The 102,180-nt window shown below is 42.4% G+C and overlaps 4 protein-coding genes across 6 annotated transcripts; 1 reads left to right on the forward strand and 3 right to left on the reverse strand.

The window, feature by feature from the left end:
• Positions 1 to 29,911: 29,911 nt before the first annotated feature.
• mtrr (5-methyltetrahydrofolate-homocysteine methyltransferase reductase) lies at positions 29,912 to 67,204 on the reverse strand. Of its 3 annotated transcripts, XM_083778500.1 has the most exons (16): positions 66,736 to 67,189; positions 65,535 to 65,679; positions 64,501 to 64,654; positions 63,952 to 64,069; positions 63,279 to 63,747; positions 62,000 to 62,113; positions 61,604 to 61,760; positions 60,192 to 60,280; positions 57,936 to 58,116; positions 52,234 to 52,276; positions 49,699 to 49,873; positions 46,135 to 46,253; positions 37,636 to 37,728; positions 33,860 to 34,054; positions 30,720 to 30,885; positions 29,912 to 30,006 (listed from the first exon to the last, which is right to left on the reverse strand). In XM_083778500.1, exons 1-15 carry the CDS (start codon positions 66,816 to 66,818, stop codon positions 30,741 to 30,743), a joined length of 2,280 nt encoding a protein of 759 aa, XP_083634626.1. In that variant the 5' UTR covers positions 66,819 to 67,189; the 3' UTR covers positions 29,912 to 30,006; positions 30,720 to 30,740. The 3 variants fall into 3 exon arrangements, with proteins under 3 accessions (XP_083634626.1, XP_083634627.1, XP_083634625.1); XM_083778501.1 differs by having other exon boundaries at positions 29,918 to 30,885; positions 67,123 to 67,204; XM_083778499.1 differs by having other exon boundaries at positions 29,918 to 30,885.
• A 998-nt stretch (positions 67,205 to 68,202) lies between these two features.
• On the forward strand, positions 68,203 to 79,353 carry cct5 (chaperonin containing TCP1, subunit 5 (epsilon)). Its single transcript, XM_083777980.1, has 11 exons — positions 68,203 to 68,436; positions 69,018 to 69,078; positions 69,279 to 69,443; positions 71,609 to 71,807; positions 72,236 to 72,428; positions 72,674 to 72,823; positions 73,096 to 73,215; positions 73,622 to 73,807; positions 74,427 to 74,564; positions 74,783 to 74,963; positions 79,069 to 79,353. Exons 1-11 carry the CDS (start codon positions 68,332 to 68,334, stop codon positions 79,194 to 79,196), a joined length of 1,626 nt encoding a protein of 541 aa, XP_083634106.1. The 5' UTR covers positions 68,203 to 68,331; the 3' UTR covers positions 79,197 to 79,353.
• Positions 79,354 to 79,468: 115 nt separating this feature from the next.
• Positions 79,469 to 85,299, reverse strand: cmbl (carboxymethylenebutenolidase homolog (Pseudomonas)). Its single transcript, XM_083777994.1, has 6 exons — positions 85,224 to 85,299; positions 82,225 to 82,439; positions 82,006 to 82,113; positions 81,653 to 81,795; positions 81,265 to 81,356; positions 79,469 to 79,946 (listed from the first exon to the last, which is right to left on the reverse strand). Exons 2-6 carry the CDS (start codon positions 82,437 to 82,439, stop codon positions 79,767 to 79,769), a joined length of 738 nt encoding a protein of 245 aa, XP_083634120.1. The 5' UTR covers positions 85,224 to 85,299; the 3' UTR covers positions 79,469 to 79,766.
• Positions 85,300 to 87,021: 1,722 nt separating this feature from the next.
• On the reverse strand, positions 87,022 to 92,419 carry LOC310867769 (carboxymethylenebutenolidase homolog). The gene is made up of 6 exons (XM_083777895.1): positions 92,375 to 92,419; positions 90,103 to 90,293; positions 89,766 to 89,885; positions 89,109 to 89,251; positions 88,661 to 88,752; positions 87,022 to 88,131 (listed from the first exon to the last, which is right to left on the reverse strand). The coding sequence occupies exons 2-6, from the start codon at positions 90,291 to 90,293 to the stop codon at positions 87,952 to 87,954; spliced, it is 726 nt and encodes a 241-aa protein (XP_083634021.1). The 5' UTR covers positions 92,375 to 92,419; the 3' UTR covers positions 87,022 to 87,951.
• Positions 92,420 to 102,180: the final 9,761 nt, after the last annotated feature.

The following is a 102,180-nucleotide window of genomic DNA, read 5'->3' on the forward strand; positions in this document are numbered from 1 at the left end:
TGAGGAGTTGTGGCCATTTGCTACTCCTGAAAACTGTAGGAGCCAATCGTGGCCAATCATTTTGGAATATGAGAAATCAAACAAACCTGTGTTGATCACATGACTATGGAGATCATGTGTACCGATTTGCGTGAAATTTTGATAAAATCTGAAGGAGTAATAATAGAAAATGTGTTTTACATATGTGGGCCTCCTGGTGGCGCTATAAAGAGCAGATGTGAAAAATTCCAGACAAAGGTTTTTCCTTGGCCTCTAGGGAGTTGGCATACAAAGTGATCCACAGATTCGTGCAGTTAGAGGTAAAAACACTTTTCGGCCAGTTATAGCGCCACCTTGAGGCTGAGTTGAAATTGTTCATGTGGCATTTTGTCCTCGGCCTAGTGGGAATGTGGGTGCACAATTTCAAGGAAATCATGCGATGTGTTCATGATTTGCAGCATTTTGTTTGAAACTGAGCACTCCTGTGAACTTTGGAAGCCAATCTAACCAATCAGGATGGAGTCTGAAAAATCTGAAAGACCCGTTTCGTTGAATGGCTCTAGAGAGACTGTGTACCAATTTGCGTGATGTTTGGACAAAATCTGTAGGTGTACTGTGCAAAAACTTGTTTTGCACAAAGCGGCCTCCTGGTGGCGCTATAACAGGCCGTTCTGGAAAGTTTGGGGCAGAGGTTCATCGTTGGCATCCAGGGAGTGTGTGTGCAAAATTTGGCATCGACCGGGTTAACGGTGGCCGAGATTAGCTGCTAACGGACGGACGGACACACGGACGGACGGACGGACGGAGTGCATAACATACTCTCCCCACATGCCTTCGGCCTGGTGGAGACAACAAACCTTAAATACAGGATCAGTAAAAGTTGAAAAGTAAAAGGCAGACAAAAACAGACAAAACAACAGTACACAACATCCAATAAACAATCATAGGTACATGATACATCTATAATCCGCATTACATCACAGCAATCCAATCACAGTACAAGCTGCTTTAAATCAAAAGTCCAGAATAACACATTTCTAAAGCAATACATATACATATTTAAGATCTTAAGAGTTGGCTACCCGGTAAAAAGAGAAATAACTTTAGAGCCATACGTGTCTACAGTATACATTTAGGCTACTACTCAGAACCCAATTCACTAGGAAAGACCAAGCATCAGACACAAGAACCTTTAGGGTTGTTTATTGAATAGACATGGAGTATGCCTCGGCATGGAAGGACGTTAGGGGAGCCAGCATGGTCATCTGAGGTCATCGCCACACGCAAGCGTGTAGCGTGCGGCTTGGATGGCCAGGGGCGGGGGATGCCATTAGAGGTGCCGGCTGTAACATCTAAGGTCATCACTACACGCAAGCATGTAGCGTGCGGCTTAGATAGTCAGGGGCACGAATGACATGGGGGCGCCGATGAGAACGTCTAAGGGCATCACTACACAGAGCGTTTAGCATGCAGCTTAGATGGTCTGGCACAAATGACATTGGGAGGTGCCGGCGTGATCATCTAAGGTCATCGCCACACGCAAGCGTGCGGTGTGCGGATTAGATGGTCAAGAGCACAGGACGTGGGCGATGGTGGGATTGAGGGGTTGTGGACCCAGATACTTTGGTGGTCGAGGCGTGCGCCATGCGAAATGTGTAGAAACCCCTCTGGAACCTGCAGAGAAGATGGAGGTAGAAGAGAAAAGGGGAGGGAGGGTGGGTTACTGGAAACTATGCACGCCGCCGTTTTTCAAACTTGTGTTTAAGTACCCCGGGTGATTGGTGAGGCAGGAGTGGTCGGCCTGGTTGGAGGTGGGTGAGTGGTTGGCACGGATGGCAAAGGGTGGAGTTGACGGTGGCAGGAGGGTGGTGATTGGTTGTCTTTTGCTTGGTCAAACCTCCCGAACATCAGTTGTTCCAACTCCATTAAATGGTGGATTGGGTGCTTTCCTTTATGTCAGATCAATAGCCGACCCATCAAAACTCATTCTATCAATGTTTTATTAATGTACACTGCTCCCTCAGATAAAATGCACGCACGCACGCACGCACCCACGCACGCACACACTCGCGCACACACACACACACACACACACACACACACACACACCCCGTGTACCACTTAACGCATGTGAAGTGTAAGCTCATGGAGTGAGACTAAAGAGCTTCATTTTACTAATGCTTATCTGCACAATGCTCTCCAATGTCTCCATCAATAATAGAGGAACCATCAGAAGAAGAACTGAATGAGGAGGGTTTATGGTACATCACCAGCAGGAGGGATAATGAGGCAAGTTATGTACAATGTAATACAACACTAGTATGACCCCACCAATTTGGTCAGTATTCAAGAGCACTTACCGCCAACTGCTGTCTCTATAAAAATTGTAATGGACATGCACATACAGTAGCCATGCACTGACATGAAGAATAATTGATTTACTGCAGCAGGAACAATTTGAGCGTTGGTTGTGTTAAGATTTCCTGTAGAAAATTTATAATTTTATAGATGATTCTTACGTGCATGAAGCAGATTTGTACCACCTTTTTTTTTACTTGGCTTTCAAAACTTCAACTTCAAACTTTCAAAAATGGAACCCTTAACCTGGAACCCTCAGGGTAAAATAAAACCAGGAAGACACAGAAATAGCTGGAAAGGGTCTGTTGAGGTGGAAGGATAGCAAGCAGAGAAGTTCGCCCAACACCGAACCAGCTGGCAGAAGTTAATAAAATACCTATATAATAATAATGATGAATGCATTTTTATAGCGCTTTTCCAAGTGCTCAAAGCGCTCAAGCGTCCTCACTTGCCGGGATTCAAACCGCCGTCCCAGGGATCATTGGAGAGACAGCGAAATCCCTTCACGACGGACGACGTACGTCGCGACGTATATTTTTCCGTCGCAACGTATATTCGAGTACGTCCTGGCGTAAATATCAATTCGTCCCGGCAGAACGGACTCGTCGCGGCTATATCTACCCGTTTGCGACGTAATATGTTGGCTATTATTTTCCGTCGCGACATAACGGGACTCGTCACGGCTATATCTACCCGTTGTGGCGTGAGCTGGACTCGTCGCGACAGAACGTGACTCGTCGCGGCTATATCTACCCGTTTGCGACGTAATAGTTTGACTTTGTTATATGCCCGGTGCGCGGTGCCCTGCGCGGTGCCCTGCGCTGCCCTACGCCCACCGCGTGCACCTTGCCGGTCCGCCCTGCGCCCTGTGGCCTGGCACGTGTGCACGTGTGCCAAGCCACCGCGTGCACCTTGCCGGTCCGTGGAGCCCTTCGCCGTCCCCAGGCGACCCTGCGTTCCAGAGCTGTCACCTGCCCACCGAAAATAGCTGATCTACCAGCTCCTATACGGGATGGCCCGACCCGCGTCTGTGGACCCCTGGGGATCACGGTAGTCCACGGGGGTCCGTCTGTGTGTGTGTGTGTGTGTGTGTGTGTGTGTGTGTGTGTGTGTGTGTGCGTGTGTGTGTGTGTGTGCGTGTGTGTGTGTGTGTGTGTGTGTGAGCGTCTGAGCGCTTGTGCTGCTATCCGTGTGCCTCCCCCCACTTGCTGCGTATAGGAGCCTCATACTGGAAAAAAATACTATTTTACGCACAGCGCAACGGCTATATTCAAAGCTCACCGCGCTCGTATAGCGCATTGACTGTCTGTCTGTCTGTCTGTCTGTCTGTCTGTCTGTCTGTCTGTCTGTCTGTCTGTCGGCCGGCATCTGATCTACAAGCTCAGAGCGCGGTGTGTGTGTGTGTGTGTGTGTGTGTGTGTGTGTGTGTGTGTGTGTGTGTGTGTGTGTGTGTGTGTGTGTGTGTGTGTGTGTGTGTGTGTGTGTGTGTGTGTGTGTGTGTGTGTGTGAGCAACCTTTACAGAGAAACTGTGATAATGCGTGGCTTGTGCACTTGTGCTCCTATCCGTGCCCCCCCCCCACCCCATGTGGACCCTTTGAGGGGGCCGGGGCGGGGGGTCATATGCATTTCTATACAAGGCTATATTAGCCTATACTTTAGCCGATCATCAAAGCTCACCACGCGCTCATAGCGTCATTTCTGTCTGTCAGTCAGTCAGTCAATCAGTCAGTCAGTCAGTCAGTCAGTCAGTCAGTCAGCCAGCCAGCCAGCCAGCCAGCCAGCCAGCGCAGAGCACGCAAAATATATAGTGATTGTTTTCTTACTTCTATAACAGCCTGTCTTTCTCATTTTATTGACTAACATTCACTTACATTGTCTTAGCACCGAAATAAACTATTCGTTCATTCATCAATGCATTCATTCATTCTTTCATTCAATTTACTGTTGTATTAAATGTTATGATAAACACTTTATGATTCTTATCTAAGTACTCGGACCATCGTCTGGTTCTGGTGTGTGACGACCCGGTTGACATTTCCATGGTTCGGACAGCCGCCAACGATGTAACACTTTGCACGTTTCATTTTTTTACTCAGAGATCCGTTTATCTACACATGTAATATTTTCAGGCAACGGACCTACACATGTCAGCTACCATAAACCACTTCAAGTTATTTTTTTTATAAAACAGTTTGGGAGTTATTAAACCGAACGTGGACGCTGTTCCAGTGTTACAATTGCTGCGCATGTCGGATTAATTGGCATGCATGATAAATGTAACAATGCTAAAAAACATCATTAAACATATCGTTTTCAGCTTAAAGCAATTATATTTCATTGAAGCAACTCCTTAGCATTGTTTTCATACCATAGATGTGATAAGAAAATGTATCAAAAATAAGGGAAATATTAAATAGTATCGGGTGTACCAGTTTGGGCTTTTTTTATTATTATTTTTTTGGCACCCACCGCCGTTATAGGAACGTGACGCGGCTGCACATATATAAGTACATTGCATATTCACGTACCAGTACCTGTTATCAGTACACAGCCTGTTGGATATGTTATTACAACATTAAATTCCCCGAGATGTGCTATATTTGCTGTTATTTTATACCTAAAAGTGATGTTGTCAAGGCAGTAAGATATTTGTACTTCCCAAGGATTAAGGAGATGTTTTTAATTTTTTTAAAGGTTTGTACTTTAATGTTTATTTAGCATATTTAGAGTTATTTTTGCTCTCTAAACACATTGATGCATGGATCAAAAGAAAAAATTATAATACACTCCGCAGAATCCCACAGATTTTCCTCCGGAATCACCGCCTAAAAACATTGAAAAAACGCAGATTTCTTTTTCCTTTAGTCCTCACTGTCAGTCTGTGGAATAAACAAAAGAAATTACATTACTTAAATCGTTATACATTCTCACAAGCATGTTTGTTATTTTCATATGTTCATGAATAGTAAAAGATAACTGTACCTCTTCTTCCACTTCTTCGTCTCGCCTGGAAAAAAGATCGACCATTAATGTTGGATTATTGTACTATATCTGTGGCTATATTAAAGGCCTTTTATATGTGATCTCACATAATGTGCGAGTCAGAGGCAGAGCTAACGTTACTCAATGATCATTTGCCGACTGATTTATATCACAGCACAGCGTGTGCTGAGAGAGAGAGAGAGAGAGAGAGAGTGAGAGAGAGAGAGAGAGAGAGAGAGGGGGGGGGGTGCTCCGTTTATTGGCTCTATATAGGCCGTGCGAGACAGGATTATTTTAAATAAATATGTCTCTGTCTCTGCGTCTCTAGAGCTATAACATATTGTGATGTGTGCAGCAGAGGAGGAGCTCAGTGATTGATGAGCAGAGACGCACTGATTGACGGCAGTGAATTCAGGTGGTGGACGCCAGTATAAAAGGGACACTTGGGTGTTTGTACAGGTCGGAGCATACGTCTTGCGGCACGGCACTCTGGGGACGGGAGGGGCCGTTCGCTGGTTTTAGTCCAGCCGACAGCGAAGACAGACAGCGAGGGGGAGTTAGCTTTGAATGAAGCAGGAGGGGAGACTACACTTACGGTCTCCATAGACAGGGCTGGGCAAGTAGCAGGGTGATCGGCCGCCTCGCTCCGCGACCTACGATGACAGCTGACCAAGTTTAAAGAGACTGTATTGTCAGCGCGGCACGCCGGCCAGCTAAGCATCCCCTGGGGAGTTGGACGGCGTCACAGCTCAGACCCTGGGGGGTCCCGCCCTGGCGGCTAGTTAAGTACATGACCAAACACTGTTGTATTATGTCACTATGTGTACATGTAAATAGGCTGGTATTTTATAGAGTGGTTTTATCATTAAGTGCTGTGCATATATGAAATGTCCTGTTATAGTTTATTACCTTTTTGCCTCATTCTATTATTGTTGTGCTATAACCCACTGAGTATTACCTTTAATAAAGATTGCTCTGTTATATATTTAAATCCCTTGTCTGTGGTCCGTCCAGGTTCTGACATAGCTACAATTTATAGCAAACATAGGAAACCCACTTTTATTACAAGCACACATGTGCACACATGTGTGCTATATATGTTATAGCTGTGCTGTGATATAAATCAGTTGACAAATGATGATTGAGTAACGTTAGCTCTGACTCGCACATTATGTGAGATCACATATAAAAGGCCTTTAATATAGCCACAGATCATATAGGAATACGAATAGGCTTGGGCACTACCCTACCATCTCTCTATAGTGGGGCACCGACGATCTGCAAGCTCACAACGCGCTGCATGTGGACGCAACACTTGGAGCTTGTAGATGCGCACCACAGATCATACAGGGCGTGTGTTCCAGCTAACCCTATAGCATAACACACACACACAAGCAACAGTATAGACATCTATTCATCATTATTTATTTCAAATCAAAATACAATGTAATGCTGCACCACTGTCATGAAGTTCGCACGCACGCACGCGTGCGACACACACACACACACACACACACACACACACACACACACACACACGAGATTCTGACAGAATGCGGCGGCATGCTTAAAATAAACAGATATACAAGCTTATAGTGTACCATAGCGTACATACCAGCGTACTTACCGTTCAATAATAATTAGCAGTATTATTATTAACGAAAAACATAAATACTAGCCTACTATTTTATTGGTCTAGTTCAGTTGATTGAAACAAACGTAATGGAATTCAATTGCCTACATTCAGTATAGGCCTGGTTTATAATGATGCAGGGAGATTTTCTGAGCCAGTCCGTGCCATGTCATTTACTGCATTACATCTTCTGCTATTTTCGGAGCTGCCAGATTAATATTTAAATCTTTAGTTGGAAGAATGCAATAGCATATCATAAGTGTTGACCATAATGGGACGGTTGGAAGTGGAACCAAATGAACCCCCGACGGCCGGCGCTATTCAGCTATAAGGCCTATAAATGATATGGCCATACAAATATGGTTATGTGGTGGTCTGTGACATGTCTGCGTGCGTGCGTGAAAGACAGACAGAATACGACGCAATGACATGTCAAATTGTCAATTGTAGATCAGCTGCTTGTTATTAAAGTATAGGCTAATATGAAGGCAGCGTCTCCGCAAACGTGGACACCCGTGGCCCCCCTTGATCCCCAAGGGTCCACGGGGACCCGTACCGCCCGGGGGTATTATCATTAACCCCCGTGCGCTCTGATCCACAAGGCGCACGGGGCTGCGCAGAACCGCGCTCTGAGCTCAGATGCCGGCCGACAGACAGACAGACAGACAGACAGTCAATGCGCTATACGAGCGCGGTGAGCTTTGAATATAGCCGTTGCGCTGTGCGTAAAATAGTATTTTTTTCCAGTATGAGGCTCCTATACGCAGCAAGTGGGGGGAGGCACACGGATAGCAGCACAAGCGCTCAGACGCTCACACACACACACACACACACACACGCACACACACACACACGCGCACACGTGCGCACACACACACACACACACACACACACACACACACACACACACACACACACACACACAGACGGACCCCCGTGGACTACCGTGATCCCCAGGGGTCCACAGACGCGGGTCGGGCCATCCCGTATAGGAGCTGGTAGATCAGCTATTTTCGGTGGGCAGGTGACAGCTCTGGAACGCAGGGTCGCCTGGGGACGGCGAAGGGCTCCACGGACCGGCAAGGTGCACGCGGTGGCCTGGCACACGTGCACACGTGCCAGGCCACAGGGCGCAGGGCGGACCGGCAAGGTGCACGCGGTGGGCGTAGGGCAGCGCAGGGCACCGCGCAGGGCACCGCGCACCGGGCATATAACAAAGTCAAACTATTACGTCGCAAACGGGTAGATATAGCCGCGACGAGTCACGTTCTGTCGCGACGAGTCCAGCTCACGCCACAACGGGTAGATATAGCCGTGACGAGTCCCGTTATGTCGCGACGGAAAATAATAGCCAACATATTACGTCGCAAACGGGTAGATATAGCCGCGACGAGTCCGTTCTGCCGGGACGAATTGATATTTACGCCAGGACGTACTCGAATATACGTTGCGACGGAAAAATATACGTCGCGACGTACGTCGTCCGTCGTGAAGGGATTTCGCTCCACCTGGAGAATTGGGCGACCTGCTCTACCTCCTGAGCCACAGCCGCCAACTATGCTCCCCTAAGAGCAAAGTCAAGTTTGGTGTCAAATTGGACAACCAGGTTCCTCGCAACAGGAGTCACATAAATAGTTACCAAGCAGCCAATACCGTCTACAATGGTGTTTATTTTAACTGACGAGACCAAAAAGAATATCAGATTTGTCAGACTTTAGGACATGGTGAGACATCCAGGAGTGAATATCAGCCAATAGTGCATGCCACGTTGGACCCATGGCAATGGTTGTTCACACTTGACAGCAGCTATTTTTTTAGTTTAGTTTAGATTGACTGGCCTAGTCTGCACAAGTTTGCAGCCTTAACTGACAGGGGGAGGTCATTCCACAGCTTGGAAACCAGGAGGGAGAAGGCTTGAGGTCATTTGGTGCATTGGCCAGCATGTCATAGATAGGCACATTCTTCCAGGCACCATAACAGAACTTTCATTTTGTGATGTTACAGGAATCCAGAAGTTAATGAGCCTGTTTGTGATAGATCATTCATGCCATGCCCCCATGGGGTCACCAAAATCAGGAGGATTCATCAATGGGAAGATTGTTTTGTTTAATACTTCACTCAAACTTGAAACTCCTTTCCCAACACAGAGCAGAGGCAAAATCTTTAACCTAAAAAAATATATATTTTAACCCCTTTCAACCTGGCGTCCTTATTTTGGCCATGTTATAAATAATTTCAATTAAAAAATAAATAAATCATAGTGCAGAATCACAACATGTTATATGAAGACAGAATAGAGCTGAGACTAGGGATGCACCGAAAGGGAAATTCTTGGCCGAAACCGAATACCGAATATAGGAAAAAGTTGGCCGAAAACCGAATACCGAATAGCCGAATACATATTTGTTGTAAAGCTACCTGATTATGGCAAAATACATGTATTTTGCCATAATCAGGTAGCTTTACAACAAATATATTTTGGCAAAACCTAACTTAAATAATAAACACTTATGGGTCCATTAAAAAACATATAATTAATTGGAGGCTTTGTGATTAATTAATCTCAATTAATCACATTTGAATCGCATATCAATAGGCCTATTTGACCTGAGCAGTGAGCTTTTTTTTCTACATAAGCATAGGCAATAAAACAAGTAGTAATAATAATAGTGATAATAATATTATTTATATAAAGCTTCTCTGAGTACTTAGACACTTTTCAAGGAGAACATGAGAAAACAAATAAAAACAACTTTATTAGAGAAAAACTAAGACTATGGAATAAAATAAATTAAAGTGGAATGAGATAGCAATATTCCAGAGGTGGGTTTGAATTTATAGGTGGTGGCATCATGGCATGTCTCTGAGTTTTGGGAAGTGCATCGTTTTGACAGGTCTGCCTGCTAGTGAAACCCTTCATGACCATTAAACATGGGCAGACGCAACGATACAGTATCATTGTGTGAGGTGTTACCGTGTTGGGGAACGGATGGAAAGTACTGTTAAAACTAACGTTAGCTCCCATGCTATTGCTAGCTATAGCTTCCCTCGTCAACACCACCCGTTCACAGATCGGGTGGAAGAGCTGCTGATACCACGTTGCTTGTGCCCGTGGATGGGAAATAAGATTTAAAAGGCTATGGAAGCTTGGATGAAAGCACAGATGTATGCAATAAAGTTGTGTCGGATCTGCCTGTGCATTGAAGCATTCCGTGACTGCTGCCCGTGTGTTGTGTTGTGACTGGCTGCTGCGCTGATGCAAGAGCGTCATAAGCATGCGCCCTTCCTGCGCTGAAAGTAGCAGTTGGGCTTGTACATCTGTGTTTTTCCCGCAGTTTAGTTCGATTCACAACTTTAGGACCACTACTACTATTCGGTGATATTTTTCGGCTTATTTGAGCCGAAACCGAATAGGCCGAAAATACATTTTTAGCCATTTTCGGCCGAATATTTTCGGTGGCCGAATTTTCGGTGCATCCCTAGCTGAGACCCAACATTGTTCCCCCCCCCACCTAGAGAAATCATTTGTGCAACAGGAAACTCCCCCTTATAGAACAAATCTCAGACAGAAACAGACTCTAAGGGAGGCGTCCATCTGCCTGTGGTTTCTTTCTCACACTGATTCTGTCACACATCTTCAAGGCTGTTATTTTTTGCTGTGAACGCACGTGTGCCTTGAGATTTCAACTTATCCTTTTGTTTGAAAACCACTGGTGTATCATGGTGAGAAAACTGACAGCTGGGTGTAGGCCCACCACAGCTAGATCCCTTCCAGTTCTTCCCCGCAGGCTGACGCATCAGAGCCCCCAATGCAGCTCAACCGCCTAAAATCCTCCTTTGTCTTAGCCTGGAAACCAGACCAGTGCAAAAACAAAAAAGTAGCACACTAATACCACAAATTTGTGATATTAGTCTGGCCATGCGAGGGTACGTTTGTCACCCAGACACAAGCCATGATCAAAACCCCAAAATGTCATTTTGTGATTAATTAGCAGAATATACTCTATGTCCAAACAATTTCCTTCAATAACATTTAGCTTAACTTGGATGATATCCAGGACATTGATTGATTGATTGAAATATTTATTAACAGTTTGTAGAATTTACAGTACATTTTAAGCACAAACTCAATACAAAAGACTGTCAACTGTGAGTGGACGACCCAATTAAGCATTACACTTGTTTACAACAGGGTCCACATTGTTCAATTCATCAAAACATTTAGAGACATACAAATAGACACTTCTATGTAGCTAAAGAACAGAACAGGAATTCATCATAAAGACAAAGATTGCAGAATGGGGGAGACTGTGCGTGCATGAGAGAGAGAGAGAGAGAGAGAGAGAGGCTCTGTCTCTATCCCCTGTTATTTTTATTCTTGTCCCAGTGGGCTCCTGCTGTGTTTATGCCATAGATGCATTTCAATTAGTCTAGAAATCAAGCCAGGGGAAACAGACATGATCTGATTTGGAGTTTTGGACCCTTCACATAGGGGGACTATAATCAGGTTTCCTCTCCAAATATAATCTGGATGGAGGCCAGAGGACATAGACCATGCTGTCTAGAGGAATTGTCCTCTGAGGTATCACGGCACACTATGAGGTGTTCCAATCACGACTCCCTCTGTGTCCTGTGTGGGGGGGGGGGGGGGCATCTAAGTTTACAGTTAACCTACTGTAAACTTTAACACAAGGTGACGGAGAACGTTCGCTGTGTGCCCTCGGGCGATTCGGTGGCACCAGATAACGGAGGACTGGAGGCGACTGCATAATGTCAGCAGCGACAGGGAATAAGGGAACCTGTAAAAAAGTGTGATATTTTATTCACACCTTGGACTAGTACGTACAGTACCGGTGCCTGATGCTCTGATATGCAGTGACACCAAACATCTGTTGGTTAATGAGTCTGAAAGCCCAGCCTCATCAAGGGCATCTGCTCATTCTGCTGTCTCCCACAACGGGGACAAGAGGACAGACAACAGCACTGCCTACTGCTGCTGCTATCAATACAAACAAGCACCGACAGAGCACAGAGTCTGCTAAGGCGGACACAGAGAGGAAGAAAACAAACAAACAAACAAACGGAAAAGGGAAAGAAAAAGGCAAAGAAGATGAAGTAAAGGTAAACTGAAAGGGGAAAATGGGTGAGTAGCAGAGAAAATGTACTCAACCCTGCAGGTGCACGGGTCGCAGAGCACAGTGCCTGCGAGGGAAACGGGAAGGTGCAGAGAATAACGAGTTACAGAAAGCAGCGAGAGATGGTGGGGTTATTCACCATGCCAAGCATTGTTGTGACTATTTGGATGCTGCTGCAGTCCAACAACTCCTTCAGTGACCCAAGGACAGAGAAAGGACACAGATAATGATTTCTACCATACACGGACAGACCCATACAAAAATAGGAAATAATGCAACTAACTACACAGTTGTATTATTGTCATGAATGATGAGAGTGTGCCTGCTGGAGTTCATGCTGAACTATATCGTAAATTATGTTGACCCAGGGTTAATGTGGCGAGACAGGGCCCTCTGGGTCACTGCCACATTTCAGCAGTATAATAACCCTGTTCTCGGTCCAATTATCTAATGCCTTAATTACTTCATCCATTTCCCTGGGAGATACATACTCGCATACAACCATAAATGTTGTACATTATAGTATATATTCTCATATTTCCCATTAAAATGATATACAAAGGAAGAATAGAAGACCTATGCATGCGTGCACATTCAACTAGAAACAAACGCAGATCACTTTGTGGCTAAGATTGGTCACGGGCGGTGTGCATCAAAAGCGTGCAGTGGAAAAACAAATACCCACCACTTCACTCAACTCCTAAAGCATAAAGCGTACACAGCGTGCACATAAAGAGAGCACCTCATTTATCAAACCCCAGTTGGCCAGCAGTGGGTGGGCAGCATTGTCAAAAGGCCAATTAACAAGAAGTGCATCCTGAGAGAAGTACAGAGTTGCACAGGGGAGGCCAACCATTAGCAGAGATTCATCATTAGAAGGTAATGGGTCCAGGAAAGAAGAGACTTCCTGTACCACTGACTGACTGGACTGCATATTAACTGCCTGAATATACCAGAAAAAGGTGTTCAGTATACGTATGTACAGTATATTATCTACTGATTGCTCATTCGAGGCTTATTTCTGGGAGTGTGTGCTTTGCCTGCAAAAGTACATCTCCATCAAGCACAGATGAGTCAGAGTGGCGCCCCCACTGCTTTCATGATGTCAGAGTGAGCGTGGTAGGCCAAGGCCCCACAACTACATGGCTCAGACGTCTGTGTCCAGCTTGTCGATAAATGGAGATGAAACGCCGGCAGAAGGGAGAGCAGTGAAATTTCCCGCTGTGAGAAATTCAATAAAGCACATGATCAGGACAGATGAGGTATGGGTATACGAGGAGCGTGTCCAGCAGAGAGACCAGTTGCTCAATGGGATGTTCAAACTGTATTCTTTAACCTAGTAGCCTACTTTTCAAACTTTTGAACCTTTCCCTGATTTCTAATACCATATTGCATTTTGCTTTAGAAAAGCGCAAGTCATTCTAGAATATGATATGCTATGATTGACTGATAAGCAGCGTTTTGAAAAATAGAGAAATGGAGTGAAAGAGTTGTAATTAGTGCCTCCTGATCAGATTAATTTGAGATAAAGTAAAGAAAAATGTTTAAATTTAGATGAATTAAAAAATCAATACGAAATCATCAACGTAAGTAGGTGTGGTGTTCTGCTTAGGCTTAATGGTGGAGTGAGGCTGTAACGTTAGGTAGATGGACGGGGTGGCATGTTTATGTGGCTTTAATTTGAATAGGTTCTCGAGGGTCCTGTAGGTTGTGGATTGAAACAGAGGGAAGATTTAAAGGACCATTCCACTGGCAATACATGTCTATTCACAGCTTTGGCAGATGATAATGGCTATATGTTTCCACATGACATTTAACATTTTCTCCGTAGTTTCCAAACGTATCTGAATAACTGAACTTATGCTTTGTAAAAGGCTCAGCAATAATATCAATACGGTGAATAGTTGTCAATGTGATAAATGTGCCAGAACACCAGTAGGCCTATGGTCCTTTAAGCTCTATTTTCCAGCAGGAAATAAAGATTGGAAAAATCCGAGCACTTGAAAAATAACGGAGAGGGTGTAAAATCAAAGTACTTTATTAAGTTCAAAAAAGTTAAAAAGCCAACTGGCCTTCATCAGGGCAAGTATCCCCCGTTCTTTTTTGAGTGCTCGGATCGCTCCTCCTTTTTCAAGTTTTAGTTCCCGTTGATCCTAGAAGCACCAACCTACGTTTTTGTTGAGCGCCTGGTAGATCTCTCTTTCACTTAGGAAATAAAGATTTTATTGTTTCTGCTGAATTAGCCTACAGAACAGTATGTCGTTCCAGGTAGAGAATGTTGCCTGTAGGCCTACTACTCAAAATGTAATGAGTCCATCCCCGGCTCTAATAAGCCTTAATTGATGTCCCAAACATTTGGTGCTGTCAGCTTTCATCTTGCATCATTATAGACCATAGCTATACATTCCGAATTAGTCGCTCACTAACTGCATGCGGATGCATGTCGGTGTGAATCTGTGATTGAGCTTTGACAGCAGGCGAAGTCAAGGTTGCATGTAGCGTTCCCCAGGGGCAGAGAGAGTGTAGTCATTAATGGATCTGATAGCCAGCTGTGAGCTGTCCCACTCAACCACACCACCGTCACGCGACAAGCACTTCTGAAAACTCTCACTTCCACTGCACTCACCTCCAAAACACAGTTTTATATATAAAACAAAAATTTACTTTTATTTGTTGCCCAATACATAGGCCTACGTATGTAGAACTGACTCTGGGACTTTCCAACTATCTTTTGTTTGTTGTCTCTAAACAAAACTTGAGGGAAGGCTTGATCTCTCCAGCAGTGGGAGACTTACATGCTATGCACTGACTGTGTAAACCGAGGCCTTCCAAGGTCAGGATGATGGGCTGTCAGTAGGCTGTCAGTCAACCTGGCATCGGCAGGGCAACCTGGGTGCAGAAGATCAATGGCAGTGTGATAGTGGGCGCGTCGGCAGTGACAGTTCGGTAGTGCAGTGTTGTTGTGCAGTAACAACTGGGGTGTTGAGGGCTATAGGGCAAAGGAAAGTAAACTAGAAAAAGTACTCCTCGGAGGACAAGTCTCCACCAGGCCAGGAACATTTGTTGTGGGGTGTGCATTGTTTCACATAAGTTATAAAAGGCAGATTAAAAAAATTCAGGCTAGAAAATTGTCCTTGGCCTTTAGGGAAGGTGCATACATAGTTGTACGCAGATCGGTGCAGTTACAGTATTGACGCGACTCGGACTGCTATAGCGCCACCATGAGGCTGATTTGAAAAATATCAAGTCGCATTTCTGACTCAGCCTAGAGCAGGGGTAGGCAACCTCTATTATCAAAAGAGTCATTTTTGGCCCAAAAGATTATTACAATTCTATCTGGAGCCGCAAAATATGTTTAATAAAGCAATTTGTTTTTCTTCTGGTCTTTCAATGTTACATTTTATTTTATTTTCTCAAAGCAAATCAAGTATACCAGTAAGCCAGCAGCATTGATGTCTTAGCATTAATACATTCTTTATTTTCCTTCATTAAATATGTTTCTTATTTTTATCTGGTGTATAGGAAAATGAAAGAATAACTTAATGCCTATACTACAATAATAAATTATGATTAAAATGTAAAAAAAATAAAACCTTAGTCCTTTTCATACTTCTTTGCCCTAGCAACTGGGAGTCACCCACAGGAGAGGGCCTAAGAGCCACATGTGGCTCTAGAGCAGCAGGTTGCCTAGTGGGAATGTGCATGCCGTTTCACCACAATAGGATGCTGACGTTCATGATTTGCGGCATTCTGTTCAAAATGAGCAACTCCTTCAAACTTGAGATCTTAGCCAATCAGGAGGGAATATAATACACCAAACAGATCCGTCTTGATCACATGACTATACAGTTCATGTGTACCAATTGGTGTGAAATGTGGATAAAATCTGGAGGCAGCAGGCGGCATCTTACGGTTCAAGAGTTTCAAGAGTAAAGCAACCTGACATAGCGCCAACATGAGGCAGATTCTTTTTTAAATGTGTGTGATAACATGGCTTACTGGGAGTGTGCATGCAAAGTTTGGTCCAATGGCGAGATGCACACTAGACATATAGGCGGACGGACACACACACACACACACACACACACGCGCGCCTGCAGTCCCTGACCTTCAGCCTGATAGAGTTAACTAGAAAAAGTGGTCTCCACCAGGGCAGGTCAGATTGTGGCCTCCTGGTGGCGCTATAATAAGTCAATGTGAAAAGGGTGCCATTTCTTCTTACGCCTTTGATGGCAATTGGATGATTTGAGGCATTTTGTTCCAAAAACGTGTTTTACAAAAGTCGGCCTCCTGGTGGCGCTATAACAGGCCAATGTGAAAAGGGTGGGATATATACCTCAGCCGAGTAGGAATGTCTGTGAAATATTTCACGTAAATTGCACGCTGCGTTCATGATTTGAGGCTTTTTGTTCAAAACGGGCCAATCCTGTAAACTTTGAAAGCCAATGTTAGTCAATCAGGATGGAATATGAAATATCGGACAGATCTGTGTTGAGCACATGACTATAGAGATACTGTGTAACGATTTGAAGGATCTTTGGACAAAATATGGAGGAGTAATATCAAAATAATTGTTTTACAAAAGTTGGCCTCCTGGTGGCACTATTCCGTTCTGGAAAGTTTGGGACAGTGGTTCATCGTTGGCATCTAGGGAGTGTGTGTGCAAAGGTTGGCATCGACCAGGTTAACGGTGCTGGAGATTAGCTGGTAACAGACGGACGGACGGACACAATCACACACACAATCACACACACGGACGGAGTGCAAAACATACTCTCTATTCGGCCTGGTGGAGACAATAAACTGAACTGAACTCAACTCTCTGATCGAGGCTCTCTACCGAAAGGGACGGGCAAGCTGTTCTTCCTAAGGAGACTCAGGTCTTTCAATGTGTGCAATAAACTGCTGCAGATGTTCTACCAGCATGTAGCCAGGAAGGGTTTAACTTCAGCTTCAACAAGGGATGTGTTGGGATTATCCAGATTATTCCCACTGTCGTAGGTCAGCTGACACTGTACATTTATCAGTCTCTTGTCGCTAGTCTATACAGATCTGTCTGTCTGTGTAAATACAATAGGGTTAATAGGATTAATAAAGTTGTCAAAAATATATACTTCTGATGCAGCTCAGTTGGGCACACATCCACAGCCCAAGAACCACAGGCCCATATGTTAGTAGTACACAGAGCCTTTGTTGTAAGATAACAGGCAGGAGGCTCCTTTCAAGTCGGGCAGATTTTTGCAGTGCAAATTCTCATAGTTTAAATAAGTAAATCAACACTTCTAGGGGGCAATTTCAGCAAAGGGATAATGCAAAGATCACACATCTAAGCTTTAATTGTTGCGTTTGCACTGACTGTACTGTTAATTACTCTTTGACCTGTACATAAGACGTAGCAATAATGGTCCTCTCTAATGCTCATTATAATATGGCATTGCCATTTCTGTCTACATTGTCTCAGAGGAGGGCTATGGACAGTTCAGAAACCCACCTTCCACCTACCGGCGACATCATCAATGGGGAATCAAGCTAATACAAACTCCATTACTGGAAAGTTAGCATGCTACAATGGAAGCCATTGTTATTAAATATTATCTAAATAAAATATTTGAAATCTTGTTTGAAAAAGATATAAAAATAATCCTGCCTTGTGATGATGTCACTGGTATAGTAGATGAGTTTCTGAGGTGTCCACTCCACAGCCCTCCTGTGTAATGATTCAGACTGGGTCGAAACGAAGGTACAGTACCCCCCATATCTCATTACTGCTGTTTGTTGGTCTTATTGCACTCATGTCTCACTGGGCTATGGGGCTATGAAGAGAAATGTATTTATTCATTTTTAATGCTCTCTCTCTCTCTCTCTCTCTCTCTCTCTCTCCCACACATTGCCTCTCATGTGAGGACATCAGTCGCCAGACTGGGTCACACTGGAAACACATGATTAACCGAATGTCGTAACAAAGTGTTGGTTTTAAGTTGGGTTTGAAAAAAGAGTATCGTATCGCTCACGGCAGCTGGTCACTTTCTTATCATTTACCATCATGACATGAAACATTTTCTCATTTTCTTTGTCTTACTTTTCCATAGATTAGATTCTAGACAAGTAGGCTATAGCTTCCGCACGTACAAGTGCCCATGTTAAGGAACAGGAAAGTTGTCATCTATTATGAAAAATGCTTAATGAGATCTCCCCCTATACCACCTGCTGATGTGAAATTAAACCGTCGTATCACTGAATGTTTAACGAGTTCATATAAAATATTCAAGCCCTGAATAAAGACCGGGTTGACAGCAATTAGATATTGACCTTTTGGATGTACACGTATTTAGTATTCTGCGTCATTCAGCCTAGATTCATTTCACATGCAGGCACACAGGCGAGAGGGAGAGAGACACACTGGTAGACAGATTACAGATCTATTCCAGTCAGTCAACATCCAAGAAGATGGGAGCTGCAATCAGAAAAGTTCTTGTGTTTGGGGCCAGGCCAAGCATATACAACAAGGCACACCAATGTAAGAGCGAGATGTGTTATTCATGAAGAGTAATAGAAGAACAAAATTCCACACTGTTGAAGCGACAAGGCTGGTGCTCACACACAGTAACCTAGATGAAAAATACTTTCAACATACATTTCAGAGTTAGAGGCCTGGACAGAAATAAAATCTGCATTCATTATTACAGTATGTCACACCTTCCCATTATGACGCATATTCTTAGCATCAGGGGATGAAGAGGGAAAATGTTTGAAATGGTCACAAAGTGTCACACACACAATGGAAATGGAAACGGTAAATGGTCTGCATTTATATAACACCTTTCTCCAAAGCACTTAACCATGTATTTCAAATTTGCACGCACACGCACACTCACACACACACACACAATAATATGTCCATATAAATAGAAGTACAAGGATGCCTTGTACGAAGGACATAACACTGCTAGTGCAGTCAGACAATAGGAGCACAGCCACTTCTGCACACGCCCTAGGCTGCCAAAGCTAAGCTGTAGCCTGTGAGATGGTCAGCTACAGCACTTTGATTAGAAAGGCTTCCTCCAAGCTCAGCTGGGGTCAAAAGTAGAGCCGACCTCGAGAATGAACATGTTTATAACTTTCCTCCTCCACTGTCTGCTTTCATGTTCTCAATGTGAGAAGTCCAACTTGTCATAACTATTACAAATCAGTCCAACTTGTCATAACTATTACAAATCAGTCCAACTTGTCATAACTATTACAATTCAGTCCAACCTCTAGTCATTCTTTAGGACCCAGTTTTCTTCTTTTAGTTCAGGAGCCGGATGCTTCACTGACAGAAGAGTGTGATTCAAGGAGGATCTCATCCCATCTACTACCCTATCAGGTCAACCTTCCTCATTCCTTATTCCTTCCTGCCACCCCAGTCCCTACCGGCATTCAGACAAGAGTGCAAGCGGACACCCCGATCACCGAGCTTGCCTCGACTGCAGACCAGTATTCAGCTGTGCCAACGTATCTCAGTGGGCAGTATGGACCAGGAACCCCTAAGCGGTTTCAACCAACAGATGGCGTATCCTAGAAATCACATCGATACCTTGGTTCCCCTAGCGCACACACAGGTACCCTACCCAAGCAGCAGCACCATGCGCCAGCTTCACGGCTAGAGTACCATCAGCACCCAACATACCAGCAGCACCATGCGCCAGCTTCACCACAGCTGGCGTACCAGCAGCACCAAACACCAGCTACCCCGCAGCTGGCCTACCAGCACCACCAGCCGCCAGTTACCGCACAGCTGGCCTACCAGCAGCACCCAGCGCCAGCTCCGCAGCTGGCCTACCAGCAGCACCCAGCGCCAGCTCCGCAGCTGGCCTACCAGCAGCACCAGCTTCACCTCACCCGGTGTACCACCAGCAGCATCCGACACCACAACCAGTGTACCAGCAGCAGCCTCTGACACCTCCAGTGTACCACTAGCAACCTCCGACACCTCCAGTGTACCAGCATGCTGCACCCAACGCCAGCCGTAGCACAACCAGTATTCAAACGGTACCAGCCGACAGCTTCCACACCGCAGCACCAGGTGACAGCCTCAATGCCAGATTCATCCTGACCTGACATCAGGCAGTTAACCTCAGACACAAACCTGACGACTCGTGACGAGTCCCTCTCACTCTCTTCACGGGGCGGCAGCCTCAGATCAAACCTGCCCAAGACCAATCCAGACTACCAGACCACACCAGCCGCTACATCGAATAACTGCCAAAGTCATGACTCCCCCAACAAGTCCAAAGCCCTTATGAACGGGACATCAGTAACCATCTTGTCACCCTTGAACCAGAGTGCTTTTCTCACATTCATTCAATTCACCATCTATGTCTGTCAATCAACTCAACTCAACTTCATATAAAAGCATAAATGCCAACACGGTGTCATCCTTCCTCATGCTCTCTGACCGGAGTCCTGTGGTGGGCATAGCAACAACCCCCCTAAGTTTATGCACGCCTCCATTAAGCTATTAATATTTGTATTATGTAACTTAGATAACTCCCACATGGACAGTCATTGCTATAGAAATCTTAACCACTTTCAACCTGGCATTCTTATTTTGGGCATGTCAAAGAATAGTCAAAAATACTTCACAAAGGCATGCATCCAATTATAAATCTGTCTTTACACTATATGCAAAGGTCTGGGAGACGATGCTCAAATCCAATAAACTTGGGCTCCTGTCTGCTTCCAAAGTGTCTCACGCCTGTAATTATCTTATCGTTTGAAAACCTGGAGTCTAATTTCCAACACGAAAAGCAGTGGATTTCACTCCCGTTAAGAAAGCACAGGAGAATGCAAAGGATTGATGTTACTGCTCAACATACCCTCCCAGCGCAAGTTCTTGCGGCTTCATTTTTAGTATCAGCTTTAGTATCTCACAGACTCACAGCCAAAGTTCACTAAGTTCATGCTAGGCAACCAAGTTTACCCCAGGCAATGGATATTGACACCCGTACCAGCCAATGAATGATGGACCTGCTGTTACAGGAATCAATTAGATTGGCAACTCTCCAAATCTCAGCTCGGAGGCAATTACAGGAGTCAATGCCAATGCCACCCTCCCCCACGCACGCATGCACACACGCACACACACACACACACACACACACACACACACACACACACACACACACACACACACACACACACACACACACACACACACACACACACACACACGATCAGTGACAGAAGGGGGGGGGGTCCTACTCCTATTACAGTGTGTCATGATAGAGAGGCGCAGACGCTTATGAAACAAAAAAACCTGCTTTTCTGTGCAAGCCCCAGAATGCGTATAATGCTATGCTATAATTTGACTCCAAGCTAATCCATTTTTTTGTGACATCAGCAATGTTTATGGATCTGGAAATGGCATTAGGATTGGTTTTTGAGAGTGAAATTAGATTACTACATGTTTCTGTCTGGCGACACGCGCCATCTTTCTCTCTCTCACACACACATTTATACACTGTACGACTGTCTCACTCCTCTACACACACAACGGGCTGGAAGAAAGACTGGTGCCTAATTAGTGGCTTGTTATTATTAGAGGGCTGTGGACAGTTCAGAAACCTGTCCACCAGTGACATCACAGATTTATTTATTATAGTGAGAACGATGGCTTCCATTTTCGCATTGCAACTTTTCAGGACTAGAAGGCCTGCAGTTTCTATAAGCTTGGATTCCCCATCGATGATGTCACTGGTGGACAGGTTTCTGAACTGCCCACAGCCCTCCTATGTGACACAGACAGTGAGGATAGGTTAAAAAGTGGAGAAGACTCTCTCTCTCTCTCTCTCTCTCTCTCACACACACACACACACACACACACACACACACACACACACACACACACACAAGAATATAATTTACCTGGTACGCTATAGTTTCAACGAACAGATAATTATATTTTGATAGTATATTGTTCAGACTGAGGCTAGTGTTCTTGGTTTACCAGGGATAGTAGGCTACTTATTCTGTCTCTCTGCAGCATGTCTCTCCTTGTTTATTGTAAATGACTCTGGATAAGTGCGTCTTCTAAATGCCTAAATGTAATGTAATTGAGCAGACGCCTTGGGAGAGACTTCAGCACCATGGACAGCAGCCAGCCCTTGGCCAGCTGATTCAAGCAAGTAAAGCCACCTGTTAGTCTCAGGCCTCATTCAAACGTATCAAAGACCAATCAAGCAAATGTTTGGTCGTTATTTCGTTTTTTAGGCCACCACAAGGCTTTTCCAATGGGAGTCACATGGTTTGACCAAACATTTGTGTTTGATTGCTGATTGCTGGTGGTGTTCTGCCCCTCCCCCTCCATCAAACAAATTTTTTTGGTCAAACCATGTGACTGAGCATTGTGGTGGCCTAAAAAAACAAAAAAACTGACACATAAGGAGGGGGGGATTGAACGTTCTGCAAACATAGCAGATCAACAAACTCACACAGCATCACAACGACGCTGAACATATGCATTGCGTTGTGATTCACAACGCAATGCATATTTTCAGCGAAGATATTTGGTGTAGAGGGAATAAAGTATAGAGCACTGCGCCCCACCCTGGTCAACTAATTATGTCTGTGCATATATTCGAGGCCATGCAAATGCACACACGCGCACATCTCCGTCTATAGGAGAGAGATTTTAGAGAGAATATTCAAGGCACACATATGTCAACCCAATCCAATTTGTTTTTTTCATGGCCAAGCTCATGAGCTTGCATGAAAACTTGAGATATCCGTCAACGGTGGTGATTTATCACAGAGACAACCCGCCTGCTCATAAACAGCTAAATTTGCGCTTCAGTGGTCGTGCAAGCGCAATATTTGTGTATTGGATGTAAACATGCATACGCAAGCGTATGTATCAGCCCTCCAGAGAAATATAGCCAAGTGTTATGCAGTGGAAGACTTCATTATTATGATTACTTTTTTAAAGGAGAATACAAATCAACCCCCAGGATTGAATATTTTGGATGACATGGCATGTTGTGATGGACTCTGGACGCTGGATTTAGGCCCGGCATGTTTCTCTTCCTGACAATATGTCTGCACGCAATATTCTGCATGCTCTGCACCCTATATGGATAACTTAAGTCTCTTTAATTCACTTCAGTCATGCTAGTGTTAAGAAAACTAGCATTCCTATTCTAGATGGACTATTCGCCGACATGTTGCATTGTGGATATAGGCAAACTGCTATATAAAGCATTATTTCTTTCACCTTTTTTTCCCAAACTTAAAGCTTAAAGAATGATTTTACCATGAAGACTTGTTTAACGACTTTAAACCTGGCATCCCAATTTTGGAAGAACTAAACCGGGGTGCCCTAAAAATATGCTACTTCAGAATAAACCACAACCATTAAGAAATGACAGAGTTACCGTGTGCCGGTCCCTCTACTGTACTGGACTGTCACTGTACTGTACTGGCACACTCAAAATCATCATATATACAGTTAACACCATCAGGGGCCCATAACGTAAATCACTGTCAAGTTCAAGTGCACGGTCATGTGCCCGAGACGGAGATTGATAATCTCCGTCAAATTAGTGCTATGAAAACTGATCGCATCGCTCTACAGCCTAGAGGCGCTTGTTGACGATGGGCACATTTTATTAATGGATTAAATAGGTGTTTTAATATGTGCGTGTTTGTGTGTGTGTTAGGTTGCGCACAGGTGGTGAAAAACAACCATGCTGTTTTCGTTCTCATACCCAACCAGGCAGGCAACCACCCACACACATAACTCCGTAATGGAGTGGTTGCACCACTCAAAAAATCACAGAAATTAACATGGTCCTCAACCGCCGTTATAGGAACCTGACGCCTCTGCGCCTTACAAGTAAATTTTTCCATTTGTTAAATGAACACAGATGTTACTGTTACTTAGCAACAGCCATGGCAACCGATTGGGGCAGCATCACAACTGCCAGTGTTCACACTCTAGTTATCTGGATACATGAATGTGTGAGCTAATTATACTCAACGACGCTGATTGTTCTTTTTTATGTCAAATTTTTACTGTGTGGATAAATCTTCAGCAAATACTCAGATTATTTGAATCACCTTTACTATCTGAAAATAAGCTGCATTTTGTCCATCATTTCAACATATCAGTCATTTGAACACAAATTTGAAAAATGTCTAATTTCAGCACAGATGATTTTCCTTTACAAACCATTTATGGTGTAACTATGGTGTAATTGCTTTGTGTATGGATTTTCCAATACCGCAGTAATCACAGAGAAATCCCAGCTGTCCCATTACGCACACAAGGGATGTCACTTTATGGGAAGATGATTAATCACGCATTTTTGAAGGATGCACTTAATGCATTCTCCCAAGTCCCACCACCACAGGGGCTAATATACACCACCTCCTCCACATTCCGTGTTTGATATAAACTTTTTAAATGTATGTTGGACCTTTACAGCTCAAGGGAGGCCCACCAGTTTAAAACCTGAGTCTTCTATTTGAATGTTTGAGTCTGTCTATGTGACTCTGTGTGTGTGTGTGTGTGTGTGTGTGTGTGTGTGTGTGTGTGTGTGTGTGTGTGTGTGTGTGTGTGTGTGTGTGTGTGTGTGTGTGTGTGTAATAAGCTTAACAATGTCTTATTCATTTCTTGCCTTGATCTCCCACCCCCGCCCTCTTCTTCCCTTTCTTTGTTTCTTGGAAAAAATCCTACGATGGGAACTATATGCATACTGTGTGTGTGTGTGTGTGTGTGTGTGTGTGTGTGTGTGTGTGTGTGTGTGTGTGTGACCAAAGGTTTATAGTCTATCCCTGCAGGAGTGAAATCTTACCACGGGTCAGGAGCGGTTGTGAATCACCCGAGTTCACCTCATGCTGCACAATAAACAATTATACATTCCGCCAGGCACTTCGGTTCACCTCTTTGATCACTTCTTTTGTTTTTCATAATTCTATCCTCGCCACACCTATCTCTGCTCATCTTTCTTTCCTCTGGGACATTTATTAGTAAACAAAGTTTCTGCCTTACAGTGGCCCCAACTTCTTCTCTTGTCAATGTTCTCCTCGCCATCCCTCCACCTGTGTAGTGTCATGGAGACACTAATGCCCATTAATGCTACAGTATGACTGCAACAAACAGAGTAGCCCATTTACAAGCCTGCGACACCAGCGTACGACTAAGTACAAATCGGGCATAAGCCAGTGTTGATGAGTCACTCACTTCCTGGGACTCTGACAGGAGACTTGTGTAAATGTCAATAAAGAGTGAGACAACTTGGGGCTTTTCAAGTTCATTTGCAATACATCTGCATCCATGTAAGGCCCTCAGTTGTTAAATTACAACATCTCTTTTAGGTATTCCAAAAATATATCTGTAGATGTTTTTACTTGGTATTATATAAGATAACATTTAAATAGTCAATGGATAAGTCTGTATCAAATGCTATCTAAGTCTACACAAAGTGCTAGGGTCTAGGTCTAGGGTAAGACTTGCTACGGGCCATGATGGGTGGGTTTTCAGACTACGGCGGAAGATTGGGAGTGATGCTGCAGTTCTGACTGCAATGGGAAGTGCATTCCACAGTTTTGGAGCCAGGAGGAAGAAGAGTTTGGGACGTATGAAGTGTTGTCCCAGCGTTTTCAGAGTTTGGGACGTGTGGAGCGTTGTCCCAGCGTTTTTAGAGTTTGGGACATGTGGAGCGTTGTCCCAGCGTTTTTAGAGTTTGGGACGTGTGGAGCATTTGGGACGTGTGGAGCGTTGTCCCAGCGTTTTTTGAGTTTGGGACATGTGGAGCGTTTGGGACGTGTGGAGCGTTGTCCTAGCGTTTTTAGAGTTTGGGACATGTGGAGCGTTTGGGACGTGTGGAGCGTTTGGGACGTGTGGAGCGTTGTCCCAGCGTTTTTAGAGTTTGGGACGTGTGGAGCGTTGTCCCAGCGTTTTTAGAGTTTGGGACATGTGGAGCGTTGTCCTAGCGTTTTTAGAGTTTGGGACATGTGGAGCGTTGTCCCAGCGTTTTTAGAGTTTGGGACATGTGGAGCGTTGTCCTAGCGTTTTTAGAGTTTGGGACATGTGGAGCGTTGTCCCAGCGTTTTTAGAGTTTGGGACATGTGGAGCGTTGTCCTAGCGTTTTTAGAGTTTGGGACGTGTGGAGCGTTGTCCCAGCGTTTTTAGAGTTTGGGACGCGTGGAGCGTTTGGGACGTGTGGAGCGTTGTCCTAGCGTTTTTAGAGTTTGGGACGTGTGGAGCGTTTGGGACGTGTGGGGCGTTTGGGACGTGTGGAGCGTTGTCCTAGCGTTTTTAGAGTTTGGGACGTGTGGAGCGTTTGGGACGTGTGGAGCGTTTGGGACATGTGGAGCGTTGTCCTAGCGTTTTTAGAGTTTGGGACGTGTGGAGCGTTTGGGACGTGTGGAGCGTTTGGGACATGTGGAGCGTTGTCCTAGCGTTTTTTGAGTTTGGGACGTGTGGAGCGTTTGGGACGTGTGGAGCGTTTGGGACGTGTGGAGCGTTGTCCCAGTGTTTTTAGAGTTTGGGACGTGTGGAGCATTTGGGACGTGTGGAGCGTTGTCCTAGCGTTTTTAGAGTTTGGGACGTGTGGAGCATTTGGGACGTGTGGAGCGTTGTCCCAGCGTTTTTAGAGTTTGGGACGTGTGGAGCGTTGTCCTAGCGTTTTTAGAGTTTGGGACGTGTGGAGCGTTTGGGACGTGTGGAGCGTTGTCCTAGCGTTTTTAGAGTTTGGGACGTGTGGAGCGTTTGGGACGTGTGGAGCGTTGTCCTAGCGTTTTTAGAGTTTGGGACGTGTGGAGCGTTTGGGACGTGTGGAGCGTTTGGGACGTGTGGAGCGTTGTCCCAGCGTTTTTAGAGTTTGGGACGTGTGGAGCGTTTGGGACGTGTGGAGCGTTGTCCCAGCGTTTTTAGAGTTTGGGACGTGTGGAGCGTTTGGGACGTGTGGAGCGTTTGGGACGTGTGGAGCGTTTGGGACGTGTGGAGCGTTTGGGACGTGTGGAGCGTTGTCCCAGCGTTTTAGTGAGGGTACTTCCAGCTTCCCTGCGTTAAAAACAGCCTCTTAAGTCATTGAAGTGTTGATCACGGTTCCATGGCCCATGACAGTCGTCTCACAGCACGTATTGGACACACACAGACGCACACGCTATCATATCACATGGTGCTTCTCCCATGCCTCATCAATCTTTTACTGTACATTCATCCTTTCCCCCCATTTGCATAAGCCATTATGGCTGTCAGCACTCAGGAGTGCTATAAATCCTATAAGTATTCATCCGCTGGGAGAAGTTTTTAAAAGACGTGTAATACATGTACCAGGGTTTAACCTGTGACTAATGAGGAATGAGTGAGGGTCCTCCACGGTGAAGCATCATCCAGACATTATGATGAACAAGGAGCCTTCGTGATGAACAAGGCATACACTCCTGAGGAGAGATTTGCCTCTTCTGTATTCTATTTCCTGCGAAGTGCGCATGCACAAATGTTAGGCGCAATCTCATATAAAATGCATGATTATGATACTTAATACTTAAGTTGCCTGGCTCATTTACAGTACAGTATGACAGTATGTCATTCCTGGCCTGTCGAATTGAACGGGATATATTCCTTTAAAACCTCAGGAAGAATGATTAAATTCTACCTCCATCTGCCAGCATCAATTACAGTTTGCCTTGCTGAATCGGAAGCAGGGATATCTCTCCTGCGCCATCAACAGTACGCAGTACGCTGTCGTGTTTATAGGAAACTCAATAAAGGCACAATATCACTTTTCTAAAAAAAAATTTTTCTCTATCCCTCCCTAATTAAAGCTGTAGTGCACAGCTGGCACTCTGCGCTAGTGGATCTGGGCTGGCTCCCGCTCTTGGCAAGTGTGAGCATGACTGGTTGATTCTCTGCATCAAGACAGGCAGAGTTGACATCATCAGGGTGAGAAGAACAGAGAATGTCCTCCTTTTTAATGACAAAACACACAGGCGAGGCCAAACCCAGCAGAGAGCTCAGACAGAGATGGAAGCATTCTGCCAAGTGCACTAATTCAAGATGACTCCTCCACAGGGCAACAACTTTCAAACTCAGCGAAAACTTAAGCCTCCCAGCAGGAGCAAATGCCTTCAGAAGTTCAAAACAGAAACTGTATTAAATACTGTATATAGAAGGAATTATGTTGAAGCACAACCCCAAAAGATGTCATACAGGACTGCACAACCCAAACTCTTGGATTCTAGTTCATCCATAAAGAACTATATCTGTGAACACCAGCCCCATTTGGCCTGAAGTCAATCCGCAGTGCTAAGCCAACTCTGCATAGACTACATTGTCTCCAGTCTAATTAAGGGGCTCTCCCAGCTGCAAGCGGATAAGCTGAAGAGTGTGTGGAAGCTTTAAAGTTGCAGTCGTCTGACTCGTCACCACTGCTTTAACCGTCTGCATCCACAATCTGAATGGCTGCCAGCCAGGTGTTTCCGGAAGAGTCTTGTAAAACCTGATTGAAACAAACTGCGTTGCCCCACGCGGGCTCACTCAACACTTCCATAATGACACGTGATTATCTTCAGCACACATCTTTCTGCTTCATTTAAGCAATTCCTAACCAGGGAAATCCATCACAGAGGTGCCGCTTATCCTACGGTCACGCCAACCTCCAAGACACTCGCTGATTTATTCTATCTGCTATCAGCTCTGTCTTTTGGCCTCCGCCGTGGCACAGAAGGGCACCTTGAACCTTTCTAATTATGAAGCCATAATTTAAAACTTCATCAGTCCATGGTGTTGGGTGGGCCAATGGACATGGAGGCAAACAGCAGGATCTGTCTTCAGGTGGGGCTCATTATTTAGGTGAAGGCGAGGGCATGTTAATAGGCTATATATGTAAATATGGGCGATGATGGGGATGGGAAGACTGATGCTCTGTGGAGTTCTTTTACTCACTTACACTAATAACGGTCCAGGGTCGTGTTACTTTGTTTAAGATGAGGCCAGATTTGATGAAAGCTCACCCCATTAGTTAGCCACTCAAGTTAGTTTTTCTCATTTATCTAGAGGACACAAACAACAAAGTGTTCTTCTACTCTAAGTGGGCCTATACATCCCCAGGATGTGGCAAGTGCAACAACTACACTGAGCAGCATGCAAACACTTTCTCATGATTGTGATTTTGTCCTCTGCTCCACTGTCTTGGTGGAGCATCTGGACAATGAAAGATGAAGGTGGTGAGGTGTGTGCGTGCCGTGCATGTGCAAAAACAGAAGGATAGCTCTACATTCGACAACACTGTAATAAAGCAATTATTCGCCACTGCATATTGTTCTCCATGACCATTTATGTTTACCTGGAACATTATCGAGTGATGCATCGTCCGCAGCGCAGGTGGTGGAGATTGTAAACATGTTTTTCTCCCAAAGAAATAACTTGAAGATTTAATTCTGAGGATCCTCTCTCTCTCCAGGGCCCTCAGGGACAACGTAGCTTGTAGATTGGCTGTGTTCCTGCACAATACTACCGCACAACTATGTACATAAATCTGTTCAGAAGAGCAGAGCCTTCAGTTAGCAGACGACGCATCCATCGTCTGACCAAAGTCACCTTGAGCAATCAAATTACTTCTGAAATATAATCACTCCGAGTCCTACTCAATCAGATTTCAGAACTGTAAATTTTCCATTTCTTCTTTGAGGTGTCAAGAATACCTTCGGTTCAAGCAACGGCCAATGCAACCACGTTCCAAGCATTACAACTACCTGTACCCAAACGGGGAATAAAGAGAGAAAGATTAAAACCTCAGAAACAGTTTTGTTTTAATAATGAAATAAAATAAGAAAAGGCAGAGTTACAGTTGTTTCAAACAGTTTGTGATATTCTTGTTGTCGGTTGGGGTTGATGTTGACGATGGTATGCTGAGTGTTGGGTAAGCAGGCTAGGGAAAAGAAACACACTTGGTTGAACTGCCATGTTAGGAGCCGTACATCAGCATAGAGCAGTGGTCCTCAAACATTTTCATCTCATGTATTTTAGTTGGGTAATATCTGATCTTTCCATGACCGTGGAGAGCAAAGGTTCCTTTCTCAGTGAATTTATCATCGATGAAGATTAAAAAAAGAACTGAGCAACAATATTTTTGCATAAAAATTACTCATTTTCCCCCATTAATAACTTTCAGATTTAAATCACTAAGCATGCATAAATGAAGCAAATGGCAATTTCTGATGATCACATGGTGACTTTTCTACCTAACTTTGGAGATAAAGGCAACGGCTCAGTTGAGGAACTTGCCTCTGCATAATCCACCGTAAAACAATTGCTAAAATCATAAGTTCAATAAAAAACTACATTTCTGTGTGTTGCAACATAGAGGATTCACTGTTCCCCACTTTTCACTCAACAATGGGCTGAAAGTAAAAGCTTTTCCCCCAGAAAGTAGAAGGTGGAGTGGGGGTTCATCGAGTGTAAAGGTATACTTGCACCACAGAGCCAATCTAACAGCGGTAATGCCCTGGCCAAGGTTATTTCTGTTCACTTCACACACGCACAACACCAAATGGGTGTAGTTAGCAGTTATCCCCAGGGAAGCATGCTGCAATCCATTTCAGTTTAGTTACTTCTAGACTACCTCTGGGCTTCAATACCCACAATTAATGTTCTCATCCGTCTTTATCCCCAGATGTCCTGGAGATAGCGTTTCTCTTCTCTCAGTCCTGCCAGAATCTTCATTGCTTCCAATTGGTCAAGCTGGAGTTCTGCTCTGATCATCTCGAGCAGAGTGTCATTCACATCCTTGGCCATGTTCTTGGCATCCCTGGTAATGGAAAGAATGTGAATCAAATATAAATACAACTTAGCTCAAAATGATGACCGTCTTGGTTTGGAAACATAACTGGGAGCATTGGTGAGTGCAAATAATTGTAAAAATCTGATCGAAAGACCATTTTTCTGTACATTCTACTGTACAGAAAAGCTCTACACTGACAGCATAGGCTCTTTGTATGTTGGAAGGCATTATGTAGACCAGGGGTGGGAAACTTTGAAGTTGGAGAGAGCCACTATATTTCCACACTCACTCCAGAGGGGCCACATTGCACATACGCAGTGTGATGCGTTTTGAGCTTGTAGATCTGCCATTTTTGAATTGAAATATCCAGATTTGTTTTTCTTTTGGAATTGGAATTTGTATTTAATTTCAAATGCATTTAGTTATACTTCTGTTAACTTTTTTAACTTAAATGCAAACTAATGCTACTAATATAGACTTAAGTAATTAAAGTGGGTCATGTTTGCATGTTTGGAATTGTAACAGCTGAAATCAATAATATATCAGCATTCCAATATTAACCCGCATTAAGTGAAGGTTGGGGCCGCCTGTGGCCCCCGGGCAGCCAGTTGCCCATGTATGATGTAGACTGTAGAACATTAGTGTGGACATACGTATATATTGGTATGACGGAGCAGGGATATTGCCGAGAACTGCTGGGCCATCATTCCAGAGCTTTCAGTGTAACTAATCAGTGACTGCCTGACATTAATCTAACTTAATTTTCCCTTTCTACCACTTTCCTTGCGGTCTGTTCTTGTTAATTTGCCTCAATATGCAATATATATTTCCTAAGAGCATTTGTGCACTTGCTGGCTGTTATAACTAAAGTCAAGTAAAATCATGCTAGAAAAGTGCGCAGATCTCGACCAGGCCAGTTTGGCTACCCAGGGCCTGCATAATTTAATGATCAATTGTAGTCGATCGGAATAGAATATGAAAGATCTGACTGATACATTTTCACCTGACTTCAGACATAATGTGTACCAATTTGTGAGATTTGGCTAGAATCTGTAGAAGCAAAAAGTGTGTTTTGAAGAAAACGCTAAATGGTGTAGAATCTTGTCAGGTGCAATTTTGAATCCAAGGATTCCAGGGGCAAAGTGCAAAGTTTCACCCCGATCGGTCCAGTATTGCCTGAGACAAGCTGTTCAGAGACAGACTCACAAGACCTAATACATGATCCCTTGCCTTTGGTTACAACATACCGTAATGAATACTCCCTGAAATTTTTAATTTATGTACATCATGTACATGTTTCTAACACCCATGTCCTGCGGTCAGCACCTCCCCACTACTGGTGTGCGCTCCTACCTTTTATGTTTGTTCGATAACACCCATGTGGACACAACACATCACAACACACAGTACATCAATTACATTTCCATCTGGCAGTATTTGACTTCAGGAAGGAATCCACACACAGCAGCTTGCATGGTTTATCGAAGCAACGTTTCGGTCAGGAGACCTTCTTCAGGCATGATACAGACAAGCAGACAGATCACTACTTACATTCAAACAGGCATGGAACAACCAATCAGAATTGACATATGATCATGTCACGAGATAACAGCTTGTGCTGTGAAAGATCAATGGTCAAATGACCTTAAAAAGGACAGGACACAAACATCTAGAATCCAAATAAAACATTGAAAGTAAAAAATTAAAATTATTTCAAATAATGTTAAGGAGCTCAACCATGTGATTAAACGTAAGAAATTGTTAACATGGCTCAAGAAAGAGAGCATATATAGCATTGCTACAGGAGACCCACTTAACAGACACTGAACATGAGAAACTTAAAAGGGAATGGGTAACTAATGCAAAAATAACCAATGATGATTTTATTTCTTATTTAATTTTTTTCTTCTTCTTTTTTCTGTGTCTGTCTATTGTTTGTCTGTTTTTGTTAGCCCGTTTCATACTTGCTTTGTTGTTGATGTATTGAATGTAGGTGATTTTGTCTGTCTTAAAAATAAATAAAAAAGGTCGCTACAATGTAATGACGATAGAAGCACATGTGTGTACCGGTATATGGTAAATCGATGTGCCCAAATAAATAAACATAAATAAATAAACTACACTGTTACATTTATACAAAAGAAGAGACAACAAAGTCACTAGATCATTCTCACAAAAAAGTTCCTGGGAGGAAAATTAATTAAAATCTATAAAAACAATAAGTTGCAAAAACAAGTACACAGAATACATGCACACAAGGTGAGGGCACAAAGTTACCACACAAGCCGTTATCTCTTGATGCGATCACATCAATTCTGATTGGTTGTTCCATACTTCGATAAATAAAACTGTGCGGCTTGTACTGTGCAAGCTGGCAGTGTGCGGGTTCCTTCCTTCATTGATGTTGCTTGCCTGCTGAATTTAGCTTATGCACCTGCTTTTAACTCTTGTTATACATCTGGCAGTATTCAAAATTACACTGTGAAGTCTCTAGAGAGGAAGGTGTTTTAACGACTGTGATGATATAAGCGACTGAAAGTTCTGTGACAATCTTCTTAAAAAAAATGTAATTGTGTCCGCATGCAAAAAGCCTGCGTGCGTGCACAATCACTTTAGTTTTCAAGTTGATGCATGACAGATTTTACTATTGCCTTTGAAATTATCCACTGTGAAAAAAAAGATGAATAAAAGATTCTCTGCACACAGTTCACACTGCACAGGGCGATGACAATTATTACATTTGCTAAAATGCACTATCAGCAGTAAACCGTTTGATATAACGATAACACAGTACTACAGTATTTAATCCATTAAAACCAGGGAAGTATCCGTCATTCATTTTAGATACAGATACAAGCTCACAGCGCCTCACTTCATGACACACTGCAAGCTTGTACAGCTGCTATTTCTTTTAGCATTTTTTAAAATCTTGAAAAACTAACTACTGATTTAGAAGGGTTAAAACTATGTGTTAAAACTACCACTATCCAGTCCATCTCACCCACAAACGTAGAGGCAGCCGTTCTGTTTGAGCAGGATGTCGGCGACATGTTGGCCGCTAAGAAGCAGGTTGTGTTGGACGTATCTGGGTCCTGGTGGGGAGCCGGTGGTGGTCTCGTCCTCCTGATTGTCTCTGGAGAAACACACCCTGAGGTGGCTCAGAGTACCGCTGGACACAAAGCCCTCAAGCTCCTCTCTGGGGTTAAAGAGAGAGTTCATGTCTGCCGTTAAAAAGGAACGTCCACTTTGAATCAAAATATCAAAAAATGGAAATTGTAGCGTAAAGATTATCATGATAATGTTGTTAAGACAAATGAAGATTCAATCAATCAATCAAAGATGCACTATGTAACGTCCAATTACAATGTTTACATCCAATCTGTATGGTAAGGTATGTTACAATATGACCTATACAATCAATGTGGTTCTACTGAGACATACATTATAGGTCCCGTGACTGGTTTGTAGTGGTATACTGCCTGAAGGTCAAAATTCAATTTCTGCCCTGAGCAAACAGGCAGCCTGTATTAGCTCAGTGGTAAACATGTCAGCACTTGCACAGGAGATTCAAATCTGAGGTAGAAAAGTAGCGTTTCTAGATTATAGCTTCAGTCATCCATTATAGATGTCCCATCTGATTTCTTTGGTAAGAACCAAATATTTCAGCTTGGCAAAAATGGGTTTTCATATGCAAAGTTCAGTCACTGTTATGCACATTAGTCAGCGCGCACGCACGTGCACACGCACGCACGCACGCACGCACGCACGCACGCACACACACACACACACACACACACACACACACACACACACACACACACACACACACACACACACACACACACACACACACACACACACACACACACACACACACACACACACACACACACACACACACACACACACACACACACACACACACACACACACACACCTCTAGACTTGGGCATTTTTCAATAATACATGAAAGCCACAGTATGAATACAAAGGGTAGAAATTAGTGCTGTGGTTGCCTTTGTTCTGTCACTTTCATTTAGTTGCAGTCCAGAATTGGGAACTGAGATACATCTTTAGCTGGGTAGTCATTATAAAAAGCCCACCAAACCTATTGACTACATTCTTCTTTAATATTTTTTATCCCACGATTTTGTAACCCATTTTTCACCCTATGCCTATCACACCTCCTGGTTATTAGTCCATCTGATACAGTAACTAGGGTTCTCCATTTCTCACTTCTGTGATCACAAAGTATTTTTGAAAGTAAAAATGAATAGATGAGAAACCATGGCATTTGCCTCTCAATAATCACCGACTGTCATATCTACCAGTGACGAGATAAACTTATGGTTGTACTTTCTGGTAGGGCTGGGTGATATGACTTCAAATCAATATCACGATTATTTCAAACCTTTGTATCGATTACGATTAATGAACAATTATTAAAGATAAAGAAAACTGCTCCACGATTTTTCAATTAAACTACGGTTATCGGTTCTAATAATATCGGTTTTGATATACCTACACCACAGCTAGACCTGTCCCATGCTGTCTGAGAATAGTAAGGGTGTGTGGAAGTGTGAGTGAGCACTACAGAGAATTGAACATTTGGAGTGTACAACAAGTCGATTGTGCTAGTGCACATTCTGTCATAAGATTTCTCAGCACTTATTATTGTTTTACATCAAAAGCCAGATACACTGAACTTATCCATTAATAAATATTTAAAAATATATAATTGGATACCACGCTTGCAGCGAGGTAGCCAGGGTTGATTTCATGCTCTCCTAGTCTCCGACATGAAACCAATCCGGGATTGTTGTTCTTCTCTTCATCCTGCTGCAGGTGTATATTTCTTTGTATTCCCATCTATGCAAAGTGGTCCTCACTGACTCATACAACAGACGGCCATAATCACACTAGTCAACACTGCAGGGGGTGTGCATATATTCCCACTTATCGAAAACAAACCGGTTATCAAAACCCTGCTGGGAACAAACACAAAGCTACCTGGCTGTGAGTCGCCGATTTAACAGAGAGATAGAGGAAACACGAGAGAACAAACAGACTTCTATGATCTGTTCCTCTGTGATTAAAGATGTTAATCCATGCATGCTGTTTAATCCTGTGACAGAAATTGGTTTCTGATTACATGTCTACCATTGACTGGGTACACCGGTCACCAATCAGCATTTAGCCAGTGTGAATTAAGAATAATTAATGTTTGACCAAGGAGTCCTTTGTGCACTCAAAGTATTTGCAGACTTTGAGTCATGCGCTCTGTGCCAATGTCATGACTGAGCACAGCTGATGAGACACACAGTGTTGGGGAGAGAGTTGTTAAGAGTGACGATCGTAGTTGACGTGAATAGGACAAAGTTGTGAACGACATAAGTATGCCACCGTTAAAGGGGACTACTGATCTGTTTTCAGTGACCCAACGCAGTAGCCATGCAGTCGTAAATCAGCTTGGGATGGGCACATCCATAAATATCATTTTTGTGAGGCAGGTCGTCGCGGACATCAGCCAAGGGTTCGCTCATAATTCTGCCATTGCATTATTCAGACCATTAGGTTAGTATGAGGTTAGGTTTTAGTTCTACAGCAGTGGGTTTCAACCCTTTTCATTTCAAGGCCCATTATTTATTCAGCATTTGAGCCACGGACCACCTTTTGATGAGATTTAGTCTCTCAGACTTATATTTTGTTGTCATTGGATAAAGATTTGTCCATGCTGTATTGAAACGTTGAACATAATAACAATTATTTTACATTCTCTAATTGTGTAGACTTCTGATGACTAATGTAACTCTTGAAAGTGTAAAATGAAACCAATTTACGCTCAAGAGTTAAAGATCTATAAGCCAACTCTCCATCGTTTAGCTTGGGACCACCTGGCACCCCCTCAAGAACCACTGGTGGTCTCCAGACCACTGGTTGAAATCCACTGTTCTACAGTGATGGGGCCACTAGACTAGTGCTATACGATATGATATCCAAAGGCCCCCCCTTGTAGTTCAGGATAAGGTGAACAGTCTGAAGGAGAGACTAGGTTGCACTGATTCTAACCCTTGTGAACTGATAAGTAACTAGAGAGTGGTGCTCTGTGGAGTGCAGAACTGCACCAGGCTGGGTGGCCTACACAAGGCTGTGCAAGTCATGGGTTGCAGCCATAAGAAAGCTAGATGGCTCAGCCGCGCTCTGGCCAATGGAGAGCGACGTTGCTACGTGGCGGCCATCTAACCGAGGGGCAGCAAAACATTGTGTCTATGGGGCATGTACATAACCATAACTTGCTCAATTGTCAACCAATTTTAGTTTGTTATAAACGTCAGAGATGTCCGCATACTTATATGCTTTTATACAATGCTCATTAAAAAAAGAAGCCGATAAGGGTCCTGAATCATAGCCACGTTGACAACGTTTGTAATAAACCAACCCGTTTGTAAATCCGTCAAGATTTGAGGGAGTTATGACTATTTTTGTTTGAGCTGCCATAGAACATACTCCTCAGCAAGATGGCCACCGGGTGAACTATGTCAGAGACTCCGCCTTGAGCCTTTATATATGTCTATGGTTGCAGCTGCCAGGACCCGAGGAAGGAAGGTGCAGGAGAAATGGCATTTCACCGACATACAGTAGAACTCTTCCCATTTCCTTTAGGAGTGAAAGTATTTTGGAAGTGCGCTCTAAAAGCAGTGTGTGTGTGCGCGTGCGTGCATATCAATCATTGGTGTCTACTCACTGTCACACTAGAGGGACATAAATCTAACTTACCTGAAAAGGTAGTCTCTGTCTTTGTGGCGACAGCCAAAGAACAACCAGGTCTCACCAAACGGCACCTCAGGCTTCATCTGCCTCTCCTTCTCCCTAAAAGGCAATTAGAGAGTAACTCAGTGGTCATCAATATTAAGAAACGGCTAGACTGGAGAGAGAAAAAGAGTCCTTTAACTTCTGTCTGCAGAGACAATCGACCAAGCACCACAATGTCCTAATGCATAGGAATGAGTGTGTGTGCTGCAATGAGGTTATTACTATTATTAAATTACCCACAAACAGCAAGATCACCATCAACTGTTGCTAAACTGGCTCAAGTCCTCGGCAGTACACGACACGTGTGCATGCACACAGGCGTGTCTTTTCAACTACACTTGCATGTTATGTGAAACCACCGCTGTAAAAGCTATTCCTCTTGTGGCCCGGAAATCTGGCATGGCTCCCAGAATGCTTTGCAAATAATGGCAGCGTGATGGCACCCGGCACCAAAGATGCTGCTATCTGCGACGCACACCTGCTGGGAAGGTGACAGCACCGTGCAGATAACAACAGTTGACCCCCAACCTTGTACAATGCCATCAGTCAGTTGACCCAGCCGAAGGGCCAGGCCTTATCTGTTATCCCCATCTGGCAAAGGGGGACAGAAGGATGAAGAGAGAGAGAAGAGGATAAAAAGAGACAGGAATGTTGCTGAAAATACCAACAGGGACAATGGGCCCTGTGGATGTCACAGAGAGGCATGGAGATTTGGGGCCTTTGTGCCGTGTATCTGCACCTCGAGGATAAGACGTCTGCTTCCACTGCTCCCCAACCTGCGCCATGCTTATACTGAATGACTCGGGTTGTTGTCGCCCCCACTCCCCACCCCACCTCTAGAAAGGGCTGAATTATCTGTGGTCAGTTGTATGGTACCTAAAAAGGTATTAGAAGAGTGTTGACAGCTATTCTGTAGCGGGACAAAATTGCGTCCGGTCTGAATAAGCATACTACACAAAGCCTCGCCTCATTGAATTTGAAGGTAAGTTGACAGTTTTTGTACAAGTTTGTCTCAACTTTGTGCTAGTAGAATGGGGTCAGGTAGATAGCTGCATGGCAGAGCTGCTCGGAACACTCTGATCCCCAACCATTAGCATCCTGGATGAGATTCTTCAGATGTGCAAACAGCCCCCCAAGTAAACTCATTTTAGCGGCTTCGTCTATCTCCTCTCCTCGCCCTGCCCCGGAGGGATCAATACCAATATGAAAAACCAGGATCCCATTCTGAGCAGAGCACACAAGCGTCATCTCCAGAATACAAATTACATTGCATAGCCAACACTGAACGGTCTGCAACACAGTCCCAGAGGGGACAGCAGCATTGCCAGTGCACTCCATTTGGCGGCGGTCACCTTTCAGTGGCATTCAGAGGAACAGCGGGTGGAAGGAAATCGCAATGGATGACATGGTGGTTAACACCCAGGTTGAGTTTCGAACCCAGGACGGCTGTGGGTAGAACAGTAGCTTTGTTTATGTGGTATGCGCTCTAATACTGTGATCCACGAAGGCCGATGGGAGAGTCTCAAAAGTCAATGAAAGGATAAACAAACAAACCTTGCACACAACAACTCACAATTGCCTTGACACTAGTGCAGCGCGATTCCATATACATTTTTATTTCTATGCATGCCCACTTTACATTGCATTCAGCACAATACAGTACACATGTGCACCACACTCCAATTGTAATCAGCCATTTGACGGATGAATGGACAGTTGGACACGGACACACACACACACACACACACACACACACACACACACACACTTAGTTAGTCGATAAAAAAAACCCCGTAAATGTTATAAATGCTTAATGATATCCCTTCAACTATAGGCACTACAGCCTACATAGAAAGGTTTCCCAATATCCAGATTGTGAGAATCTCATGCCACATTACTCATATACAGTACCGGTACACTCAGACTGTAATCAATACCAGACTGTCCAGGGTCTTCTCTACTGTACATCTCCAGATAGCAGCAACTCAAGCATCTACTCTTGACCTTTCAGCCGTTTCACCCTACTTTCACTTGTTACTAATATAGCTACAAAATAGCACAAAGGAGTTTCTAAAACAGGCAATTCAATTCAAGGGAGCTTTATTGGCATGAGAAAATATCCGTTTAAATTGCCAAAGCAAGTGTCAAAATATAAAACCAGTTGAAAATGGGGAAAGTATACAGTTGGACGGGGTACAGCATTTTGTAAACAGAGCTATAGTCACATTGCATCGTCATATACATGTTGTACAGGGTACAAAGCTTTTTTGAAACAAGTAGCAGCATTTTCTTTGCAGTCACTTTGGGACAAATAGCAGCAGGTGGAGGTGCGACTGTGTGTGTGTTGTGCCGTGTGTGTGTGCGTGCGTGTCACGCATGCGTGCGTGCATGGCTTAGGGATTGGAGTGTCCCTGTGTCGTTTTCCTGCTAGCTCGGACCTTGAGGCAGCATACATCATCCTGCTGACAAAATGGTGATTGTTATCTCTTATCAAAATGCAGCATCAGCAGCGGGTTCTTTGTTTGGAATCTCGAGTCAGATTGTGTACACAGCCGTGCCCCATGACAGCTTTTCACGTTCCCCTGACACAATGCACAGCTGGTAGGAGACACAGACAAAGAGAGAGAGACATCGATGGAGATAGGAAGACTGCAAGGAAAGACGATGGAGACACTAAGAAGATGTACTTGATAGATGCTTTCACATGGCTTCCTCCCATTGCAAATTAGTCTCTTTGAAGTAGCGTAGTCTGACTAATGCCAGATAGGCAGTAGAGAGATGTATTATTTTTACATCATGACAAGGTCCCGTGCAGATATCAATGAACCACAAAACATTTACCGTTATCATTTATTTTGAGAAATGTAATTGTAAAGATAATAAGCCACTTGGCTGAGGTTAGAAGACCCTAAACTGTTTATATGGTCAGTGTCTGATCAATCTGGGAACCCATCAGTTTAGAATGTGTTGCAGAGCTCCTAATCTACCTTGAGAGCTTAGTGTCCGATATATACATTAGGGCTGACCTCGGTTAGTCGAATAATCGATCGGAATGAGTCTTAAACTGCTCTCTTAGGTCACATTCTCACCTAATACTTCGGTAGACTCATGCGTATGGGCGGAGATTTGGGGATTCTTGCATATTTAATTTGCTGCGGTTTGCCTTCACACTGTCATTCGTAGCAATTGGAAACGCAGCAGGGGGGACCTTTATCAATGTGTTCCATTCATAAACCTAGCCTACAACACAGCCTACAACACAGTGAAATCTATTGTGATAAAATGATACTCATAACGTGCATGTGTCGTGCCGTCTGGGACTGGACCCCGCCCTCTCTCTCTCTCTCTCTCTCTCTCACTATACGCACGCAGCCACAGTGCCACACACTGTTCTTTTGGGCATGCAGGCACAGCGCTGAGCGCACTGATATAACAGACAGCAGCGCAAAATGTTTACACGTTTATTGGGATGAAAGTTCCACTCCAGTCCCCACTAGTCCCCACACAGTGACAGCACTCCATGTTTACGGCACGCACAGACAGACAGAATATTCTGTAGGCTATAATACTATTACACTGCACTGCAGTGTTCTTCTTTCTTAAGCAATTGATTAATGTACTCGTCCTCATTTCGATCAGGGCTTCAGTCTCCTCATTCGACCACGTCTATCCACGGTAACGGGACATCTTTGCGCTGCGTAAAATATGCTTTCTCCGTCTCCAACTGTGTTCAGCTCCTCACCCGCCACATTGTTTGCTTCATTTCCTTTATTTACTGCGGATTGCATTCACACCTGCACCGAATCGTAATCAAGTGCGATTGGAAGCGAAGCGAAACCCCCGTTTTTGCTCGGAGTATAATGCGGTTCTTTGATACGCATTAGGATTCGAATGAGCCTTCACACCTGCCAAACGAAGTGCACTTTCTGAAAATGCGCAGCAGAATTCGTTTTAATCGCAGCAAAGCTCTCTGGTATGAATGTGACCTTAGTCGATTAGTCAATTATTTTTTTTTTGCATGATTCGACTTAGAGATTTGACTAATTTGTTATATTAATTAACAAATAGTTTAAAAAAATAGGTTATATATCATGATTTATCGGTAGAAACCAAGCATTCTGTACTGTATGTTATCAGACATTAAGCACCCCCACAGCCCAAATTGAATGATTCTCTATTGCAGGGTTCCCCAATTAGTTTTCCCCAAGGGCCAAATTTTGTCTAGGGTGACATGCTGGTGCCACAAAAATGTAATTGTATTTAGTTAAAATACATGTAGAATACCTATTTGACAGTTGCAGAAACAAATTTGCCTTGATGCATTAACGAGCATCAATGAGCTGGACACACATGTCAGTTCTGCAGTAAAGTGACTGGAGTTTCTCTCCAAAAGCCCATGAATATGACGGAATATGATGATTAAGGAACACTGTGATTATGATAAACTAAGCTCACATTTCATATCACACACACACACACACACACACACACACACACACACACACACACACACACACACCATACCTGTATTATTCACCAGCTCCCACAATAATATATAATAGTTTACTATAAAAGTCCTTAGTCAGGGACAGCCCTAATATACATACTGTACACTTGAATATTCCCTTTCTCTCCCAATCTCTCCCTCTTTCTGCATCTCTCTCTGTATGCATGCACTCGCACTCACTCCAGAATAGAACAGAAAACGACTGACAGAGAAGTCAATTCACCCAGACATGGTTGAGACTAGCAGCCTATTTGACAAACGTATTGATCAGACACAGACCTGTATATTGTGCGCAGCAAGTGTCCAGGTTTGTTTGGTACCATAAGGACTCTAAAAGATGCATGTGGCCACTCGGCCGTGGTGTAATTATAATTCAAACGATTAAAGAAGTGTGGGGGGGGGGGACCAAATAAAAGTATCCATGCCCGTGGTTATTGATCAGTGTCCTGTCCACCAGAACATGTCCTCTCTGGCTGAAGCTCACATTGAGATGTGACGCGTTATGAGCTTGTATAGATCTGCAGTTGTTTTTATACAAAAATGTTTAAAGATGGAGTGCCACGATTTTTTTCCACCCTAAAACATGATCATCAGGTATTATTATAATATAACTTTTTCCAAAAAGTGTACAGTATTTGTTAAAATGCTTTTATATGGACACACCACTGTTACCGGTCGAAACATGTTGGCAGTTGCCTTTTTAATTGAATAAAGGCTTTCCTCCTCATTTTAACCTTGAGTGCCCGGATCGTTTTTTTATGCCTTGTGTATAAGTGCTGTTTGTCGGCTTTCAAACAGTTCCTTGACAAACCCACTGATGCACCCATTCTATGGCCACAAGAAATTGCATTCATTTTGCTTCGCTTTTACTGGAAATAAAGTGCACAATACAAACATTTACTCATTCTTCTGTGCTACTGGTACAAAAGAAAACGGCAAAATAAAATATCAGATGTGCCTTCCGTTTAAACTTTAGACGGCAAATGCATTATCGGGGGTTGAAAAAGCAACAAAGTGGAACTACCTTCCAGAGTGGAAATCATTGAAAACGCTGCGCCTGGCGTCTCCATGCAAACATGAAATCCTCAAAATGTGTGATGTCATGGCTCTGTTCACACCGGCTGATGTAAACAAACACCATGTGCGTTCGTTCGTGCCTCCTTCTAGATGCCGCCGTCGTCGTCTAAACGTGGCCTAAATTAACCCATCCAATTGTCATTGGAAAGCCGTCCAACGAGAACTGCTGTTGTAAAGCAATCATTCATTGGAAGATTTCTCTGGCCCCCTCTGACACATACCGGTACTTATTCATAAAAGGTGCATTTTACAGGGCTTTAATGTCAAGACGATACGACAGTAATATTAGGAGGCACAACTCTATAACTCTAACCATTGTTTTACCATACATGATACCATAACCTTATTGTAGTAAGCCTTTTGTTGTGTATATTATGCATGCATAGTTGATTGGTGGAAGAGCATAGGAAATAGTGCAGGCAGCCAACAGTCAATATCCCCACTTCACCTCCTCAGCAATTACTAGTCATGATTTACATTAACACCCTCACCACCCCCTAGAACTCTTTACTTCGAAATCAATATGTCTCTTTGCTCTCACCTGACCCGTGGTTGTTCATTACAGATGAAGTCATAAACGGTGGCTTTGGAGAGGGCTTGATTTATTCCTGCTGGGACAACTGAAGCACCCGGTATAATCCCTGACGTGTTCACAGCCCTGTCTGCCAGATTAACGGCCGTCCACGGAGCGCTGGGACACGCCGGCGTTTGTGTTGCATTAAGCCAAGTCTTTTGCAATTGTTGATTCAAAATATATGCAGATTATCTTCACTTGACATCACCTGAATGTCAATGACATGACTATGAATTAATGCATTCTTTTAAAATAATCATTTATCACATAAGTCACCATTCTATCAGGGTGCTTGACAGTTTACATTCTCCTGCATTTTCTCAACTTCTACCTGGCCTATTAATTTGGTCATTTACAGGTTCCGTTCATAGGACTATTTATTTTTACAGTCTATGGTCCACACGCCATAGGGAATCCAATCGACGGATGCATAGGACGTGTGTACACGTCCTAGCGCATCCTCAATGATATCAGGCCAGAGACTCATATTCAGATTGTTTTTTAGTGAGCCGGGGGGGGGGGGGTTTCAGAGTAAAAGCGGCCCTGTCTTTCCGGCACCCCAGAGCTCCTATTTTGAAGGAATCCCGGGAATGATTGTGTTAAGTCAAAACAGCACATTTGTGGGTTCGAAGGGGCATCCAGCTAAATGATTGATAGGGAACCAAATGGACTCTGTGCCGGTCTGTAACTCTGAGAGTGTACAAATGTAACCGTTTTGTTGCATTTGCACACGCTCAAGTGTTATGGCGTTCCGTATTGTCTGACAACACCGTTGCTCCCGACATGCGTGGCCGGTTACAACTAACCCGTGTCAGGTTAAAACTCTGCTTCCTGTGACATTAGGTTTAGGGTTCAGGATTTGGTCCGACTGTTATGGCGGACCAAACACATGCGCCCTACCAAACTGGGGCTCCTTGGAATTAAAAGGTTTGAGAACCACAGTTGAAGAATTTGGACAATTCATTAAAATGTATATAAAGCAAGGTCTGTAAGTAACCAAATATTTTATGACATACAGTAAAATATTTTTATTTGCTGAATGTGTGTTCCTGAAGTTTGCATTGATACTTCACTTTCAAGTGTTTGGTACCATGAGAGCAAGAACCCCCAATACCCTATGCTACTATATATATATAGAACACAATGGTCTATGTTCTACATCTGTTACTATTGCTGTACCTCATGTGAATATCTGCCGCGATATAACAAAGTGGTTTGAACCGCCTGACATTGCTATACGGTACTTACAGCTTAGAAATTGTATATTCACTGAAGCCTTAACCCACATAGTACTGCAAACAGCAGCAAAATAAAATACCAAAACAAAACAAGTGGACATTTTGGCCTAAGGGTGGTGCTAGAGGAAATCGCGTGTCACTCAAATGGTTAGGAGCATGAATGAGCTCAGTAGGTTTCATGGCAATCGATCCATTCGATTTTTGAGTAAAAGAGGAAAGGCCATGGGTTCACTAAAATCAGTAGGCGTCATTCTCCTGGGAGAATGGAGGCGCACAGAACATTCCATTGGCAATACAGCTTGTGGTATTCATGGCATAATGTTTGGGACAGACCAAGAGAAGGACCAACATTGCCATACGTTCTACATAAGTCCTGCTGCTAGCCAAGCTAAAAATATATCTATATCATATCATTGTTGTCGGGCAGAAACCTTGTATCGCCATGTTTATTTATTTTTTGTAAATGTGTAGCACTGCCACATATAATTCATTGAAAATATTCCCATTCTGGGCGGGAACCCCTTTTGGTGTTCTAACCCTTCTGGACGGGAACCCATCTTGGGGTTCTGTACAGTATGTACAGTATTCAAAAAAAATTAAACTTTGATGCTGCTATATAAATATTTGACGTTTTTCAGAAACCTTAGGTCAGGATTTAGAGGGCTTTTTAGAATCGACCTCAGTCCAAAATGGGTTAACACTAACCCATCCTTATGTGTAATGTCCTAATTTATTTGAGAGGTATTTGTTTTGTTTATGTTTTGGAGGGTTTAAATGTCAAAGTCAATGTCAATGTTGAGAGGGAGATTGATCGATTGACGGGCCGTGACACACGTGATTAAAACGCACAGCATCTTGCAATTTATTCTGAGACATTACTTCTGTGTTGGTGTCAGTGGTTTATACGTAAAGCATGCATTGGTTGCTACGTTGTTGAAACATGTACAAGGAGGATCATTAATACCCCATGAAATTTTAACTTGTGATAGAAATATCTGACCGTTACAAATGAATGCCCTACTCCGTCCTACAGCTACAAACAATACGTGCTCTACAAAATGCTGTACCTTTGCTGTAAGAAGCCGATGAAGGGTGCGACTCCTGTTCCTGGTCCCACCATAACGAATGGCAGTGATGGGTCAGAGGGAGGTCGGAAGGTGCAGTTTGGTCGGAGACTCGTGCGGATCTGGGGTCAGAAATCATTAGAAGCCATTTACGTTCAATTAGAGAAATTACTGCGATAATGAGAAACCCTCCACATCACATATAATGATCAAAATGATTGAAATTAATGGACCTAATCCAAAACAATACACCAGTGAGGAGACCCAAGAGGTCCCGCTGGAAACTGGGCAGGATATGGCTGTCAGGTTTCATTTCTTTTTATGTCATTTATGCTCTTAATCCAGAATAATTTTCTGATTTACAATGAAGGCCAGTAGAAGTCGACCTCTTACGGATAAAACCACTTGAAACCAATTAGAATCCCTATTCTAGATATGTTGAATAGGTGATCATAGTGATCATTCGGCAAAAAGGGCAAACATTTTGCGAGAATAGCAGATCTACAAGCTCACAATGGGTCGCAAAGTGATGCGAGATCACCTATTCTTGCCTAAGAGATTTAGTGTAGAGCCTGAGGGAGAAATCAAAAACGATGGGACCAAGTATAGACCGCTGGGGGACCCTGGTCAACAAAGTATACAGGGGGCCCAGGCCGTAGCGTAACGGTCTGGGCACCGGACTGGTGATCCAGTCGCAGTGTGCCGCGGGTTCGACTCCCGGACCCGACACGGCCTTTACTGCATGTCATCCCCCCATCTCTCTCCCGTTTCCTGTCAGCCTACTGTCTGTCCCTTCAAAAATCAATAAAAGGCGTAAGCCGCAAAAAAATATCTTAAAAAAAAAAAAAAAAAAGTATACAGGGATTAAATGCTTAAGGTTAAACAATCCTTGATTGATGATTAAAGAGAACAATAACCCAAAAATGGAGACCCGTCTGAAGTGAGTGGCGCGTGTGTGTGTCCTGGGCATGACGTTAAACTGCTCCGTTGTAACTACCATCGTCAATGTAGTAGCTGCATGGATGCATTTGCAATTTCTGTGGACTATGTAACTTGCATACAAGAAGGCACTACTAAAAATTTCCGAGGCTAACGCTACCTGACGGCCCCTCCCATGAACAACTTACTGGGAAGAGAGGCAATATAGACCCGGCCATCTCTGCTGCCACTGCTTGTGCCCATGGAGTGCTAAGTGACATGTGTGTTATTTGTTATATCATGAGGACATATCCATGAGTTTGTAAATGTAACCTTTACTGCACCTAACATATTTGTGTTCCTGTATGCTTTCTGTTGGGCTGCACAACAGTGACACTTGGTGGTGAAAATATGCTATTTCCGTGCTCGGACCCAGGGACACAGCCAGGGACACACATAGCTGTTGCACCACTCAAAAATAAAAATACTTTCATGTATGAGTCCAACAACAGAATACACCTTATTTCATCAATAAGATTGCAGCATACTCCAAACAAACAAGAACTTGTTGAACCCACACAAAACCATTGTATACTTCTAGCTCAGACAGGTTGCGTTTATGGTGAGTGGTGACTCAGAAACTCCTCAGGCAAACTTCTGTTGTTTTCACTGCTGGCAGAATTAAGCCTTGGGCTGATTGCAGAAAAGAAATAAACAAAATAAATCACACCCACCTCGAACTTCTGACCAAGAACTTTGACAGCAAGAACTAACTCCATTTTGTTCTTATTGACCTACCCTAGTAGAACAACATTTGTTTGTTTAGGCAGACTATGCTTGGTGAAAAGTACATATACTTAAGTAATGTACAACTTGTCTTTGAGGTACTTTTACTTTACTTGAGTATGTCCTTTTTGATCATTTATACTTCTACTCCACTACATCTCAGAAGGGATACTGTACTTTTTTATTATTATTACACTACAATTATTTGAAAACTTTTATTACCAGTAAGACGCCCTGAGGGTGAGATCCGCCTGGGTGACGGCAGACTGCTGGGGGAGAGCTGGCGCATTGTCATGACTATCAGCTGACTATCAGCTCCACAAATGGAAATCCATGTGTTGGTTCATTTGCAAGTGTGACTGGCATCGCTGCAACCACACTGGTTATCATGAGACCATATATTGACATTCCCATATATGGGCTTTCGAAAATAGCCGATCTACAAGCTCACAACACTACGCACAACGTGTTGCATTGTGATCTCTATAATAAGTACTTTTGATACTTTTAACTAGATCCCAACACTCAAAATGTACTTTATTCTTTATTCATATGGATCCCCATATGGATTACTTAAAGATACTCAAGTAACGTTTTTAATTTAAAACTTAAACTTTTTAGTTTAGTATTTAGTATTTCTACATTGTGGAATTGTTACTTTAATTAAGAAATCAATATTTCTTCCATGCACCACTGACTACGGTGCAGCCTTTAGCTATGGCAAACCTTCCATTTCATCTAGCCCTGAATGAAAGAAGTTAAGAAAAGTGACAGGGGTTACAATCTGCCCGAGTATTCAATAAGACGTACTTTGGTTTCTCTTCCTGGTGAGCAGGGAAACCTTGCCTGAATGCCAGATGTCTTGAACTCCCCAGGCCCTCAAACTCCGCTTAGCTGAGGCAGTACTTGTACAACTGATTTTCCTGTGACTCAGACCCCTCCATATCCACTCCTAAACTCAAAAATCTCTTGATGTTTTGAAAAGAGCACCCCGGTGGCTCACGAGTCACGACCACATAAATCGACTGAGGCTCTTTGCAGCATGTCATCCCTTCTAGCTCTCCTGCTTTTCCTTTCTCAGCCACTGTTGCCATCAGAAATAAAGCGGAAATGTCAATAAGAACATTCCAACTCCACTGGTATTTTTTCCCCATCAACCACTTAAACTCTCTATACTTAGTGAAACGGACCTGAGCTGGATTGGCTCTGTGCTTGGTCTGCTTTTGTTTCTTTCTATACAAAATATCTTTGCCAGAAATAGACGATCTACTGCAGGAGCTCGCCAATGTGTCGCATTACGAGCTTGTATATTTGCTACTTTTGGCTAATGTTCTCCCAGAATATGGATGCTGGGTTTCAAGTGGCTAGCAGCAGTACAAAGTCAGCAAAAATATATATTTGTAATAGCATTGGCATTGGGGAGACGGTTCTAGCAGCATCTAATCTGAGGTCAGTAGGAATATAGTATGTCATTCTGATCCACAACATCACCTCTCAACTTGAGTGAGGCCCCTTGCTCCCATGATTTTTGTATTTTTATTATACCCGCTCTTTAACCAATTTTAATTACATTATAATTATTGTATTTTATGTGAGCAATTAATTCCCCAAGCCAAATTCCCTGTACAGTAATGTAATATTGGAACAAAATTAAAAGTATATCATCCGAGACCATTAAGATTGGGCCCGTGGAGGGTTCAGTGAGGCAGAGCCCACACACACTTTTATGATCTGATGCATGACGCATCAGTCATGTTTATCTTTTTATACAGATAATATCGACATTGGTTATCGACCAGAACAGAGATGTTGATATGGCCAGACATTTCACATGGGTGCATCCCTGTCCGATAGGCTCCTTACCGTTGGGGGAGATGGCCAGCAGGGAGCATTGGCAGATTGCACCAGCATGGAACTGACCAGGTCAGACAGCCAACCAGTGCACAGGCCCTGCATCCCAGCAGCTCTCCCAGGGCACACAGGGTACTCCACCACATTGAAGACAAATTGCAGCTTTTCTGGGTTCCTTAGATTGGAGCTGAGGACACAGGAGTAGACAGACAGACATTATTGAAGCGGAGAAATAATCAACCCAAATAATGTTTACATAGGTTTTCTATAGACAAAATGTGAGAATCCATTCCCTACTCGTCTACAGCAGGGGTAGGCAAGATTTGGCACTGGTGCCAACATTAGCACAAAGGAGGGTGATCACTGGCACACTGGCATAAGTGTGAGAGAGAGGATGTTTTGTTTAAAATAAACAATTTGAAAGATACATCCTGCACATAATTCTACGTTCTACTCTGAACTCTGACTGGGGAGGCAGGAGGGTTATGCTCTTGATCATTATAACAATGTGATAGAATATTTAAAATTAAAATTAAATGGACAAATTCATGGACAATAAAAATATGTTTTGGAATTGTGGTGTCATTAAAATGACATGGCACACTGACTATCTAGATTCTAGAAAATAAAAACATGGCACTTTGTTTCAAAAAGGTTGCAGACCCCTGGTCTACGGTATGATTTGACAAATCAATATCTCATATTCAGAATCTTAATCGACAGAGCAAATAATGGATACTGGATATCCAGACTTGGCTGGTTGGTACAGACTGGCAACTTTTAACAGCTAGACATTTTACTTGCCGGTATTATTATTAAATGCAGCACTTAAGCGCTCAAGTATATACAGGGGTTCCAAAACCTTTCCATGCAAAGGACCCGCAAATAGCCACCATAAAAATACAACTTTTCACCCGTTTCTGTATTGGGAAATGTCAGGAAAAATGATGATAGTTGTATATATTGCAACAATAATGTGTATTTGTCATAAAGTCCCAAGGCACAGGTGGACATTGCACACCGTTTGAAAAGCACTGCAGTAGAGGAAGATATGTTCTGTTCTCATCTGCTACACTGGTCTCACCAAGAATACAACTTTAGAGGAGGTGCATTCCAACAAAGGATAATCAAAGGAATAAGATTATGCACTCATTAAATGCAACTCTAATTACAGTATGGAAATGAGCATGGGAGAAGTAGAATGAAAATGAGAGCGCTAAATCATGATCTACATGAAATGTAAATTAAACCTAATTTGTGCGTTAATGCCAATTCGCGCTTTAACAACTACAGCGCCAATTCAAAACGACTGACTTGTCTCTTTTGTCTAACAGACAAAACTGCGTCCGTGCTTCCTCCATCCTCTACCTCCTTGCTTAGGAAAGCACGCTCTCCCCATCCCTCACTCTCCATTTCCTGTGTGCCACTGGAGACCTCCATTGACCACAGCATCAATAATGCAAGCCTCTGTAATGTCTCAGTGCCATCTAATAAACTACAGACCCCATCTCTCATTCCTTTCTCTTTTAGTGTGCACAGTGCACACATGCACACACAAGCATGAACAGTGAACACACACACATGTTGCTGCGTGCAAAGTTGCAAACAGAACAGATTAGTGGAGAACTAATGAGAGGAGGTAGGCAGTTCTGACATTGGTTTATTTAGATGTTGCTGTTCCATGTGAGGTTTAAAGCAAATCGAATAGGAACAATTAACAAGCATTGATTGATTGATTGAAGAATGTATTAACAGATTGGAGAACTACAGTACATTTCAAGCACAACTCAATACAAAACTGTTAACTGTGGACGACACCATAAAGCATTACACTTGTTTACAATAGGGTCCACCATGTTCAATTCATCATAACATTTAGAGACAACAAATAAACACTATAGCCAAAACTGGAAATCATCATAGAGGTAAAAAGGGAAAAACATATACAGTGAGAGGAAAAAGGGGTGGGATTCAGATTTTTCGGGGCCCAGTTTCGAATTGCAGCTGTCCGTAGGTGCCCTTTGAGAGCGGTTTTGAAGGAGTCAAGGGATTCGCATGTCCTAATGACTGTTCGTAGGACGTTCCACATTTTGGTGGCATAGGAGCTAAATTAATTTAGTCCCTTCTTGTGCCGAATCTGGGTTGCACGTGGTTTGTTGAACTCCCTCTGGTGTTGTGGGTGTGGACTTCGTTGACATTAAGGAAGTATTTAGACAGGTACATGGGTATCTTGGTGGTGTAGCGAATCTTGTGGAACAGACCCATTGCAAGATGCTGTGCTCTGTCGTCAATCCTAAGCCATTCCAATTCCAGACTGTCAAAATGGGCAGGGGTGAGGTGGGTTCGGGGAGTGAGGCCAAGTAGTAACCTGACCAGTTCGTTTTTGGAAGTCTGGAGCACGAATCAATGACCAGCTAAGTGTACAACAATAGCAATAGAAACAAGCAGCTATGGTTTAAAAAAAAACAGACTACAGTGAACACAGACAATGATTCATGTTTACATGGTTTCGTGCAGAACAAAAGATAAGTCTCTTTGTCACCTTACCTGGCTGCTGAATAAGGCCTAGACTGCAACTTTGGCAGGTGCTCTGCAAAACAAACAAGCAATGTATGAGTCATAACATTATCTCTCACTTTTGACTGTTTCATGCCGTCAAACCCCAATAACCAAAGGCAGTGAATGTCACCCTCGGCTGCGGGGACATCTACCTACCAATCTATCCCCCGCCTGCCCTGGCAGGGTTAAAAACTCATTTCTAGGACACACTTCTATATTTATGAAATTACAAACTCAGGGTTATGGAGTCCCAAGTGTCCAGATGTGGAGCCAGTAGGAAACAGATTGCTTATGCAGACCTTATTTCAATAGCAGCCATGAAGGTGCCCTCCTTTGGGTAAGCTATGTGGTGTGTGTGCCGCATACAGTACTGTACGTGTGGAGGCTTCAATAAAAAGCGATAAAAGTTGAGGGAGCTAAAGAAAAGTTCTAGGCATTAGCAACAAGACGTCGTTTTTTTCCCCCCACCCAACATGCTCACAGTGTATTTTCTTATTTTTCATCCATTGAATCTAATGATAAATGAACCAAAAAGCTAGGCTGCACCATGTATACCAGCTGAGCCCTTGGAAAAACACACATTTTTCCTGATAAGCCCTTTGGTAAAGTAAGCAGCTGGGTGAAATCAGCTCTCTCCACCCGACGTTCCCTCTTTCTCTGACATCTAAAAAGCTCAGGGAGAGACAGCTCCCCACATTGACGTATGAAGTCTGCATTCCATGTCTTTGTGTGCCGTTGAAGACGAACAAAAGCTGATGATGAATGATACCACTTAGCCTTAGTTTGCGTTAAAGCCTTGTGACAAATGAACAGGTTTGGTCTTCCTTCTAAATGTGCATCAAGTTCCCGACAGAAGAGACTACACAACAAGCTCAGGTATTAGCTAAAATAAATACCCAGTAGTAGTACTACTACTACTTCTAAAATCCAAAATTGAATCGTGTGGATCTTGGGATCCACATGGGAACAAAGTGTGGATCTGGTCTAAACATGATGCATCTTGGCAGGAGGGCGATCAGTTACTACAGGTTGCTCGAGGCCTGTTCAATATATAGGGAGCGAATTGAGATGAATAGCATGTATCTCTGTCTGCATGCGTATGTATGTGCTTCCGTTGAAACTCCTCACTGTCAGGTGAAAATATTTTTGAGTGGTGCAGCCTCTTCAAGGACCCTCCCTATGTCCATCCCTATGTCTGAGTCTGACCCTAACTATGTTTAGGGTAACAACAGGTGCTAAAATGGCGCTGTTGCCTACAAACAAACACAAACACAGAGAGAGAGTGTTGCCAGTTACCGTGCTCTCCCCTGCGCCCACCGCCTCCCCCAGTCCCCGTTCTCTGGCCGAGCGGAGTGAGAAGAAAATGAATCTGCAACATGCAGCATGACAGCCAACACTGAAGCCAAGCGGCACAACAAGCGCTACATAATATAGGTCATATAGGTCCAGTACTGGTTGATGCGTTTGTAAAGAGTTATACTAGTTAGTATTTATTATAGAGCACCAAAGTCCGGACTTCACTCCCATACTTTGACCAGCAGCAGCCTGCATGTAGAAACTGCAGACATGACACCCTAAAAACACCAGTTAATAACTAAGGGCGCGTTCGGAAATACCGCACCGGAGCGCACTCGCCTATTAAGTTTGCATTGCTAATTAATCCTTGCGCATTTTTCTAATTCGTTAAAGTCAAACTTCTCGCTAGTGTCAGAGTGTGTGTGTGTGTGTGTGTGTGAGAAAGTCTCTCTGTTCAACAACAGTCTTATGGAAGATTTTTGAGTCCGTTCTCTCGCTCTCTGTCTGTCTGTCGGTCGTGTGACAACTGTATGAGAGTCCCAGTTTCATTGCCATCGTTTTGCTTGAACCGGGCCGGCACCCTGGGCTTGTTCCTGTGGGTCTGGAAGTTCCGGAGACCCCCCCGGAGACCCCCACACGGAGTTGCACCACTCAGTTCACACAGATGTGATTTTTTGTAAAGATTTTAAATATATTGGAGGAGACACATGGTTGTCTAACTCTAAACCAACCAGAAGGGGTAAGCACTAAGCAGTGAATGGTGAGAGATTCCGCCTGGAGAGCCGGAGTCCCCAGTTGTCCCAGGTTCAATTCCAGGCCTGGGATGTATTGCGTATGACTGGACAAAAGTGTCCTTGAGCAAGACACCCAACCCCTGAACTGGTCCTCTCCTCTGTGGGCAGCGATCATCTGGGTTGAGCTGAAACTAAATGTACACTTGGGTGAGCAAGGAGGTCAATATTATTATTATTGGATGGGAGAATTGGGTTTTGGGCTTGGCATAATAACGACTAAATTGGTAAATGCTAAATGGTGCATTTATATAGTGCCTTTATCCAAGGCGCTTTACATAGATTGTGCATTACATTCACACATACATTCATACACTGATGGCAGCTGAAACCATGCAAGGCACCAACCAGCACATCAGGAGCAATTAGGGCTTGCTCAAGGACACCTCAACACCTCTGGGGGATCCCCGGGTTCGAACTGGCAACCGTGCGGTTACCAACCGGCCACTCTAACCCTGAGCCACTACCCATTGACAATTGGGAGAAATTGTCATTGTTTTGAATGATGTGCATCTCAGGATCCACATGGGAACGGCTTGGCAAATTCATGTGACCATCCTGTGACTCCAGTCCAAATTTGGGCAAGGTTTCAGATTAGAGCCCCATAGACTTACATTATGAAATGAAGTTAAATATTAAAATAAATTATAAAACATACACTGTATGACAGATTAGTAAAGGTACTATTAGTTAGCCTAGCAGTGGAGAACCAAAAAGTCATAAAGACCATAGGACCTTAAATTAGAGATATACTTGGCATCTATCCGCTAATAAGGACTTAAAGTGGCATCACAATATTTACCAAATGCCATAGTCGATAAGTTCATGTTTCCTACAAACTTCCTTGATCAGCAATGAATGTACTACTAACATATTATGTCTCTTCAGTTGTCTGATACCGTCTGTCATTCAGATGAGACTTCTGATTACAAAATGGGAAGTGAACCTGTCACTACTATACCGGATGCTTTACGGATTATAATGTTCACTATGGTATCTCAATGTTTTATATTCGTCATTAAATAAAGCCCAACACTGTATTTTTACAGAGAACTTCTGTCGTAATCAAAAAGTATTGATTGTGAGCTGTGCATTTGGTGGGCTGCAGAGATACGGTACACTGAAACACACTGCACAAGTACAGGATGTCTCCTAGTGGGCATGTTATCCCAAAATCAATCCGAAACAACCACTCCACACTGCAGCAAAATTGATTTAACTTTGGGGAAAATATCTTCATTCTTCAGGACCACCCGAAGGACACAATTCTAAACAAAATACAGTGTGTACACACACACACACACATGCACGCACACACACACACACCCTCTGCCTTCACCACGTATCACTGTGACTGTCTCCTCAATGCGCTATGTGACAGCAATGTCGGAAAACGAAGGTGAATTAATCCATCATCTCTCTCCCACTGCTGGCACAGAGGATACCGTTGCCGCTGACACATGGGATATAATATCACTTTTAACCCTTTAGAGTTCAAAAGTTCTGCAAGTGACTCATACGAGATGGCCAAGAACCATCTCTGATCTAACCGCTATGATCGATGGGTTTCTATGTTGATGCTGCACAAACGTCCCTCTAGTCTAGTAGTCTGTACGCAGAGGTACCATTAAAGTCCCTCTAGTCTAGTAGTCTGTACCATTAATTTGGATGTGTGTGTGTGTGGAGGCACATCCGATTCTGTGCTCAATGCAGTTTTTATTCTACCGTCAAATTGCCGATGTCATTCATTATTTGGGCATGGGAACTCTTCTCTGTAAAGACAAGAGAGTATTGGGAGGGGGGGAAAAACATGGTATCGGAATATATCTAAACATATTGATTCTGTGAGGTTTTCTCACTTTTTATCTATCCAAGACTCCTTGGATACTGACAATTTAACGCTCTACCAGTCACACTACATTAGTCCTACAAATATTTCTCATACAATCTCAGTTAAGCCTACAGCTTAAATAAAAGATGCCCAGACTAGATATGATTCAGTTCTGTGTTTTTCATTGTGCAACCGTTCAATCCAGAGGGCTTTCCACCTGTTCCACATTACACAGACATTAAATCCAGGAACCAATTTATATACCCATTTTATACCCTGCAGGCACAGGGCCACAGACGTCTGGATGTATGTGCCTCTTTCCTCATTATTTATAGTTAAGAGTACAATGGCAAAAACATCAATCAGCACAACCCTTCCACTTTCGGTCAAGCTAATGAAGCACCAACGGTAAAGTAATGTGTTAATTTGCTTCAACAGTGTACAGAGAGTAAGGGCTGACCATTAACCTATGCTCCTGAGTCCTGGTTGACCCTGCATTATGTCCTTGTGAAGCTCACCCGCTGACCGATGAATGGACCTGGGCAACAGCTGTTGCCCCGAAGTGCCTCCAGCAGCACATTTTTCACGGGGGCACGAATGTCCACTCCTGATTGCCAATTTCTGCATCGGTTCACCACTGAGAAAGGTGCTGCGGTTGGCAATACAGGCCAAAAATAACCGACATTGGGTAGGCCAACTATATGTGACACAGCTGTTTTAGAGGACAATTCAAGTTGTATGTAAAGTTGTAGCCAACTAATTTCACTGTCTGGTAGTTTTCAGTCAAAGGATATTAGATGTATATTGAATGACCAGCCAACTCTCTAATGAACTCACTGAAAACATTCTTTCACTAAGCTCCGGTTTAGAAGATCACAAAGGTGATGGTGTGAAATGCAGAGGGAAAGGCAGAGAAACAACTGATCAATGTCATTAGCAGGGAATGAGGGGGGGAAACGGTTATCTTTTGAAATGGTCAGGTCATTATTTTCACAGAAACTATCTCAAAATCTCATTTGTGTCTAATGGGGTTAATAATTGCACCAGTGAATCAATGTACATTATTTGGAGAAGCTCTGGGATCTCTAGCTAGCCATTTAATGTAATTATGGGTTATGACAAGTGGGACAATAAACAAGATCCATACTTTGCTGGGGTTATACTGACCCCTAGTGAATGCAAATATGCTAGACGGACAGACCTCTCTTGACTACATTTGTTATAGGTTAAGGAGCACTTGGTGTTGGATCCTTTTAAAAGTAAAGAATATATATAGAGAGTATATTCTTCCACCCAGGTGTAGTTTACAGCAAAGGCCTTCGCAGTCTCCATCCAATATCTACAATTAATCACATCTGATTCAAAACGCTGTAAAGTCTGCATCTGGTTATAAAGGCATTGTATTGTAACTCAATAAATGTCTACAGAAATTCCAGAAAATTAATGTACCATTTCCTAACATCTTCAAAAACTGAAAAGCCCAGGGTGTTATATAGTTTTTCCCATATAAAAAGATGATGGAGACAGAGCATAAATGCCAAGCAAAAGATATAAAAAGAAAAACTGTCTCATTGTGAAATAAGAAAGAAAAAAAAAACAACGTGAAAGAAACCAAAGAAATGTGACACCCGTCATATGTCATTGGGCTCAAATTCTCCCCTGGGCATATTGGCATTTAAGTATGAAGGCCCATACTTTGAGGAACATGCACTGTTTTCCCATTCACCAAAAATACTGCAGACAGACAATATATAAACGTTTGTCATTCTGACCTATGAGGAGGCTGAGAGGAGGCGAGATGGAAGGGAAAGCAGAGAGCAGGTCCAACACACTGAGGCGTGTGTCTCTCACAAACAGATTGTAGTCTGCAGAGCCTTGTTTACTGCATAACTCCTGCAATCTTCTCTTCTGCATGCTGTCCCCTGTATATTCCACCAAAGCTCTGACAAACCCCTGAAGGGATAGAAAGAAAAGTAGTGTGGTGGTTTGCATCTCATTTAGTCAGTGGTGTCAGGATTTTATTTTCCCCCAGAGGAACACATCCACTTCAGTTCTCATTTAGGAGCACAATCTACCAGTTGTTTTTTAATGCAAATCCACCTTCAGACTCCATCATGGCCTGTAGCACTTACCCTAGCCCCTTAGTAGACTTAGATAGCATTTTATACAGACTTATAGCAAGTGATGTAGACAGCACTAGAATTGCATTGTATGTAGTCATAGCACTTTATAGTATATATGTATAGTTTCATTATATAGAGATTCCACTGTTACGTTCTTAGCTTACGCATGTTTCATGAAAACTACTTTTCATGTATGTGATGTATTGCCATGCTTTTTTGTTCTTGCTTAATGTAAATCGCTCTGGATTAAGAACAACATAAACCTGTGAGAACTCGTAATACAATGTCAATGTCTTGTGGCATGCCGACGCGACACTTGCAAATGAGACTGCCAGAAAAGCCATCGGCAGTCATCACATTTACAGCATGTTCAACAATGTTGTGATGTTGTCAAGCCAAAGGAGCCAATTAATTTCAATGGACATCAACAGCAATTTAGAATGCCTTCAGCTTAAGTTCCTAATGGCCCTCTTTTATGGACACACACGCTCAAGAATAAAACCATTTATGACCTAATGTCAAACTGAATCTCCTTTGCCATAGCAGAATATGAAGCTAAACATGTCACTTTCTGGGAGCCAAATTTAGAAAATCCACCAGTCTCACCTGAGCTCATTAAAATGTACTGGAACTTTTGTAAAATGGGAACCCAACAGAAACAGGCCAGTGGCCCAGTATTTTAGAAGTGATGCCATAGATATGGTGCAGATAACACTCTTTACACAGCATTATACTAAGTGAAGTCATTAGAAGGCCATTTGTTTGGACTCAATTACTTGTAATCCCAAAATGAGAGAATTGTAAATATCAACAAATTTGCAATGAATTTGCATTCATTTGCATTCTTTATTCTGTTAAGTCCCAAATGCATTCTGATCAGTCGAGATAATATATTCTGAGCGTGTATGGCTGTGATGAATAGGATGTTCTGGGTGATTAGACATTAATTTAATGTACATTGTAGTGAAGCATACAATTATTACATAATCACCTAATCAACACATCACTTGTAAGCTTGTAGATCAGCTTTTTCTGCCATTTAAAAAATCGTTGGAAAGTATAGAATTGTTAAAATTGTGTCAGTAATTTCTTTGTATTTAAGTTATTTGTCATATCTGCACTGTGCAATTTGTGATTATGAAGCCGGAAACAGAAATAAAAATGTTATTCATATGATCCAGGAAAGGAAGTCAGGGAGATGTCTCTGTGAGAAAGTTGGCTGGTTGTTGAGCCACAAAGCAATGCAAAACTGTGAGTGGGTGGCACAGTTTCTGAAAAACGCGGCCGGTGTGAAACCACCTTTATTGGCCCGTGTTTGTGGAAGGGAAGCCCGGCAGGGAGGGCAATATTTGTCACACGTACTCCTACGGGCTAGGCGGGCACCTATGCCGGAGAGTTGGGTGGGAGGAGTAGGACAGAGGCTCTAGTCTACTACGTCCTTCCGGTAGGGGCTCCTCACTGGCAGGTTAATCAGTAGGATACAACAGCAGTGACAACACACGTGTTTAGGAATTAATTGGCATAAGAACTGAAATTTGGGAGGTAAAAAAACTAAAACAACACTGAGTGACTTTGGTTGAATAAAGTTTTCCTCCTTTTTAACCTTTAAGTGTGCCCGGATCTCCGGCTTTGTTCTAACACTGACTGACAGTGACTATTACTGTTCTCAGCAGTAAGAACAGTGTTGTCAATTAATCTAGTACATGAAATGCAACCGCTTTTGGTTTATAACAACTTGAAATAATTAAAAATATTGCTGTTGAAAAACTTCCCCTCCCCTTATTATTACAACTACAAATACTTGGTGTGAATAGCAGCCCACAAAAGTATACCTAGTGCTTTTACAGATACAGTATTGCAACTTAGCGGGTTAAACTTTTACAATAGAGTTTAAGAATAGCACACCTTCTTAGGCACACTCCTTATCTCCAGACACCATGTGAGCAGGTGTTGCAGAGTGCTGTTTTCAGGGATATAGGAGGGCACCTGGGCACCTATATGCAGGGAGACAAAAACACAGACAAAATCATGTCATGTTCATGACAGTGGCTACGTTTACATGAGCAGTTAAATCCCCTTTTCATTCCGAATAGAAGTTCAATCCTATTAAACGTTGTTATGTAAACACCTACAAAAACTTACATCCGAATGAAAACGCTCGATGCGATCTAAAAACCATTCCGATGTCACTGGCCGGATTACTCCGATGTTCAATGCGATTGAAATAAAATTGGACTCATATATACACTGCTTCGGATGTAAATTCATTCTGGTCTTTCTGAGCATGCTCATTTCCATTGCGCTCCAACTCCAAGGCGCTCATAAGCCTCATATCCAAGGCGCGCCGAGGAGTTTGCACATAGAGCGCGTTATTTCGTGCATTTTGTGTGTGTGTGTGTGTGTGTGTGTGTTCAACGGTCTCTCTCTCACACTCTCTCTCTCTCTCTCTCAAAAATAACGAGCGACCCGATACAATAATAATCAGTGTGTTGCGTGCCCTGGCCGTGCTGTAGATAATAAAGTAGGCTACACATTAAAACGAGATGATCACCTTCCCAGCGGAGAAGGGGAGCCGCTCGCAGCAGGTGGGGAAAAAAAGACGGTAAACATAATATGTATGTCCGTCCCTATCCAAGCAGCAGCCTCAAAACTACTGCGGAATGAAATGATGGGATTTCAAAGTGTCTTCTTTCGTCTGAAAGTCACAATGAATGAACTGCCTATATTTTATGTGTCCAACAGATGGCGTAGTTTCACGTGAATTAACATGTATCATGTCTTCTATCACTTCTCCATATAAACACTCATTCGGAATGACCATTTCCCATGTAAACTCACGGCAAAAAACATTACATCGGATGTATTTTATTCAGAAGTATTTCTTCGGAATGATCACCCTTCATGTAAACGTAGCCAATGTGAATGCCATGAAGCTAACAATCCAAAACTTAGAAGATGAAAACAGTGGGTAAATTATTGACCATTGTCAACAAAAGCTGAGTGATATATGGAAGTCCTGTATGATAGAACATAATGACCAGCAATACCAGCAGGTTTCCTTGCTGGTAGTTGATGTTTGCACTTTTTATGGTTTCTCATCTTATTTGTACCTATTTTGCATTATTTTATAAAATATTTACTATGTGCTGTTATTACTATGTACCGTATTACTTTTCCTGGTTGTTTTTATGCATTTATTTTGTGCAGCACTTTGGAAACCTTGTGTTTATGAAATAGATTTGACTCATTCCATGCTTTAGTGCAAATATCAGGTATTTTGGTTGTGGAAAAGATTTAATAACCATCCTGCACATTACCTTTCTTCTTGGTGTCATTGCGCAGGGAGAGCTGGACGCAGTGGTTCATCTGCTCCTGCAGGCCCAGTCTATAGAGAAGCTGTTGTACCTCAGACGTTCTGTTGGGGCATAGCACCTCAAATGAATCCCCCGGCTGGTAGGTCATTGCAGGATTGGCCTCGAACACAGAAAGAAGGAACATTGTAAACAAAACATTTCAAGTTGGTGTTTTACTTTCTTTGTTTACAGGCAGAGGAGAGGAACAAGGCAGAGGCAGAGGAACAAGAGGCGTGAACACATAACTCATGCTGCTTACTACAATGCACACTGCAGACTTGCTGCAATATCATGCTGTAGCCCTTCATCATTTAGAACAAAAGAGACAAACATAGTAATACAGTATGCTGTGGTGCTTACAGATATGTCCAGCTCTAACAGAAGGGCTGTCTTGACCGAATCCCCCCTGGTCAGCTGTACAGCCCTGGATATGGGCACCTCCTGAAGCATTTCTGTATTCAGTAGAGTAGAGCTCTGAGGAAATAAAAGATTTATTTCAAATAAACAAAGCCAAAAGAGGTCACAAGGAATACCCCAGAGCTCTCTCAGCCAATTATTAAAAGGCACTCAAACAGAACAAATAAAATGGGTAGCCAGCCCCACCACCAAAAATATAACTAGAACTGCACTCTGTCGAGTGCCTACTTGCTTGTTGCACCCAAGTAGGCCATAAATGACCTACTAGTGCGCAAGCAGAGCACGCAAGTACTGTCGACTGCTACAAACCATCAAATCTCAGCCTCTCTGTGAAAGAACGTTTACAATATTGAATTATTAGGTTTAGCTATTTGAAGTATGGTAAAAGCTTCTATTTATAAAATAAATACAGTCCCATTGATTTAGAAGTGTCCAAAAATAAGTCATGGATATCAGATGATTTTATTTTATATTAATTGAAAAGATATTATTATAATATTAAAGGTATATTCAGTGATTTCACTTAATTCAAATATCACTTATTTTTTTGTTTTGTTGTGATAATCCTCCCTACTATAGAGTGTGCTGGCCATATAAGGAGTTCCTCCCTGTCCCCAGTTAACCCCTGGGGGTCAAAAAACCTTAGGTTTCGTTTTTGACTCTCTATCCTGATTGGACGAAAGGCTGGGTCCCACAGCCAAAAATGAAACCTAAGGTTTTTTGAGTGAAATCACTGAATATACCTTTAAATAATATTATTTATTTTAAACTGTCAATAACATTGCTTTAAATTGACTTAATCTTGCACTATAGTGATATCAATACTAAATCATGGTCTGAGCAATAGGTGTCTCTAACTTCAATGTTTGTAATGGTATTTTCCTTTTTTTTATTAAAATATACATTATCTAAAATACTTCAGTAAGGTCTGGAATGGGTTGGATTGGGTGTCAAATCAACTAATCAAATGACTGTCGAGCGCGGCACGGCTGCAGCTCATCACTCGGCTCGCCACTCCAAGAGATGGGTCAAATGCGGAGAACAAATTTCACTGTGGTAACGTGTGACAAATCGTACGACTTTGACTTATTGTGAATGCATGTGAATATAACCCTCATTTATACTGTGTAATGTATGTTCATGTTCAAAACGAACTGCATTTGGCCTTTAAAGAAAGACACAGAGATATATTGCCTGAATTGTGTGCAGCAGCAAATCTCACCTCATCTACTTTGTCTTGCTGAAGTGAGACATCAAGGAAGGCAGAGGGCAGTGCAGGAACGTTTAGAGCTGACTGTGACAAAGGCGGGAGTGAGTGAGTCAGTGAAGCCTCCAACTCAGTATGGGGTACTCCAGAATCCCCAGTCTGTCTCTCTGGCTCTGATTTAGAAACATCAGCAATGCCATCTGACCCAGACGATACCCCAGGACTATCCGACAAAGATGCTAGTCTGGGCTCAGAAACAGTCGTTTGTGCTGAAGCCAGAAATAATGATGTGGAGTCGCTTGCTAAAGGCTCTTTGTCTGGGTCAGAGTTCTGACCTTCAGTGAGACTTAGCAGGCTTAGTTTGACATCCGGAAGACTGGGAGTTTCCTTTATATGCGTGTCCTTCTCAGTGGCCATGATTGATAAGGCACCTTTCATTGCTTCCCACAGTCCTTCAATCCAGGGGTCCAGAACCAGCTCCAGCCTGGAGAAAAGACAGACAGCAAAGTCCACAAGGTGACAAAGCCTGATAATATCTCAGTTGTACCAGAGCATTGGAAGAAGGCTACCGGGGTCAACTTGGGAAAGTACCTGGCTACAGTTGTGAAATTCACAGTCCATGAAATCCTGAGCATGTTGAAATAGCAGCACACGCACACACACACTCTCTGTCTCTCTCTGAACTTACCCTACACCATCGTCTGCATGTCCTGTCGCATAGAAATGTTTGGCTCCAAGTTCCTGTAGACGACTGTCAATTGTCTTGCCACAGTTGCAGAAATTTGCATAATTTGTGTCTCCCAAGGCTGGAGTGTACACAACAAAGCCTGTGTTAGGGGTTATTTCAATGGTTTACCCAGTCACTGCAATGCCTGATTTACACTTTGCACACCGGTGTTGTGCACTTGAAATATTAAATCTAAAAGCTCATTCACAACACATCAACTGTGACGTATTGTAGACCTTGAATTTTCGGTGCACAACACCCAATACGCAATATGTAACCTAAATATAAATAAGTACCTAGTGAATGACATAACCTGAGTGCTTGCAAAATTCTCTGATTATAGTTTATAAATTACGCCTAGTGGTTGGTTACCTTTTGAGAACATTTTTGCACTAAAAAATGAAAAAAGTGTTATGTACAGTAAACTGCCGTCATAGATTGACAGTCTGTGTTCAATGTGTACATTTCAAATATTGATTTATAGATAGACCGCACAATGCAGTAGCTTACCTAAAAGAGCATAGCAAAGGTTTTTAAAATGGTCTGATGCGAGCGTCTTCTTCTTAATTCCCCTCACAAATTTGAGTGAGTTGTCTGGTGGCTCTCCGTCTCCAGTAGTAGACACAACAAATACCACTGGACCTTTCGCCCTCTCCAAGTCATACTGGAAACAGCAAGAATGATCAGCAAGTGGTGTTAACATTACTGTTACTGGCAATGCATAGGACTGGGACATATTATATTGATATCATTCATGATATATTATGAGACTACTAGATAATATTGTCTGGAATTTTGTACAGAGTATGCGCATGCATAAAGTGAATGGCAAATAGAGTGGCAAAGTGAATTCAATTTAATGTTGTTTAATGCAGTCTGATAGGATGTATGAGCTGTCAAGGCTAGAAAGTAGTTTTTTGCCACTCAGTAGGTGTTCCCGGCCGTTCCCGCAAAACCTCCGGGTATGATGACGATGCCACGCGCATACCCTCTCTATTGTCATAATAATATATATGGCTGAAAATGTATTTTCCTGGTTTTAAAGCAAATAAAAGCAAAGTGATGACATTTTCGGAACTTGCCGGACTGGTCTAGCTATTATTGTCTCTATTATTTGCCTCTGCACGTTTAAGCAATAGGCCTTCATCATAATTATTATCAAAAGCTGTCATTGTGTAATACTTTGTGAAAACACCAATTATCATATCAATATCAATATTGTGGAATTTGGTAAGAAATATTGTGATACCCTCCTGCTGAGTCCTGCATAATATTTATTAATTATTCTGCTCCAATTACAAATGTTCACCCATTTTGGGCGGGAACCCCTTTTGGTGTTATGTTATGTTATGTTATGCTTTAGCTATTGAAAAAATAGCAGATCTACAAGCTCATAGCGCGCAGTGGCACGCTACGAGCTTGTAGGTCTGCTATTTTTTTTTAATCGAAGAACGACTGACATAGAAACATAGCTTTTTCAGAAAACCGTCAGGATGTAGAAGACACTTTTAGAATCTGATCTCAGGTCAGAATGGGTTAACTACCTTTTCGTTCTGGTCCAAGCAGCTAATGTCAGCGACCAGTCCGTGTTCCCCTGCCTCTTCAGCTATCCCCTCTGCAATGGACTGGGCCTGTCCCTTTTGAGAACCATACAAAATCAAGAACCGGCCATTCGCTTCACAGGGCATTCTGCAATAGTAAGAAACACAATCAAATTATTTCAACGAGGAAACCAAATAGGCTCTGCACCGGTCGTCAAACGTCAAAAGCCTTCTATGGAATGCCTTGATATGTAGCTAAAATATCATTCTCATATTACAGCTTGTGACGGCCCCCTGTATAGATTGTATTGTACTATATATTAGGGTGTATGGTATGGTATTGTGGTAGTACGGTAATTATATTAGGTGGTCTGGTGTAGCTTTATATATTATATTTATTATTCACTTAGGTTAGTTTGCTTTGCTATTCCTAATTCCCTTTCTCCTTGTGTTGCAGTGGATTGGGGAGCAGAGCTGTGATGATCAATCAGCCAAGGGTCGGCACCTGGGCCTGGTTAGGTGCCGACGCCCTATATAAGCCTGTCTCCCCAGTCACTTCCTCAGCTCTGTTGTATTCAGTTCTCTTTTGCGCCTCTCCCACCATGCACCTTTTTCAGCATTTGGGTTAATAGTACATACAACATGCACACACATCTCACTCATGCATACACGCACTACACTACTGATTACTGATTTCCACACCTTATCTGTTTGCTCTTGATTTGGGTATGATTTGGTTTAATTCCTTATTTTGATTACTTAAATGTATATTTAATTTGAGTACTCTGTGTCCCCTGTATTTTTGTTGTATACTTGGCTCCCCTAGGCCTGGTATCTAACACAGCTATATAGACATAATAGTATCTACTGTCTGGAAAGACTAGCAATAATAATATGTGCAAATTGTGCATATTATCAGCAAGCAATTAATACTGGTGTCACGTGTGCCAATTAGTTGGATCATTTCTGGTCAACAAAGAAGTTATGATGAATTGAACAAGGTGGACCCTATTGTAAACAATTCTAGTGCTTTATTGGTCGTCCACTCACAGTTAACAGTTCTTTGTATTGAGTTGTGCTTGAAATGTACTGTAATTCTGCAAACTGTTAATACATATTCAATCAATCAAAAAGTTCACCTAACTAAAACATGATTTTAGCTGTCACAGAGTAAAACATATTTGCATATAGTGCTCAGTCTTACCTAGTCGCTGAGAGTCTGGAAAATAAACAGACGGGCTGCCACAGAAAATGCTCTGCAACATTGTGGAGCCTCAAGAAGACCATGAACCACCTTTGGACATTACGTCACATTTGACGTCCAGAGACACAGGACTGAGCACGTGGATAGTAATTTAAATGTATGTCACTCTGTGCTGCTTGTCTTCTCTACAGACGGTATAGTACTGCTTTAGTTACACAGTCAATGATTGGCTATTGTTGTGGTAAACATCATGATGACGGTGTCAGCACTGGTCAGCTCAACTTTATCAAAACAATAAACCAGTGACATTTACAACTCACTGAAACGTGTCGAAATGCACATAGCAGCAATTATGTTTGTCGGATTGTGTAAAAATGTGTTTTGTACCTCCAAAATAGCTTCTTCTACTGTCTGTCTGTCTGTCTGTCAGTGTGTGTGGAGTCGGACCATAGTGTTTACTACTCCATCCATTGATTGATTCAGTCACGCGAGATAATAGTGCATCCCGTGGTCGCTCGAGATTGGACGAATCCATGTTAGAAAGGGGGTCAAAAAATGAATAAATAAATTATAACAGTCATAGTAGATGTTAATTTAAAAAAACTACTAATTTTAACATATTTTCAGACCCATGGTTTCTATCATACACAATTGAAATGTGCTTTACTTTTAAGTTTTAACCTCAACTTCCTCAAGTATGTATGTGGGGAATATAGGGGGAATGCCTGGTTTCTATTCCGATCTGGTCTAGAACCCACCTACTGTATCCGGTTTTTTGCAAAGCCACATATGCATGCATGTATCGTTTCCGTATCCGCTCTACACCCAGACCGGATCAGTGATCTGTAAAGTAATGATGCCAGTCTAGCGTGCAACTCATAGCTTTTGGTCTAGTCTAGCTGTTGCCATGTCTGCTTATTACAAGCAAAGCATAAGTTTCTGTAAAGATGCTTGTAAATATTGGGTGGCTGCGGGATTTTCTTTTAGATTGCTTTGCTTGTTGTTGGATTGTGACATTTAAAAAAAAGTTTTTATAATTTAAAATTTATTTTTTATGTTTCCTGGGCTCAATTGCACTGGCTTTTCTGGCTCAAACAATTAATTAACATTTTCCAGATGTCACTGTTGAGGCCTGTTTGCATTTTTTCATTGCAGCTCAAAAGGCTTCAGAACACACAGGCCACCGAAAATCCACTGAATGTTCAAAGTGTAATTGAGGTTATAATACCTAAAAGGGGAAATGAATGTCATGTTTACTTTAAACAAGTGGCTGTGGCTCTCACACATTTTCATGTCAAAGACCCCCAACATTAGTTTAGTATGTATTTGTCAGCAGACATCATCTGAACATATGTTGTGCCGGGGAGGGATACAAGATGCTTATGTGGCCACTTTTGGTATTGTTTTCATATATGTTGCTTATTTATCTCTTTCTTCTCTATGTATCTGGCAACACTGTTCACGCCCAGAGACCCTTCCAGAAGTCGCCGGCAAACTTGGTCGGCTTGCATTGTTGGACACTCCCAACCTTTTCCCGTTAAAAAGGCACTATTTGGTCCGTAAGACGCTTGTAAAGCGTCCAATCCCTCACTCGACATGTCCAGTATGGGGACTCTCGCCTTCGATGAGTATGGAAGGCCGTTTATCATCATCAAAGACCAGGATAAGAAGACACGACTAACGGGCCTGGACGCACTGAAGGTACAATGGGCTTAGGCTAACAGTGACGCATGCTGATAGCATAACTGGATGCATGTTCACCGTGGTTGAAACGGGAAGGATCACTGATTAAACATTGTTTTTATTAAACCCCTGTTTGTTCCGTACCTTTTTTAGGTGAAATTGTATTTATGTAGTGTGCTATGTTCTTGCAGTCGTGTGAGATTAGCCAGAGGATTATGCATGCTAGCACGACAGCCCATGTGCTCCCCTGTCTCTCGGTCTCGGGTTGAGATGCTACTTGAGAATGATGCTGCATGTTTAAAGAAGTGTGGACTCACTGCCACTGGACATCATAAATTAAACTTGAAAGTATCATGGACACTATAACTCATTCGAATGAAGTGTGCATATTATAACTAGTAATTCAAAGAATGAAGCATTGACATTATGACTTTTTCACGTGAATGAAATGTAGACAAGACAGTCATCATCCTTTTTTTTTTTCATGATGTGTCGTCAAGCCATTCCCATGAGTTGTGCGGTTTCAACTAATCTTGTGCAAAAGAAAATAAACTGTTTTTAAAATGATGTTAGTTGACACTAGTGTTTGTGGTTTGCAGTCTCACATCATGGCAGCCAAAGCCGTTGCTTCAACCCTCAAAACATCCCTGGGACCAAACGGTGAGTACAAACAATGTTTTATCCTCCTCATCACACATATGAAAAGAGACTATAGTTGAGATGGACTAATTTACTAAGATTCTAAAATTAAATTACTTGGATAATGGCTTATATATGAAAATTAAAATAATGTGTTGTTTGCCAGCATATTGCATGTACCGGTATACTGTTTTAACTGTTCTCCTGTTATCTCTGACCAGGCCTTGACAAGATGATGGTTGACAGGGATGGAGAAGTGACTATCACAAATGATGGAGCCACTATTCTCGGCATGATGGATGTGGACCACCAGATCGCCAAGCTCATGGTGGAGCTTTCCAAGTCCCAGGATGATGAAATTGGTGATGGAACCACTGGAGTAGTTGGTAAGGAGAAGAAGATTATACAAATGCCTTCGGGGCCACCCTAGTGTAGTGGTTAGAGCATAAGGGCCCATTCATACTCCTATTTTAGAGCCGAATAAAAGTCGGTTCGGCGCTGTAGAGCCTACAATGTAACGTCATTTGAAGTTCGTGGGGGCAGCTACTATCCTAAAGTCGGCTCTTCGGTGCTATTGAAATTTTCTGACGAGCCGAAATCATTTCGTTACTACAGCGGTAAAATAGTATGAATCGGCCCTATAAATATAATAATATAATAATAATAATAATATAATAATAAAACTTTATTTGTATAGCACCTTTCATGACATGAAATGCAGCTCAAAGTGCTTTACAGAACAATGGAGAATAAAAGAAAAGCAAGGCAACGACAGTATAGCCTGACCTAAGCAGAGACATTTCTGGTCTAGAGGGGCGGGTCGCGCCTCAGAAATGCGCGCACCCTGATTGGATCTCATCGATCTGTCCGTCACCCCCGGCCCCTCCTCTCCCCCCTAGTGCAGCGCTACGTCACATCATTTAGAGCGACGCCCACCCGGAAGGGTTGACTCCCACTTTTAGACTGGTTCAGCCCACGGCTTTTTCCAGGCTTTCATCTTTCGCGCAGACGAAATGAAAGCCTGGGTATCGAGGCTAACGACAGTAATGCAATACAGTGAGGACATGAATAACAAAAACTAAAATAAAAATGACTAAAAGATCAATTAAAAGCAATGTTGTAGAAGTGAGTCTTGAGCTGAGCTTTAAAAATATCTACAGAGGCTGCCTGACGAAGGTACAGAGGGAGCTTGTTCCATGCCGACGGCCCGTAGAAGCAAAAAGCTGCTTCCCCGTATTTTTTAGTTGCCATTTTTTTAGGCAAAGCGAGCAGGCCAGCAGTGGAAGACCTTAGCGGGCGGTTTGGGACATATTTAGGCAGGCAGTCATGTAGGTAGGAAGGTGCGAGACCATCGAGAGCTTTAAAGTAAAATAATTTTAAAATCAATCCTAAAAACAACCGGAAGCCAGTGCAGTGATGCCAAAACTGGATTAATATGTTCTCTCATCTTAGTTCTAGTTAAAACTCTATGCCTTTAATGCGGAAGATTGTGTGTTCGAACCCTGCCTGGGACATGCGGTCCAAATGGGTTCCTAACGCCAAATCAAATGGGTTCAGATCTGAGCCAAGTCTCCTGAGGAGTGTCTGAAGCCTGTTCTCGACGGGGTATCCGGACGCAAAAACAAATTCATTCATTCAAATCAGAAATTCTCAAACTTCTTTTGTGCCAAGGACCCCCATGAATTTCAAATGCAAAAATCTAAAATTACACGGATGCTTTCCCGTTTTCAATGGGTTAAGTACCATGGCTTAGTTAGCATGTAGTCATGGTGATTGGTGAGACTACGTACAGTTTAGTTGCTGTTCGACAGATTCGAGAGAACACGTATGAGCCGGTCTGACCGCAATAACTATGCCATTACCTGATTGTTTTGGAGAGAGTGCATGTAATCTGCACAGTCATGACTACACATACAGAAGACTGAAACAGGATTAATGCCAATTTCACACCAATAGTATTTTGTTTTTAAATGCAGGTGTACAAAGCATCTGAAACACCTTGAAAGGTGATGTGTACTTTTGTGCCTTTGTGGGTATGTGTATGCTTAGTAGTCCATGCTTATTTCAGACCAGCACAGTGTGTTTCTGGCTGGCTGCCTGCTACACTGTTCCAGTTTTTCTTTAACAGTTTGACTCCATAAAACGCGTAACCCGCATTTTAATCAAATATCCTACGCTGCCGAGATTGTTGTATTACCTTTATTTACTTTTGATCCGTGAAAATCCGGCGAAAAAAGGTTCCTCCGTTTGTTATGAACGATCGCACCACCCGCCATCTTGGTGCGACCGGAAGACCGCAGCACAAGACCCGCCTCCACGAGGAATTGTACCCCATTCATTTGCATTGGCCTCAATTTCCCAGAAGCCCTAGCATCATCAAAACGAAACCATCTCGTCTCTAGCTCCACGGCAAAGACAGTTTATTTTTAATTATAACAATACGGCAGATTAAACGCATAAAACAAAAGGCAGGAATGTCGTAGTAAGCACGCATTGTACCCTGGATTAAACAATTAGCGGCCGTCAAACTGTTAACGTCTTCCTCCATCAGTTCTGGCTGGAGCTCTTCTGGAGGAGGCCGAGCTGTTGCTGGACCGTGGCATCCACCCCATTCGTGTATCTGACGGCTTCGACCGGGCTGCACGTGTTGCCATTGCGGAGCTGGACAGGATTGGTGAGACCTTCCCCTTTGACCCCAACAACATAGAGCCTCTCATCCAGACGGCCATGACAACTCTGGGATCCAAAGTGTGAGTATTCTGAAAGCACTTCTGTTTTCAGTTATTTGATACAAAAATAACACTATATATTTTTTGCCCGTGTCTGCTGGACGTTGCTTCACTTTGTTTCCACTTGTTTCCTGCTAGCCAGGCAGGCCAGTTTGACTGCGTCCCTACCTGTGCAAATTGTTAACCGTGAGGTTTATATTACTAACATGGCTTGGGTTGGTTGGCTACTCCTAATGGTCAACTTGAGAATCTTTATAGCCTATATGTTTTCAATAGTGCATTATTTTAGTGGCTGATATGTCAGTTAATTTTCATGTGGCTGCTCCCTTTGGTAATTAGTTGCCAACCATGTACTGTATGTATAAATGGCTGTCTCGCTCTTCTCCAGATATTTAGCTGTCAAGACTGTTGGAGATGTTTTATCAAAATATCACCTTTTTCCCTTTCAGTATCAATCGCTGTCACAGACAAATGGCTGAGATTGCAGTGAATGCCATCCTCACAGTGGTTGACATGGAAAGGAAGGATGTGGACTTTGAGCTTATCAAGATGGAGGGCAAGGTGGGAGGAAAGCTGGAGGACACTCAGCTCATCAAGGGAGTCATTGTGGACAAAGAATTCAGCCACCCACAGATGCCCAAGGTACACACAAGCAAAGATCAAGTTTATTCTTTGTCACTTTCCCATACCATGTAGATTAAGACACAATTGAATAGTTGACTGACTTCTACCTAAGAAAACTTAAGGAAAAGGCAATAATGAAAATGTTTCGAAAGACCCTAAGACCTGCAGAGATTTCTTAAGTCATTGCATTTGTTCCCTTTTTTTTTTTTCTTTTTTTAATACTGTTGCCAATAAAACTAAGCAATGTCTTTGTTTGTCGACAGGTTCTGAGAGACTGCAAGATTGCAATCCTTACCTGCCCGTTTGAGCCCCCAAAGCCCAAGACCAAGCATAAGTTGGATGTGACCTGTGTGGAAGATTACAGAGCCCTGCAGAAGTATGAGAAAGATAAGTTCCTGGAGATGATCAAGCAGGTTAGTGTTGTCAGCATCCTTCAGCAATTAGACGGGTAGAGTAATGGTAATGATGCCTTATTCTATTCAAACGTGTAATGTTCATATTCCAGAAACCAAAGTGCTAATTTAACTTGTGGTGTCTGCGTTAAATTTATACTTTTAGTGGGTACTATCACTTACAATAAAAACTGAAATCAATCTATTGTACCAATGTTGAATGATTGCTTTAAGTACTTGTTTTACTATTGATCTATTGCACTACAAAACGTTTTGCATATTTCTTAATGCAGGTGAAAGACCAAGGAGCCAACCTGGCCATATGTCAGTGGGGCTTTGATGATGAGGCAAACCACCTTCTGCTTCAGAGTGAGCTGCCTGCCATACGCTGGGTCGGAGGGCCTGAGATCGAGGTGAGACAAGACCCTTTATTTAAATGTACTACTGTATCCCCCCCAAAAAAAAACATGCTGGCTTAGAATTTGATAAAGGTGCATTGTCATTTTTATTTATTTAATTTTTACACTTTGGTGTTAAATTAATCAACGCGTCACTTAATTTGGATTCATGTCTGTATAGATTAAATCATTTCATTGTAACTGCTGAACAAATACAATTTATTCTTTTTCATAGAGCTGGCTATTTTCCCAGTGTGATTCGACATTTGAGAACTCTGAATTATTGGTTTAACACTGCCATGCTATCCGTTGGCCTTGAGCAATTTGGCGCTTGGCGTTTCCCCATGCGTAAAAAAAATATCTCTAAAATGCTAGGAAACGTACTGTCCATGTTCAAATATATAACATTTTTCTCCTCCAGTTGATCGCCATTGCTACTGGTGGCCGCATTGTGCCACGGTTCTCTGAGCTGACCCCTGAAAAGCTTGGCTCAGCCGGTTTAGTGAAGGAGATCTGCTTCGGCACCACCAAGGATCGCATGCTCGTCATCGAGGAGTGCAAAAACTCAAGAGCTGTGACCATCTTTATCCGCGGAGGCAACAAGATGGTGAGTGAGAGATGAAAAGTGAAATTCCAGATCTGGAAAACAAGCTTCTCCACTCTGTGTGCGACACTGTGCGTGTGTATGTTGTAAGTGATTTCGGACCCCAGGAAGACTAGCACCAGCATGGAAACAAAAGTTAACATTTACCGAATCACGGAGGGAAAGGCACTTAAGTTCTGACTAGTAGGCCACTGCCTCATTCTTTGTCGCTGTTGTGCCTTCCACTTTGCAAAACTTGAACATAGTTCTAGTCAATTCTACATTCTGTTCTGTTCCAACAGAAGCCTGTTAATGTAATTTTCGCTGGGGATCAAATTAATGTAGCTAACGTCCAGTAGGCAGTAATTTGAATTATGAACTTCCGGCACTTAAGTTATTATAATAAGTGAAATGGCCTTCAGTAATTTGGAGGTGTGGTTATAGGGTTATCCTGTGTGGATCATGCACATAGTTTTCACAAAATGATTGCTTCTGCTAACCAAATGTTATTTGGCACATTTTGCCAGTGATTCTAAAATAGACAGAATCTTTATCCACAGAAACCATGACTGTTGCAGATGTTGGTTAGGTCATTTAGATTATTGCTTGACAATGATTGATTTTGTGTTTTCTTTAATGCTAGATCGTTGAGGAGGCCAAACGTGCCCTCCATGATGCTCTGTGTGTGATCCGCAACCTGGTCAGAGACAACCGTGTCGTCTATGGTGGAGGAGCCTCTGAGATTGCATGTGCCCTGGCTGTCAACAAGGCAGCTGATAAAGTAAGCATTAAGCAACTCGGGATAAACATTGTAGTCTTTTTGACTAATAAGTGTTCAGTAATTTACAGCAGGAATACAAGTGTATTCAGACTTTACAGAGTTCTATAATACCTGTAGGTGATGCTTGATTTACTTTGTAGATTTTAATCTGTAGATGCACTGCGAGAATATTATGCCCATGCCGATGGATACCTGACTCCAGCTCTTCTCTCTTTTAGTGCCCGTCATTGGAGCAATATGCCATGAGGTCGTTTGCAGATGCCTTGGAGGTAATCCCAATGGCACTGGCTGAGAACAGTGGGCTGAACCCCATCAAGACTATGACAGAGGTCAGAGCCAAACAGGTCACAGAGAACAACCCCTTCCTGGGCATTGACTGCCTCCACCTTAACACCAATGGTAAGTAACCAGCTTCATGTGGGGGGACTTAAAGGACCACTTCACCACTTTTCAACCTATCTTCATATAATAGGTCCTCACTAATAATCATGATAAAATGGCACAATTCTTTTCTACTCAGTCTGTGTCTCATAGGAGGGCTGTGGGCAGTTTAGAAACAGTCTTCCAGTGACATCATCATTATGCAGATTATTTTTTAAACAAGATATTTTTACAAAAATGTTTAGATTTTCATTATCGTGAGAATGATGGCTTCCATTTTCGCATTGCAACTTTTCAGGACTAGAAAGCCTGCAGTTTTTATTAGCTTTTATTCCCCGTCGATGATGTCACTGGAAGACGGTTTCTGAACTGCCCACAGCCCTCCTATGAGACACAGACAGAGTAGAAAAAAATTGCGCCATTTTTTTCAAGATTATTAGTGAGGACCTATTATATGAAGATAGGTTGAAAAGTGGTGAAGTGGTAAAATTGAGATTGAGGCATTTAGCAAAGAAAGGGAGTGATACCAGTCTGTAGTTGGTGACGTCTGGAAAAAGTATATATGACCATAAGCTGAAGGCAGTGAGAAGCCTCATCTTGTGCCACTTCCTTTCAGCTGCTTTGAGATGTGTTTGCTCAGCTCTGACAGTTTCAGATAACCAAGGAGCTGACTTTTTGACAGCTGCTGAAAGTTAATAATAATAATAAAACTTTATTTGTATAGCACCTTTCATGACATGAAATGCAGCTCAAAGTGCTTTACAGAACAATGGAGAATAAAAGAAAATCAAGGCAACGACAAAAAACAAGCAGTAATGCAATACAGTGAGGACATGAATAACAAAAAAATAAAATATCAATTAAAAGCAATGTTGTAGAAGTGGGTCTTGAGCTGAGCTTTAAAAATGTCTACAGAGGCTGCCTGACGAAGGTACAGTGCGAGCTTGTTCCATGCCGACGGCCCGTAGAAGCAAAAAGCTGCTTCCCGTATTTTTTTGTTGCCATTTTTTTAGGCAAAGCGAGCAGGCCAGCAGTGGAAGACCTTAGGGGGGGCGGTTTGGGACATATCTAGGCAGGCAGTCATGTAGGTAGGAAGGTGCGAGACCATTGAGAGCTTTATAGACAAGTAAAATAATTTTAAAATCAATCCTAAAAACAACCGGAAGCCAGTGCAGTGATGCCAAAACTGGAGTAATATGTTCTCTCATCTTAGTTCTAGTTAAAACTCTGGCTGCTGCATTTTGGACAAGTTGTAATCTGTCAGTTGTTTTCTTAGGCAGTCCTGAAAAAAGTGCATTGCAGTAATCAAGCCGAGAAAAAACAAAGGCGTGGATTAGCGCTTTTGCATCGTCCAAGGACACATAGGCTCTCATTCGTGCAATATTTCTAAGGTGAAAAAAGGCAATCTTGGTAACATGATTAATGTGTGAATTAAAATTCAATTCAGAATCAATAATAACCCCCAGGTTCTTTACTGTACTGTTACTTTCTACAGTCAGGTTGCCAAGTCTGCTTAATATTGATTCTTTCTGTTCACTAGAACCGATTATAAGAACTTCTGTCTTATCCTCATTTAGCTTGAGAAAGTTCTCATTCATCCAACATTTGATGCTAGACAGTTGGGGGTCTATGGTCAAACTAGGGGGTTTTCAGGAATATTCATATCCATTCCAAGCATTAGTTTTGCACGAAAAACACTCCTTGGGCTTCAAAAGGCCATAGCCGGCAACCCGGGGTGCATACTTAGTTTAGACTAGTCATTGGTTAGACGTGGGTTAGGTTTTGGTGTGCTGCCCTGTGAGAGGTTAGGGTGAGGGTTTGAACTAAGTACTGCACCCGGCATCACAAATGTGATGATGAGGTCAGCACATCTATGGCTGAGTGTTTTTCTTGCAAGCACTGCAGACGAAAGATGCGCTCTTCTCAGGCTCCTGGCTGGTAGCCTACTACTGGTCAACCCGCAGGCAGCCAGTGTCTTCCTGGTTCTCACCAAGGACTGTATAAAGAGGACAGGAAGCGAAGACTGTACGGGTGCTACCATGTTGCTCCATGGAAGAAAAGAAACATGCGCAGTTGAGACCAGGAAGTTGGACATGCATATGGCACAAATGGCCCAGCAGATGGCGTGAGGTGACTAAAGACCTTGCTGAATGTAGGGATGCTTGTATCTCACTCTTCTGCCAGCCTATATGCTGAAGCCAGCTTGGCTCAGTGCTCACCATGAACGGACTGACTGAGACAGCCGTGTCATGATCAGTGCAACTATAATATCTATATAATTTTATGTAATACAGTGGTTTTCAACCTGGTCTGGGGACCACCAGCACCCTTGAGGGGGTTTCAGCTAGGTAGTCTCCAGCTTGGTAACCAAATGGACTCTTATAGATCTTTAACTCTTGAGAGCGTAACCCGTCCATTTGGTTTCATTTTAAACTCTCAAGAGTTCAATTATTGTTAAGATCTGCATAATAAGTCTACACAAGAGAATGTAGAATAATTGTTATTTTGATCAACTTTTGCCTGTTGTCTCTCCTTAAGTAGGCTACCATCATCAATACACATGCTGTATTGATGATCGTACATGGAGAGATTGTGGTCAAGATCTTATTAAATGAAAAAGTTTTGGGTCTGAGAGGCTACATCTCATAAAAAAATGGTGGTCCATATGGATAAAATGCCCAATAAATAATGGGACTTGATACAAAAAGGTTTGAAAACCACTGTATTACATAAAATTATATAGATATTATAGTTGCACTGATCATGACACGGCTGTCTCAGTCAGTCCGTTCATGGTGAGCACTGAGCCAAGCTGGCTTCAGCATATAGGCTGGCAGAAGAGTGAGATACAAGCGTCCCTACATTCAGCAAGGTCTTTAGTCACCTCACGCCATCTGCTGGGCCATTTGTGCCATATGCATGTCCAACTTCCTGGTCTCAACTGCGCATGTTTCTTTCCTTCCATGGAGCAACATGGTGGCACCCGTACAGTCTTCGCTTCCTGTCCTCTTTATACAGTCCTTGGTTCTCACCAAGGAAGCTCTTAGAAGGAAGTGAAGTGGTCACGTGACTGGGCTGCGCCATGACACTTTCATGGACACTTCCATGGGAGCCAAACTCACACCAGTAGTGCAATGAATACATGGCAGTGAATGGAGCCGGCTGGACCAGCTCATAACAAACATTATACATGAACGTTTGCAAGCTTTGTCATATAATTGGTTCAGGAATATGAAAGAAGACATAAGTGATATCACACGTTTTTTCTGAGTGGTTGTTTTTCGACTTAATAACTATTTATTTTTATTGAGGTATTTATAGAAGAGCACATAGTAAGTTTTCTGCCTGGGCTGCTCTCTGCTCTTTGAAAAAATAAATCACATTAAGTAGTATGCACATCAAAAAATAAGACAGCCTAAAATAACGTGTTATATACATTATTTTATTTTCCAGAAGCATCACTTTACAAAAGGTCTCAGCCATTCATAAATAATGTTTGTTCATGAGCTGGTCACTGAGCTCTCATTGACTCCAATGCATTCTGCCAAACTTCCGGGTGTAGTTTGGCTCCCATGAAAGTGTCCATGAAAGTGTCATGGCGCAGCCCAGTCACGTGACCACTTCACTTCCTTCTAAGAGCTTTCTTGGTTCTCACTCGCTGTCCAGTGTCCACCACCCACCAGCAGCACCAAGCTCAGTCTTGTCCTAGTCTACCACCATGCAACAACAATTAAACTGTTTGTGCTCGGCCAAACCAGAAACAGACAGACATATCCATACTATTGCTATTTGTTGACAAGTCAACGAGGCGAGTGACGTCATACTCGCCAGATACTGTAAAATGGCACCCCCCTCACGATTAAAATATTAACTATTTTTAAAGTGAATAAGATGTGTTTTACATTTTAAATGTTAGTTCTAGAGGGCAAGTATAATGTCTTTAAAGCCATATAAGTCATATCACCCAGGGTTCCTTTTAAGGCTTTCATGGCTGGAGGCGGTTCTCATGTCTTTATCATAGCATGAGCTATGATTGGTCTGCTTTTGAAGGGACATATACAGTATATATACTTTAGTGTCTTGGTCAATGAACTAATAATAAATCTGTTTTACTCCACTACAGACATGAAGCAGCAACACGTAATTGAGACCCTGATTGGCAAGAAGCAGCAGATCTCATTGGCCACTCAAGTGGTGAAGATGATCTTAAAAATCGATGACATCAGAAGCCCCGGAGAGTCTGAAGACTAAGTCCAGTTGAGTGTGCATTATGTGGAGGCTCTGCCCTATTCCTAACCCCAAGCATTGTCCAAAACGTTCGACATACTGTTATTTATCCTTTGATACAAAATCTCTCCCTTTTCAAGGTGTTGTAGCACTGAAGTCATGATTAAAATGTTCTGTTCAAGTTGGTTTATTTGGTCATTTTTATTGGTATGACGTGATGAAGCATATCATAGGTATTACAGAACTTTGAAAACTATGATAAACGTGAAACATGCATATTAATTTAGTGGGATTTGTTGGTTACAAAAAGCCTTTATTTAATATTCCAAGTGTATCCCTACAATTTACAGTTTCAATGCCAAGTAATTTGTAGCACCATAATTTAAGTCCACTAAAACTAAATTGCGCTGTACAACGGCAAGTATGCAGGTTTGAAAAGGAATGTTGGTGTTGGAATGGTAAAACTATCTTGACAATATCCAGATCTTCCCATATGGCGAGATCTATTCACTTTAGTTTATGAAACTAAAGTGTGAATAGTGAATACATAACATGCAATGTTAAGCTAAACAAATATGGTTTTACACTGAAGCCCTACATGTATTTTCTCAGCCAGTTAAGCATGTCCTTTCTAGCCTCCTGAATGCTGGGCTTGTCTGTGGGATTGATGTCCTCTCTTTTGCGATGGACAAACCCATGACCCTGACCGGGGTAAATCTTCACTTTGTAGTCCACGGTGCATTTCTCCTTTAGTTTCGCCTCAAGGACACTTACCTGAGAAGACCACATAACTAGAGCATGAGAAACATAATGACGAATCAGGTCTTGACTATTAAAAGCTTCCTACAAAAAGGGATGTATCTAAATTCATATTTTTAAATGTTCTCACCCCACCCCAAAAGTTTGAGCAATTCATTGAACCATTTCTATGCTTTTGAACTGAATCCCTTTTTTTTTTTTTTTATAATTTGTCCCGACTAAATTATTTAAAATTGTATGCAATGGGTTTCCTAGGGAAATCGGACCAAATGTCAAGAGATCCTTTGTAGAAATCCCCTGAAATTATATTAAACTAATTTAATTCAACCCAACTCTGTTAAACTGCATAAGTTCAGGTAAAATAAGTCTGTTTTGAAGCTCCCTAGACTACAGTACTACACATGCATTACATTAGGACTTTAGAAGAACAATTTGAATACAGTAGATAGTAGTTGCATTATATATTATACACAATACATACAGCTCAAAGAAATTGAATATTCTGCAAAAGTATATTTCAATTCATTGCGCATAAAGTGAAATATTTAACACCTTTTTTGTTTTAATCTTTATTTCATCACCGGTCGTGGCATCGAGGTGATCAGTCTGTGGTAATGTTGTGGTGTTATGGAAGCCCAGGTTTGCTTTGATAACAGCCGTAAATTAATTTGTATTCATTGCATTATTGTCTTATGTCTCACACCTTCCTCTTGACAATACAACATAGATTCTCTGGGGGGTTCAGGTCAGGCGGTCAATACACCAGTTACTAGCCGTTTTGGCACTGCAGGCAGGTGCCAAATCCTGCTGGAAAGGAAAATCAGCATCTCCATAAAGCTTGTCAACATACGCAGTGGTGTCATGCTCGTAGAACGCAGTACCATACAGTGGTACAAGTAATAATTTGACGCGCACGCGCAGGGACGGAATGGTGCATGTGCGTGCACGCTAGAACACGCCCACCTAGATTCAAGAGAAGATGTACCATAGAGTATTAAAAGATGCACCTAATCAACCTCGCGTCATAAGATGCACAAAGTACCCAGTGGTCTAGGTTTGTTGGCGCCCCCCCCCCCTCTATTTTCACACCGTGTCAAGTACCGTGCCTACTTCTTTGCATAACATGACAGCTTTAACTGTTTATACCTGAGCGCACGGTAAGCATGTACACAGTAGACTAGGTGGTGTTCTGTACACCAGAAGAATGCCCTTTTGAATTATATTACAGGAGAACATGAACTTTTGCAGAATATTCTGAGCTGTACGTATTGTACTGTATGTATTTTTCTTCAAAACTTGATTACTGGTAGTGGAGAAAGTGAAGAAAATTAACCTGGTCCAATGGGATAACCTCATCTTTTTCCCCGAAGATGAATAGTGTTGGACTCTTGAGCTCATATCTATCCTCCCTCTCCTTGATAATACCTGCCCACATGGGAATGACAAAAAATATATTATCTCAGAAAGCTGCATGCCGTCTGAAGATTACTTTACATTTTTCAAAAATAATTGTAATTCTCATCACTCATTATTAGTCACATCTTAAGGTATCTGTACAACATAGTCTCTGTGATTTAATGACAAAGGCATTGTAATAGAGTTCCAATAGTGTAGCTATTGGAATCATTTAACATAATTTGATTAGAGTCATGAGTGCAAATGGTGGCATGTAAATTTAAAGCTTTTCAATTAAACAAGTTATTGGGTACCAATCACATTACCGTATACTGAGACTCCAGCTTTGACCTCTGGATACTGTAGGGCCAGTAAGTGTGTAGCAACCCCTCCCCAGCAGAAGCCCACTGCTCCGATGTGTATCGCCTGACATTGTTCCTTAAGAAATGTCAGCACTGCATCCACCTCTCTAGGCAGGAAACACAGGGGCGAAGAGTAGAGTAGACGTCTGTTATAGAACGTCGCAGGCCCGCCCCCTTCCATGACAACGAGCGGCCCGGAAGAGAATTTCACAATTCTTTTTTCCCATAGACGTTTCAAAAAGTATTTATTTAAAGACCTGTAAGCCTCGGACAAAGCTAACTCTAAATAGACTATTGAATTAGATGACAATAGTTACTTGTTGATGTGTGTGGGCTTCTTGTCCTCCAGCCACTCCTGAAACTTGGACCAATCATGTGTAGGACTCCATGGTTCCTTCCCCACAAATAAATCTGGGCAAACAGCACTGATCAATGGCACAACGGGAGAATAAATCATTACAATATCAGAGCGGTCTACTTTTAAAAGCCTGAACTGTCTGTCAATGTTAGATTATTAAAGATTTGATTTTACACACATGTATCCATTAGCAGCCAGCATATCTGCCATATATCTAGTATTGGGCAGCTGCCATCCATATATATCCTGTATGACAATGATGGCTCTGTCGGATGCTGTGGGCGGCTTCACGACATAAGCCTTGATGTGCTCTATCTGGACCTCCTGGCCGAGGGCCCCATACTCCATCCTGTCACCAATATCACACGGGCATGGCTTTGCTTCATTTGCCATCTGTAATATACACATTAAACACAGAAATATAGCTTAGGTGTGCATATCTTATACTGAGTAGTGAGGGGCAGCGGTGGCCTAAAGGCCTATTGGTTTAGTTCCTATCTATCCACCAGAAAACTGTGTGTAAGTGTCAACAGTGTAAAATCTCCCTACCACACCTGTTCGGTCGGTGTCCCCCAGGGCTCAATACTAGGTCCAATTTTGTTCTCTCTGTACATAAATGACCTACCTGAAGTATGTAATAATCGTAGTATTATCGTAGTATGTCCAGGTGTATACAGATGATGCTGTTGTACTTGCCCATGGTAAAAGCTATGCAAAGAGCTAACCTTTAAAAAACATGTGAAGAAAGTCACTAATACGATTAAATTCAACCTTCAAAATTGTAAACAAATTAGACCCTTCCTGACAGTTGGAGCGGCCAGATCGTATCTTCATTCACTGTATGATCCTATCGCACATTGAATACTGTTTCACAAACTGGTCTTGCACAGGTGTGACTACTCTCAAACCCATAGAACAGCTCTACAAGAGTGCGCTCAAAGTCTTTGACAGGAAGCCCCACTCATATCATCATTGTAACATCCTCCGGAGGCTAATCTTTTTGAGCTTTGATAACTTTAAAATGCTCAAACAGGTTGAGGTCATATACAAGACCCTACATGGTCTGTGCCCGCCCCCCCTAAGTGAATTAATTAAACGAAAGCCTGATAGGGGAATCGGTACCAGAGCAACCACTCGAGGAGACTGCGAAGTGCCGCACCGGCAAACAACATTCAGCCAAAATGTCCTCTCAGTACAGGGTTGTGTAGCATGGAATGGCCTTCCTCGGCGCATAAGGGATTGTGCTACATTTCCATCTTTTAAATTAAATCTGAAAAAATGGTTGCTTGAAAACCAAAGCTGCAACCATTCATGATTATTTTAGGTGCATTTCTTTTTTTATGCGGTGTTCCCTATGTAATGTTATGTAAATGTATTCCACTGTTTGCCTGTCTGTTTTCTGCTTTTTGTCTCTTGCGAGGACTGCGGATGAAAATTAGCAACTGTGCTATATCCGGTGTATTTACGTTCATGTGACGTCCATTAATATGCATTGTCCTGTCCACATAAACAAATAAAGTAAAGTAAATTCATAATCCAGTTTAAGGTGATAAGTGGTTAGTAAAAACAGTGTTGGGGTGAGCGGTGAGTCGCTTATCACTCAATACTGGAGTATGAATTGAATAGGCAGGCCTTAATCAGACCAGAGTGTGTCCAGTGAAAACCGCGTATGAATCTGATCTCAGGTCAGAAGCAGTAGCCCATGTCCAGTGAGTTAGCCAGTCTCTCACTAACACCCTGACGGGAAAGCCTCTGCTGCACAAAGGGAAAAATTCCACTGCCGTGCAAGGGGTCAAATTTTACCGAAAATAAACAAAACTACTCTGCTAATCACCGAAACAAAGCCTGTTTTGTATTGGTGAAACTCTATTCTCCAGGCTCGGAAGCGTCTCCGGTCCCCAGCTTCTCTCTAAAATGCACTTTGTGCCATTTTAATAATACCGGACAGTAACTTCTTCTACTAGACTATTACTACATTTCTGGGTTGTGCCTGCGCCAATCCAGTTGGATGCATTTTATTTCATGACAAAAATAATGCATTTTAGAGAGAAGCTGAGACGCTTCGACGAAGTAGGATATTTTGCCTGTGAGCAGCAGAGGCTTTCCAGACAGGGCCGAGAGACTCGCTAACGCACTGGACGAGGGCTAGAGGAGTAGGCTACCCTTGTTGCCGGAAGGTTGCCGGTTCGATTCCCCAGATTGGCAGGAAATCTGGATGGGGAAGTGAATGGTCATCATCACTCCCCCAGCACTGCTGACGTGCCCTTGAGCAAGGCACTAACCCCCAAACTGTTCCAGTGGAGCTGCTTAGTGGTCAAGTGTGTTTCTATGTGCAGGGTGTTGCTGAAAACAAGCACTCACTCAGCTATTACCCTGGGTAAATCAAGAACAACAAAAAATGGCATACGTATAGATAGATGTCTGCATGACTGAGTCATGCACTGGAGAGCAACCTTTGACCAAGCAACAGTAGGCTACACTAACATTGTGCCAACAATGTGTGTCCAGTGTGACATGTCTAACGACTGACGGACAAGCTACACCAGGCTTTTCGCGCACGTTTTGTGCGCGTTTACCCTAAAAAACGCGAACCCCGCGTACGCGCACTTAAAATAGGACTGTACCTGAATTCGCGCGTGTGTGCGTATTCGCGTAAACGCGCACTGAAAAGCCTAGTGTAGCTTTGGCCGTCAGACGAGTGTCAAAGTGTGTGTGTGTGTGTGTGTGTGTGTGTGTGTGTGTGTGTGTGTGTGTGTGTGTGTGTGTGTGTGCGCGCGTGCGTGTGTGCAGTCTGTGCGCGCGTGCGTTAGGAGATTTTTCCTTATTATACATTATACTTTAAGGATTGTTCAGATTCCTGATGTATCTTCAAACTCATTATGGCGAATAAATGCTAGATTATGCACGCCATTGCCTACTATATAACGGAATGTGTAGGTCCAGGATAGGCCTATAGTGCGTTGTGCATTACTTTACTTGGCATGCATGTTGGCAGTGGCACAAAGTTCTAAATAGCTAGGCTGCTTCCCTCTGAATTATCTCTGAAACTATTAGAGGAACGATGGCTCGGGTATAACACAGCACAATTTACTGTGTTATGTCTTCATTTTTTTATGGATGTGAAAATACTTCTTCAATCAATCAGCAGATATTGTATTGATCAGATCTCAAACTTACCTTCTTTCCGAGACGAGTGAGCCTGTGAGGACTCGGGACAGCTTTATTGAAGGAAAACGACTGCTTTACGGTATGTTCAGAACTTGTAGACAGATCATATGAATGGCTGGCTGAAACGTACGCCCCCTTAATATGAATGCACACCGCCAATCACATTTCGTCCAGTGGCAGTGCTGTGCGACGGTTATAAAAGGACCATGCCTTGGATCTATTGAGTCTATCAGATTCATAGTCACTCGCATTTTATCGATTTTGAGTTTTGACATTTGCATAAGATACGAAAGTAAACGTAAGACTCGATGTGAATGAATGCTATCCACAAGCACTGGCCTGTTACTGAGTTGATTGACCAACTAAGTCCGGTGACGCGAGATGTGTCCCAGTCCCACTGACTCGCACAGTCTGGGCTGTCTGTCTTGATTGATTGATTGATTGAAATCTTTATTAACAGTTTGTAGAATTTACAGTACATTTTAAGCACAAACTCAATACAAAGACTGTCAACTGTGAGTGGACGACCCAATTAAGCATTACACTTGTTTACAACAGGGTCCACATTGTTCAATTCATCAAAACATTTAAAGACATACAAACATTTAGAGACATACAAATAGACATTTCTCTGTAGGTAAAGAACAGAACAGGAATTCATCATATGGGAAGCAAAAAAGGGAAAAGATACTATATACAGTGAGGGAAAATGGGGTGGGGGGGATTCAGATTTTACAGAGGCCAGTTTCGAATTGCAGCCATCCGTAGGTGCCCTTTGAGAGCGGTTTTGAAGGAGTCAAGGGATTCACATGTCTTAATGACTGTTGGTAGGGCGTTCCACATTTTGGTGGCATAGGAGCGAAAAGAATTTAGTCCCTTGTTTGTGCCGAATCTGGGTTGTACATGGTTTGTTGCACTCCCTCTGGTGTTGTGGGTGTGGACTTTGTTTACATTAAGGAAGTATTTAGACAGGTACATGGGTATCTTGGTGGTGTATCGAATCTTGTGGACCAGACCCATTGCAAGATGCTGTACTCTGTCGTCGACCCTAAGCCATCCCAGCCTGTCAAAGTGGGCAGGGGTGAGGTGGGTTCGGGGGGTGAGGCCAAGTAGGAGCCTGACCAGTTTGTTTTGAGAGGTCTGGAGCCTTGTTTTAAGGGCCTTTGAGGTGCTGTGGTACCAAGAGGTGGATGCATAGTCAAAGAAACCTTGTACGAGGGCTCCTGTTAAGGTCTTCAAGGTGTTTTTGCTGACCAGTGAGGAGATCCTGTAAAGGAATCTTGTTCTTTGATTGACTTTTTTGATTACGTTGGTGGCCATTTTATCACCGGAAAGATTGGCCTCCAGGATGGAACCTAGGTAGGTAATTTCATCTTTTCGTGTGATAATATTGTCACCCACTCTAACCAAGAAGCCATCTGCCTTGCTGAGTTTACTATTTGATCCGAAGAGGATGGATTCAGTTTTTCCCAGGTGTAAGGATAGGATAGGATGTCTGTCACATCATGATGGACAATCATCATTGCCATGGAAACCACCTGAAAACATCATTTGCTGCTTAAGAGTGATGAAATGAATGAAAATTCAAATCTAATCACCTCCTCATTCACTTATTCCAAAGAAAACGAGAACTTCAATATCATTCAATATCAAGTTTCAAAAGTTAGCATTTTTCCAATCCATAGAAGTAAGTAAGTAATTAAGTAAGTACATTTTATTTATATAGCACTTCTCACAGAGAAAACTCACAACGTGCTTTACATGCAATTGAGTGTTCTTTATTATTTTGTAATTACATGATTGACATTTATTATTTTCAGATGGAGGAAATTGGTTATTGGTTTGATATAATATGTCAAACAAAAGGAATAAACCTTATTACCTTATTATTCCTTTAGATTTTGGGATTAGTGCAACCTATGTTGACACTGTTAGTTACCCATAGGCTGGGTGCTGAAACGGGTTTCATTGGTCACCTCATCACAGAAAACTGGATGTCCACCTGAGTGTGCTCACACTAGAAGGCACTGTCCAAAACATTATGCATACTATTATTTATCATTTGATACAAAATCCCTCCCTCCCAACATTGAAGTCATTCAAATGTTCTGTTCAAGTTGGTTTGTTTCGTCATTTTTATTTGTATATGACATGGTGAGGTATATATCACAGGTCTTACAGAACTTTGATCATGATAAAAAAAGTGTGGTAAACACACACACATGTACATGAATTACGAATTAGAATGTAGTGGGTTCCCTATACATAAATTAGGTTACAATAAGATGCCTTGATTCATATGCCCATATAAAATGATTATACTGCGCATTCAAATTGTAATCTACACAAAGGTTTAGTGCCAAATATTTTTTTAGAACCATGGTTTAAGTCCACTTTTCATTGTGACTAAAAACTGCTTTGTCCAGCAGTCTAAGCAGGTAAAAGGAGAGTGCTGTTGTTTTCTTTTCTTTTGAAAACAAAATGCCTGTGGTCTCTGTTGTTGTTAGTAAAAAAAAAATCTTTATAACCCCCAGATGTTCCAACATAGGTAGAAAATCACCTCTACGTAGAATATCACCACCACCATAGTAGTTCTGCAACACATCACAGCACTCATTATCTGCTCCCTCTAACATTTATTTCACCTCAAACCAAAGTGTGAAAATAACATGCAATGTTAGCGATGTGCGAGAATTCTACTAAATGTATCAGTATCAATTAACGCCACACTGAAGCTCTACATGGATTTGTTCAGCCAATTGATCATGTCTTTCCTAGCCTCCTGGAGTCTGGGCTTGTCTGCAGGGTTGACGTCCTTGAATCCGTGATCCAAGAACGCATGGCCCTGACCGGGGTAAATCTTCACCTGGTAGTCCATGGTGCATTTCTCCTTTAGTTTTGCCTCAAGGTCACTTACCTGAGGAGACCACATAATAAAAAGAGAATGTGAGACAATGGTGTCATGTGCATGACCAAGCATCACCCATAGGAGTTTGTCACCTCCATGTTTGTTTTGTTGAGCAAGTAATTGATCCACTTCTACAAGTCAAAGCATGCAAGAGAACCTTTGTAAAGCCATATAAAATGGCTAATCTGTCATTCTGATAGTTCCAGAAATCATACAAAGCAATTAATTCAATTACATTCAACCCAACCCATTTTGTAATGGTACACTTACTGCAATTTAGGCACAACAAAAAGTGAGCTTTAAAGCTCCCTAGACTGCAGTGCAAACAAGCAAAACGGTACATAAGGAATGTATTTATTGTGTGTAGTGTGTGTGTGTGTGTGTGTGTGTGTGTGTGTGTGTGTGTGTGTGTGTGTGTGTGTGTGTGTGTGTGTGTGTGTGTGTGTGTGTGTGCGCGCATGCGTGAGTGTTTTTGTTTATAAAGAATAGTGCAAGTGTACATAGTATATAATTTATATCATTTATTATACATACTAACCTGGTCCAATGGGATAATATCATCTTTCTCCCCAAAGATGAACAGTGTTGGACACTTAAGCTCATACACGTTATTCCTGTCCTTGACGATACCTGTCCTCATGGGAATGACAAAAACATATGTCACAAAGCTAGTATACTGAAGATTCCTTTACATTTTTGTAAAATAATTCATATTCAAATTAATCACTTCATAACATATCTGGAAATTATACCGTATACCTTTACAACATAATATCCATGCTTTGCTGAAGGAGAACATTGTCTTCTGGAAAGCACTACTATATACATAAACTAGTAATTACAGCAGTATGTTGTCATTGTAATTGTGAAGTCACGACACAGCAAGAATGTTTCCCCCACAGATGTCAGTCGACTAAAGTGATGAGTTCAGATGATGGAATGTCAATGAACAGCTTTTCAGTTAAATGATTAATTAATCACATTACCATAAGCAGAGACTGCAGCTTTGACTTCTGGATACTGCAGGGCCACTAAGTGCGCAGTAACCCCTCCCCAATTCATGCCGACTGTTCCGATGCGCTTTGCCTGACATTGGTCCTTCAGGTATCTCAGCACTGCATCCACCTCCCTAGGCAGGAAACAAAGTGTAGAAGTGAAAAGAAGATAAGAGTTGAATGGAGTTGAATGAGAAGTGTTGAAGTAGGAGGACCTGGGTGTTGAAGTAGGAGGAGAGTGGTATGAGCTGGCTGATACACGATCAGCTCTGCAAGCTGATAAAAATGTATGACACTTGACAGGCTAGCATGGAAGCTAGCCTGATAAATATCCCAACCAAGTTTGGAGGGAATTGTATGCACAGGGTGAAATCAGCCCCCCAACGGCTTCTGACATAGATAGTAGAGGCGAGGCCCTGTCTGTCGTGGGAATTTGAACGCACAAACTCACAATGTGAGATATTGTGATATGACTTGATTTATTTGGTTGTTCTATTACTGAATGAAAGGTATTTTGCATAAATTAAAGCATATCCATGAGTGGAACCAGGAGGACCTGAGTTTTTCAAGCTTGTCATAATAGACTTTCCTGGGTCAAGGACTTCTATAATTTATGTCCTGAGTACTAGTAAAACCCAGGTAGCTTACTTGATGACGTCTGTAGGGCTCTTGTCTGACATCCAAGTAGTGACTTTTGGCCCCATCTCAGACAACCATGGTCTAGCCAACCATGGTTCCTTCCCCACAAAGAGATCCGGCAGGACAGCACTGATAATGGCAAAACAGGAGACAAAGTCACCATTACAACCTCAGACCGGTCAGTCCACATAAGATACACAACGTAGAACATTCAAATACAATAAAAAAGGTTTACTACAAAATTAACTCTTATACAATATCCGTATCTGTATGTTTGTTTTTTAGAGCACAGCTATCATGTTACTGTTAATGTTAGTATGATTATTAAATATTAGATTTTACACACATGTATCCATTAGCAGCCAGCATATCAGCTAGATATCTAGTATTACGTGACTTCCATCCGTAGACGTCCGATCCAATAATGACGGCTTTGTCAGAAGCACCGGACGGCTTTACAATGTAAGCATTGATGTGCTCTATTTGGACTTCCTGGCCAAGGGTGCCATACTCCGCCTTGTCACTAACATCTGCCATCTGTAATAAACATAAACAGAAAGATAGTTATGAAGATGTGGAAGAAATCAAAAATGCATAAGGCTAGCCTATTTGTTGAGTGATCAAGCAGAGGCCGGGAACCTGGATGGTGCTACAGTGCATGCCATCCACTTTGCCAAGAGACACAAGAGTCATCAAGTGTGATGACAGTGACATTCTTGTGTTATTTTATTATGCAAGTTGCAGCCAAGCAAGCTCAGCTTCTGCCCTTATGCACAATAACCATACTGTGTAGTGTATAGAGGCAAAGAGCGTTGTGCCAATCAATACAAACTCGTGAAAAGCTGCAGGGGAAAGCTTTTGTTCCAGCCAGGTTCCATAACACCTCAATGTCACTAAAATCAATAATACAGAGTAGACCTCTCAAAATAAACAACACTACAAAATAGCAGAGATAGCCGTGGGAAGTCGTTTTGACCAGGGGGTGCTGAGGACCTCTGTCCCCCGCCCAGCAGGTCCGGTGGTGCATCATAGGAGAAGGACAATGGCAACAGAGGAGGCACCGGAGCCTTTTTATTAGGGTCCACAGTACAAACTAGAACTGCACTCTGTCGAGTGCATACTTGCTTGTTGCACACTAGTAGGCCATAAATGGCCAACTAGTGCGCAAGCAGAGCGTGCAAGTACTTTCGACCGCTGTAAACTGTCAAATCTCAGTATCTCTGTGAAGGAACGTTTGAAATGTCTAATTATTAGGTGTAACTATTTGCTACCTACCTACTTTATGCATGTAAACACCTAGTATTATTATTAGTATGGTTCAAGTTTCTATCTATATAAGAAATACAGTTTTATCAATTTAGAAATATTCTGGATCCCTTTTTAGTTTTTCAAAGAAAAATAAATCATTGATATGTGATGAAGAAAAAGGTATATAAACTGAATTAAAATATGTTATCACGTATACAGTATAATTATTTTATTATTTATTGTAAATTGTCAATTGTTTTAAATGTATTTCATCTTGGGCTATAGTGATATTAATACTAAATCATGATCAGAGTATTATGTGTCTCTAACTTCAATTTCTGTAATAATACTTTCACATTTGTTAAAATATACATTATCTAAAATACTTCCATAATCTGTAGTTGGATTTGTTTTTTATTAAACAATAAAAAAAAAGTTTTTTAATTGTTAATTAAACAAATAAAACAGCAAATTGTGCCTGATTTGCTGGGACCAGATTACATACATGACCATATTTATTACGTCATCATTGAGAGCTAGTGTTAGCTAATGTAATTTGTAAATTGATTAGCGGTATACTGTGGTTACTTTGCGCCAAAAACCGTCCCAGCCAACCCGCCACTTTTGATGCGTATGCAAATAAAACAGCAAATTGTGCCTGATTTGCTGGGACCAGGTTACATACATGTATACACAGGAACATTACCTTTAATCCTCCCAACACTAAAACATATCGTCATTACGTCACAATCGAAGACCAATTACACTCTGGCATTGGGTCCTTTAATCCACATATTTCTTACGTCATCATTGAGAGCTAGTTATACATATACACACCATTTACTCTGGTCCCAGCAAATCAGGCACAATTTGCTATTTTATTTTACAAATTACATATATATAGTATATGTATGACTAGCTCTCAATGATGACGTAAGAAATCTGGTCATGTATGTAATCTGGTCCCAGCAAATCAGGCACAATTTGCTGTTTTATTTGCATACGCATAAAAGGTGGCGGGTTGGCTGGGACGGTACATAAAGACCTGGCGAAACTATTACTTGCGCGCTCTTGCGCAAGTAATTACAGTGGACTGTAATGTGTACTCTGCACCTTGATAATAAAAAAGCAGTAGATTTATCCTTCTTACAATATAAAGGTATATTTGAATAATGTAAAAACTAAAGAAGTAGAATTAAAATATTTTTTAAAAAGAGAGTACTGTGTACAAGAATAGTTTTAAAAATTCTATAATAAAAGGCAACCGCAAAAAAGAAGAAAAAGAAAGAACGAGACAGACCTGTTATAATTATATCAAAAACCAAAGCCTGTTCCTCTACTATTTGCAAATGTTCAGATCTAAAACTTACCTTAGAGTTTCTGTTTGAGGATGAGGAAAGCTTTATTGAAGACTTCAAGAGCACAATGTAAAGGTATGCTCAGAAAGACCGTTTATATTAATGGCCTAGACCACGCCCCCTTTACAATGCACACCCCCAATCACATTTCTTCCGGTAATTCGTTCCAAAAATGCTTGAGAAAGATGAAATAGCCATGTTGTTTGCAATGACGCCAACACACGCCAATACCACCCACACATGCTTGGACTTGCGTGTCACTGCAGACACATCTCTCATATCTCCCACTTCGCCCATATCTGCTGGGCGAAGTACAACAATGTGCAAACACAGCAGCAAGATTTGTGAGTTGCTGTGATAGGAGAAGGATATCAAATGGAACACAACCACCCTAAAGACTAATCATTGTGTATATTCCTGCACTATACCTACATCGAGTAATCTTGGTACATAGATTGATCTATTGAAGATTCTGACCTTCAAATGTACATCATTCTTGTTTTGATTGTATTGCTGTATTGTTGTAGGCCTATTGTTCTTTCTGCTTTGGCAATGTAAACGTATGTTTTCTCATGCCAATAAAGCCCTTTGAATTGAATTGAAATTGAATTGCATCTCAAAAGGCGCCGCTGGGATTTGAACCCAGGATCTCTTGTTTACTAGACAGGCGCTTTAACCATCTAAGCCACGGCGCCAATGTCACCATAATTATGGAGATCGAATGATACGAATTCCTGGGCACACATGTAGCTTACTGTACATGTGTGAGTTTATGTTAAAAAAAAAAGTAGATATGAAAATGATTTCATTGATACACAGAGAGATATATGCGCGTGTCAGTAGCCTACATTTGCAAATCAACATTCCTCCACATGACAAACATTTGTTTTTGATTAAAAGATTTTGCTTTTCAATGTGAAATCAGTCAGAACATGTGTTATAGTGTAGTGTTGGTTAAAGGAGTATTTCAGAGGAGATCTTGAAAAGGTGGCCACACACGCCAATACCAATAGCCAGAGTTCCAATATTTTATTAGGACAGCAGGTAAGACAAAAATGAATGAATGAAAGGAGTATTTCACCCAAAAAATTACTTATTTTCTATCAATTACACAGCCCATGATACATTGAATTCATGGATATGTTTTAGTTTTTGTCACATTCCTGAGCCAATAATTTGATGACCGGGTCATCAGTCAATAAATAATTAAGAGACTCATATAGGAGACTCTATGAGACTCTGCCAACTGTCAACAAATGATCAGCATATAATAGGCTAGAATTGCAAACTCATTCTAAAATTCACGTTAACATTGTTTTGCAGTTTAATAAAATTTGTGGATTAAACTTGTGAAAAAAAAAAAAAAAAAAAGAATACAGTTAAATGTAGGCCTACAGTTATGACCCAATTGCGTTTTATTTTATCGAGGGGGGGGACGCACATTCTACCTTGGATACAAAAAAGTACCTTGAGAGAATGTCATGTTACCAGGCGTGTAGCGTGGATAAAAGTTTTGACTGGCCGCCAATTAGCATCGCAGATATAGGTGACACCGGTTTTGTGGACTTGCTAATGGGGGGGCATTTAAAACAAAGGCGACTTGCTGCCTTTGTCAAAGGCAGTTTTGTCAGAGCAGCAGCATTATTGGCTTATAGGAATGGAACAAAAAGGGCACGTATATGCTCCTGTATTTTAACATATATTATGGTGGTATTACTGTGAACCACTCCATACTGGTTAACAAGCTTAAAGCTATTGGTTTTGATAGCACATCAGCGAGCTGGATGCTATCCTACCTGGAGGGGAGAGAACAGATGGTGGAGGTGAACGGAACACTGTCCCCCCCCCCCCCCCCCCCCCTCCCAGTGAGCTGTGGCGTCCCACAAGGAAGCATACTGGGGCCTTTACTGTTCCTAATATATGTTAACGACATGACATCAGCTTGTGACTGCAACTTGTTCCTGTTCGCAGATGACTCAGCACTGCTGGTCTCGGACAGGAACAAACTGCAGGTTGAAAAGACCCTCAGCTCTGAACTCGGTAGAATCTGCACCTGGCTCGCTGATAACAAACTATCCTTACACCTGGGAAAATCTGAATCCATTATCTTCGGATCAATTAGTAATCTCAGCAAGGCAGATGGCTTCTTGGTTAGAGTGGGTGACAATATTATCACACGAAAAGATGAAATTACCTACCTAGGTTCCATCCTGGAGGCCAATCTTTCCGGTGATAAAATTGCCACCAACGTAATCAAAAAAGTCAATCAAAGAACAAGATTCCTTTACAGGATCTCCTCACTGGTCAACAAAAACACCTTCAAGACCTTAACAGGAGCCCTCGTACAAGGTTTCTTTGACTATGCATCCACCTCTTGGTACCACAGCACCTCAAAGGCCCTTAAAACAAGGCTCCAGACCTCCCAAAACAAACTGGTCAGGCTCCTACTTGGCCTCACCCCCCGAACCCACCTCACCCCTGCCCACTTTGACAGGCTGGGATGGCTTAGGGTCGACGACATGAGTACAGCATCTTGCAATGGGTCTGGTCCACAAGATTCGATACACCACCAAGATACCCAATGTACCTGTCTAAATACTTCCTTAATGTAAACGAAGTCCACACCCACAACACCAGAGGGAGTGCAACAAACCATGTACAACCCAGATTCGGCACAAACAAGGGACTAAATTATTTTCGCTCCTATGCCACCAAAATGTGGAACACCCTACCAACAGTCATTAAGACATGTGAAACCCTTGACTCCTTCAAAACCGCTCTCAAAGGGCACCTACGGATGGCTGCAATTCGAAACTGGCCTCTGTAAAATCTGAATCCCCCCCACCCCCCCCCCCTTTTCCCCTCACTGTATATGTATCCTTTCCCTTTTTGCTTCCTATATGATGAATTCCTGTTCTGTTCTTTAACTACATAGAAGTGTCTATTTGTATGTCTCTAAATGTTTTGATGAATTGAACAATGTGGACCCTGTTGTAAACAAGTGTAATGCTTAATTGGGTCGTCCACTCACAGTTAACAGTCTTTGTATTGAGTTTGTGCTTAAAATGTACTGTAATTCTACAAACTGTTAATAAATATTTCAATCAATCAATCAATCAAACTTGGAGAGCCAAATATTGTCTGAGGTGGTAGGCTACTTCAGTATAAAAAGGTTGGGAAACAATGGTCTAAGTGACCGAAACATCAACCTAATATTAAAGAAAAACATTGTGAGAGTGTCTGACAGTGCAGTGCACTGGGACCTTTTCTTTGTTTTTCAGGGCCGGCATGCACCCTGGCTGTGGTCCTGTGGGTCTGGAACTTCCGGGGACTCCCACACCGAGTTGCACAACTGAAATCAATGTGATTTTGGTCTTCATCAGGCAAATGTATCAGGCACATTTGGTTGATGATGACCTACCTAAAGGGTCGAAACATTGCAGTTTTTTGCCATTAAATAAAGTAAGTCTCTTGTGGAACTCGTGTGCCGATGTTTCTCCTTTGTCACATGAAGGGTAACCACGGATGCTGTCACCTGTCACATATGTTTGTCCTTGAGTCAAGTATTGTAGCTATACTACGTAGGTCTACGCAGTGTTTTCGGAAGTGGGGGGATGCCCCATAAGACAAACCACCAGAGGGGTGGTTTGATTGATTGATAGGCAAATATTAACTTTTCCCATGTTGTTACGACAGTAACGAAAAGTGTGCCTGTGGCCGTAAGGCTGTGTTGTCTTGTGTGTTGTTGTTGTTGCTGCTGCTGACACCGGTTTGTAATGTACATAGTGCGTTGCCGGGCCGGTGCACCTTTTCAGCTCACAGTATACCTGTTCAACTCATCTCCTTAATTGTGTGCATTATTCTCCAACGCAACACTGCTGAAAGCAGCAGCATGCAGGACACAAGTAACTAGTAACTTCCAAAGTGACCAGACCAGTAACTGTAATGTGATTATCAATTTGGAGGAGTAGTGTCGTTACATTACTCGTTACCCGAAACTTTGTATTGTTTTCCGCTCTGTTGTCAATACATTGTTTTGGGAGCTTTTAATACGGTGTGTGGATCTCTTCTTTCCTTTCTTAGTTATTCTGTTGGATCCTGCACCCGTTGCAATTTGTGGATGTGCGTGCACCTCTTGACCATTGTGGATTAGGATTAGGATTGGGCCACTCTTTCGACTGAGATAAGTAGCCTATTCCTACACTAATAATGCTGTGTTCACAGTACACTAGCACGGACAAAAGCTACAAAACAACCAAGCATGGTCAGCTACATTAAAGGTATATTCAGTGATTTCACTTAATTCAAATATCACTTATTTTTTTGTTTTGTTTTGAACCCCTGGGGGTCAAAAAACCGTAGGTTTCGTTTTTGACTCTCTATCCTGATTGGACGAAAGGCTGGGTCCCACAGCCAAAAACGAAACCTAAGGTTTTTTGAGTGAAATCACTGAATATACCTTTAATTGATGCCGAGTCGTGTTCAGTATTTCTCAAGCCACACTGTGTAAATGAAAAGGGTATCGTTACATAGCACAGGGAACTGGTTAAGGGCAATGAGTTTTTCTTCCTTTTTTTGGAACATACCGGGAATTGTGGAGAGAGAGAAGGGGAGTGGAAATAATTAAATGAAAACATGTATTGATTGATGTTTCACTGCGTCATTGGAACACAGAAAAAAGGTTGGAGCCAGCTCAACCTTTTGACATCCGTCATGCAAGTGACAGTGTCAGGCACGCATCAGTTTGTATGTCGCTGACTTCCCTGAGGCTAGCAGTAGCCTGTTGCTTTGTCGACACTGGTGTAGGCTAGTAAATGCAGAATCAGTCATTAGCCTATTTTGACCAAGTTTCTCCTTATTTTCAGAAAGCCTACTATTTTGAGGTTTTGAGACACAGTCATAAGTCATAATTCTGATATACACGCAATTGTCTTGAGATACCTAGAGCATCTCATGGGATGTTTCAGGAACAAACTGCAGGTTGAAAAGACCCTCAGCTCTGAACTCGGTAGAATCTGCACCTGGCTCGCTGATAACAAACTATCCTTACACCTGGGAAAAACTGAATCCATCCTCTTCGGATCAAATAGTAATCTCAGCAAGGCAGATGGCTTCTTGGTTAGAGTGGGTGACAATATTATCACACGAAAAGATCAAATTACCTACCTAGGTTCCATCCTGGAGGCCAATCTTTCCGGTGCTAAAATGGCCACCAACGTAATCAAAAAAGTCAATCAAAGAACAAGATTCCTTTACAGGATCTCCTCACTGGTCAGCAAAAACACCTTGAAGACCTTAACAGGAGCCCTCGTACAAGGTTTCTTTGACTATGCATCCACCTCTTGGTACCACAGCACCTCAAAGGCCCTTAAAACAAGGCTCCAGACCTCCCTAAACAAACTGGTCAGGCTCCTACTTGGCCTCACCCCCCGAACCCACCTCACCCCTGCCCACTTTGACAGGCTGGGATGGCTTAGGGTCGACGACAGAGTACAGCATCTTGCAATGGGTCTGGTCCACAAGATTCGATACACCACCAAGATACCCATGTACCTGTCTAAATACTTCCTTAATGTAAACGAAGTCCACACCCACAACACCAAAGGGAGTGCAACAAACCATGTACAACCCAGATTCGGCACAAACAAGGGACTAAATTCTTTTCGCTCCTATGCCACCAAAATGTGGAATGCCCTACCAACAGTCATTAAGACATGTGAATCCCTTGACTCCTTCAAAACCGCTCTCAAAGGGCACCTACGGATGGCTGCAATTCGAAACTGGCCTCTGTAAAATCTGAATCCCCCCCCCGCCCCTTTTCCCCTCACTGTATATGTATCTTTTCCCTTTTTGCTTCCTATATGATGAATTCCTGTTCTGTTCTTTAGCTACATAGAAGTGTCTATTTGTATGTCTCTAAATGTTTTGATGAATTGAACAATGTGGACCCTGTTGTAAACAAGTGTAATGCTTAATTGGGTCGTCCACTCACAGTTATCAGTCTTTGTATTGAGTCTGTGCTTAAAATGTACTGTAAATTCTACAAACTGTTAATAAATATTTCAATCAATCAATCAATCAATTCTTTTTATTTATTTATGTTTCATCACATTGAAGGTCTATTTATCCAATGAAAACCATACCAGCCTGTTGGAAGAGTTGGAGTCAGAGGTTAACCATGTTTTTCAGGCTGAGAGCCAAGTTATTATTATTTTACTGTCAAAGCGCAAAGAACTACGTGACCTAAACTGCTTAGCTTGCTTTTATAACTTGACCATGACTGGCACCAAAACCTCATAATGGAATTGGAAACTTTCGGCAAACAATGAAGGTCGAGCCGTGTTGTGCCAGTGCAATGGAAAGGGGACAATAATAGCTTGGTGGTGGACTGTCTGTTACTGTTGCCACGGAAACGGTCAGTGGCGTGCCGTCAGGCTACGACGTCACGTCACCCTATAAAGTATGGCTCAGAGAGACAGAAGAGGTGTGCCAAGTCAGAAGCAGTAGAAAGAATATAATATAATAATATACCTTAAGCAATATAAAAAAAGGTACCCTAAATATAATTGGGCTCTAGCGATTCGACTCCCTCCCCTAAACTATAAGGCCCCCTCAAGGAGCCTCTTTGCACCAGCCCTTTGACAGCTCCCTACTGATACAGGAAATCAGTTACAGTTACTGACCATGGTCTGTTCCAAATAAAAGACCACTCGGCCGTACAAGCAGAGGGTGACCAAGAGTTTTTTGATTGATTGATTGTATACAGATTCTTACTACTTAACAGTTTGCGGTGTGAAAAATACTAAGATAAGATACGGCTAGTATTTTATAATATAATTCTGATTACATTTATAAGGTGTATATTCTGTATAATATAAGAGTTACTGCTGTAATCTTCAATATATAAGCCTATCCAAGGCTAACAAAGGTAAAGAGGAGTGCGAGGAGAGACAAAAGGGTCTTTGTTCAACACCTGGCAAGTGAAGCTGAGAAGGCTGCAGCCTATGGAAACTTGGGCACAGTGTACAAGATAACCAAGCGTCTCTGCGGCAAATGTACAAACCAAACTGCCCAAGTTATGGACAAGAATGGCAACATCTGTACAACAGAGCGTGAGCAAGCAGCCCGATGGGTTCAACACTTCCAGGAAGTACTCAACCACCCTGAGCCAGAACAACCAGCCAACATCACAACAACATATAATATCCTGGACATCGACATCAATCCCCCTGACTCTGCTGAGATTAAAGCCGCCATACAGACCCTGAAGAGTGGCAAAGCATGTGGCATTGATACCATCCATACCGAGATGCTGAAGGCCGACATTGCTACATCAACACGAGTGCTGACGGACCTCTTCCAAAACATTTGGAATAGTGACACCATCCCTGAAGACTGGTCCAAAGGTCTTATTGTCAAAATCCCAAAGAAAGGCAACCTCAAGAACTGCGACAACTGCCGTGGAATCACACTACTATCCATTCCAAGCAAAGTGTTCTGCAGAGTCCTTCTCAACAGGATGGAGACAGCCATTGATACCAGGCTTAGACAGGAGCAAGCAGGCTTCAGGAAGGGAAGAGGATGTACAGACCAGATCTTTGCACTGCGAAACATAATAGAGCAGTGCCTAGAATGGAACACACCCCTCTATATAAATTTCATGGACTTCAGGAAGGCTTTCGATAGTGTCCACCGAAACACCCTCTGGAAGATACTGCACTCCTATGGGATACCACCAAAGATCATATCCATCATCAAAACATTCTATGAACAAGTGCTGTTTGTGAACTCCATCCCCACACAACCCATCCTTGTCGATGAAAAACCACTCGAGTTTGTGGACGATTTCACTTATCTAGGCAGCCTTATCAGTAAGGGCATCAAAAGACATCAAAGCAAGGCTGGGAAAGGCTCAGGGTGCCTTCTCCCAACTCCGATCCATCTGGAGATCAAAGCAATATGGTAAATGGTAAAGGGTGCATTTATATAGCGCCTTTATCCAAGGCGCTTTACATAGATTGTGCAATATAGCCTTAAAACAAAGATGCTCCTATACAACAGCAATGTCAAGTCTGTCCTGCTGTATGGTTCTGAGAGCTGGAGAGTGCCTCAGACGTATATGTCAGATCTTTTGGCCAAACAAAATATCAAACAATGAACTGTACAAACAAACGGGGAGCCGGAGCATTTCCAAGGACATTACACACAGACGCCTGAGATGGCTATAGGGCATGTGGTCATGTGGTCATGAGCACCAGTATATGTCATGAATATAGGATACCAGTAGGGGGCGCCAGAAACAGAGAGAGGGATAGTGCTGCAATGTTTCCTGCTAATGAGAGAGAGAGGGGGGGGGGGGGGGGCTGCACCACTCAGTTCACACGGGTGTGATTTTTGAGTGGTGCAACCACTCCAAGGAACAGCAATGTCCGTGTACACCTATGTACCTATGTGGTCATGAGCACCAGTATATGCCTATTAGTACCAGTAGGGGCGCTGTTTGCCAGAAACAGAGAGAGAGATAGTATTAGTGCTGCACTGTTGCCTGCTAGAGAGAGAGAGAGAGAGAGAGAGAGAGGAGAGAGGAGAGAGGAGAGGAGGGAGGGGGGGAGAGAGAGGGGAGTTGCACCACTCAGTTCACACGGGTGTGATTTTTTGTTAACAAGTTAGAGATAGATATTGTGGTAGTAGTGTTCAGCAACAGGGGTCTTCCCGTCTCTCCGAATTGACCGAATACTGGACTACTCGCCCCGGTGCTTGCCCGTTTTTCCTCCCGGAATTTTCCCCAGTGAGGGGGATAACTTTGTAATATGCTATTGGCTGTTTGTATTCTTTTTGGAAAAATATAAAAAGATACTCCTGTGGAAAGGCTATATTATTTGACTTATATTGAACCTATAAACAATTTAGTATTATTTAGTATATGTAAGGTTTTGCCCCCTCAAATGGTACCTCGTCAGATAATCCACACCTACAACTTCTGTGAACAGACTTCACTGTAGTAGCTTTTCATAAATTATATTTGTACTTAGGCTGTTCTGCTGTCATGAAAGTTTATAGTTAGAGAAATTCAAAGTCCAGCCGTCTGCTGTCCAGCCTCTCCCACCCCTCACTGGGGAAATTTCTTGGAGGAAAACAGAAACAGGGCAAGTAGTCTTGTTACCGTCTCTCCAGCTCTTCAGGAAAATATGTTCAGTTGGGCTAATTTAGTCAAATATTTTTTTCTAAAGTACACCCTGTACTTTAGGAAAAATAATTGTGCCCTTTGTTCAGGACTGACTGCATGGTCACAAAAACAATGGTCTCAAAAACATAAAGGAAAACTTGTATTGTGAGCACAGAGCATTGCACCTTTCACCCTTCATGATGAAATAAAAACAAATTTCCTAGTGTCTGTCTTAAAGATACTGCTTAGAGAACATGTTTTCCTCATCACTTCTATATCTCACAAAAAGTATGAGCTCTCTCCTGAACTGGTTGGATAAAATGTGTTACATCCCAACCTGAAATTATTTATTTACTAAAGACCTGGAGGGATGGTGAGGATAAAGGAAGAGTGGTCACCGAGAGTCTGGGTCTGTGTGTGTGCGTGTGTGTGTGTGTGTGTGTGTGTGTGTGTGTGATGGAGGGGACCCAAATGTTCAAGCATGTTGAAATCTACCTGACTACCTTTTCAAAGCATACATTTATGTATTTATTTGTTTGTTTGTTTGTTTATTTGGAATGGAATTAATATGTTTTTTGGCCACAACTTGTGTTACAAAATACAAACACAATTGTGGCTATAACCAAAAAACATATGGATATTTTTTACTAAC

Source organism: Protomyctophum parallelum (genome assembly GCF_964188405.1).
Source record: "Protomyctophum parallelum genome assembly, chromosome: 12".
Classification (NCBI taxonomy): domain Eukaryota; kingdom Metazoa; phylum Chordata; class Actinopteri; order Myctophiformes; family Myctophidae; genus Protomyctophum; species Protomyctophum parallelum.

Coding starts and splice junctions, on each gene's coding strand:
- mtrr (XM_083778500.1), bottom strand. CDS start 66,818: ATGGTCTTCTTGAGGCTCCACAATGTTGCAGAGCATTTTCTGTGGCAG. Junction 64,655..65,534: donor GCTTGGACCAGAACGAAAAG/GTAGTTAACCCA, acceptor TGCTGTTTCCAG/TATGACTTGGAGAGGGCGAA. Junction 46,254..49,698: donor GCTGGCCATCTCCCCCAACG/GTAAGGAGCCTA, acceptor TTCTGACCCCAG/ATCCGCACGAGTCTCCGACC.
- cct5 (XM_083777980.1), top strand. CDS start 68,332: ATGTCCAGTATGGGGACTCTCGCCTTCGATGAGTATGGAAGGCCGTTT. Junction 71,808..72,235: donor ACAACTCTGGGATCCAAAGT/GTGAGTATTCTG, acceptor TTTCCCTTTCAG/TATCAATCGCTGTCACAGAC. Junction 73,808..74,426: donor TCCGCGGAGGCAACAAGATG/GTGAGTGAGAGA, acceptor CTTTAATGCTAG/ATCGTTGAGGAGGCCAAACG.
- cmbl (XM_083777994.1), bottom strand. CDS start 82,439: ATGGCAAATGAAGCAAAGCCATGCCCGTGTGATATTGGTGACAGGATG. Junction 81,357..81,652: donor AGCTGGAGTCTCAGTATACG/GTAATGTGATTG, acceptor CCATGTGGGCAG/GTATTATCAAGGAGAGGGAG. Junction 79,947..81,264: donor AGGTTATCCCATTGGACCAG/GTTAATTTTCTT, acceptor TGGTCTTCTCAG/GTAAGTGTCCTTGAGGCGAA.
- LOC310867769 (XM_083777895.1), bottom strand. CDS start 90,293: ATGGCAGATGTTAGTGACAAGGCGGAGTATGGCACCCTTGGCCAGGAA. Junction 88,753..89,108: donor AGCTGCAGTCTCTGCTTATG/GTAATGTGATTA, acceptor CCATGAGGACAG/GTATCGTCAAGGACAGGAAT. Junction 88,132..88,660: donor ATATTATCCCATTGGACCAG/GTTAGTATGTAT, acceptor TGGTCTCCTCAG/GTAAGTGACCTTGAGGCAAA.